This window comes from Ylistrum balloti, unplaced genomic scaffold (assembly GCF_031769215.1).
Source record: "Ylistrum balloti isolate Yb309-2 unplaced genomic scaffold, AGI_CSIRO_Ybal_v1 Utg371580, whole genome shotgun sequence".
Classification (NCBI taxonomy): domain Eukaryota; kingdom Metazoa; phylum Mollusca; class Bivalvia; order Pectinida; family Pectinidae; genus Ylistrum; species Ylistrum balloti.
This window is the reverse complement of record NW_026782812.1, coordinates 7,906-152,084: the sequence shown is the minus strand read 5'-3', so window position 1 is coordinate 152,084 and position 144,179 is coordinate 7,906. Positions and strand designations below refer to the sequence as shown.

At 34.8% G+C, this 144,179-nt stretch overlaps 10 protein-coding genes, 1 long non-coding RNA gene and 1 pseudogene across 12 annotated transcripts; 6 read left to right on the top strand and 6 right to left on the bottom strand.

Moving 5' to 3' along the window:
- Window positions 1-11,597: 11,597 nt before the first annotated feature.
- LOC132563084 (uncharacterized) lies at window positions 11,598-12,569 on the bottom strand. The gene has a single exon (XM_060227842.1). The coding sequence runs from the start codon at window positions 12,567-12,569 to the stop codon at window positions 11,598-11,600; it is 972 nt and encodes a 323-aa protein (XP_060083825.1).
- Window positions 12,570-13,195: 626 nt separating this feature from the next.
- On the bottom strand, window positions 13,196-21,493 carry LOC132563086 (uncharacterized). 2 transcript variants are annotated; one of them, XR_009554790.1, is made up of 3 exons: window positions 21,407-21,493; window positions 18,394-18,543; window positions 13,196-13,215 (listed from the first exon to the last, which is right to left on the bottom strand). It is a non-coding gene; the product is annotated as an uncharacterized LOC132563086 (long non-coding RNA). The 2 variants fall into 2 exon arrangements; XR_009554789.1 differs by lacking the exon at window positions 13,196-13,215 and adding an exon at window positions 17,490-18,081.
- Window positions 21,494-32,678: 11,185 nt separating this feature from the next.
- Window positions 32,679-36,440, top strand: LOC132563078 (uncharacterized). Its single transcript, XM_060227838.1, has 5 exons — window positions 32,679-32,722; window positions 33,038-33,165; window positions 34,862-35,011; window positions 35,532-35,578; window positions 36,378-36,440. The coding sequence occupies exons 1-5, from the start codon at window positions 32,679-32,681 to the stop codon at window positions 36,438-36,440; spliced, it is 432 nt and encodes a 143-aa protein (XP_060083821.1).
- A 7,522-nt stretch (window positions 36,441-43,962) lies between these two features.
- LOC132563089 (flavin-containing monooxygenase 5-like) lies at window positions 43,963-49,918 on the bottom strand. The gene is made up of 7 exons (XM_060227847.1): window positions 49,906-49,918; window positions 48,177-48,286; window positions 47,478-47,692; window positions 46,828-47,127; window positions 45,871-46,425; window positions 44,890-45,055; window positions 43,963-44,325 (listed from the first exon to the last, which is right to left on the bottom strand). Exons 2-7 carry the CDS (start codon window positions 48,283-48,285, stop codon window positions 44,072-44,074), a joined length of 1,599 nt encoding a protein of 532 aa, XP_060083830.1. The 5' UTR covers window position 48,286; window positions 49,906-49,918; the 3' UTR covers window positions 43,963-44,071.
- A 4,418-nt stretch (window positions 49,919-54,336) lies between these two features.
- Window positions 54,337-58,887, bottom strand: LOC132563087 (flavin-containing monooxygenase 5-like). The gene is made up of 6 exons (XM_060227845.1): window positions 58,747-58,887; window positions 57,993-58,207; window positions 57,434-57,733; window positions 56,357-56,908; window positions 56,028-56,193; window positions 54,337-54,599 (listed from the first exon to the last, which is right to left on the bottom strand). Exons 1-6 carry the CDS (start codon window positions 58,853-58,855, stop codon window positions 54,337-54,339), a joined length of 1,605 nt encoding a protein of 534 aa, XP_060083828.1. The 5' UTR covers window positions 58,856-58,887.
- Window positions 58,888-60,601: 1,714 nt separating this feature from the next.
- Window positions 60,602-73,481, bottom strand: LOC132563077 (flavin-containing monooxygenase 5-like). The gene is made up of 7 exons (XM_060227837.1): window positions 73,383-73,481; window positions 66,445-66,569; window positions 66,114-66,328; window positions 64,989-65,288; window positions 63,709-64,263; window positions 63,285-63,450; window positions 60,602-62,758 (listed from the first exon to the last, which is right to left on the bottom strand). The coding sequence occupies exons 2-7, from the start codon at window positions 66,551-66,553 to the stop codon at window positions 62,499-62,501; spliced, it is 1,605 nt and encodes a 534-aa protein (XP_060083820.1). The 5' UTR covers window positions 66,554-66,569; window positions 73,383-73,481; the 3' UTR covers window positions 60,602-62,498.
- LOC132563083 (myb/SANT-like DNA-binding domain-containing protein 4) lies at window positions 68,670-69,644 on the top strand. Its single transcript, XM_060227841.1, is given in 2 exon segments — window positions 68,670-69,214; window positions 69,326-69,644. Coding segments are annotated over 2 exon segments (864 nt in total).
- On the bottom strand, window positions 70,955-71,989 carry LOC132563081 (putative nuclease HARBI1). The gene has a single exon (XM_060227840.1). It carries the CDS (start codon window positions 71,987-71,989, stop codon window positions 70,955-70,957), a length of 1,035 nt encoding a protein of 344 aa, XP_060083823.1.
- A 4,279-nt stretch (window positions 73,482-77,760) lies between the features above and the next one.
- On the top strand, window positions 77,761-96,408 carry LOC132563088 (histone-lysine N-methyltransferase SMYD3-like). Its single transcript, XM_060227846.1, has 13 exons — window positions 77,761-77,858; window positions 78,121-78,184; window positions 78,782-78,892; window positions 79,612-79,678; window positions 80,669-80,796; window positions 81,121-81,188; window positions 83,433-83,541; window positions 84,131-84,241; window positions 94,148-94,214; window positions 94,491-94,616; window positions 94,802-94,976; window positions 95,673-95,781; window positions 96,253-96,408. The coding sequence occupies exons 1-13, from the start codon at window positions 77,761-77,763 to the stop codon at window positions 96,373-96,375; spliced, it is 1,356 nt and encodes a 451-aa protein (XP_060083829.1). The 3' UTR covers window positions 96,376-96,408.
- A 1,681-nt stretch (window positions 96,409-98,089) lies between these two features.
- On the top strand, window positions 98,090-104,725 carry LOC132563080 (L-proline trans-4-hydroxylase-like). Its single transcript, XM_060227839.1, has 9 exons — window positions 98,090-98,096; window positions 99,468-99,543; window positions 101,039-101,120; window positions 102,092-102,202; window positions 102,535-102,626; window positions 103,123-103,213; window positions 103,581-103,710; window positions 104,257-104,408; window positions 104,618-104,725. Exons 1-9 carry the CDS (start codon window positions 98,090-98,092, stop codon window positions 104,723-104,725), a joined length of 849 nt encoding a protein of 282 aa, XP_060083822.1.
- An 859-nt stretch (window positions 104,726-105,584) lies between these two features.
- LOC132563079 (L-proline trans-4-hydroxylase-like) lies at window positions 105,585-110,882 on the top strand (annotated as a pseudogene).
- Window positions 110,883-112,276: 1,394 nt separating this feature from the next.
- Window positions 112,277-115,573, top strand: LOC132563090 (uncharacterized). Its single transcript, XM_060227848.1, has 5 exons — window positions 112,277-112,313; window positions 112,620-112,643; window positions 113,899-113,981; window positions 114,178-114,255; window positions 115,415-115,573. The coding sequence occupies exons 1-5, from the start codon at window positions 112,277-112,279 to the stop codon at window positions 115,571-115,573; spliced, it is 381 nt and encodes a 126-aa protein (XP_060083831.1).
- The last annotated feature ends 28,606 nt before the right edge of the window (window positions 115,574-144,179 follow it).

Here is a 144,179-nt window from a genome sequence, read left to right as displayed (position 1 = left end):
ACTTTCGTCAATATGCAAGTAGGTATGTAAGTGTATTATCAGGAACATGGAATAAGTTATTTTAAAAGCTATCCTTATCAAGAAAACATCAACCAAAATATGTGCCAACATTTTTTTTATTTCACAGAATGTTTTGAAAATCCCTCTTTTAAATATTAATCAGAGAGAATAAGGTTGAACCTCTTTTCACTTTTTTCAGGATATGTTAATATGGCATCTGCAAGTGGGCGTGAAGACAATGGCAGTGACGACGAGGTAAAGTTCTTTTTCTCTGTGACATTGAATCAGCATATCTCAACGTAACAACATCAAACACTTCTGAAATCAAATAATTTAATTTAAAATTCAAAAAGTCATCAAAGTTAAAATATGATATTTGTTTCCAGGAGTTTATCACCGTTTGGGGGATGTTGGACGACCAATACACATCCAATTTAGTGCCCATATCGGTATTAACACAAGAGAAATGGCTACAACCATGTCTTAAACTGACAAGAGTAGACGACAAAATTGACAAAAAAGACGATGATGTAGAGGTGGACGAGGAGGAGGAGGAGGAGGACGAAAACGACAATGAGAAAGAAGACAATGACGACGGTGATGGGGAGGAATACGACGATGACGTACGTGACAAGGTAAATTGTAAATTCAATATTTTTAGTGTTAAATAATCCCAATGTTTTAAGACATTAAAAAAGATTCAGGAAAGTTCGCCATTTAAATACTCTTTCCCCAAAAGTAGGGATATTTTTTTAATATCTTTGCAGCAAACTACGTCGGGTGATGTAGAAATGACGTACTCTGAAGCTGAGGAAGATGACTATTTCGCCGATGACAATGATTTGCAATCCGAAAAGCAGGTATTAGTTTTTAAAACTTTATTTTCCAAGTAATACGAATGTAAAAAAAAATAAATAAATAAAAATCGGAAATTTTGACAAGCCAGATGACAACGTTGGGTGATTTATAGTACAAAAAATTTTCTTAAAGAAAAAAGGTCCGCTTTGAAAACACTTCTAAGATATAAAGATGTTTTTTGTGTTAGTGACAATATTGAGCTATCTCTGCTTATGTTAATTTGTAGCAAACAAGTTCCGATGACGATATTGAAGACGACATGGATGATGACATGGATACCGACTATTTCCCTAGTGAAACTGAGAAGAAAGTCAATACGAAAACAGGGAAACGAAACGTAAATAACCAATTTGGAAATAATTCCTTCGCCATTCCTAGTATTTTCAGACATTTGCGTCAGCAAAATCTATTTTGTCAGACACTTCAAAATTTTTGTTTTCTTTCTTTTTAACCTTATTGTACTATTTTTATTTTGCAGAAAACGGAAAAGGCGGTTAGGAAAGACTTACTCCAAAAAGTTGACGATATACTAGACTCCACAAAGGAAGGTTCTACCGAGAGGAAACATTACAGGCCTCGAAAGACCTCGGAGCGTACAGCGAAGGCTGGGAAAATGTTCCGGCCCAGACAAAAATGTCCTTTCTGCTCTACATCTGCGATCACCTTGACCCGACACTTGCGGGTGGTGCATGAATTCGATAGAGAACGTGCCCTAACCACGGTAATTATCATGATTGGCATTGTTGAAAGTGTAGCAATACATAAAGTAGACATATGTTACAAATAATCAATTGGAGTGGTACACCCTTAAGCTTATTGCGTTTTAGAAATCATGTGGTGTTGTTACATTTAAAACGATTTAACCTTAAATCGAAAATTAATATTTTACGTTCAGATATCAGGAACTTCTTGACAAAAATATCAACGTCTGTATTTGCGTGCCATTCCAATTAGTAAGTAATTCCTTATAGGTCCGGCTAATGAAAGTAAGAGAAAACACCAAAACAGGAAGATATTACAAGCTCTGTACGGTAAAGTCCTGCAGGGCAGTAGTGCTAAGACTCGACCACCACCTGCTGAAGGTCCATAAACTTGGATCTGGGGACCTACAACATGCCTCAACAATATTTGTCTGGACAACTTCCGAAAAAAGTCTTTTCGAGTGCCGCTCTAAATTTGTTATTTTTAACCTCAAGGCCAATGTTAATTTGCTTTTTGTACTAACAATTATGTAGGAGCAGTTGCCACCTTCCAGCGAATCTGAAAATGACGATGAGGATGTAAGTATACAGCACATACAATATATTTCTCAAATCGCTGTTCGCGATTAATGCAAAACATCTAACAACAAGTTTTGATTGTTACAAAAGTCCCCCCCTACACACACACACACAATCACATATGCCGCTGTCAATGACGGAAGTATGAATTCAAAACCGGCATTACAAAGTGAGACATCCCTTAAATTATATGTCTTTGTACCTGTTCACATAGATATAAGCTAATATCTAACTTCAACATCTAAATTTTGACCGATCAGAGGCCTCTTTTTCGTACTCATGGCAACCAACCATTTTGAAAGAGATTGCGTTGTGTTAAGCATCGCACGATATTTAAATTTTGATGAATCAGTAGCCCCCGGTATGCCGCACATTTTTTCCGGAAGTTATTTTTTATGTCAACAGGAAGTTTGTCCAATATGTATTCATTGTACTTATAATTTTCGAGTGCCGCATGAGCTAAATTTGTTACTTTTAACCTCAAGGCCAAAGTTTATTTGCTTCTTGTACTAACAATTTTTTCTCATTCTAGTTTTTGCCCAAAATAATCGCTTGTTGTACTAGTATTTTTTTCGTTATTGTCCCAGCGTTCACCGGAAAAGGTGCTGACACCAAATATTTCAAAGGAGCCAACACCCGGTACTTCATCACACACTGAAGGCGACCATGTAAGTACAGTTATGTATCTTTCTTTTCTTGATTTCATTTTGCCACTTGTATTTTAGTCTATCGTCTGCCTGGTTGTTTGACTGCCAAGCCAACTCAAAAGTAAGGTCTTTTTTTACATATATGTTAATGTAGGAGCAGCTGCCACCTTTCAGCGAATCTGACAGTGAAGATGAGGATGTAAGTATACAGCACATACAATATATTTTTCAAATCGCTGTTCGCGATTAATGCAAAACATCTAATAATAAGTTTTGATTGTTACAAAAGCCCCCCCTCACACACACACAATCATATATGCTGCTGTCAATGACGGATGTATTAATTCGAAACCGGCACTATAATGTGATATACACCTTAAATTAGATGCCTTTGTACCTATTCACATAGATATATTTAACTTCGACCAATCAGACACCTCCAGTTCTTTACCGTTGTAATCAAGCTTCCCGAAACTGGCGCCATGATCTTTGCCATCCTTTAAAACGCCTAAATACTTATTCACATTCAAATCAGGCAACATCTAAATTTCGACCAATCAGAGGCCTCATTATCGTTATCATGGCAACCAAGCTTCATGGAAGTGATAGCATCGTGTTAAGCAAGTCTGTAAACTCCTGTATACCATTTTTTATCGGAAGTTATTTTTTATGTCAACAGGAATTGTGTCCATTATGTATCCATTGTACTAAGTTTCATTAAAATCCAACAACAGAAGAAAAGTTTTGACCAATCAGATCACCGCAAATGACGGCCATTTAGAGTTTTGAAAAATGAAACCCTATTTCACATTTAAAACATCCACTTAGTAACCTGTAAAATAAGCTTCGGTCCCGTGTTTTTTGAGAAAACCTCTGGACAATGTCGGGCTGAATAAAAAAATAAATGATAATAATAATTATAATAAAGAAACGGAGTTAAACCAATAAGTCCAAGACTCGGTGCGGGAAACCTGCCCTCTTGAGCCCATAACACACTCTGTGTACTGCAAAAATATAAACTTGAAAGTTTTTTTGCAAAATTTGCCTAAATAATCATTCCCCTTTTTTAGACAATTTTGACAAGGGCAAAAACATTCACATCTAGTGATCAAGAAGTCCTATCACGCCCAAAAAGCGATCTTTCCTACATTCGTCATTTTGGCTTCCATGTTGAATTTTACCTTATTATTAGTAGTCCGATTTGGGAGTCCCCATCACAATATTCATTGATATAAGGCAAAACACATTATGAATGAAAATATGAATGCAATTATTATCTTCAAAGGCTGGTATTAATATTACGCATTTTGAAATTAAGGAAATATCACTTATTCAGTTTGCTTTGGTTTTTACTACCAATGAAGTTGCATTCTAGCAGAAATGTGGAAAAATATGTCGATCTTCCACAAGGTTTCCAGTTTTCAAATCATCAGTTATCGAAGTCTTCACCAGCATCACTTGGGAGTCTTTGCCCTTCAATTGGAAAGTCTCTGTCCCCTCATTCTCACTGTCTGGCACAAAAAAAAAATCAGCAGTTTCGGATTTCCTTTCATCTTCAGATGGATCCCAAATAGGACTTAGCCGTCTATCTTTGCTGGGTTATTGATTATTATTAGACTCTTCGTCAGCCAGTGGCAATTGTAGTGCTGGCAAGTCCTCCTATCGGCCATTTTGTTACAGGCTAACACACCTGGGTAGTATATACTATGTATGTGAAGAAAACAAGGAGCTACTGCTACTGGCTGTGAGGCTGGCCATGTTTCCCCGTAAACCTGAGTCATTGTATGTCTCATCCCCATATCTCCGGTCAAGTGGACACAGTCGTTTAGATAACGTTCCTGTCGCATTTTTCTAATTTGTCCCTCGCATGCTTTATTTTCTGTTCTAGAGGTGAACGTTGGAGAGAGGCTCGTTGCTCACGCTGTCGATAGAACTTTTTTTATATTCACTAGAAAATATGCTCCACATAAATTATCAAGATATATCAAAGTCTAAAAAGACGACACAGAAACGTATAATACATACACTTAAGCAATTCATTAACAGTTGAAATCCCTATGAGGTTTTCTTAGATTGAACTTCGACACTACATCTGACCTCTTCTGATTCTTTTTGACAGAATTGCTCTTTCTAGGTTTAAATTCCTGAGCCGCAACCACCTAAGAACTCATTCGGAACGTCGCAATATTGCTCTTCCAGGGGATAATAGTATTCTGATCAATTGAGTGTTTCTTAATTGAAGTGAATCCATATTGGCCCAAAAACAAACCCAACGGGGATTTTTTCAAAAAACTGAAAATTGTATCATTTGAATCTCGTTGCTCAAGCTATCGATAGAACGTTTTTATATTCACTGGAAAATATGCTCCACCTTGATCTCCACATAAATTATCAAGATATATCAAAGTCTGAAAAGACGGCACAGAAACGTATAAAACATACACTAAAGCAATTCATTAACAGTTGAAATCCCTATGAGGTTTTCTTAGATTGAACTTCGACACTACATCTGACTTCTTCTAATTCTTTTTGACAGAATTGCTTTTTCTAGGTTCGAATTCCTGAGCCTCAACCACCTAAGAACTTATTCGGCATGTCGCAATATTGCTCTTCCAGGGGATAACAGTGTTCTGTTACAGTGCACAATAAATTAATGCCTATTTGCTTGTGATATGCTGGAAATAAGAAGAATGATGATGTAAAGCAATTAAAGGAAGTAATAATCTTATTAAAGTCATGGAAATAGACGCACAGAGAACAACGTGTAATAGGTTATGGGACTATTAGAAATAAGAAAGTAGGCATGAATACTATTGCTGTTGTCTATATCAATATATCCAGACAAATCAGTAACACAAGTTTATTAGGTTTAAAGCAACAAATGTCAGAACATAAATTGCAACAACATGATTTTTTTTAAAAAAAGTTTAATAACTGAAGACAAATAGCAACAGGTTTGCATAAAATTGATCTTCGTTTTTTTCTAAGAACATTGATTACAATCAAAGAATAAAATAATTTTTATAAATGACTTTACGACATTGATGCCATGGTTTTCACATCATCAGTTATCACAGTCTGCACTTTGTCCGACATGTCCGTCCTTGGATAAAAGAGCTCCCGGTGAAACCTTTTTTACAGTAACATTTTGTTAATCTGACTTTCAATTACTGTCCTCGTTCAAACCACTTTCTTCAGAACTAAGATCATGCTTGGTGTGTTGTTTATCGGCAAAAGTACTCTCGTACTCATCAACTGTCTTTGGAACTAAGATGGGCTGGTCAGACATACGAATATTTCCAATGAACTGAGATGGTGTTGATGAGTCTCTTTCACCATCTTGGCCTTCCTTGAAGATATCCCGTGAGAGAGTTTCCTGGAACAGTGTGAATTGGTCTTCTCGGACACTAGCCTCCTTCCCTTGTGAGACATTTCTGTCTGCTGGTAATTACCTAGTCCCTGTCCACTGTTGGAATGAAAACTAGAGCCACTACTGTTGCTACTTTGTGTTGGTTTGATGCCCGAGACATCAACTTTGTTGTCATTCTCTTCTGTTGTTGATTTTTCAACCCCTTTCGCTGGTTTTTCTACAGCTATCTCATTAACTTGATCCTCCGACTCACAGATCTCTTTATCAGCATCTCAGTCACTTGATCCTCTGTCTGTACCCTTTATTGGAATGGATATGCCTCTGGAAGAAGCTGGTCCCCTCATTCTCACTGTCTGGCATTATTATTTGAAAACACCATACCATCTCAGCGCTAAGGTACCTATAATCTGGTCATAAATAAAATACCGAAATAACACTTGAGCTAAATTGGTAACAATTATGCTAATTTGGTAACAAATTATATCTTTTTCTTTTTAAGATTTCCTGTATAATTGAAGTAAATATAAACATAAGATAAATATATTAATTAAAAACACCATACCATCTCAGCGGTAAACTATTTATTGTCTGGCCATTTGATATATTATTGAAACAACTCTTTTGCTAAATTGGTAACAAATGATTTCTTTGAAGATTTCCTGAGGAATTAAAGCAAGCATAAACATAACATGAATAACTATATTAATTGAAAACAAAATACCATCTCAGTGCTAAATTACTTAGCATCGGGACATTAATAAAATACCGAAATAACTCTTTTACTAAATTGGTAACACTTATGCTGAATAGGTAACACATGATTTATTCTAAGATTTCCTTTATTCTGTCCTCGCACTTAAGTTTGCAATAATAATACTAAAATATTAGCACTCATTGAGTGCCTGTAAGCGATCGTCATGCTTACTACATAAAAGTCGTAAGTGTTGATACGTATCAGGTAGGATGTCGAGGATGAACGGAGGACTTTCTCAAAATAATTCTAGGATTCTGCCACAATTGGACTATTTATTTCATAAATTGTCATGATTTTTCTGTAGTCGACAAGTTTCGGATTAGAAATAGCTGCAGGAAGGTCCATCCTCAGGGATAGAGGTCCGTCATTAAATGTCAAAATATAAATTGCAAAATAATTAAAAGATAAAATGAGTTTAATAAATGAAGACAGATCACATATAGAACTTTTTATTGCTTACGATAACTTGAGCCTTTTTCAGCAAACCAAGACCAAACTTCACACAATACTTTTTTCACATTTTTTTACTTTATTTATTGAGCAGACCATTTTCTCTTTTTTCAAGTTTTCCATGCATAACTGATATATAAACGACGGTTCAGAAATAAAGGAGTTCTGTTTTTTCAAATGAGTGCTGTTGTGCATTTGTGTTAAAAATATGTGACATTTGTTTCCTAATCCGAAGACTTGAGGAAAATCAAAGATGCGTCGCATACCTATAAAAAATCGCCTGTGAGTTACGATTTTACATATATACATACATATTTACACGTGTATATGTGTAAGTTCTATACCTTATATTTCCATTTTAGTCCGGGTACCTACGTCAAGAGGGTTCGGAGGACAGCTTCATTACAGAAGATGTTGAGGGAAAAGAGGTTATTACATATAAACTTACTAATTCCATTGTTATCGCACGAATATCAAAATTTTAATGATCGCTTTCTGAAAATAAATAAAGTCAATTGTCGCAAAAATGGATACACCATTTCTATTAAAAAAGAAGTTTAAGAAATATTTTGTTAATAAATCATGGTTTGATAAGATGATAAAACTAGAAGGCGCGATGAAAGATCTTGCCCCTTGTGATAGTAGAACATGCATTTCACGTACTGACTCTGATGGTTAAACGTTTTAGCATGCAGCTGCATATACTGGTTCATTCGTTTTACAGGCTAATGCCATGGAAGGATGGAGGGACTCCGAGTTAATCCGTCATTTCAATGGATGGCTAAGGGGACCAGAAAGGTTGAAAAATGAAAAAGCTGCGGAACAGCATTGCTACCAAATTTACCAAGTCATCAAATACTTGGACCCTAAGCTACGGGTCTCCTCCTTCCTCCATTGGAAGGATCTGCGCAATTGGTTTATGGAGGCAATAAACAGGTACAAACCGGGGACTGTGTGTTCATATTTAACTTCCATTAGGGAGTTTATTAACTTTATAACTACCGAACTAGAACAGGAACCGGAAGATGAAAGAAAGATCTTTGAAGTCAGCCAAGCCATCAAAAGATGGAACTCGATCCTGGGAAAAAGTAAGAAGAAGCGGCGGGTGGAGGTCTCTGCAACAGGGGAACATAACAGCATATCTCCAATCGACATCAGCACATGCCTTCAGTCAGATGTCGCCAAAAGGGCAAGGCATTTATTGGAAACATTCAGTCAAGGAGACCAGCTTTCAAGGTCGGATTATTGCTTGGTTAGAAACTATCTTATTTTTGTTCTGATTGCTAGGAACGCTCAGCGGTCGGGAGCGGTGGCCAATCTTAGGATCAAGATGCTCAAGACGGCAGACAAAAGAGGAAGTGACTATATATTAACTGTGCCGGAACACAAAACCGGATACTCCGCGCCGGTGTACTTAGTCACCTCTACATCAACATTCCGAAGTCTCCATGTTTATCTTAGCATGCGACAGTCTTTGCCAGATTTTGAAGAAGATATAGCAGATCCAGATGAAGGATATGTTTTCATTTCATGGCCTTCCAGAACAGGTGTTCCGCCCATTCCCATGTCCGCTAGCCGGGTAAACCGGTCAATAAATGACTTCTGGAATGATGCGGGTTTATCATCAAATCTCTCTGCTACTAAACTTAGGAAGTCGACTGTGACAAATGTGAGGGATGCGGACCCGAATCTAAGAGAAAAACTATCTGCACACATGAGCCACTCAGCGCGAACGGCTGACACATATTATCTAACACACAGCAGATATGAGGACAGTGTGAATGTGTCACAAAAGATAGCTACCGTGATGCGGGTGGAACCACAGAATACAGGTGAATGTGAACTGTTTGCATAAGCATATCATACTACATATAAACATTTTCAAAGGATTATTTTGGCAAAGAAATGTAATTTTAAGACTGAGGTTAATTTTTAAGGTCTACAATGTCTGAATCTGAAAAGGTGTCGATGAGAGAAAATATATGCACTTTAATTACATTGTATTTCCTTTTATAGTTCCAGTTCCATTGGACGACCTTGACATTGGGGCAGAGGAGGTCGTTAGCCAGGAAGTTGAGGATGTCCCTGATGTCCCTGGGAAAAGTAAGGAAGTGGACAAGGAAGTGGAGGGTCTTCATATGCAGAATGATAACACCCCGAAGGGAGGCCGGAGGGCTTTCTCAAGGTCTCAACAAGATACTATTATTGAGACATTTCATGAATTTATATCAAATCCAGATAAAAAATTGAACCAAATGATCGTACAGCAGGTTCTGTCAAAAACAACAGAAGGGAAACGGCTTCTGAATATATTCACTCTAAAGCAACTGGTGGATAGGGTGCGTACTGCAAGGAGAGCGGTTGCGAAGAAGTAAAAAAAATAGTGCAAAAATTACAATTTAACTACGTTACAATTTTCATCATTTGATGTTCCGAGAAAACCCTTTATTTTACTCGATTGTGTAGTGTTTTTCTTAATTTCTTTTTTTTTTCTTTTTTTTTTTTTTTTTTTTTTTTTTTTTTTTTTTTTTTTTTTTTTTTTTTTTTTTTTTTTTTTTTTTGGGTTTTTTTTTATTATTTTTTTTTTTCCTAATTTGATGAAAAGTTACTAATTAATGAAAATACATAAAAAGAACGAGAATGTACACATTAATAAAGAACATATTGCACGTATGTATCAAAACCTTAATGAAAACGAAGAATGTATGAATTGGAAATATACATTTATTATATTAAGAAATAATGACAATGTATGTATGTATGAAAAATGAAAAAACAACAAAAGCAAGGTGAAACAACTGATATAGACAGTGTGCGAGCTACACGAAAATTGTACGAGAAAACCCTTTATTTTACATGATTGTGTAGGTTTTTTCATAACTTTCATAACACGTACGCATGAAAATGTGTAAGAATGTATGAGTCAAAAATATATATGCGATATTTTAAAAAAAAATGTATCATAATGCATAGTTAAGAAAGGTTAATCAATCGGTGAACAAGTGCGAAGTCAAAAAACTGCGAAAAACTCTGTCCTTTACAGAAGTCTTGTTTAGCACGGAGATTGCTAAAATAAATGATATTAATAGAATAATTTTGTATGTTGTTGATTATTTTCTTTCGTTGAGTAATGATCTTTTTTAACATAAAGAGTTATACAAGAAACTGGGAATCCATTACATTTGGACGGAGGGATTGTCGATATTACAAAATAGTCCACATACTCGACTTTTTCTTAGATTATATATTAAGGTCGAAAAGGTGCAAGAGCATGGAAAATACAATTTGGAACTATAAAAAAAACAACAACAAAACAAATACCAACATTCCAAGTAATATCACGTTCCCAAATGAGAACAAGGTAACAGGTATAATTACAGGCACAGAACACATCTAATTTCAAATAGAAAATAGAATGATATCAACTTGTTGACCGTAAAACTAGAAAACATTCATCAGGACTTCGTTCAATATGATACAACATCGTCTTCTTCTCGAAAACTGAATTTCAACGTTTGCCAATTCTTAATATCCACACTATATCTTCTACATTATATCTTTCTAAATCGTTTTTGAGAAGTAATAAAGAGGACAGCCAAAACAAAGAACAATCATCTTCGAGAGGGAGACTAAGAGCAACCTTATGCGAAATTTATACAAGAAATTTGATAAGGTGAAAAAGTTTATCAGGCTCAATAATGTATTTTTTCCATGTTTTTAAGTGTTCCGTCAGCGTTGTGCAAAATCAAATATTTTTAAAGATAGCTATTTTGAAAAGCTGGTCGATAACAAAGAAGATTTGCTGCGAAATATTGTCGAATTTGAAGATAAGATACTCAAAATTGAGAAAGTTATTCAAAGGGCAATGAAAACGGTGAGGTTTGGACCCAAGGTTGCGTCCGTATTACAGACTCTGAAGCGTTTAACGATCCTACAAACGCAATAAAAACGCAAAAGGCTTTGAAAAAAAAGCAAACGCAAACGATTATCAATGCAAACGCGAAATGCTGAAAATCAAGTGATAAAATGTTTGTGAATGACTTCAGAAGAGATTTGTGCATACCATTAAAAAAAAATTAAAATTGTTTTTCTTGAGATAACTTTTAAAATCAGGATATAACTTCCACCGCAATAAAGTTACTAGGGAAAAAAGCGAAAGCGAAACAAGTGGCAAACTGTAGAACTGACTTAAACTTCAACTTAAATAGTCAGAATTGTACAAATTTTCCATATGTCATTCAATAAACACCATTGTTTATATTGGAAGCTTTCCTGAAGAATCCGATAATTTTTATGCGCTCTATTGCCCTTTCCACGTGGATTCTCAGTCGAGCTATGCGCCTTGTTGTGGTTTCCTGTTCAACGGACATCTGCTGAACACCTCTTAACACAGGTGGATGGTCAACTCTGACTCTGAGATTATCCAGCAACGGTTGGATTTCAAACCCCTTATCTGCCATCACATGATCTCCAGGTTCCAGCAAATTCAATAATCCACAATCTTTGGTAATATCAAAGTCACTTGCAGATCCAGCATACAAATCCGACACAAATGTCACTGGTCCGTGGGGAGCTATAGCTACTAGTGCTTTTGCCGTGTGGTGGTTTTTATATGAACTGAACAAAACAGTTTGCAAAACCAAATTTGATGAGGGTTGCTGCAGGAATATTTCTGTGCAATCCACGATACATCTAGTATTTCCATAGTTCAAGTCTTTGAAAGTTTGAGGCATGTTTTTGTTGATGGTTTCTTTTGGAGCCCATATATTCAATGTTGTGAGAACATGTCCCATGTGTTTTATCCATTTACTAAAAATCACACTGACACATGATTGTGAAATGTTGAATCTATGGGCTAGGTCTTGTTCTCTGTATCCCTGACGAAGGCAACACAAAACCAAAAATAGTTGCTCCTGGACACTTAAATTTGGGTCTCTTCCCCTGTTCCTGTTAACATATGTACTGTCTGTCTCTTTTTGCTGGTAATAAAATGAGTTAATCTTGTGCTTTTCTGGGAGTAGGAAATCACAAAGTGCCAAACATGTAAGGTAATCTGGCAAACCAGTGTAAAACTGTATGTCACATGGCGAGTATTTGAATCTCTCTACTCCGAAAATGGGCACTTTCTTGATTTCTTCCAACCTACTGGCAAGCTCTGAACGCTGTCTTCTTTCTTGGTCCAATAAGTCCTTTAAGTGTGGACAAAGCATCTTGTGGATTCTGGTTCTGTGAGTTTACATGTACACCATGTCTTTGTACCTGCAAGGATATAAAGCCATTTCATTGTAACATGGATGTAATACATGTACATTTACTGTTCAATTTTTTGATGCATGTATATGTATCTATGCAACAGCAAAACAATGATGCATCATAGGTCACCCATGCATCCTGGAATGAATTCATGTGTGCTTTAAATTCTTTGTATGTCGAATTTACTTAACAGTGCCGGTACACTGAGCATAAATTATAAAATCCCACATAAGTCACACAGTTACAACTTAGTTCAATGAATTTACACTTGAAGTTGAACTGCAGCTGCTGAATGTGCACATATTGAAAAACAATTTAAATGAAATGTCAAATCATGTACATTTTACATCTCTGAACATGAATGACAGGCTTTTTTACACCAAATTTGTCTGTAAAGCCATGATTTTTATTTTTTTTTTTTTTTTATACTCACTCCGTCTGGTTCACTCTTGGTTTTCTCATGAAGAATTTTCAATTTCTTGGACAAAGGTGGTGAACTGACATTTGGGTGTGATTCTGGGGACAGCAGTTCGTTGTAAATGTCTCTAACAGCTGGTGACATATCATTAACTTCTTTCTTTTTCTATCTTCCATCTCTCTCACCTGGAATAAAAATGAGACAAAAATTAGAAATCGTTTCCTACTTACATGTACATACACTGATAAAACAGCAAGGTATTCATCAGCATATTGTAAACATTCTGAATATAAACACCTCCATGGGGCCAAGGCTTAATATTTTTCAGCTTTTGTTTTTTTTACACATAACATAGTAATTATTTACAGTACTTGCTGCATTACCTAGAGCATATTGATATACCGTAAATATTCGTGTATAGTGCACACTTTTTTAAGCTGAAACTGTCGTGTCAAAAAGGGGGTGCGCACTATACGCAGGTACATGCCATTCCTGGGGTTATCATTCCCGAGTTCTGCATCCGCCATATTGGATTACCTCCCTTCACATAGTTATATGTAAAAGTCGTCGGTCTTATATGATAGTTTGGAGATAAAAACAACAAAAAAATAAAATAAAATAAATTTCGAATGTTTTAATCATCTGCCATTCACGCTAGCATTACGGTGAATCTAATTTTTTTTCGTTTCCCGTCGGTCTTACTATTGGTCGGGGCTATAGTAGTGTCTGAATTTCTGCCTCATTTTGATGATGTATCTGTGGAATTCAATGAATCCGGAAGTTTTTAGGCGATTGTCGTTATGTTCATAAATCAGACAGCCCATCCCACCGATGCCCAAAGTTGGTGACCCCATGACCTCTTGATCTGCATGGCCCGCACGCGCAGTTCTGTTGTACTGGCAGCGATGCCGGGATATCGGCGATCGCATACAAAGTTGAACAGCTCTCTCTCTCCATCTCTGGGTGTTTCGCTGTCGAACCTATGTTAGCCCTTCTGGTCAGTGGTTGGGACTTTAGACTGTCTTTTCTTTCTTCCGTGCCTTGATATTTCACTCTGGAATGTCGAAGTGGCGACCGGCGGCACGAAACTCCAGTCTCTCGGCGTAGTCAAATGGCGTTCGCAGTTTCCCCATGTCGAAGTCAGTGTAAACAATCTATCATTAAATACCTTCGGATACCGCGGTGGGCACAGATACCATGAAAGATCATGCCTATACTGAACAAACCACCTGGTAGGATTGAAAATGTTCAGACAGTTAAAACAACATCGTTTTCTGACCAATAGCACGCGTTCAGCCCAAGCCGGGTGTCATCAGTCTCCTCATACTCAACGTGTTAACTGCCATTAACCGTTAATTATACAATCAGCCAAGCCTTTCATGCTTGTTAGGTCACCTGGGTAAATTTGTTTACTTAAGGTAATTACATGTGTTAGGGTCACGCTCATTGTGGTTTCCTAATTATCAATGGATCAGACCACATCAAATGTTTCGTCGCAGTGACCAGTCAATTCATTTTTCTGTAGATTTTTTTTTTTAAATCTGATCTCCAAAAAGTACCTGCGCACTATACGCGAGTGCGCACTAGGACTGCAACGATATACCGTCCCACGGTATATCGTCAAAAAAAGTCACGGTTCGGTTCATGATACGGGGCATATCCGTACGATACGGCGTACGGTACGGGTTTTTATTTTTTGATACGCCGATCAAGGGAGGTTACTCTTACTGACTGTAAAGTTGTTAACACAATGGCGACCGATCTCAAATCTCCACCGGCGACTTTCAAATCCAAAATATGGAAGCATTTTGGATTTAGACAGGAAGATAAAGATGGTAAGGTAGTAACAGAGTTTACAACTTGTCGCCACTGCGATATGAATGTATCTTATAAATGTGGGAACACAACAAATATGGCGACGCACTTGAAACGCCATCACAAGGATATCTACGAAAGTCTTTCTCATGAGTTATCACGAAAGAAAGAGAAAACAACAACACAGGAATCGAGTAACACTAGCTGTACTACTGGTCAACTACGCCTTCAAGATGTATTACACAAAAGAATGACATTTTCTTCACCAAGGGCCGTGGCGATAACAAAGTCCATCGGACAATTCATTGCAGTAGACATGAGACCTTTTAGCGTTGTTGAAACTTCGGGATTTAAGCACATGATAAATACACTAGAACCAAAATATTCCATCCCATCGAGAGCCCATTTCAGCGAAAAAATCATTCCTGAAATATATAGTGAAACTGTCAATAGAGTAAAGAATGAACTTAGTCAGGCTGACTTTATCGCTTTGACCACAGATGGATGGACATCTAAGGCCACACAGAGTTACAACACTGTAACAGCTCATTTTATTGATAATGACTGGAATTTGAAATGTTATGTGCTGCAGACAAGGCCGTTATTTGAGTCTCATACAGCTGAAAACTTGGCAGATGTGTTACAGGAAACTGTGAAGGAGTGGAAATTAAAAAGGACAGTAAAAGTTGGAGAAGTTCTTTCAGACAAAAGGATTGCTGTTACCACAGACAATGCTTCAAATATTGTTAAAGGTGTAAATCTAGCTGGTTTTGAACCACACATTAGATGTTTCGCCCACTGCTTAAATTTGGCAGCCCATAAAGCTATGCAGATAAGCTCTGTTTCTCGACTTTTGGGTAGAATGAGACGAATAGTCACATTTTTCCACTCAAGTTCCACAGCTACAAAGAAACTTAAAGATAAACAGAAAGCATTGAACCTTCCAGCAAAAAGACTTGTCCAAGATGTGAAGACCAGATGGAATTCCAGTTTTGATATGATGAGTACTTTTCTGGAACAGCAGCCAGCTGTATATGCAACATTAACGGAGAAAGACATTAAAAAGAACCTTAAAGAAGTTGTAACCCTATCTGACACGGACATTTCTCTAGCTGAGGAGTTGGTAGATGTGTTGAAGCCCTTGAAAACCATAACCACCATCATGTGTGAGGAAAAATCACCCACTATATCTCTAGTTCACCTGATGAAGGAACGACTGCTAAGGCAACTGAGAGAAAATGAGTCTGATTCAGGTCTTGCTGCCCAGGTAAAAACAGAAATACGTAATGACATCGAGTCAAGATATTTGATCCAGACATCATCAGATGGCTTGAGATGTGCTGTGCCCTGGATCCCAGATTCAAGACCCTGCCCTATCACGACCAGGTCGAAGCCAATCGAGTCTATGGCAATCTTGTAGACATGATGACAGAATCAGAAGAAGAGGTATTTTTGCATGATTTAATAGTTGAATATCTGTTGAATTTAGCAAATTAAACTTAAAATAGTTCTTTATGGTATTTTAGAGGTTTGTCAAAAGTCTAAACTATTGTTTATAATTTTATACTTGTAACTCTGCTTGTAAGTTTTGTATACATGTATTACAGTATTAGGTAATTAAAAAGTATTTTCATAATGATACATACAGATACAATGATTATAGCAAACATTCTATTCACGGGAATATTTTAATAACCTCTAATCTGCCTTTGAGACATTAATTTATTATGACCTACTGTTAACATTATATCAAAACGTTTTATTTAACATTGTTAAGGTTCAAGTTTCATTTTGTCACTTTGATTCTTAAAATTTTATTTGCTTTATGTCTTTGACAAAGACATAAAGCAAATAAAATTCTTTGCCCTTTCTCCTTTATCATCCTTTATTGATCTGTTTATATCCTCTTGGTTGTGTTGTGTTAATTTTTTCAGTTTTCTGCTTATTCTGATGTTTAACAGTCATACAGTGACTATTTATCGTTGGACAAAAAAAAACCCAAACATCCAAAACATAGACATAACTCATCTTAAAGGTAGGTTGAACATATTTGGAGTTACATGTACGTTACTGATTATTGATTTATAAATATAATAATAATATACAACATGTACAATGTATGTGTCAAATTGTCAATATAGAATTCATCATTTTCAAGGAAATGTTTTTATAAACACTAAAAAGGTAATGAATTTAAATGATTAATAAATAGAAGCAACTTTTTAAAATTGTTTAAACAATTACAATTCCATTGTGAAATTCTTAATTTCATACATTTCTGTCATTTCATGATTTCAGTTTCACTGTATTTTTAATTATTTACCATAAATTCACATGAAGTTTAGTTTAAATCTGACATAATGTTTGCTCATAATTATTGAATAATCAATATCTAATTAATCTATCCATACTATATCGAGTTAAGTAATATATAAAATAAATATTTCTTTTATTAAAAACACAATTAAGGTTATCAGTAATCCCATGTCTGGCATTTTCTGAGTGTTTAGAATTTGTTGAACTAATATTGTATTCTAATTAATTTGTTAGGTTCGAGTGAAAATGGAGCCAGACCAGAGTCCATCCACATCAGATGATGCCATGAAAGCTGACAGGATTAGCAATACAAAAGGTTAAAATAAAATTTAATAAATTTGGTCATAATTTTATTGTTCATTTGCACACTCATCTTAGTGACCTTACCAAATAAAACTTTTTCATTGACCCAAAATAGTTCAGTATTACCCCTGCAAAACACTGTAAGTCTATAACACTAATATAATAATACACATTTAAAGTTTATAACTTTACATGTAAATACCTATAAATTGCTTAAATGTTAATTGTTTATTTTAATTTTTTACATGTATGTTTATAGCTTTTCAATTCTTTTTCAGGTTCTCCTGATTCAGATGAATCAGTTGAATCTAGTCCTAAAAGGAAAAAGCTGAAGTCTGCCATGGAAGATCTGTTTGGGGATATAATGGTTGTAAATGTTGAACCTGGGAAGCCAATTAGAACCAGGGCTGAGAATGAGATCCATAAATACAGAGCCTCACAAGGAATCCAACTTAAGGACAACCCACTGGCATGGTGGAGAGAGAATCAGGATAATTATCCTATTCTCTCCAGACTTGCCAGATCATATCTGGCAATTCAGGGTACCTCTGTACCCAGTGAACGTGTCTTCTCAACTGCAGGAGACATAGTGTCTGCGCAGCGTGCTGCCCTTTCACCTGAAAATGTGGACATATTGATCTTTTTAAAAAAGAACTTACAATTTTAATTTGAACCAATATGTGTTAATTGTTGTAGTTTGATAAAGTTTGAAAGGTTAACATTGTTTATATTTTGTTTTAATTCAGGTATCATTACTTTGTTTATTGCATTCTAAGTTGAAACACCGTATGGCGATACGTATTGTATCGTGGCCCCTGTATTGCGATACGTATTGTATCGTGAGGTACCCGTATCGTTACACCCCTAGTGCGCACTATACGTGAATATTTACGGTATATATAAATATAAATTATGTACAATGAACTTACAATGTCTGGTTTATTTCTTGACCGCTCCCTTAGCACTTCAACCTTTTTTACCAGAGGAACAGAATAGACATGGACAGGTGATCCTGGTGTTGGTTGGTTTTCAGCTTATCTTATATCTGGTGACATGGTATCAACATGGTCATCCTTAACCTGAAAAAAATTAATAGTAATACATATAGATCTAGTTGCAAAAATAAATAAATATTGCATAATAGGAAAAGAATTTCATCTTGTTTCCTGCCTCATTTTAACCCCTCCCCCACTTTAAGTTTTTATGTCACTAATTAACACACTGACACCAGCTGTCTAGTGATTTCTCAAAAATCCTTATCTTAATTTCACATATGATTATTGCAAATCCACTTGCCCAACAACCTTGGCAAGCTGTTTATAAACAAATCAACTCCCAAAACTACATGTACATGTAGCTCCATCTCTTGTCATTGTAACCAGGAGCCATCCTAGAGCTATGTGTGTGCCCATTTGTTACCAAGATAGATTTAGCATTGCATGCACATATACATACTTTTATTTCAGTTTTTAATTTTACTAAAAGTCTAACAAAATTAAAAGCACAAAATAAAAATGACATTTGGCTAATGAAATAATTACATAAATATGAATTAAATGTTTTTCCAGAATATTTTTTTTTCCAGGATAATTTTTTACCCTACTTACTGTACTGTACCTACCCTATTTTTAATTTGTCAAATTAAAGGAGGCAGGGAACAAAACAAATGGGCCTTATACTACAAAACACATGCTATGCAACATTTATCTCTTTATCAAAAAGAAAGTTTAAACTTATAAAACTCAAATATATGTAAAATGCATATGAAACCAACTGCTGTCCCATGGCCAGAACATGAACTGATCAGCTTTTGGCATGCATATGATGGGGCTACATGTACACGTGAATGACCTCGTAAAGTTGGCATAAAACATAGGAGCCCCACATTATCCCTAAACTTGAAATCAAACAGATCTAGAGTCTACTGCCAATTTCAGAAAACAAATTTATTAGAAATTTACCAAAACCGGTGTGTTAATATGATGATGATGAATGATGATGATGACGACTCGTATGTGTGAATGTTAGTATAAGTGTCATGTCTTGTTAATTTTTTGAAATATAGATTCTAGATATACTGTGCTAAAATTTGACCCTTCTGTCACAAACCTGACCCATTTACTGGAGAAAAATGGTACAAAATGCAGGATGGACAACAATTTGTGAAATTCAAGCAGCAGCAGTTTGTTTAGGTCTAGATATAATGTTTGGTTGAAGGGACAGTAACTTCAGGTGAAAAAAAAACCAGTTAATCATCTTCAACTTAACTTTTTTTCCATGGACCACAGCTATGCCACTGATCACTGCTACCATGGAGCATCTAACATAATAAACTATACAGCAAATGTGATAACATACATTATGGTATTAATATATATGTATAATATACATGCTGTGAAAGTACCGGTAACTCTACCTACAGGATGGACTCCATTGTCCCACAACACTGTGTAACCCGGTTGTACTGGGGTCTATTAAAGGATGACTAGAACAACCGGGTCGGGTTCGTTTATTTAATACAGATAGTCATAGTTGAAGGTACATCACCAATACATAAATTCCTACCTAACACAATTTACACAAAAAAACTTTCCCTCCAAAAATACAGGTAGATTACATGACCATACCTATACATAGAACATATACAACACTGATACTCAGGTAAGTGAAGGTCACGGGTTCGGACCCCAGTCTGGCTGTGCATTTGTAACACTCCTGCTTCATTTGGTGCGGTGACCAAACCTTGTTTCAAGCAGTAGGTGAGTGCTTAACAAGGGGATACCCGAACCTGGATTGCTAGATGTAATGTCTTCGGGGGCGAAAACTTAAAATAAGGAGAGAGGAGTGTAGCGGTACTGGAGCGGGTCAATCGTCCGCGACCATTTAATAGGTATTATAACCTACTCAGTAGGTAGAGCATCCGTCTAGAGTTCGGAAAGGTCCCGGGTTCGAACCCCGGCCTGGCCGTGCATTTTCCCTCTCCTGTTACACACTAATAAATTCATAAATATATGCATAGACCCTAATTGCATAACTTTACAATAGACAACTTTACCTACACGAACACTAATTATATAAAAGAAGTCAAATAATTAAAAGACCACAGTTATTATATGCTATATCAATACAATATTTTATCTGAGAAATTACATTATTGAATGAGGTGAAATCGTTCACCTGGCCACAACTGGACTGACGAAAGATCTTGGATACACGTGTAAAATCAGGTAAAAAATATTTTCCCTTTTCTAGGCCTAAATCAATGTTTATGATATCAAATAAATTCTTGATCGGGGATGGCAAAAAATGCAGTGTGACAACTGACATAAAACTGGGCTAGCTTCGCTCTTTCCAGGCCGTGCCTGACTCATATTATATTGAATGTATGTTTGATAGTGAAATATAATGATATAAATTAAGACCATTTTTAACTGAAGTACCGAAACGTCCAGGTACCGAAACGTCCAGGTACCGAAACGACCAGGCACCATTTTGTATCTCCGCCATTTTGTAGGCTACCTGTCATAATTTTACCATGGCAATTTTACGGTGAGATAACTCGAAATTAAATTTTCTTTTTAATACCAATGTAGTTACCCTTGTAATTATCAGAATATACAAACTTGAAAACGAGTTAAATATTATTTTTATTGCAGAATAGAAACAAAATATAAAATAATAAACTTCATGGAACTTTATTTAGTCAACTACAGACCAAGCAAATACTTTTGTGTACAAGATACATAAGATACAGTCTAATATGTGTTCGTGCTTAGTCGTAGTTTACAGATCAGTTTTGCACCGAGAGATCACTCTGTCAGCGAGTGCACTGCTACGATAAAAATAGCCTGTAAACTTTACTACCCGAGTCACAAATGCGATCAGAATAATGTTGACGACTTAATACAAAAGGCATTTAAATTTAAATAGACATGGCCTTACCTTACTTTGATTCCAAGAATATAACATCAAATATGGTGCATGTTGTTCCCGCACTCTTCATACATGTGTGTAAGTTGTACTTCCGCTGAAAAGTAGAACGCCTACCTGAATTATGTCGTTAAAGTGTAAAATAGCCCAATGTACATTTGTCTGCAGCTATGTGCCGTGTAGGAAACGTAAATCATGATAATGACCGGCTATAACATTTTCATGGTAAATTGTTAAGAAATATATATTTTACGACAGAGGTGGGCAAAGGTTAACACACTTATTGATATAGTTGTTGCTATTCATTGCATACATTTTGGGGTTGACAAGTCACTTTTAAATTCAGCTGAGAAGCACATGATTAGCTCCAAGTATATCCATATATATGTAACACAATGAAAATGATGAGATCTGAAAATATTTATCCCGCGTAGGACCTCACACAAAAAGTCATCTTAAATCTTATTCCACGATTGTCAAAATGACGAAAACTTAGGGTGACAACAAAATGTCCCCCTAAGTGATTTTTCGGACATATAAATATCTAAAAATCGCATATTTTTCGAAAAAGCAATGTTTTTTCATGGTTGGTGACTTTTTGCTTTTATTCAAATCGATTTGATGTTAAAACAATGACGGATTATCAATGTCCACCTAAATGATGTATTTATATGGTGTCCCCCTAATGTGACTTTCACGAGAATATATATATATATATGTGTGTGTGTGTGTGTGTGTGTGTATATGGTTATTTTCACATTTTATGTTTTCAGCCGATAACAATGTGAGCCGATTCGAATTCGATAACTATTTCACATCGGTAAGTTGCAGCTGAACTTCCTGAGATACAGCATAGTTACTCAACTCCTAACCATATGAACAATACGGTTTATGTGTTCACACTGAACGGAAGCTATGCTTCTGAATATTATGTGTTGTTATTTGAGGAATGTGTTAAATACCTGATACGATTCGTCAAATTTAAACTTACGTGACATTTCTCTAACGTAAAAGTGTTGTCGGCAATTACAAAAATGCAATAATTCAATAACATACGTAGTGTATTGATCGTACACATGATAGAAGGACCATCTTAAATAATTTCATTGCCAAATTGAAACGTCTTCGGTAAATTCTGGGAAATGAGACAAAATATTAACATGAACACGTGAAGTGGTATTAAAGAAAGGAATTACCTATCTATCTGTAGCCACAAAAGGAGATATAGACGATTTCCCATATGTTTTGGTTTATATCATGATGCATCATTCTACATCTAAGAATCAGACATCGAGAACAAGTCTACAATATTCATTATAAAAACGTCCGTCTGTACAAACTATCTAGTGATAGAACATCTGTTTAGAGATAACAGTACAAAGTTTGATAATTCGTATACGTACGACATGTATTTTATCTTAGTATACCATAACTGTTACATGCCTTAATATATTTAATTTACAGTTAGTTGAGTTGGCAATAAAGAATCACGGATATTTACTTGGATAACAGGCTTGTATACGTTTCTGTAAGTATAAAATCAATTTCGAAATGAGGGAATATGTAGATATGTATTCTTCATAGATTGTCAAGTATATTTCTAGAATGAAGTTGGTTTAGCAGGTTACTTATCGCTCCTTGTGGGAGTTTCCTGTTAGTCGAGGGGTAGAGTGTCCGGCGAGAGATCGAAGGGTTGTTAGTTCGAACCCCACCATGGGTAGGGCATATTTTGTCGTTGATCACTCCAATGAGAACAGCTATCGGACATTATGGTGCTTCCTTGGAGTTATCGGACTTGGCTGGTTGTTGAAGACTTTGTGAAGGAGAAAGTATTGTAGAAGATGAGGTTACAGGTCGCCTTACTAGCTTCGCCTAGTGGGTGTTTCTCGTTAGTCAAGCGTAGAGCGTTCAGCGAGAGGCAGAAGGGTCGCTAGCTCGAATTCAATCGGGGCAGGATGTTTTATGTAAATATTAAACACATAACACAATGCCATCATTATATATATAAGCAGTTGCAATTATTGATAGGGTTCAAAATGCTCAGGGTGTTGTAAAATTAACTTTGGTATGTTGCGTCTTGACGTGCCGCGGTTTCTTATCCAAAGATCAAACAAAGTTCAGAAATGCAATGCAATTTCTCGAGATAACAACTCCGCAGAAGTATATCAATAGAAGGAAAAGGATAAGATAAGAAGAATGTAGATGTACAACCTTCCAAGTATTGCTTAAATATATGTATCAACACTTCTTTGATTGTCTTGTCATTTGGAACATTTTCTCTTACAGATGACTTGCCTTGAGACGTTTGTCAGCTCCTACTGATGTGTTGACACTATTAAACGTATAATGAGATTTCCTGTTGAGTTGCTTCTTATTTTATTAACTACAAAGCAAAACAAATAAATTAAAAATGTTGAATGTAAAAAGGGTTTACACGTCGACACTCTTTCTGTCCTGCTCTCAATTAAACATTAAGAATCAACATTAAGATATATGTTCTTGAAATCAAAATCTTAGATAGAATATAAATAAAGACATAAGCCTTGGGAATTTCCAAAATTTGACCAAAAGTATGTGGTCAGTCCGCACCACGCGAGCATCAAGTTCAGTGGAAAACCAGACCAAGGAAACAAGTTCAACTTCACAAATTCCAAGATTCAATAACAGTGTAAACCATTGAATTATTTTTTTAACCTGGATCAGCGCTCATAGTTTAACAACTTCTTTATACTAAATCTTCCCGGGAATAGCAACTCTGATAACAAGCTTATTCCGAGTTGAATTTCACACTTTCAGATGTCATTATTACACATTAGTATAAGCTTGTTAATTTTGAAGTTATGGACACAGGCGCCGCCATGTTGCCATCTAACGAAACAAACTGCAACTCTTTAGAAAATTAGAGTGACCAAGTGCCGTCTCGAAGTCAATGATATCGGGAGAGTCATGTGCGAGCTGCGATAAATGTTATTACCACACCTTAGTGAGGAGGAATCTGCTCAAGTATAAATTGCTCCCGTCATTCCTTTATAATGAAATATTACCCACATGGAAAATACCTATTCCCCTTTAAAGAAATATTCTAGACCTCCCTTCACGGTATTTAGAATATATTGTCGAAGTGCCCTGTCTCACTTATATTTTGGTATTTGATGTAATTACTCCGAGTTCCTTGAGCAATAGTTGTGAAATATTTTCTTGACTCCAGGTAAAGAGTTATATACACGAACCGAAAAAATAATTTCAAATGATACTTGCAAACCTTGCTATATGCATATAAGTTATCACCTCACAATGCATGGACAGCAATTTGGGCACTCTCTTTCTAACCGATTAATGCATAATTCTTGCCATAATATGCTTGTTCCCGCCCTTTCCAGGTCAAGGTCAGGACCTCCTAGCCCAATTGTGCGGCAACTGATGCATGATTCATTAATATTATTATAGAAAATCCACCAAAACACGCTCCAAGTCATGAAATGTCTTCATCACTATATCAGGAAAGATAACATGTCACCAGTTCTAATCACAGAATCTGAGAACGTGATTAATGGGGTGCAATTGTCACTTCCAACAACCTACCTCTTTCATAGTTTCAGCTGAATAGCCGATTTTAAGAGCTGCTCGGATGCAGATCCAATACAAAAGGTGAAATGTATCTGGACTTCACCATCCAAGAACTTTTTCGAGTAAAGCAGATAATTGGTATTTTGTCAGAGGTGCTCCTAGCCTGAAAATGCTTCCATGAATTGCACAGGACATGGTTTCTATTTATTTATCTTAAATGGAATTTTTGTTATCCGACCTGATTGATCAGTTTTGGAAAATTTCAGAGTCACAAGCGTATGTTTAATTTTTACGAAAGATATATCCATTTTCTATTCGATCCTTGAATAAGGACAACTCGCTAACCTCCCCTTGGCCGCTAGGTTGCGCTGAAGCATTTATCACAAACGTTTCTTTTTAAGAGATGGTGCCCCCTAAAACTATTCACTGACGGATCGTATACACGTTGCTGAAAGTCACGCACCACGACACAAATCGTGTAGTCGTATAGCATTGGTTAATGATAACGATGATTGAGGAAAAGGATGAATATAAGACAGGCACACAATGCGAGGAGAGTGAATCCAGACCAATAGGTCCAAATCAAAAGTGTTTATCCTGGCTATTACAGTTGTGGAAGGGTAAGAGTATCTGACCTATTTTAACTAAATGTAATAGGTTTCTGGTATAAAAAACGCGCCTATGTATTATGTCCTCTGTTGTGATGTAATGTAAAGATATGCTTTGCGACGTTGATGTCCTTGGGTGTGGTTGTTATTTGGACAGGTTGTAAGATTGTTTACGTGTTTCGACTGTTTAGCTCTATTGTCTATGTGGTTTGATTGGTTGGTTGGCCAGTTTCGCTGGTGTTTCTTTGTACCCTTTGTGGACTCACAGGTGACAGACGTACCTTTTGATTGTAAATATTTTTGCCAGATTTGGTGTTTCTTTTTATGATTATTTTCATTCATTTGGATAGTTTGACCTGTCTATCGTACGGTCGAAATGCTCTTATCAAATAGGAGTTTTGAGAATCTGATGATTGTTTAAAGTAAATTTGATTAAATGTGTATGTATTTTAGATCGAACCTCTAGCATGTTTTTTTTATTTGTTACAGTGATGTCTCATGTGATTCTTATGTGACCTGACATGGATGGCAGAGAAACAAAAACAGCTGATGTTATTAGAAAGAATTAGCACTCCGCCACACAGTCGCCTTACCATTTAGGTATATTACAGTTGTGGTAACGCACAACACACCAAAGCCTGAGTGCGCACAGCGTGCACACTCACATGATACGGCTATCATTATTTTTTATTTGTATGATGCTAACGACATTTTTGTAATACATTATCTGATATCTAATTGCATAAAAATGTAACACTTTTATATTATGTATTCACGTATATGTCTCTCTTGGCCATCGATGCATAATATTGAACCATGTTTAACCCTTGTCTGAAAGTCGTGATGAAATAAAATGTGGAAAACCTTTGCGACTAAACACAGGAACATCCTGTCCATACATAACACAGAAACATACTGTCCAAACATAACACAGGAACACCGTGTCCATACATAACACAGAAACATACTGTCCATACATAACACAGAAACATCCTGTCCATACATAACACAGGAACATCGTGTCCATACATATCACATGAACATCCTGTCCAAACATAACACAGGAACGCCGTGTCCAAACATAACACAGGAACACGGTGTCCATACATAACACAGAAACATCCTGTCCATACATAACACAGAAACATACTGTCCATACATAACACAGGAACATCCTGTCCAAACATAACACAGGAACGCCGTGTCCAAACATAACACAGGAACGCCGTGTCCAAACATAACACAGGAACACGGTGTCCATACATAACACAGGAACATCGTGTCCATACATAACACATGAACATCGTGTCTATACATAACACAGAAACATCCTGTCCATACATAACACAGAAACATACTGTCCATACATAACACAGGAACATCCTGTCCAAACATAACACAGGAACACCGTGTCCATACATAACACAAGAACACCGTGTCTATACAAAACAGAGGAACACCATGTCCAAACATAACACAGGAACACCGTGTCCATACATAACACAGGAACACCGTGTCTATACATAACACAGGAACATCCTGTCCATACATAACACAGGAACATCGTGTCCATACATAACACAGAAACATCGTGTCCATACATAAAACAGGAACATCGTGTCCATACATAACACAGGAACACCGTGTCATACATCACACAGGAACATCGTGTACATATATAACATGGGGACATCGTTTCAATACATAATACAGGAACATCATGTCTGTACATAACACAGGACGTCGTGTCCATACATAACACAGGAACATCGTGTCCATGCAAAACACAGGAACATCGTGTCTATACATAACACAGGAACACCGTGTCCATACATAACACAGGAACATCGTGTCCATACATAACACAGGAACACCGTGTCCATACATAACACAGGAACATCGTGTCCATACATAACACAGGAACACCGTGTCCATGCACAACACAGGAACATCGTGTCCATACATAACACAGAAACATCGTGTCCATACATAAAACAGGAACATCGTGTCCATACATAACACAGGAACACCGTGTCCATACATCACACAGGAACATCGTGTACATATATAACATGGGGACATCGTTTCAATACATAATACAGGAACATCATGTCTGTACATAACACAGGACGTCGTGTCCATACATAACACAGGAACATCGTGTCCATGCAAAACACAGGAACATCGTGTCTATACATAACACAGGAACACCGTGTCCATACATAACACAGGAACATCGTGTCCATACATAACACAGGAGCATAGTGTCAATACATAACACAGGAGCTAAGTGTTCATCGTCGTGTCCATACATAACACATGAACATCGTGTCTATACATAACACATGAACATTGTGTCCATACATAACACAGAAACATACTTTCCATACATAACACAGGAACATCGTGTCCATACATAACACAGGAACACGGTGTCCATACATAACACAAGAACACCGTGTCTATACAAAACAGAGGAACACCATGTCCAAACATAACACATGAACATCGTGTCCATACATAACACAGGAACACCGTGTCCATACATAACAGAGGAACACCGTGTCCATACATAACACAGGAACATTGTGTCCATACATAACACAGAAACATACTGTCTATACATAACACAGGAACACCGTGTCCATACATAACACAGGAACACCGTGTCCATACATAGCACAGGAACACCGTGTCCATACATAACACAGGAGCATAGTGTCAATACATAACACAGGAGCTAAGTGTTCATACTTAACACAGGGACATCGTGTCAATACATAACACAAGAACACCGTGTCCATACATAACACAGGAACATCGTGTCAATGCATAACACATGAATATTGTGTCTATACATAACATAAGAACATTTTGTCCATTAAATAACACAAGAACGTCGTGTCCATACATAACACAGGAGCATCGTGTCAATACATAACACATGAATATTGTGCCTATACATAACATAAGAACATTTTGTCCATTAAATAACACAAGAACGTCGTGTCCATACATAACACAGGATCATTATGTCATGTTTTAATACGGATAAACACAACGTATACAAATAATATTTGAAAACACTATTCAGAATTCATACCGACAATTAAAAGTTTCTTAATTAACGTTGAAATATATATTTGTAGAAGAAAGCTTATCTGCAATCTCATGTATGGCACCAATTTTTGACCTTTGATATTGTGACCTGATACCTACCTTGGCCCTTCTAAGTCAGGTTAAATACTTGACGATCTCGCTTGTAGAACTAGTAGGCACTTTTCATTGTTTCCACTTTATCCAAGATAGTTTTATTAATTCGAACAAAAAAAAAAAAAAAAAAACAAAAACTAAAAAAATGAGATTAAAAAAATGAGGTCGTGTTACTAACAACGCTAAGAATACTAAAATTATAAGTTCAATTAATTGTAATATCCCATTGTTGTTTTTCGTGACTAGCATTTTGCTTCACATGACTCATTTGTCATTTTCACATGGACTTAAAAGCAACCTATAGCAGCAGGGCTTCACGGCTGGGACATACCATGTGATTGGTAACAAGATAATCGCTGCCTGATAAGCAAAAGACTCTACACGTTCTGACAGTGCTCGACATTTGGAGTTAGCTGACGTATCAGGTAATTTCAGTTTTAGAAAAATACGCTTCTATTGGTAAGAGTTTTAACCTGTGCAGATACCGCTTCCAATAGATATAGAGCTTAGAAAATAAGTATAGAGAAAAAGGTTTTGGATTTTAGTGCCGTAAATAAGTCATGGCCATCCTATATTTAATTACTGTACAACTTATTGATTAAGTTATGAAATGTTACTTAAAAGCCATTCCATGTAATATACAAGTCAGAGATAGCTATGCATCTCTTTCATAAATGCTTCATTTGCGCTTAAAAATCTGCTCTTTTGAACGACCCGATATGAAGCACATAAACTATGTACAATGTAGGATATTAAGGAGAATGGGGTTTGAAAATAAGACTATCCTTATAATTTCGTTTTAGAATTTTTTTTTCACTAGAAAGATTGATTCCGAAAGGAAAAGTCGTCAAAATTGTCATTTGGCTTTAATAAAGAATGGTCGGGATGTGGAGTTAATGTGTGACCTTATCTTATTCTTATATTTCGTATAATTTTTTTACTGTTTTTTACACAAGTGCCTACTGTTTCAAGCCTTCGCACGTTGTTTAGGACCTTGTACAATTCCCAGTCCACTGTGCATCGAAACTTTTAACATGCTCTCATCAACATAGAATCCATTTTTGGCTGCCGAGATGGGTTTTCTGAGTGTGTCGCTTCCCACGTGTACCAATACCTTTTCAATTTTAAATTTGTTTACGAGTTTCACTTGAGAAACTAAAACTTTCCAGACAAGATCATGAGAAGGTTCTGACTTATTATGAATTGATTAATTGTTGCAGACAACAAAAATCTTCTCCAGTTCCATTGAACTGAAAATTGGAGCAGATGCTGAAGAGAGGAAGTCAACAAAGTGCTTTCGGCTCTTCTACGTGGCAGCCACGGGGGCCTTAAAGTAAAATGCTTGTGCACTCATTGTCTCCCGAAACAAAAAATGTGTTGACTTCTTCGCCAGTTCTGCTAAAGGAATTTAGCTCAGATTCACCTCAAATGATCACGACATGGTCTTGACCATGTGTTGTCAGTTTCATTGAGCTGAAATGTTTCTTGTGTAAATGTTAAGAAACTGAAATGAAGAAATTCGTGATTTGAGTAATTTTACCAGAAAAATTAAGAAAAATCAAAACCTTTCAATACTACTCACTACTCACGTTACAGCTGTTACATTAATTATTGATCTTTATAAACAGATGATCATAGGTTTCTTGAATCAGTTCAGTAAAGAAGAACAAGCGATAAAATGGTTTTGAGAATAGAAAATTCGTGGAATATCTTTTTGTTTTAATTTAGAATCCTCATAAAATCGCGAATTTCATTTGGTATATATTGTGTGTAGTATCGTGGTGTCGCCACAAATGAGAACATTTCATCATTTGAAGGAAACATCCATTAGTACTTCCGGAGGCTAGAGTGAGTTAAGGTGTTATGGTCAGCTCCACGATATCATAATGTAAAGGAACAAATTCTGACTCATTATGGACTGCTTGAATATTCTTATTGCTAGTCTCAGATAATGTTATACATTTTAACATTTCCAATATATACGAACTACCACACATATATCGGATAAGCTCCATATACCTGAAAATATACCTATATGATAAGTTCACGTAGTCACCTCCTGAGCCGCGATGTTTCGCTAGCATAATCCTTGCATACATGTTTTTCTTGTGTCATTCCCCACTTGCTAAATCAAGGATCGAAAATCACTTGACACCCGAAAGTGTGTCTAATGCTTCATGACATTTTGGTAAGGGATATACATCTTTCTCAGTCACTGTGTTGAAGTTCCTTTGACCAAAATACAGAAACGTAAAGTACTGTTAATTCATCAGAAATTCTAACACATTTCGGAAATTTTTGTATGGAAACAGTTTCTGAAACTCCAATATGGGCACATTTACTTAAAGGTTCAGAATTAAGCTCTACCATGTGGCTTCCCAACTTCAGAGCTTTCACACCAAAATTCAATACTTCAGTATTATTAAATACCTTTGAATCCTTGAAGCGTAACCACTATGGCCTCTTTTGTTAAGATACGATTACCCAACATTAATTACAAAATCTGCTTTCCCCAAAACAACCTAATTTCTCCCAGATACTCTAGTTGGCTGTTCAGCTCAGACTTATACCTTTGGCCTGGTTGTCGTATAAGCCACAATCAATTAAGGTCACTTACGACGCTGAGTCCGCCAAAAATCTGGTATTTGAACCATCAACACCAACACCACTAGCTTCCTTGGTTCAATTTCTGTCTAAATTATGGGTATTCCTTGATTTTGGATTATTCCTATACCTAGAGTTCAACTTTCTGTTCATTTTCTTAAACTGTTCAATTTAAGGGATGCTAAATCAAACTCAGGATCACCATCAGCCGTTTTACTGTACTCGCTAGAAGTAGCCTGCACAAAAACGGGAACTTCAAGGATTTAATTTATTTGGTTTCCTAACTGGAGTCTGACCTGCATGTCTTGCACTGAATGACTCAATTTCAATAACAGCACTTACTGCCTGAACAAGTGTTTTCGCATGAAAAAAATGAACATGCCTACAAAACTCATAGCTGTTTAAACCATCAATAAATTGTTCTACAATATCACCTTCTAGTAAATCAGTAAAATGTTTGTTTAGATAATCTTTCCGAGCAGTCAACCTCAGAACTTCACCATAGACTATCAAACTGCCTCTTCCGTCTTGAATCTGGTACACATTTCAGATTTGTACGCTGCCTCTCTACCAAGAGATTTAAATCCTCAATACTGATTTTAAAGTGTGAAAAGTTTTATTTCAGAGAGTCTTAATTCAGAGAGAACCCATTGTGCAGGTCCCCGTAACCACACGGTGATTCGCTGAGCTTTTCAATTAGATATCTGCTCAAAACGTATTAAAAAGTCTTGTCCCATCGTAAATTGTCGGTCCTTTTTTCACGGAAACTGAACTTGGTTGAGATCTAACCCCAGAAATTTGCAACGAATGTACACCTGACAGAAATATGGTAACTGTACTGGTAACTTTTGTACTTGTAATTTTCCTAGTGTTTGAATACAGCGATGTAGTGCTGACATCGACTGACTGTGTGGGAGACTTTTCTTTCGATCATTTTGGATTTTCCATAGTCGCCTCCTGGGCTTGAAAATATAGGTTCATTGCATCAATGACGAGTTCGAGAGGGACGAAACAGCTGTATGATGCAGTTTTATTTATCGTCTGGCTCTATTGTATCTAACTCTAAATTATCTTAAGATGCTTTTCAAACTCTATATCATTTCAACTCTATATTTCGTAAGTATTACGAGCCAAGGAGCAGCAAATAATTGCCAACCAGTTATTTCACCTGTTTATTGAAATAAGAAAAATGTATTTTCTTTTGTTTCTTTCTTATTTTCCTTTTAACTTTTAAAAAGGTCTTTGAACACTTTTCAAAAGTTTTCTTTCGTTGATTCAGGTGAATAGCAAGTATGCGTGCACTTGTTTTCCTTTTGGGATTGTCCTCGGCTTTAGCGTAAGTACTAACAAAGCATTTTATTACTCTGATCCATAACATTCTACTTTGTCCTTATATAATGTAATCTTCCTGTTGTGGACTTTTGCTGACAGAGCTAAAGCAATAAATCATCTTTTGAAGTAAAATAATTCAAGTCTTACAAGGTTGGCACAGCTCTATGATGCAGTTTTATCAATTCAATGGTTATACCTTATCTTATTCAAATTTTATTTTGAAAGATGCTGTTCACTTGTTTGTCTTTTTTCTCATTGAACACAATGTTTATTAATAAATTGAATAGAACATATGAATGAAATATAAAATATCCCACAGGGCTCTTCAAACCACTACAGATGTAATTGCGGCTGTAGATAAATCGTTCTTGGCTGTGGACACCAACGACGATAGTGTGATGGAGCTTTACGAACTTACGAATAGCTACCTGCATTTAGATGCCAATAGTACGATAACGGAAAGTTATACATCTATGTTTAGAAATAACATGCTTATGGAATAACATATATTTATGGGTTAAAACGTTTTATGTAACTTTGATGGATATTTGTCGTCGTTTAACCATAACTCAATCGGGTTTTAAATGAATCGTGTAATGAAACACCGCAGTTTACTGTCCTTAGTCGTGTATTAACGTTTTTGAAGATGTAGTTTCTTTATACTCAACAGCCGTAGGATAATATTAATTTCCCTAAGCTGGTGTTCTCAAGTGGGCCTGTAAATGACCTCTTAAATCACATGGGCAAGACGTCGTAATTTTCAATCAAACTACGTTTACACTGAAAACAGAGATTAATAAAACTTTACATTGATCCGTGTCATAGACAAAGATATCGTTATCCGAGTGTAAGAGTTTGGCTGTTCAGCGCTCAGCAAGCATGAACAGACCCATGTTTGAAAAAAGGAAAAAGTATTTTTTTTTTGCGAAACCAATCCGTGTACGATTTCCCCCTCTTGGATGGGGCTCTCAACTCACAAATAACTCGGTAAATGATTACTTTTCTTTTACCCTGTAGGACACATAATTTACTAGTTAATATGTGTTGCATCACGCTGCTCACATGATTGAACTGTTAACATGACGTCAGTGAACTGTTATTGTGACGTCACACCATTGTCCAGACAGGGGATCTTTGTCACAGTCCTGTATTGAGATTATGAAATCTCACATCCGTTAAAGGTGTAATATACCTAATGAGAGAAAAATAATGTTTTGCAAAAGAAATGAAAAAAAAAAAAAAAAAAAATTAGATATAATCCAATTTCATGAAAGGAAATTCATTGGAGATCAAATCTTAAGTAACTTTCTAAGATACATATCATTCTCCTATCGTCAACAAATTTGACTAAACGACATCTGGAGAATATTAATGTGTTTCTTCTATTGTTATAAAGTATTGCTTTAAAAGTAACAAGAATTATTCTTTCGTTTGAAAAACACAAGTTTTTTTGTAGTTATCTTTTAAGCAAGTACAATTTTAATGAGGTCACAAGTTTGTTAAAATCACATTTCCCTGATCTACATTCAACATTAGAGAAATCAAGTGATGTTATCCATTTGATACTATTTCATGGATTGGAGAGGATAAGGTCACAATTATTTCTCGATCATCGGGAAATGTATTTGAGCATTATTGAGAATTGTAAGGTAGATTTGTAAGCTATACTTTTTCTTTTATAACGGGTTTTAAAGCTAATTACATGTTGTGTACATTTGAATTGATTTATCAATAGTTGTCCCAAGTAATATCAGTCAAAATTATGTCACTGCTATCTCGAATTCCCGTGGGGAGGCTGTACTAAAAATGATTACATATGACCCAATGGAAATCTATCCTTACGCTGAAATGAATACAGCTTTCCAATGATAATTAAAATCAAATGCACTGAATGCATTTTATAAAAGGTCAAAACATTTTGCGTTAACTTTGATGTTCTGTAAAAATATCAACTTGATTCATATCAGTGGGTAAAGAATTATATCAAAGATATTTTATCGTAAGAAAATGTTGCAACTCTATACACATTATAAGGTATTTCTAAGATATCATAATCTTTGAATGTACCTAATGTATTGTAAAAAAAACCCACTAATTATGCATGAACCACATCTAAAAGCCGAATATATACTGTCGTTTTCAGATGATGGCAAAATAAGCGAGTTTGAGTTCGAGTCACGTTCTACAAACCATACCTACACAAGGGTTGTCTTTCTGGAGCTTGACCATGACCAGGATGGCTATCTTGACATGAGTTCAGTATATGGGCAGTATTCCATAATGGACGCGAACAGTGAGTCATACAATTCGCAAAAATTCGATTGATATGGTAACCTTTATCTAAACATCCTTCTCAAATAATGGTTGTAATAGAAACAACAACAATATACCAACATTTCAACATAATCATAACCCAAACTAAAATTCAATTGAACTAGATTAATGGAAACTACAGGATGTAGAAGACCAGACATTCCAGAAGAATAATTGCTTTTAGTTTCATTATAACTATAGATATATAACGATATATCATACGGCATTTCATAAGTCAGCTATAGTTATCACAAATATGTAAAATGACTTACACTAAACATAGACCGGACTTTTTTGCTTCTTAAAAATAAAAATAAAGAAAAAAATTATCGACATATCAAAGTAATCACGCGTATATTTAGAAAGATTAGATTTTCTAGATTAAATGGCATGCTGACATAGAAATCAAAGATTCATAATGATATTCTGGTACAATTAGATAAAATGAGTATAGATCGATATGATATTTCATGTTAACGCATAACATTTATCGTTTACAGCGGACAATATAGTGAGCCGGGCGGAATTCGATAATTACTATACCACAGTAAGTGACTATACCACAGTAAGAGACAAAGTCTCAAACAAAGCATATATTATGTGAAACATGTGTATAACTATGTGTAACACAAACAGATTTATGTTGTGTTATGAGATACAAGCTATTGTATTAATCAAATATTGGCGAATGAAATGCATGCCAAAAACGAAGTAAGGAATGTTGAAAATTATGAAAGCTACGAATATGTTGACCTTTAAACTGAAGAATCTGTTTTCAGCATGGTGGTCGGTTTTTAGTGGTTATGGCTCTATATGTTACTCTGTTGTTCCAATCTGAAGATGTGATGATCTGAAATATAGAGAATACATAGTCAGTGTCCTTACATATTCTCGGTATTTTGGCAAGGGCGAAGAAATACGAAAGAGGGGAACCTCTGGCGAGGAACCATTTGTCTATCTGTCTCAACCAAAATGCAGCTTACATTTTAAATCACTTACCATGTATATTTTTTCCTACAATATTGATTGAAAATTCTGACGATTGAAACCTCCAACAGTTTGTGGTTCAGCCTTTGTTTAACTAGCCTCAGTGATTGACGTACGCTAAACTGCACGGAAATATAGTTCGAAGCTACAACTGATATAACGTCAATTAGACATTTTTTGTAAATGCACTCGTTTATTACGTATTTGCATATTTAAACAATAATTCATGTTTTCAAATTCATGTAAATAAAAGGAAATAATCACTTCTAAAAATGTTAAAATACGTATGTTCTCCGTCACTGCCTAATACAGAAAATATGTAAGGGCATGCTAATAGCGAGTACTGTTTTCTCTCACAGGTCATTAAAGATGCTGTAGATAACTATGGACATTTGGTTGGACTGGCTCCAATTCAAAAGTGAATGACATTCCTGGTAAGATACTTGAAAAAACATTTTATTTGATAAAAATAATAAATAAAGGAAGAAATCCAAAACGTTTTTTCTTTCCCTGTCTCTCTCCTTCCTCCATCCCTATAACCATCCCCTTATTAGATATAGAAAGTTTTCCTGGTTAAAACTTAAAATAGAAATACTTTGAATCGTTTTATTAGGTAGATTGATTTTGATACCATACTCCGCATAGTATAATATCTTGTTTATTCATTGTTTTTGAAGTTGAGTGAATCGGCGCATACTTATCATGAAACTCATCATTTAGTATTAGGTACTGGCACCATTGACATAGTGACAAATGTATGCTGTTGTACGTTGTTCATACATTTGTGATTCACAGATAGAGCAAGCCAATAATACACCACTCTGATTGGGCTTTATTGATTTGACCTGTCATGATTGAACATTTTATAATCATATTTTCATTTCTTTTTCGTTGAGGTAGACCAAATTTTGCCGCAATTTGAAAAAAAATCAGCTGTCAGCTAATCCCAAATTTAATACATTTTTTTCATTGGAAAAAAGTATTGTTATGATGCTGTTTGAACTGCTAGTAGTGTTTGTTAATTTTGATGCGATATGTAACATTTTTCCCTTTCATTTTGTAACAAGTTTATCCTTTGTAGGTTTGATTTTCGTTTATTTTCTTTTACAGGTAACAATCATATGACCGCTTTTAAAAACTGAAATGTTATATTAAGTACATTAAAATGATTCAGCAATGCAAAACGTGTTTGTGCAATTTATATGTATAAAAAAACTTCATTTGTTGTACAACGTTTACGAAGCGCGCGACGGGTCTTGCTGTGGGAGGAAATCCTGGTACTCGGGGAAAACCCATGTGGTCTGGCAGGTGACCTAATACCTTTCCACATCCTTTCCGGGAAACGAACCCCGAAAAACTTGGTGAAAGGAGAGTGCGTTACCGCTACGTCACCCGACCACCTCTGTGTGTAATTTGATGCTATGGTTGTGTTACAATTTATGGTAATATGAACTATAAAAATACTATGTACCATAGCGAACCTGAATATATGAATATTAATAAAAAGCTGCATTTGGGCAACTATTTGATTGGCATGGGGTATGATAGACGGTTTGCATTAAATTTCATTTAATTTACATTATATAAATCACTCTTGTTGACCCGGATGGAAACGCGGGATGGGTCTTACTGCAAAAGGAATTTTCACTTCCGTTTTCTGAAAATTTCACAGTCCTATTATTCACGAGAAAATAGTTTTAAAAGACATTTTTTACAGAAAAAGATACAAAGGTTTAGTTTTAGTGACATGTAATATTGTTTACCAAAATTTATGGTGAAATCTATACCAGTACTTTTATTCGAAAGAAACAAATCACTCTGTAATTATGTCGTTGATATTTTGTGGCATCACAATGATAGGCTGCAATCAACCGTAGTTTAGTCTTAAAAGTTGATCTTTAACACCTTACTGAGAGTGTCATGTGTTCTGTTTGGAATGAACTGTTTGAAACTTCTCCAGAGTTCAGCATAAAGGCGCAAGTCCTATATACATGATAACAATCGTGATATTTAGACTTTAATTCACCAGAAAGAGTTAAAGTCTTCATGCAATAATGGCATATTTGTCAAATTCCTTTTAAGAGTTGAAAAGACTTTCCATGTAAAACTCTTTAAGAAGGGCAATACATGATTATGCATTATGTGTTTGACTGAAGAAAACATATGTCACTGTACGATAATGGTAAGGTAATGTATTTTTTTATTGGAAAATTTTCATAATTCAATCCCCGATATACTTATGAGTAAATAAGTCGTTGCCATGACAATCATTCTGGTGCTAGCCTAAATATAGCGACAATCTTTTCTGTTGAAGTCTATGATTGACCACGACATTGGGGAAATTTATGATATGATGACATAATAGAATGTGTCACCGATATGTGAGATGAAGAAAGTAATGGTGCTAATAGTGATATACTAAAACTATCATTTGTCCACTGCAAGTGAGTGGTATGGTTATATAAAGTATGATAAAATGTCGTGGAATACACAGTTACAGTAGGTAGCCTAATACTCTCAATCCAAGCATTGATGATTCGAACAAGTATCCTGTCACTTGTCGAAACCTCTCCACGATGTTTTAGAATATATTAACGACAACTTCAACAGATAATCCACACAGGCCAAAACCCAACACATTTTAATTCTTTTCAAATATATGTAATAACCTACATTCTGACCTGAATCTATCGACAACTTGATTTGATGGTGGGCGAAGATTCGTCATCGATGGTTCAAAGAAGCGTTTTGTTGACATTAAAAGAACACACGACAGATAGTCTTGAACAGAAATGATCAGATCTTGGCTTTTGTTGAATTTCATTGGTAATGCGATAATTATATCATATTATTTTTGAATGGAGATGATCTTTGTGTTGAAACCAAAATTCATGATTTTGTCTCCATTATATGCAAAAAAACATGCGTACTATACCTAAATTGAGATTTAAATGCCATTGGTACACTTATACAGCCTTTGTGCAGTCAATTATGTATTACAAGGTCATGAACTGCCATTCTTTTCTGTACTAGTAACGAGATAGATAATAGACATGGTAAATATAAGCACTGTGCTGAGTTAAGTTGGCATTTCTGATTACAAAGAATGTCAACTGGATAAAAAGCAAATTGTCCTTATCAAGTTGACATTCTGATTGGCAATAATTCAAACTGAGAGCAGTTTATTGCTCGAATAAATACAAAAAATTTATATTGGACAGCATCATCTTGCAATCCCTGTCCTATCTGGACTTGAAAATAGGTCAATATTTATTTATATAGACAAGCTTTATGTGGCATCCACAAATACATACAGATATAAGCCTAAATGCGAATATTCGACGACAAGAACATGTGCTACGTGCACGTGAACCTGAGGTTCCCAACCCACATCATAAATACATTAAGCAGAGACGTGATCGAAGATAAGGTTGAGAGGTCTTTATGTATACAGCAGGCCCTGCCGGTAAGTGAAAGCAGCTAATTCAGTACTTGTATTCTGATTGTAAGTTTTTTGTTTTTTTGTTTTTTTTTTTTATTTTATTTTTATATATATATATATATATATATATATATATATATATTGAATTTGTTCCCTTATCTTTTGAATAAAAGATCGAAAGATTTTTACCTTCAAACAAGATTGATATATAACAATTCTAGTTTTTACCAATACATGTGATAACAATGTAATGTAAATGATAATTGGACAACATTAGACTTGCACGAGAAACGAAACATTCATTTTTACGTCAATAGCTATCAGATTGCTTAAATAAGAAAATTTACCGATATAACTTTATCCAAGCGTAAACGGTTTTAGATTTTATAGAGATATTAAAGTAATTTTTTATCTAATCTTAATATTCAGCTTAACGAAATGTCGGCTTTCCTGTTGCTAGTAGGCCTCACAGCCATTTCGTGGTAAGTTGACAAGTATTCAAAGGTATTGTATACGCACATACAAATAAACATTTACGACAGTTAAAAAAAAAAAAATAAAAAACAAAAAAAAAAGTTTTCAAAACATCTTTATAACACGATGTACATGATAAATCATATCAATCAAATATTGAACTTATATGACCATTTTCGGTTCTCTACCGAATATGTGATCGTTACATATTAGCATACAGTTATGTTTCTTAACATGTATTTATATCAATGGTACCTAGTCAAACTCTACATCAGACGATAGAATATTATGTGGATGTGGGATTCGAGAGGCTTGATGCGGATCATGATGGAAGACTAACACTGACGGAGTATTCCTTGTCATTTCGGAATGATGATGTCAATAGTGAGTGTAAATTATGTTTATGTAGTTTCTACCTTTTGATTTAAATATTTTCTCTCTCGCAATAATATCTATATATATATTGCACAACAAAAATCTTACTTACACCCCACAACTTTCATATTCATGTTTGATACAAGATGTAAAGAGTAAGTTTGCTTCTATAATGATAAGCGTAGTTAGCAATACATGGGGGATGGTCACTGTTTGTAAATTTAATGATCGTAAGCATGATATATCGTTCTCTTCTCTCGTACATAGAGGACGGCATTTTGACGCTGCAAGAATTCAAGGACACTTCGTCCGCTGGTCCATATGCAGACGCTATTTTCAATACCTTTGACTATGACAAAGAAGGCAAAATAGATCTTTCTGTTGTATATGGGGTATACGAGATCATGGACACCAGCGGTAAGCAATGCTACTTGATTTTCTTAAAAAAAAATGATATAACAGTTTCCCCCCCAAAAACTGTTTTACAAAACATATGTGTACAAAACTAATTTGTTTATATTTTTTTGTTCTAAAGTTTAAAGGGTAGAAATGATATCAGAATGTTTATTTGTTTGTATTTGTTTTCTATATTTCACGATAAATCTAACACAAGGATATATTTATTCAGAAATTTAGCAAAAAGTGCAAATTGAAATAATATAAACTTGTTTTTAGATTTATTTTCGCATAAGACGTGGTTCGTGGTTAGTTTTAGAGTTTACTTAGCTAGGTTCAACTTTCGATCACTTCATTGGTCAGACGTATTCATATATAAATATAAACTTTATTTATTTTACAACAATTGCGAAACAAGTTATATCAACTTATACTAATCACTCTTGTTGGCCCGGATGTAAGCGCGCGAGGGGTCTTATTGCGGGAGGAAACCGGAGTACCCGGGGAAAACCCACGTGGTCGGGACGTATTCATTAAAACGTTATAATGATAAAGTGGTTTTCATGCATCAAGGAATTTTCCATTACTTAATGACGTATCACATGGATTGTACAAAGGATAAATTTTCATGTTCTTATGTACGCACAGCTAACAGGGTACTAGATCTTTCGGCTTTATAATTTATTGCTGTATTTGAAAAAAAAATCTAAACATATCAATTGTTTTCCTATATTTTGAATTATGCAATTAATTTTAGTAACTGATTTATAAATAATTTGATATATAAATTATATACTATGTAATTCTCTTTCAGCTGACAATGAAGTTTCAAGACGGGAATTTGAAACCTACTACACAAAGGTATATTAGTGTATGTTTACCGCAGTAACGCAGGTATACAATTTTATTCATACGATAGGTAAAATTGCTTACTGTAACCTTATTGTACGTGTTTATTTCTTTCATTGTTCGCTGCCTATTTTGTAGTTTGACAGTCTCTATGATACACATATATTTTCAGTTGATAGAGCAAATTGTACAAGCGTCGCAAACCTCTGCTTCACCAATATGACATCTATGAAATATCAACATAAACTTAGGTAGGTTTACCACCATGTTTAAAGGTATCTGTGAATCATGGCTGTTTTCTAAGTATCTATGTGCATATATACGAAGAGTGTACATACTGATTGAATAAATGCATTGTGTAATTGATTAAAGAATTAATTTGGCATGTATTTGATGTATGGATAACGTATACCTTGTACATTTTCTAAATGTGTAGCTTCATCAGTAAGTGGACTACTGTGTCGTGACATAATTTTGTTTATTGAAAATGTACTCAGTGTTAATTACTGTGTCGTGTAAGCAGTATGTGATCACAGTGTCGTGCAATTATTGTATTTATGAAAATGTCGTGTTCTTAATGTGTGAATTACTGTGTCGTGTAAGCAGTATGTTGATCACAGTGTCGTGCAATTATTGTATTTTTGAAAATGTCGTGTTCTTAATGTGTGAATTACTGTGTCGTGTAAGCAGTATGTTGATCACAGTGTCGTGCAATTATTGTATTTTTGAAAATGTCGTGTTCTTAATGTGTGAATTACTGTGTCGTGTAAGCAGTATGTTGATCACAGTGTCGTGCAATTATTGTATTTTTGAAAATGTCGTGTTCTCAGTCTGTGAATTACTGTGTCGTGTAAACAGTATGTTGATCTCAGTGTCATACAATTATTGTATAATTATGAAAATGTCGTGTTCTCAGTGCGTGAATTACTGTGTCGTGTTAGCAGTATGTGTAGTAATGTATCATGTATACCTGTCTAATGATTCTAGATATGTCGTTTATCAGATGTACAGTTTTGTGGTGTCATGTAAAAAGGGTGTAATGTGTCTTTTACTCGATGTGCGAATCCAAACGTCTTGAATTCATGTTAGGAAACATGCCGTGTATTCAGTCTATACATAAATCGATCTAATGCAAAATGTATACATCGCATGGAAATAATATGTATGGTTTGTTGGATGCATGAATAAATATCATTAAATAATATACACTTATGTTGTTGATCATCATCAGTCAATATTAATGATTAACATATACTTTATGTAGTTTCCCCCCAATCCTCTTTATTTACCTTGTATTTAGATGTGCTGTGTGAAATTGATTTAAATAAACATAATTTTAAATAGATGTATTGTGGATCCTTTGGTAATCAGAGAATACAATGTTTCTGATATATAATGAAGAAGATATATATAACATGTTAATGGGCGTTGATCTTAAATGATTATTGAGTTAATTGATAATGTATACTAATTAACGGAATATCAATCGTCTAAAAACGAAATATTGTCACTTTTCTTTTACAGATTTTCTCACCATTTAGCCGATGGATTCTCCACAACGCTTACATATATTAATAAAATATGTTCAGAATCTGATATTATGTTTTTATTATACATAGGTACAAATATTATCATATATTTCGCGTCTGTCAGAGCATATAAGTAGCCTTGGTGACGTATTTGTTATGGTGAAGGTATACATATTACCTGGTGTTTTCCAGCCACTTTTGTCAGCGATCGCACCATCAAATCAATACACTTTACTTAATAGATATATATGTAATGAAACTAAGGCACGAAGACGACAATATGAGTGATACACGTCCGCCTATAGCTGCACGATTTGTCACAGACAGCGTCATAAAAGTATACTTATGTGTAAAGTTAGGTTTGTTTAGAGAAATCTATTGCAGAATAAGATCGTATAGTCTTCATTTTTGGATGCTGTTATTTGTGCTGCTCACGATCTATCACGAACAGGCTAACGGCAAGAAGTGATATGATACTGACCCGATATGATAACCCAAATTGCTGTCATTGACTTGTGTGAATAAGTGATGTGAACAACCTACCCTGGAGAATATTCATTGCTGATTGTCATCCCGGGAGCTTCATTCATTATTTAATGATACTTCCGGGTTTTCGCAGTTTTAAAGTGCAACTTTGAATACATTCAAATTATGGAAAGATGAATATGTGCTATTCTAACACAATGATTTATCACTGTAATTAACAACTACAAACAATGCACATTTAAACTTAAATTCAACTTTCATTATACTTGAACAAGCAACAATATCAGCGTTGTGCACATATACAAATGAAATAATAAAACTTTAAAAAGGAACTATGTTGGTAGGTTTATTGTTCAGAAATCAGACAAACAGTAGTGTAGAACAAACCACATCTACGATCAAATATTTCATTTAATACTGTTAGCACACAAATAGATATCTTATTGGTCACTCTACTGGGATATAGCAAATATTGAATGCATAGTCTCCAGACAAGCCTTCATCAAAATACGAAAATCAGTATGAAGGCGATTAACAGACACACTGTTGTGTATAAGTAGGTGTTGGGAGTCTCCTTCCAAGAATATGGACCTGTCGGTCGAGTCTTCATTGGATGCCAAGTTCGATCCCATTGTTTCAGTATAGCTTCCCGAGCTCCATTCCATTTACATGGACCTTCTAATCGGAACTGATAAGGAGTACAGGGACCGAAGAAACATTGGAGCGCCAGGCTCGGGTCAGACCTAGCGATACGGCCTACAAAAACGATACAAAAGAATAACCGAATATTATTGCAATTATTGATAATTAAACCGTTTTAAAGTGTTCCATACGTATTCATTAGTACCAAAGATTTCCTGGAAGAGACAAAACACGAGTTTAAAAAAAGAAAAAAAAAAAAGCAATTATAGCATTTATATATAATTTCACAATAATGTTGCTGATTCTCAAAGCGCATAGAAAAGACATGTGCGTAATGCGCTAGCCTTTCTACTCGATTCTCCAATATTTGAATACAAATCTTTCTTGCTTAAGAGGATGGAGACGATAACTGAAAGATCGAAATCTGTATATTAGTTTCTCATAAAGATATTTCCGTAATGAATGATGCAATCTGCCAGCTTGGGAAACTCTTATATATATGATAAAACATGTTCTTGCTGAAAGAAAAATATAATTTGACCATATTGTTGTCTATATATCTGGTGCTGTAAGGCAATGGATGTCACCCTGAAAACCGTAATCCGGTGACATTGGTTTATCTTGATCTTATCCCTGACCTTGAAGACTTGGAGTTTAAGTAAAATTTTCACAACTTACATAAATTCGGCTTTGATCCATGAAGCTCTGCAAGCTCATCCATATATGGCACACAATCTACCTTCATTGTGTACCGATTTGATTGGACAAATCGCTTATTCATGACGTCTCGTTTCCTATTGATGTCATTCCACATTTCACTTCTAGAGGGCAGTTGGATATCCCCCTGAAAATGTGGTAAGTGTGTGTCACTGCAAAGTAAAACGAAATGTCCGCAAGATGAAAAAGTGATCAATTCTAGTAAACACAAATATCTATAACACGAAGCATGCATAACAGTAAAGAAATGTATAACGAGAAATGTATAACGAGATGAATATCTATGATATTATTACCTTCAAAGGATTAAACATTACAAAGGTATTGACAGATCCATATCACATAAACCTCCGTTTTGTAAAAATAATTTCCGCGATTAATAACTAGTATCATATTACATCACGATGGTATTAAAAAAATATATGCAGATTTTAAGCACTTTTCTGCAAAGTGATATATACCAAACATTAGCAGGAGTTACCAAAACGGCACCAAACGATAGAAGAATAACCTGAAATATCCTCAACAGCATATAAATATAAAAAAGACATCAAAGAGTTCTTGTGAGAACTACCTGGGATATATTCAATATATGAAATAGTGGAACTGAAAGAAGGGAGATAACTGTGGCTCATTAATATTACAAGGGGGAGAAGCAGGCTTTCGATGAAGATATTAACTACAGGTTACATGTAGTCATAAAGTATTGATTTTTCAAACGGGAAAACCAATGAGAAAAGTAATATTCAATTTGGAGCCGTTAAAAACTAATCATCAACCACTTACATCCAACAGAAATTGGACGATAGGGATAATGTATTTTCAAAAATATTCATTATCACCGTGTTAAATTTGTATAGTCAAAACGTTAGTGATAAGAATAAATCTTTTAGGTTAAGGTTTAACAGTGAAACAGAAACTGAAAAAAAAGAAATAGCGCACCTTAAACACTCTAGCAGAGAGTCGACATTGGAGCTCAGAAATAGGAAACACTGCTCCAATCTGCTGCATAATGCCGACCACGGCCAATGTGTTGTGTTTCAGATTTGTCGGGAACAGGTGTTTGTAGAGATCAACTCGATTGTCCTTGACTTCAACCAGAGACTTGTCGAGAAAAGGGAAGTTGTACTTGTATCCAGTTGCCAGAACGATGGTGTCTATATCATTTTCTGTTGTTCCATCTTCGAATTCCACCCCATTTTTAAGGAAACGACTGATATTTGGCTTAACAATGATAGAACCGCTAGCGATTCGATTGGGAAGGTCGTCGTTTATCGTTGGGTGCTGAGAGAAGTAGCCGTGCTCGGGTTTCAGGGAATAAACCTTGTGGTCGAATTGTTGGTTACTCTGCTGTATCATTATCCACTCCAGTATACCTGTTGGAATATATTTTTTAATAGCCAACATGCACCTTCTGTAGCTGTTCATATCATTTGGAACACCATTGCTCGCTATCCTCTTGGATACCCAGCACCCACGCCTGGTACTCAGATACACCTATGGGTATAAATGAAAAACAAGAATGAGCTTTTATGATACTAAGTACATTTTGCCATGACGTACTGTCAAATGTTTTTAACATAAACTTTAACTTCTCAAACACGAACTTGAGTCAAACCAAATGAACTATTCAGCATATTGGCAACTATTTAGAGAAGCTGTGAAAACTATTAACATTTAGGATTCCTCGGATATTTATGTTATTGTTTATCACTGGGTGACTCATTATAACATATACATGTGGTCTGACATATGATAAACTATTCAGCGAGAAAAAACACCTCATTGATTTCAACCTCAATGTACAAATGTCACCCTTCCAGTTTATTGGTTCTGTATATTATACGGTATATCAAACATTCTTATATCACGCAAACGGCCCTGAATCTGTCAGTATACCTTTTTGGATGATCGACTCAGATCTACGGCAGTGTCTACTCCAGAGTTTCCCACACCAACTACAATCACTTTTTGGTTGTCGTATCCGCGAGAGTCTCTGTAATCATGAGAATGCATTATTCGACCATCAAAATTTTCCATGTCAGGAAATTCGGGAGTGTATTTGTATGTATGTTGACCAGTGCACACCATTACAGCGTCGTAAGTCATGGTGGATTCTTCACCAGTTTGTATATCCTTGACAGTAAGATCCCATCGGCCAGTGGTCTCAAAATCTTTCGCCATCACAACAGACTCGACCTAGTACAGACAATTGCACTCTTTGAGAATGTTTCAATGAAATAATAAAGACATGACAATTAAAATTTGACGATCTTAAGACCTCACCTAAAGGAAAAAAAAAAACAGAAAGAAGAACAAAAGTCGACACCCCCTTCCCTGGAATATATATATATATATATATGTGTGTGTGTGTATATTAAGATAGAAAACCCAAACAACCAAACGAACAATACACAAAATATTAGCAAAGAAACTCCTTGTTTGATTTCGATTCAAATTTCGTTTCCATTTCCCGTTATTTTTCTCAGCTAAATTCTAAACAATTTAGATTTTAGATTTAGAATTAATTTCTTATGGCATAGATATACCTGGGTTTGCAATCGGATGTATTTAGCGAGGTCGAACTGTTTCGCGTATAAGTGGAGGTACTTCAGTACGTATGAATGATGCATGAACATAGCGTAGTCCTTGGGTACAGGGAAGTCGCTGTAACTGAGCATCTCTTTACTTGTGTTGATCACAGTGGAACGCATAACACACGGTTGATCTTCCAGAACCTCACTTGTGTAATTCCAAAGACCACCTGCAGGTAAATATGCAACAGAAAAGTTATGTTGTATGCAATAGTAAGATGAAAGGAAAAGTAACGTCACAGAAGCATTTGTATGATACGGTCTATTTCCATAGCAATCACAATTTTCATTCGTTTGGTGTTTTATGTTATTTAGCATAGTAGGTAGTTTTAAACATATCAAAACATAAACGTAAATTTATAAACCAAGTCTTAAAGATGGAAAATGAATTCTCATTAAAGATAGTCTTCAAATGAAGGATCCTTAAATAGCTTGGACTTCTGATGAATAAGGAATTATATGTAAGCTCAATATAATTTATATAAAAATGAAGACACAAACGCGTATTTGCATCAGACCTCATTGAATTTTTTTTCCCATTGGGAATATATATTACCTTAAGAAGCATCTTTCTTTAGCAATATCAGATTACTAGGTTTGTTTTACCGGGAAGTATTTTTGCATACAAGTCTTTGTTGGAAGTAATTCACATACCGAGTTGGTTGGATTTTTCGAAACATATAGGTTGCATTCCTTCTTCTAAACATGACTTAATGGCTGGTAGTCCACTAGCACCCGCACCTATAATGGCCACCTTCTTCATTCTGAAACATACAAAAATATAATCAATAAATAATGATACATCTCCAGAGTCAATGTTATTAATGGAAGTTAAATATAGGGTAATAATTTATCTGAGTTGCGTCTGTTGTGAACAAACGTAAACTGGTTTTTTTGTAACGCCCTTAATTGTTGATCATTTTTTGCGAGGAGTGAAATGTAATGAAATTCTTTATAAATACTCTTGTGTCTAATGAAGTCTTTACTTGGCATTATCTTAGTTCAGTTGTGTAAGCTTTTAGTTTGTACTATGATTATGTTGACATATTGGTAGTTTCTTGTTTTTCGTGGTAATGGTGCTTTGATAGTACAATATATAATAGAAAGAATGTTTTACATGTCAAATTGATAATTTTAAAAATACAATAACATTTATCGAAAAGGAAGGATATATGATCGGCTTCAGTAAAACGAAAGATTGCTCCCGACTGATAACTTACGAAGTGTTTATATACACTTAAAAACAATCCTGTCTAGCCATTTAGGACACACAAGTATTGCATAAGTATTGGTGAACATGACGCAGAAATTTAAGCTGGCACGAATATAATAAAACAAGCAAACTTGTATGTGTTTTAACAAACATTTTACAGTAATTTCGTATAGGTAATAACAAAACAGGAAAATAGCTCATTGTGAATAATGACTGTGCATGGCTTTTGTTAAGTTGTATGCCAAGTGTGCGTTGGTGTGTATAAAGTAATATTTCATAATTATGTAAATAACGACCACTCCTATTCAAACGTTGATATCGTACACCCAAGCCACCATTGTTCAGTCAACAAAATGTTCATCATCAATTGCTTTTCCGCTGATTTATTCCAAACAAAGAATTGAATTACACCATAGAAGAGAACGGACAAATCCTTTAAATATGGCCAATTCGAATCGCCCACTTTAAAGGATCTTTTCCTATGATAATAGGATCATAAGATTTATAGGAACGGCAATCCGAAACTGGCGATTCTGTCTTTGTCGCGATCGATATCCAGCTGAACATTCCTTTTTACATAAAATACAACTCGGACATGTAACGATTCATTTAGTGTTATCTATAATTCATAATCGAAAGATAGTTACAAGGCATTGAAAGAAAACAAAGAAACAATCAAATGTGTCTATTACGGCTGACTGTGTAATAGACGTTTGTGTTTGCCTTTGCAGTTTTAATAATAACATATTTACGCCTAAACTTATAATGACAAATAAATAAGCAAGAAAAACTTCTCATACAGTAAAAGAATTCACAAGGGAAAAATGAAATGATTGTGAATAGTGATTATGTACCACTTTTATGAGTTGAATGCCAAGTACATCGGTGTTAACAAATCAGCGTTGCTTGTTGAATATTTCATATATCCATCGCATTTTTCGTTTTTGTTCAAGATGTATATATATACACACATATGATCAAAAACAAAGATACAAAACGACATACAAAACAAAAAAGACATTTTCTAATACAAATAAGCGAGAAAATCACATAATATATATAGTTTACCATTATAAAAAAGGAACAATTTGTCTAATTAACACTATGTACATAAATATGATGTTATTAGAATATATATATTGTAAGTATTCAGAAGTGAGAATTACCTACCTGATACCGATCGTAAAATGCCAGACACAGGGATGATACGCCACACAATATAGCTTGCCGGCAAGCGAATGAATGGGGAATAATTACAGAACAACAGCCGTTTTTCAGGCGTGATCGTCTTGTGTCGATACCAATGTCCAAGTCAGTGGAGCGAGATGCGGTTATATTCGACGTTTCGATACAAGGTCACGTCACCCTGTGTGAGGTGATGAGTAATTCTCTGTATCATCAGTGTTCTACAAAGCTGTCTGTTTTCGTTATCAACTGCTATCAAACGACATAAATAATGATTATACAATGTTCTTTGATGTACATCACTTTCCGTTCTTCGGCACTGAATTTTGCAAATTAGGCCAAGCTATTTTTAAACTCTAATAATGGGAAATTACCCAAAAGCAGAGCAGGTCATATAGTCTCTCACCCATGCGTTGACCTCGTGGTCTGTACTTTGCGGTGTAGTTTTAAACCAGTGTATTGAATTACCTGTAGGGATTATTGAATAAGAACAATAGATGATCCAACCAAATAAACATTAATGGAAACTTACACGTATGGCTAAAATCCTATCTATTTATTTCAAACCGACATTAACTGTAAGGGAAACATGAATGAAGCGCATTTACGCTGATGATATTACAAACACACGCACACAACCTCCCCCTCCTTTACCCCCCCCCCCTTACACACACACACAAACACACACAATTACATGTGTGTATATCTGTATATCACAATTTCAAACCATATAATAAAAATAAAATCAACCAAAGTGTCTGTTTTAAATTACATTATGATATACTCATATGGAAGAAATATATGTTTATTACAACATATGTCAGAAATTCATCAAGATACCCAATACTTTTTATATCTTTACATTAATAACTTACAGACATTCTCATTAGCTTAAATCTTGTCTTGTCTTTCTAGAACTGGATTTACATTTTTGGAATTAATTGTTTTTGGGTCGGCTTCTTAACGATTTATAATAACTAGCGAAACATTAGCAGTAGTAAAATTAGAAACTGTACGAGCATTAAATCCTTCGCCCTTGATTTTATCTAGTTAAATAACTATAAGTATTCATATTCCGGGTTTGAGCAAAGACTGATTCAGTATAATTCCACTCATGCATGCCTTCCGTTGGTTAAATGACCAGGACTATTGCATGATGTACCTTGTATGCCTGCATGCCAAGGTCAGTCGGAGTGTTATTTACTTGAATAGGGCACCTTTCCATGTTATATGACATTGGCATACAATATCCCAAAAATGCGGTCTCTTCATCTTAAACCGACGCGATGTCACGCTTTACAAGCATGCACACCGTAGTCACACATTGCACTATGAATTGAAATGGGTTACCCGTGACGTATATATGTATTATATAATATATATATATATATGTAATCGACATCGTTATCGTTGTCATCGTCACACTACATTGTAAAATAGCCAATTATAATCTTATGAATCTTGATGTTTACTTTCTGTTTTATTGCCGATGTCGTACTGTTAAATATCGTTTAATTTCTTTGTTTATTTCTCGATCCTCCACCAGGAATGTAATTTCATCATAGCAGATTTGAATATTAAACAATTATATAACAGTTGTAAAATCTGATATCCCAACATGACGTGAAGTCACTTTCTTAATTTGTTAAGTTAATTAATCTGAAACACCAAGAAAGCAGTGCGACTTTATCACGTTTATAGCACAAGTAGAAATTTTATCAAAGTACACCTGACATATATCAAAATGTGCTATGATAAGTGTTGTTGACCTTCACTAGGGTACAGCGTCAAGGCTTGGGGCAAATACCACACTGACGACTTAAAATAATTGGTTTTTTTAATTGCATCAGTGAACTTATTCTTTCTATGTGGGATGATTTCCTAATGAAATATACATATTTGAAAACAATTAAAGAAAGTGGTACATATATAATTTGTGAATAAGTAACAATTATACAAGTTATGATGAGAGATGTTGTACATGTGTACACTTCATTACATGTTGATAACCAACAGTCCTGCTTTGTCACCTTTCCGAAATAACCTATGGATGAACATAGCAGCACTGCATCTGATTATCTGTGTCCATAGCTTCTCCAATACAAAAGTTTAATATCACATGCTTACATTATAAAGAATCATGCTGGGGCTTTCGACATATTACCAACAATATCTATATCCGCCCCCTTTTCCGCCCTAAAAAAATATGAAAAACAATTAAAATATAGTATAAAATATATATATCCAGTACAACTTCAGAAATCAACTAGCAACATATTTTGATATGATATTATTATCATCAAGATACCCGTACCTTCCCCGTACGAGAAATATTTATTTTGGAGATTGTCGTGCTCCTTTATTTAATAATATAATGATCAGTTAAAGTGAATTATTCGCTCAGGTAATTTGCAGTGTGAATACTTGTATGGAGTTGTTTTAAATCATGCCATAAATATACCGGAATAACAAAATGAAAATGTTATAGCCTATCTAGTTTCAATGTAGTTTTGGTTTATGAAGTAAGTTCTACCACATAAAGCTACCTGCATAGATACGATTAAAAAGTGGTCTGATCTGATTGAGAAGATGTACATTGATAAAACACTCTCGGCATGGACTCCTGTGGAAATTTCTGTTGAAATCTTCTTTTCAACATGTTAATGAATTATTCAAATCGTAGAAGCCTGTAAAATTACCATTGCGACCAATGATGATTAATCTTCTTGAATGAATAAACACTGGATTAACAAAATAAAATACAAAAAAACAAAAAGCAAAATATACCTAAAACAAAACAAACAGGCAATAAAAATACAACCTGAACTAACCTATCTTTATCAATATTCTTCACTCTTGAATCACCGATAGTAAGTAATCATTGTCCCATTTCCACGAGTCTGTTGCTTCGAAATGACTGATAATCTCAAACCTCAGTTGAAGTTCAATAAATGTTGTCATGTATTATTAAAAAAATCATTTCTTTTTTTCCCCAAGTGTTCACAAAGTTACAATTCATTGAAGTCGAAATATTTAGGCCACTTAAGAAGGCCATTAATATATATACAAAACCATTCACAGTCTTCAATTAAGAATTTGAAACAATAATCCCAGAACGAGGATGTGCATTTTTATTCTTTTAAAGGGATTCGCGAACAGTTTTAAATACACCGTTCTCTATATAAACTGTATCCGCACAGTGGTCGTCTCTCCAATTATTTTTTAAGAGCTATGAAACAACATAGCGATAAGAATCCAGGCCAGAGACTTTATACCATTATACACCTTCATGCCAAAATGGACGTAGGAGACCAGATTTCCTGTCATTTAATATGTAATCTTTCATATTGAGTTGAATATACCCGAACTATTTTTTTATTTAATAAGAAGAATGCATTCACATGATAGATTCGGGCGTAACTATTTTATTCCATTAAATCGTCCCCATTTTAACAAGGGTAATACGTGTATTGACGACAACAACAGTAATTGTTGGTATCAGAATTGACGAGAGATGCATAAAGTTTGAAAGCAGGCTTTGGAATATATTTAATGGTTTATTTTATTCCATGTGTTGTAAAATGTATATTATGATCAATGAATGTCGACAGTTCGTCTTAACAATACTTTGTGAACAATAAACCTACTTGTCTGATATTTTCATGGATTATGTATTACATATAAATAAATCATTTATCTCCAAACACTGCAAAATGAATGTTCGAGTCTTTAAGTCTTGACACCAGTTGTGCTGATCAGACAGAAAATGTCAGGACCGGTTATCACGTCGACTCTAACATACAAGTAGTACGCTTACATTTATTATATTTACATGACAATATTTCGATAGAATTTACACAATGAAAATAGTTCTTGAAGATACGATAAATACTAAAGAAAACATGACCGTAGAAAACGTCATCAATTTGGCCATACAACGACGGCTCACCGTCAAATGAGCTATATAGTAATGACAACTATTGACGTTATAAATGAGAGAGACTTGCAGGAAAACAGGTTATAAAATGTTTCTCTTCAAAGTTTATAAACATCATAAACGTCATATTATGACGGTAAGATGCCTAATTAGCCAACACAATGCTTATTGTGTGTTTGATCTGGAATCAACGGAAACAACATATATGACATCATAATGATAAAGTACAACAAAGACTTTTTTTTTGTATTTCTTTTATTTTTGAAAAGTTTCATAATTTTTACAGATGTTAAAATCTACATGTGCAACACACTTTCCCATGCATCATCATCATCATCATCATCATCATCATCATCATCATCATCATCATCATCATCATCATCATCATCATCAACAAAGACTTAAATAGATAAGGAACAATTGTTGAATATCACTTGAAAGTCTTAAAATACAGAAAATGTTGACCGGATAATTTGAAATTATTTTTCGAACAATAACCAAATCAACATGATGTACAGTATCATGAATGAATAAGAGAACAGTGCAAAGCCAACCTGAGATGGATTTGGCACAAATCCGAGAGGTCTTGTTTTTAATGGATATAACGTTCGTTCTTTTACAGTCAAAATAGCATCTCTGGCTCCTTCCCATTTTCCCGGTCCATGGAGTCGGAACTGGTAAGGAGTGCATGGCCCTACCAAACAATTCCATGCCAATTTTGGATCTTTTATAGATAAGTACACTGCAAAACAGAAAAATAGTTGTACTTGACAGATATATATTTATATGAGATATCCATGGATAATGATAATATTTGGTGTAAACTGCCATAACCGAGACACAAATCATACCACACATTATCAATGGTTTGAGTAAAAAATTAGAGCCGTTAACATGACATTAAAGAAACAAAGGCAAATCCTTTAGTTTGTCAACATTGTCTGCAATGTGCTATCTGGCTGTTGCACTCTCCATCTCTAGGATATTCGTACGCGTAAACCCAACAAACAATTATCATCAGATGTTTGATAATTCACCTTACTGTACCAAAACACCCAGAACCATAGATTCAAGTGTTGTTTTACATGACCGAAACAGACAATGATTTCGACAAAACTATGATACATTTAGACATATTATGATATTCATATATGACTGGTAGGGTCGCTTGAAAGGTCTCTGTCACGGATGAACACCATTTTGGTTAACACCAGAATTGCTGAATGGCGGCCATTTTGGATCTCGCCAATGAAAATTTGCTATCAATGTTTTTAAAGAGGAACAAGATCAAACCTTCTCAAATATTTTGTGTAATTTCGCTCTGGTCCCTTGTTATACTTGTTTGATTATGAGATCAATCAGAAAAAATCAAAATGACCGAAAGGTGTGAGCTCTAGTCATGTCTTTGACCTACTATGGGCTTGATTTTTGTGTTTTCTTTGTCGATGGCGACGTGAAGTATTAAACGACGATCATATGCGTTAAGGCATTGGTTATACACTTTGTCGCAATGCATCACGTGTTTCATATGACGTAGATAATAAGGCTACAGCAAATAATAGGAATACTCGTTAATCGTCATTACAATAAATTAAATACCGGTGTCATTAGCTTTGCAGCTAGATTCCTCTGTAAAAATGTATGTGTTGGGAATGGTTGACGATATGGTAACAACGTTTCAGTGTTATTCATCGCAAAATTCATACATTGCTTTGTACTTAAATTTGTGTATTCAACAAATGATATCAGTAACAGAAGTGTTAGAAAATTAATTTAAAAAACTTCAGTCTGTTCTTCTAAAAACAATAATAACCAGCATTATTTTTGTAGTTTGCCAGAACCTAGATATGATTACTGAGAAAGATTCTTGTACGACTTGAGAAATAGCTCTAACTTTCATTATTTAATCAAATGGGTATAACTAGGGACCAAGGGTGACCTGGATATGATACTTTAGAAAGATGGAGGTAGGACGATTTGAATAGCCCATTATGTAATGATTTAGGGCTTACAAGCGTTCAAAATCGCTACCTAGGGGAGGCTTTTATGCTATCTTGCCTCTTTGAAGAAAAGATGTATTCCTTTGAAAATTTACCATTGTTCAAAAGGCTTGAACACCGGAAGTAAAAATGAACAATTAAATAAATACAATGAAAGTGTGATTACGTACGTAAGTTGGGTTTACAGCCGACAAGTGTTGCCAGCTCGTCCATATACGGGATCCAATCTACTTGTATTGTGTGACGTAAAGACTTCACATAGATTTTACTCATGTCATCTCGCTTCCGCCTGATGTCATCCCTCATCGCTTTACTGGACGATAATTGGACATGACCCTGAAAAAATAAACAGCCATCTAAACCAAATCGTATTTCTCGAAACAAATACATTGGTTTTACTTTTATTTTGCCAGTTCCTGTCAATTCTTTACTTACAATATTGACACACATGCTTGTTAAAGAAATATGTAAACCTGTTTCGGTATATGGACATACTGACCTTGAATATTCTTGTTGCGAGGCGACACTGTAACTCTGACACTGGCATCAAAGCTCCCAGAGGTTGCACACATCCTATGACACATAAAGTCTTCTTCTTCAGATTAGGTGGGAACATATATTTATACAGTTCTACATTGTTTTGTCGGACATTCAGCACAGACGTGTTCATGAATGGAAATCCTATTACATATCCAGTGGCTAGAACAATTAAATCAATGTTATCTGCAAATGTTTCGTCGGTGAACCCTACCCCAGTCGCCGTAAAACGTTTTACATCCGTCTTGATGATAATGGATCCGCTGGCTATACGATTTGGGAGATCATCATTGACCGTGGGATGTTGGCCGAAGAATGAATGTTTTGGCTTTAATCCGTAAGCGGCATGATCAAATCTTGAGTTCAAACGATAACGTGCTATTGGCGCCTTGATCCACAAGGGGCATAGGTTATTTGCCCAGACAACCAGCCGCGAGTGAGTAAAGTCTATGGGCAGTCCATTGGTCCCAACACGATTGAGAACCCATGCCCCTCGTCTTGTGCTGAGATATACCTACCATTTAGAAATTAATATTGATCAGGTATCAGTACAATAAGTGCATGTTGCTATAAAACAATGATTACTGAAGACATAAATACCGTTAATTTTCAAAAGTGAGTGCTTTTAATATTACATCCATCCCATATTTGCTTTTATTTTGAAAAGGGAGGGGAGGGGAAGGTATGGCAAGAAATACACAAAGCTTTGAGCAAGGAAGATTTATTTCAGAGAAGTCATGAAAATTGAACTATTTATTCCACTCCTGAATCTATGGTAAAAGTGTCTACGTATTACGCATTTGTCTCAATTTCATTACTTCCTCGAACAACGTGAAATAGCAACATTGACATCGTCATTACTACCTTTCCGGCAGGAAACTGTTTGATCAGACGAACATCTAAAGTAGTAAAGCAATTAAATACACCACTTGTAATTGATTAAAACTTCTACAGATGAAAACTATTTATTTCGATGTAAATATCAAAATTTGTCTTCATATAACTTTATTTACAGCCCTCCATACCCAGCAACATGTACCTGTGATGCTACACGGCTGAGTTCCACGGCGACGTCACCACCAGAATTGCCGATGCCCACCACCACGACACGTTTATTTTCGTAATGGAGGGGAGATTTGTAGTCACGAGAATGCATGACCTCGCCTTTAAAGTCAGAAATCCCATTGAAGTCCGGGACATGAGGGGCTGCGTGATGACCTGTGCAAATTAGCACTGCGTCATAAACCATCTTGGTCGTTTTGCCAGTCTTCCTGTCCAGGACAGTAATCACCCAACAGCCGGAATCCTCGAAATCATCAGCTTGGTTCAGGTGAATGACCTTATAGTATCAATATATTAATATATGATAAATAAATGGCAGACATATATCTCACCAGTACCGTATTTATTTTTACAATTAATTTATCAAATCATACCAATTAAGTTTGATAATCCAAGGCAATGATACTTAATAAAACTTTATTTACATTTTTGGACCAATCTTTGTACCACTGCAACATGATACTGCTTTCTCTTTGGCTACTTTGATATCACCAAACGGATGATTAATCTTATTGTACGTTATTGATGTATGATACCTCTGTGTTGAATCTGATGTGTCGATGCAACTGGTGTGCATCAGCATACATCTTCAGATATTTTTGTACGTATGTGTTGTGCATGAAGACAGGGAACTCTTTTGGTACAGGGAAATCACTAAAACACATGGTTTCCTTAGAAGTGTTAATGACCGTTGATTGCATCACACTTCCCTGGTCCTCCCGAACTTCACTCTGGTAGTTCCAAAGACCTCCTTTGGTGAAAAGAGCACACAGTATTACATTGTCATTTGTGAATTAATCTGACACGTTCACGCAGGCACTCTTGATAGGAGAAAGGGAGATAATCCTTATTTGTTTCATATCATCTTTGCTCCCCAAGTAAATTTCAATATGAGTTTACTTATACGTAGAAAAAGGCCTTTATGACAAGGCGGGAATTCATTATCCTGACGCTAATTATTGCATTGGCTATTCTGATCATACTGTTTCAGCAAACAAAATGAAATAATAATTGAAATTAATTCAAAAGTTTTTACATTGACAAAAGACAGAACTACTTTACAACTTTTATTACAATATTATGACATCCTTAACGTCCCGCCAAGGTCATTAGGGCCATCAACCGGTAACCCTTACAACTAAAACATTTGAAGATCATGTTCCATTTGTGGCTAGCATATGACTAACGAGAACAATTATAATTGTTTTTATTGAACAAAAGCCACACGGAAAAACTTAACAATAACGAGGAGTTATAACAGGAACGAAAACAAACATTTCCTTGTCTTACCTATGTCGTTTGTCCTCTCGAAACACGTAGGCACAAATCGTTCGTCCTGACAACATTTGATGGCTGTAAGTCCGCTAGCCCCAGCTCCAATTATTGCAACTCGCATCATTTATGTTTAACGAAGAACAAACAATGTCTTAGGTAGATCCACAAAATGGCGCAAATCACATGTTCTTTTCACGTTTTTAATACATTTTGTACGTATACCTGTTTATCTACCTCTCATTTAACATCATGTATCGATCATCCACAACGGATGAGATGAAACTTTGAACCATTGTAATCATATTGTCCAGCGAGCACTTATCATTCCTACTCGGTGTCCATCCGCTTCAGTATGTGTACAAGTCTAATGCGATATACTGATAATGTCTAAACAAAGAAACCTTATCGAATATTGCTCTATTTTTAGCACATTTATAAGAGGTTTTACTAACAATATATGGATGGAGAAGTGTTTGATACACAGTGTTGGTCACAATATTCTAAGATAGCATTAATCTATTTAAAGGTAAAAAAACGATACCTACTAGAAGGCTTGTTTACGAAAGATAGGCCGATGATCATCTATCTTGACTGTCAGCCCATACATATTTGCATAGAACTACTAGCTGAATCAGACATATCCAAAAGATCTAAATTTTCAGTCTTATTTCTTCTTTTTAAATACACGATTGAAGAGACAGGGCTTAATCCACCATCTCACCTCCCGGGTCAAGATCTGAAGAAATACTATTGGTTGGATAATTTCCTTATGCCTGCTTTAACTTTCCGTGGTTCTAATTTGATAAACAACGTTACACAAATATATCAGTAATATTGTTCAAACGAAAGAGATAATTGTATCAGTGATAACTGCAGAACAGCGATATAGATAGGAATGCTATTAATTTATATCACTAGAAACATTAGCAGAGAATTATGAGGAACATATTGACGCTGAAAAAAACAGGAAATCGTGTAATCACATTATACCGATACAGCTTGCGAGGACTTCGTAGACCTGAAATAAGACTAGCAGAGATGTGATTGTTTATTGTGAATATTAAATAGTGTCAGTTTCCTGCTTTTATCGGTGTGTGGTGATTCAATGAGAACTTTAAACGTGATTAAAATCGGTACTGTATGCGAGTTCTGATCATACATGATTTACGTACAGTTTCCGTTAGAGGAGACATTCTTCTTTGGGTACACACATCAAACAAGGTATAGGTTTATCATTCATTCTTATTGATATCGTCATCTTTGAATCATTAGAGATGAATATTGAAATCAGCGCATTTATATATATATATATATAGAGAGAGAGAGAGAGAGAGAGAGAGAGAGAGAGAGAGAGAGAGAGAGAGAGAGAGAGAGAGAGAGAGAGAGAGAGAGAGAGAGAGAGAGAGAGAGAGAGAGGGAGACAGAGAGAGAGAGAGAGAGGGGAGAGAGAGAGAGAGAGAGAGAGAGGGGGAGAGAGAGAGAGAGAGAGAGAGAGAGAGAGAGAGAGAGAGAGAGAGAGAGAGAGAGACAGAGAGAGAGAGAGAGAGGGGGAAGAGAGAGAGAGGGGGGAGAGAGAGGGGGGGGGAGAGAGAGAGAGGGGAGAGAGAGAGAGAGAGAGAGAGAGAGAGAGAGAGAGAGAGAGAGAGAGAGAGATGTATAAAATATACATTGAGGACACATTTGAAGTTAAAGTTTTTTAATACACACAAGCCTTGAACTTAGTGGTATCTTGTACTTTAAAGACTATAACTATCGAAAAAAATATCTTTCACATCATGTTCACATATATTCTATTCTAATCAAATTAGTCAATGTTTTAGGATTGGAAAAAAAAACTCAGTATATGACCATGAGAATATAAACATGTATGACACGTTGCAATTTCTTTATTTCTTCATTCAACTTACAAAAATGCTTCCAATATCGTACATTTTGTTTTGTTAAATATCTTAATGAAGTAAATAGATTCGAACATTAATTAGGCATTTCAGACATCAAAATAATTTCAGCTGACTACCATATTTCCAATGGGGTTGTTCACTGTCATCTGGCTTTTACGGAAAATTTCTGATAATTTAATATGAGATTGTCACTGATCTTTTGTATATGACCTTTTGATCAATTGTACTTATCATCAACGACGTCGTCTATTCAATCCCTATCATACGTATTAATAAGGCGACAATTTACAACAAAAAATGGATTCATAGGACTGCTTATCTATCCGTTCCTATGTCTTATATCAAACAGCAGTAGGTTAAAAATTCCTGAAGTCCTGAAATAGGACTGCTGGAAAAGCTATGGGTTGTTCCTGTAAAACTTCATTAGGGTGAAGTGAAAACAGTCTTCAACACATATTTAACCTGGTAGCATGGCCCTTTGTAATCCGTGGGTTCAGCTAGTAATTCTATGAGGTATGCTTAAAATATGGCAAGAAATAATCTCCGTATTTGAACTTTTGCAATTGTCACTTAAATAACCAGTTTTTCCCCAGATCAAGAAACAAATTGAAATATTTGTTTGCTGGTCCTAAAATCAGGGAAAGTGGTCCACAAAGTAGACATCAACGAATCTGAAATTTGTGATTTGTGGTGGTATTTTGTGAAAAATTCAGTTCAAATATACCAAAGACTTTTATACTCCAGAGAATTACCTTACCAACCAGAAAACAATGAAATTGTTGATATTTATCAAACGTGTAATGCAGTCAACTACGCCGGCAAAACGGATAGTTCACAACCGAAATTTCTTGAAAACGTCACATAAATCGCCCTTTTTAAGTTAATAAGTGCACCTACTTTTTAAGTTTATAAGTACAGCTATCAACAATAAAGTGTATAGGTACACAAAAGTCCAAGATATTATGTTGGAATTCAATTAATATCGAATATTTTCTTACATCCGGTGAAACGTCAAGGAAGTATATCTATAAGAAAATAGCACCTTTCAATGCAACGTTTAGAGTTAGTTACAGTACCATACAGCTGTTTCGTCCTTCTAGCACTCAAAACTGATGCCAAGGGCCTGAATGGTGAAATTATCTGAGGAAAATCCAAAATGGACGAATTATCAGAAAACAAGATAAGGTCACTAGCTCATCAAATTGAATTAATATCATCGTTTTCAATATTGAATGATTTCCAAACACGTTTAGTAAAGTACATGCGTATATTCTTAACCGTGTCAATATCGGAATAATTTTTTTAAAAATGTAAAAAATATATTGAATAAACAAGTTTGTGGTATCACGTGATACTAGTAAAATATATGTGATGTGAATTACAATTAAATGGGTTCTTGTGTTGTCTTAAAATCTATCATAAAAATCATAAAAGTCATAAACATCACATCAATAAAGTCATGAACACGGCATACACCCAGCAAAAACTTCACTTTATGTTCATGTAGAAGTCGTGAAGGTATAGACAATATAATTAGAGGGTGCCGTAATTTTGATCAAACACTAGTTTAGTTTTTGTTCGAATTCTTAAATAAAAAAGAAAACATCAGCATACATTATATATCAGCAGTAACATGCTCTCTGATAAAAATGACTTTCTAGCAGGTCATGTATCTCATTGCTATACATACAACATCAAAAAGTATGAGAAAAGAATAGAACAGATTACACAGAAAACGTATATGTTTCATTCATAATATATAAACCTGATTAGTATAGAAACTTATTGTTTTGCTGTGGTAAACAAAACATCTTAAACATATGGTCTCTGTACATCAAAGACTGCAAAAACATACACAAAAGTTGTCTACCAAAACAGGTTATATATGATGGCAAGCAGTAGTACCACGACGAACAACAACACGTAGAAGTTGCCTCCTCCTGACGACTTGGGTTCTATGCCTAACGGTCTCGTTTTGAGCGAGTTCATTGTGCGATCCATTTGTGTGAAGATTGCATCTCTTGCACCGCCCCATTTGCCGGGTCCCTCGAGTCTGAACTGGTAAGGAGTACACGGTCCGAAAATACATTTCATCGCCAGCTGTCTGTCCTTCAGCAACAACATAGCTGGAGTAACAAAAACAATATTACGTGAAAAAATAATAAATTACGCAAAATGTGATATGAAGTAGTTGTGTTGTATTTTGACCTAAACTGGAGAAGGTTTATAGCGAGTCAGCATTGTGGGTGGTGTTCAATATATACATAAGAAATAGATGAATTGTGTTAAGCAATACAATCAATACATATTTTTATCAGAACACCTTAACATATTAAAATTCAGTTCATAAACAATACGAATGTCAACGGTGGTGCTTAGTTTATATCAATATTATATAGATGGTGTTTGTTTTCTATTTTGCGAACACGTACGTAGTTTAACACTTAAATGTGTTGAATGTTCCATCGTCTAAGGTGTCAGAGCATCACTTTTATCTCACAGCGTAATTAAGAATTCAATACTAAAGTGACATTTAACCTCACACCATCGCCAGCATTCTGTTTCTTTTTCATACGATGTAACATTTTATTTCCATCGCCTGACTTGGTAAAAATGACTAAGTGGAAGTAATTTGAAAGTTCTATCACAAACCAAGATTTGGTTTACAGCCATTAAGTGTAGCCAGTTCGTCCATGAACGGGACCCAGTCTACTTGAATTGTGTGACGAATTGATTTTACATAGACTTTTCGCATCCTCTCCTCCTTCCGCCTGATGTCGGTCCACATCTCTTCTGCAGGCGGCAATGTGACGTCACCCTTAGAAACGGACCAATCAAAATACGATTCCATATAATGAAATTGATTACAAATTAACAGTCTCCCGTCCGGTTAGAAATTTATCATTGCACACATTCTTAAACACCACATTTCGCCATTTAATATAGAGCATCAGCCATAACCTGATTATAAAACTATTATGTCTCGCACTGAACTTTGACAGAGTTTATATACCACGTGATATTGCAAAAATAACAAGTTATCTATTTAAAAAAAAAAAAAAAAAAAAAGTTTTACCTTGAACACTCTTGTAGCAAGCCGACACTGAAGTTCCGAGATGGGCATAAGGGCACCAATAGGCTGTACACACCCAATGATACAAATTGTCGGTTTTTTAAGGTTAGGTGGGAACATGTATTTGTACAACTCAATGCGGTTATCCTGTACATCAATGACGGATTTATCAATAAAAGGAAATCCGAATTTGTAGCCAGTCGCGAGAATCACCGCATCGACATCGTCTTCTTTTGTTCCATCTGTGAATTCAGCACCAGTTTCTGTGAAACACTTGATGTCGGTCTTGACTTTAAGAGATCCGCTGGCTATACGATTTGGAAGGGCGTCGTTAACCATTGGATGTTGTGAAAAGAACGAATGCTTGGGTTGTAAAGAGTAGGCTGCATGATCGAATCTCCGATTCAATTGCGATCGAGCTAATGATTCCATTATACTAGCAGGGAAGACATTTTTGCTAAGGAAAACTAGGAACCTGGAAAATGTCATGTCAATGGGGACTCCATTGGGGCCTATACGGTTCAGCACCCAGCTACCACGTCTAGTACTGAGAAGTACCTATAAACACATAAGTAAGAGTCAAGATTGCATTAGTCCCTGGGAAGGACCGTTCCATTTCCATAAAAGGGTATAATTCCTCAACTCAATCATTTGATAAAGAGAAATTCAAAATTCTTAAATGTAGTGTTGAGAGTAAGGCTCAAAATACCTGTTAGTGAAAACTAATTTAGATCTAGATTTTGACGTTGTTAATTTTGGCGATTCATCGTTCATTTTTTTCTTCAGTATATATGAGTATGTCCTCATTGGATACCGTTTCAGAACAAAAACAATACTGTCATTGAAAAGGATACGTAAACGCAATTTCAATGTATTAAGACATTCTACTAACTTTCTTATATCGTCTGAAGTTCATTGATTTCAGATAAATATAGTAAGAATAATTCTGACTTCTGTACCTTTCACATGACATCAAAACTACATTCAGTGTATACCAATTTATTCAAACCTCGTTACTATCTCACTTTACAAATACGCCTTCTTCGTTGAAATTTTTATAGTGTAGATGTATTCCTGTTTTGTAGGATATATATGCATTAACGTTTAGTCACTGTACAGTTAATTCAATCCTACTATCATATTAAGTGTTATTGATTTTTTTCAATTGCTTTAGTGCAATACGTATTTGAATTATTTTATTCTATAAATGATCCAAATTTATATTATTCAAATTAAGATGACACGATTTGAAATAAAAACATTACTAGAATTTAAAAACTTACTTGAGATGCCACGTGACTGAGTTCCACAGCAACGTCGCCGCCAGAGTTACCGATTCCAATGACAATAACCTTTTTTTCAGTATATTCGTTCTGGGTTTTGTAATCGTGTGAGTGAATGACTTTGCCTTTAAATTTTGAAATCCCCGGAAACTCTGGTTTATTAGGACTAGCATGATGGCCAGTACAAACCAGCACCGCATCAAACGTCTTCGTGACCGTATTATTTGTCTTATTGTTGCGGGTACAGATTACCCATCGTCCATTGGTGTCGAAATCCTTAGCAGGTTTTACAGATAAAACCTTTAAAGAAATAAATATAAACTTTATTTATCTTACAACAATTGCGAAACAAGCTATCAACTTATATAAATCATTCTTGAGGTCTTACTGTAGCAGGAAACCGGAATAATCTGAGAAAGCTCACGTGGTCGGGCAGGTGACCCCATACCGTTTCACGGGAATCGAACCCCGTACATCACCGTTACCATTGCGCCACCCGACCACACAAGAAATACGATTGTTGTCTTAATTATTATCGTGGCACGTGAGTGCCATATATTGATATTCAATGGATGTAATCATAATCTAATTCTTATACAGATTAACTGGTCTGTATTGTAAAGATGTAGAGATAAGATGAATAACGGCATGTAACTTGAACCAATTGATCATGAAAATGTATTGTACGATAATTCTCCATAAAACACAACGTAATCAACTTAATAATTCTTACATTTTTCTATTTCCATATTTAACGTTGTTATTTAATGTAAATCAAGTTACTGCTTTCTTCCATCTTTTTCGTGTGAGCATGTTTTATATTTTGAATATTTCGTATTTTTTTCTTGTAAAACTGTCAATTCATTCCATCCCAATGTAATTACTGATAAGCAATATGACCCTCTTTTAGGAATGAATTTGAAAAATAAAAGCGCAGCAAATTTCTGTCTTTCAAACAAGGGAATGTCTATATATGAAAGGATGAGCATTATGGATTACAGCAACAATTACAGTTTCTCGTCTTAAAACATTAACGACATCAACCTGACAACGTAATGTAATGTAATATTAAACGAAATTTGAAAATACCCACAGGTAAAGCCAAAACAAACCAATACGCCTTACCTCAGTATTAAACTGTATGTATTTGTCGAGTTGGAAGTTGGCTGTGTACATTTCGAAGTAGCGTTTGACGTACTTGTTGTGCATGTATATGGGAAATTCTTCAGGGATGGGGAAGTCGCTGTAGCACATCATCTCCTTGCTGGTGTTTATTACTGTCGACTTCATCACGCATGCCTGATCATCCCTCACATCATCCGTGTAATTCCATAAGCCTCCTGTACAGTTACAATAGGCATTTCACGTTTATAATTCAAAAACTCACCAATATGTTGGTTATTAGGTTGAAAAGAAGCGTTTAAAAATATATCAGGACAAAATATATTGTACATACCTATGCTGTCTGTTCTCTCGAAACACGTGGGTACAAGGCCCTCGTCTAGACAGCATTTGATAGCGGTAAGGCCGCTAGCCCCAGCTCCAATAACTGCCACTTCTCTCATTTTCTGCAGTTCTAGGCTGTGTAGAAAGAAGTTAAAATGATTTCCAATGGTCCACTATACAATGTGGCTATCTACTGTAGAATACACATGTATACATCCTTAATATATTCAACATATAAGATTGATGAAAGAAGCTTGATGGTCTACTATTTGAAAATGGTATATTATTCATATGTATGTCTTCATTGAAAACATGATAATATTTACGTGTTTATGGAGTTGACTCTAATATTCATGGAGTGTTTAATTGATATAGTGTGCCCCATAAACACTCCGGCATGTCCAGCTACACCCGACGTAGTTCAAGAAATTCTCAGAGCGCATCTCCATAATGTTCGAGATTGACGGATGCCTACTTCTAATACTAATAATGACTCTTTTCTGTAAAACTTCCTCCTTGTCAAAAATAATATATTATTGTCTTCTCCCAGTTTCCCTTTCCTGTTACCAGCCGTGACAGTCCGAAGAAATCTGACTAACTACCCACCTAATATTTCAATAGTCAACGCGGCATGCGATATCGCCGTTTCGGTTCGACAACTGTTGAAATAATTTTCATTATTTTAATAGAGGCATCAACACAGGTTGTTGGACATTAACATAATATTTCCATGTACATATTACTATATCGTGATGGTACACTTTAGGTATGTAGTAATATGCAAGTTCATAACCTGGTATGCGTATGCATGTCACTGCGCATATGTGTTGTTAACAACCGATGTTTACTTCCTGGTCCGAAGATGTATATGAGAAGGAACGCAACTTCGCACACATATCTAGCCTCCTTATTTTGTTGCTAAGCACCGTTTTCAAAGTTTTTGTACACAAAAAAAACTTTGATCGAGCAAAAATAAAGCTTTTTAAAATGTTAAAAGACAATTTATTCCACAAAATTGAAAAATGCCATTTTACCGCCATTGTCCTTTCATTTCATCGATGGAAAATAAAATTAACTAAAAATGTATATCAATCTTATTTTAGGTAATTATATGGTATCGTCTAGACATTGGTTCCTGTATTCTCGAACCGTACCACTTGAACTATTGAAATCGTATCCAAATAATTTTGGTTGCTGTAACATGTTACGCTTCCAGAAAGAATGAAAACATTCTCTTCTTTGAGACAACAGGACCAAACAATGAAAACGTTAAGCTTACCTTGTAGAAAAGGTGCACACATCAACACAGATATCCTCAATTTTCACACCCGTTGTTTTATTTCTATGTTTTTGTCATCCAAATTTACTTGCTGTTCAAACGATGGTTTTATCAAAACGTGTACTTCTGGGTCACTCTAAGCTAACCCATGCTTCTGTGTGATTTGGTGATTTCATCAGAAAATGAAGTGCAGTCACATGTCCTATACACATGACGATCATATCAGGTGACAGATTAGAACTCTTAACTGCGATTTTTTGTTTTATTTAGAAAAATACTAGTCTTTTACTGGTCACTTTTTAAATGAACCTTATAGTATGAACACATTTCAAGGCATATATATTTTTGTTTGGTGGCATTTCATTGATACAGTGTAGCTATCGAAAATGATTGTTAATGGTCCGAAACTAATACCCCAAGGATATCTTTGCTAACAAAACTTATTGGCCAGTAGCCTTTGATAATGACTGCTACTTACCAAAGAAAATGTAGTCCGAAACTTATACCCCAAGGATATCCATGCTAAAAATAACTTATTGACCCGTATTCTTTGATAATGACTGCTACTTCCTAAAGTAAATGTGGTCCGAAACTAATACCCCCAAGGATATCCATGCTAAAAATAACTTATTGACCAGGGGCCGGTAACTAGAAAAATGGACTGAAGATAGGATTTAAGTGAGCTTTAAGATTAAACAAAGGGCATGGTAAGTGGGTAACTACAAGCCTCCTTATCACACCCTTAAACCTATCGTAGGGCTCTCTTAAACTGTTCTCAGGTAAACACAATACTTAGCTACGAATCGTTGAATCCGGACTCTCCGTCTTCGTTTCTTTGACTACTAAATTTTTTAAATCATGGAAACGTTTGACTCAGGTACTCAGTATACCCAAGTGGCTATTTGATACCGACTTACTTTCGTTTTAACTTGGTAAACAAAACCACGTGTAAGAACATGGCAGAGGCGGACCAAAAAACAACCAGCAAGCGGCCTAGAAAGCCCAACTTTTCACCAACAGAATTAGAGATCCTCGTGGACGAAGTGAGTAAAAATAGAAACTTGATAATGGGAAAGTTCAGCGATACTGTGACAAATGAAAAGAAGAAGAGAATTTGGACACTTATCGCAGCAAAGATAAATGCTGCATCTCAAGCTTCAAGAAGTATGGAGGACGTCAAAAAGAAATGGCAAGACTAATCTAGCGTTGTAAAGGGGAAAGCGTCAAAATTTGACAGGGAAAGAAAAAGGACAGGTAACAACGAAATGACAGAACTGGGTCTGACGCCTTTAGAAGAAAAAGTGCTTTCTGTACTTGGGGTAACAGCAGTAGACGGCATCAACACTGAAATGGCAGACACATTTGAACTAGAAAGGTCAGTAGACGCAGATATGCAGAGTGTAGAGTCCATAGAAATACAAAGTAGTAATGAATCTTCTGACAATGATCAAACTTACCTTAAACAATTTTGGGATAGATCAACCAATGCAATATCAGTCCCGTCTAATTGTTGTCCCCCTACACCAAACATTGGTCATAGTGAAACCCCAAAGACTGGACATAGTGAAACCCCAAAGACTGGACATAGTGAAACCTCAAAGACTGGACATAGTGAAACATCAAACGCTGGACATAGTGTCCCATCAATTGCATCAAACGTTGTGCCATGTGGAAGTAAAAAAAGAAAAGTAGCTCGCGATTTGACCGAGGATGAATCGTCCAAGATATATGCTTTGGAAAAGGAAAAAATTACTGTTGAAAAAGAAAGATTAGAAATAGAAAAGGAAAGACTTCAGGTTGAAAAATCTAGACAGCAATGTGAAGAGCAGATTCTTCATATCTTGCAACGATATCTTGGTTCAAAGGATGGGAATGCTCAGCCGTTCCAACCAGATGATGCAGATGCTCCATTCAGTTTAACTTGTCTTTAATAAGTAAGTAAACAGAAGATAAATACACATTTACCTACGTTATAAACACTGTAGTGATAATAATAAACTTCATTATATTTTGCAAAAATGATGAAACAAGTTATCAAACTTATAATAATCATTCTTTTGGCCTGTATATTAGCGATTGATGGGTTTGTGTGGGAGGAAACCGGAGTACCCACAGGAAACCCACGTGGTCGGGCTTTGTAGTGATAATAGTACACGAAGTCGGTGAATTTTTAGCCAACCATCATCACAAATGGTAGGCTACCGTCCGTCGTCTGGCGTCCGTCGACGTCCATACATAATTCTTGTTATCGCTATATCTCAAGAAGTACTGGATACATCTTTCGTATAATTAAACCTTTAGTCATATTGAATTTTAAGAGTAATTCAGTCTTTACTTTAATGTATATATCCGGCAATAAGCCCATAAATGATAATAAGCCAATTCATGTCATTTCATAGATTTCTTACTCATTGTCCTATACAAACTATATCCCTGCAATAAGTCCCCCTCCGTCACCCCCGGACTATTGATCAAATATTGAACTTCGCCACCCCCCTCCCGGGATTATTGCTGGATAAATACAGTAATACTAGACCTACAAATAATGTTGTATAATATTTTTCATCGCAGGTTGAGCGCCAAATGTGGGAGAAAAATGTACGGTGAGAACCTGGAGGATCATTGGTTCAACAGAAAGCCTATGCGGAAAGAAAAAGATCTGACACTCTTCCTGGATGATGACTATAGTCTGTGTACTACACGTGTGGTGACTCCAACATCGATTTTGTCATCTCCGGCATCAGTAAATTCAATTTATGGAAGCAGTATATCTTTAGATTATCATGATATACAAGTTTCATCTAGATGCACTTTGACATTTGAAGAATTTCATCTTAAAATCACGTTTCTGTTATCGCAAGTTTCATTTGAACCAAGACAGCTTTCCGATGACGTTTTGTTTTTGTAATTTACATTGGATCAGCGACTATTCTGAGATTTGTTTTATTGGATATAATTCTTCCTGTAAATCGATGCATAAAGCAATGCCAAATACTCACAAATTCAGACTCAATTTTGTTTTAGTATTTTTCTGTTTATTACATTTTTGACATGTAAAACTAGTTCCAGAGATAATTATAAGGAGTTTTCTTCCACAGCAACAAGTTTTATTTAATTTTAATTATTTGAAGCAGTAATTGTTATTTCTGTTAAAGTGTTATTAAAATGTTTTGTTGAAATTTACACTCGTAGTCATCAGTCTTTGTTGTTTTTGACAGTTCAGAATATCAGTTATGCATAACTATTGTCCAAAGGTTGTTGCTATTACGTTTTCTCTAGCTTGGATGCCCGACTGTGAATCCGGCTGGTACTGATCTTGTATATCTTCCTCTGGGTCGTCATTTTCATCAGAGACATCCTCGCAAGGCAGTTGTTTCTTCATGCAAATATTGTGCAATAATGCTGTCGACATTATCACCCTAGTTGATCTCTCAGGGGACAAAGTAAGCCCTTTGAAAAGGCATCGAAATCTCATTTTCCAGATTCCAAATGTTCTCTCAATCACGCAGCGAGTGGCCCGATGTGCGACGTTATACCTTCTGTCCGCAGGTGACGCTGGTGCCAATTTTGGGGTCAAAAGCCACGGTCTAAGACCATAGCCACTGTCTCCGAGGAGATAACCATTATGAATTTGGCCGGTCTCAAAGGCATTACACACGCCAGAATTATTCCAAATGTGAGAATCGTGTGTACAGCCGGGCCATTTCGCAACGACATTTAAGAATTGGTAGTTTGCATCGCAGATCCCTTGTATATTCAAAGCGTGAAAACCTTTTCTGCACACGTATAGATGCTCTTCCACGGACGGAGTATGTATGGGAATTAAACTGCCGTCCACGGCTCCTAGAACATTTGGGAATCCTCGAATCCTGAAGAAATCTTGTTTTACTTTAACTTGTTCCTGATCAGTCAAGGGAAACTTTATATATGTTCTAGCATGACGTGAAAGAATCAGTGACACATCCCTTACAGCGCGAGATACCGCCATCTTGCTCACCCCATGTGCATCCCCAATGACGGACATGTAGCTTCCACTGGCGTAATATCGCAAAGCAACCATAGTCTGCAGGGAAACCGGAAGAGCTCTGCTTCTCCTCGTTATTCTTGAAATGTCGTTTTGGAGTAAGTTACAAATTTCAAATATAGACTCCCTATCAAGGCGATAATCGTTCACGATCGCTTGGTCACTTAGAAAATCCAATGAATTTTGGCGATCCCCGAATAACCTCCTTGGAACATCTCGGTTTTCTTGAAAAAGCATCAATATCAAAGCCATGGTGGCACAATATCTTTACTGGATTGTGCACTAAGAGTGGTTTAGGGGCGGTCAGGGGCATCCTTAGTCTAAGTGAAAGTTTCAAGTTTAAGGTGGGGATGTAGTTACGCCCTTAAACCTCTAAGTGAGGTATAAGAGTACTTTAAGGATACCTTAGAGTTTAAGAGGGTTTCTGGTTATCCTAACTACGGAAGGGAGTGGTAAGGGCGAGCTAAGGACAGATGTACAGTTAGACTTAAAAATTACCGTTATGCTTGTTTAAGTATGCTTTCAGTTACACCCTTAGTACTTAAGGGAGCTTTAAGTTGCCCTTAGGTCATAAGGGAGCTTCTAGTTACTGGCCCAAGTATCCTTTGATACTGACTGCTGCTTACCAAAGTAAATGTAAACGAGCAGGTCATGGGGGCCTCATTGTTATTTTGAAAATTTATAATCTAATTGGTCTCCTGCATTATTTTTTATTAAATTGGGTGATAAGCTTACAGAAAAAAAACGATGTAAAACTTAACCGAGACATTAAAATAAACTCCAGTGATTGTTGATATTCACATACCGTGAATTATGTTTTGAGTATAGCTTAACCGCTATGTGCAAATTTCGTTCATATCTTATTATTCATTTCCTATACATATGAAATCCTTTGTCTCGAGTTATCAAATGTACTTTGATCAGAAAACAATATAGCTATTTACTATACGTTAACAGCTGTCCGTCTTCCTAACACTTTGATACATGTACATTGATGCCAAGTTTACCTGTACGGCGATGAGACTGAAATTATGTGCCATTTTCACCTAAAAATGGCGCAACTAATCTTTAATCAAAGTTATATCAATGTTTTGGAAGGTTACTATTTTTGATAAGTCAAAATAACCATTTTGTTAAAAACTTTGTAAGACTATGAATTACGTTTCAGCTAAAAAAATGTCTAATTTTCATCTCATTTTTTTTTGTTATACAAATTTAACGTAGAAATGTTAAGTTTACTTATCAGAAGTATACATTTTGGAATTGTTATCTACAAAATGGTACATTTGGGAATGCACTCACATCAGCTAAGATATTATAAGATAAATCTTACATAAATCATAATCTTAACTGTAATTAAGGACTTGAGCAAGTCTGCGTCTTATCTGTCGGGCGTATACTGTATGTGAGAAAACAAGTTCTAAGCTGAATGTAACGCAGTACGATACACGAAGACTTCTTTGCACTTGAAAATATACTATACAGTTTCTAGATTATTCGTGTTTCAATAAAACTGTGATTTATGAATTGGTCAATGGTGGGTCAGCAGTTGGCCTATATTTATAACCATGTAGCCTACAATACATTTGATACCAAGTAGGTCTTTCCCAATATGACCATATAACCGCCATGTTACCGTGCTCACCTGTCTGTTAAGAAATGACTGCAGGCTTGTCAAACTTGGCTTGAGACTGGTGGTCAAACCGCATCAGGCATTGTGTTGTTCAGGACAAGGTGTTTGGACTTTGTAACACGAGCCGTGTTGTTTACAAATGATTAAAGGGAGATAACTACGATTTTATATCTGTCCTGTCAATCTCTCCCTGAATGCAGACATTATCAGAAAATGACCGATTTTCATGTGAACTTGGCCGACAAGAGTACGGTCTGGTTTTGTAGCTATTATTATATTTCTTACTCGAAGGACGTCATGTCTTGACGTATTTTTTTTCTTATCAAACAGACCTATGAATATAACTTTCAAATAACTAATACAAAGAGTGGATGGCCATTTCACCTTCTGATGGTCATTTCCGGTAAGTTTTTATTTTTATGTCACTTAGTCAACATATTCATCATGCCATGCTTTAATTAGAAACATTTTTGCAAATGTTAAAAAACATAAAGTGGTGGGTGGTGCTGACAGGTGGGGGATAAGGTAGTACTTTTTAGGCTAAACATACTCAGTACGCATAAGCCTATTGCGACGGCCTTTCAGACAAAATTTACCGATCCTGGCCTTCTCATTGGCTGAAATATCGAAAAGAGTTAGAGCCATCTAGCGGCAATTTTCTGCGTAAATAATGCCGCGATTTTTCAAATCGCTATTTCAAAAGAATCCAAAAATAGTTTATTTTTTAATAACAATACGATTACTATATATTTAAAAAAAGAACCACAGTGTGGTTGAACTATTGATAAATTTTGAACAATATATTTCACGGAATTCTCGACATGACGTAAGCGTACAGAACACTGTACGTGCGAGTTGGCGCCATGATAAGAAGCTAGTCTGGGGGCTTGGTTTGAATCATCAACTAACAGCACTTATAAACAAACAAAACTTACAAACAGAACATCAATTTTGCTTTAATCCTTATCATTGTGGCAAGATCGTCTTAATATATAACATCACTTGACCTCATTAGACGTCACAAAATTGGACTGTTCGTCCTACGCGCACCCCGCCGATATGACACTTTTTCAGGATTTTCACACCCACCGCCATGATACTTTTTTCAAGTTTTTGAAGTTAAAAAGTTTGCGCTTCGTAGGCAAGGTACATTTGGTGCTCATGATTTATGAAGGATATATTTTTAATACTGTACTGATCATGATGTTGACTTTGTTATAACTTACATTTTTTTGTCTTTTAGTTTTATTTAATGAAGGTTGATTGTGCTGATTTCTCAATGTTTGTTAATGTGTATCAAAGTTCCTTGAAATGAAAATATTCCTTCAAACAAAGTGCATATAAAAAAACCAAAATATTCATGTTTATTATTATCAATGAACTAGAACGAAATATTTCCGTAACATATTTATTCATTTAGCGTGTCATGGTGACATTATCTAATGCATTGGAGATCAGAAATAGTAGTAGCTATAGTGAAAATATTGTAAAGTTTGTATATATATGGAAGTCTGGTTTAATCTCATAGAACTATGCCTTTATAGACATAATTACTGGAAGAAAAGTCTAACCATGATACTTCAAGGAAGATAGGCATGTAAATACATTTAATGTAATTACTTACACTTTTATCTATCTGAAATGCTGTGTATACCTTATCTACTTTCCTCTACTACAAATATGATTATAATAAGTAAGGACTATTACTTTGCAATACATTCAAAATAAAGAAGTAGGTATAAAGTCCTTTCGATTTGTTTAAATCCTCATATTGATAGGATAGTAATTGCAACATCTTGGGTATTTTAAAGTTTTATTTAGTCAACTTCATCATAGAGCTATTTATCATTTGGCTTGTTGGCGATAAATATATGGTTGTGTGTATTTTGTTGTTTTTTTCACCTATTTTGATTTATTCACATTATTGTCGTCAAATTTGAAATAAGAATTGAAGAAGATATGAAATCGCTTAAAATTAAGAAAAATAGCCTTTGGTTCTCTTATTTTAGTAATTTTTGCATTCCAAAGTGTAGGAGTATGGGGAAAGTAATGTAGCTTAGCGGTTATTTGTGAACATTTTTCAATACGTTTAGCCTCTCAGTACTTTCAGTACTTTGATTTGACATTTTAAAGTCAAATTCTGAGGTCAAGTTTAGAACTGTCTATGCTGTATGAGTAAATGATTAATAAATGATGAAATTGTGAATAAATGATAAAGGCATGTAGTTATGCATGTGTAGAAGTTGAGAGTTCAGGTCACCTTACAAGGCACAGCTGGTGGGAATCTCCCTAGTCAAGCGTTATCGTGTCCGGATAGAGACAGAAGGGTCACTAGTTCGAATCCCACCACGGACATGGTGTTTTTCATTACTCTTTCCTATTTCACATGTAATTATTTTGGTGGTAATCATTTTGTCCATGAAAAGAATATTCACATAACTTGTAATGCAGTTTGTGATGCGCACCTTGCCTCATAACCTAGCTATTTGTGTTTGTTTACATGTCAGATTTTTGTTAAAATTTCAACTCGGTGAAATAATGAACAACGGCTGTATTCCATTCTTGGTATTCAAAATGTATATTTTTATATTTTCTTTTCAAAACACTTTGTGATTTTCATAAATTCGTATTCTTCTAAAAATACGTGTAGTAGAAGCATTGAAAGTTAAAATCATTCTCCTCGGAAACCAGCACAGTAACTTCTACGTCAGAAACATTAACAAATTTGTATTCAGATCCATATAATTACAACATTACTGGAAAACGGAATCTTTTAATTCTTACGTGATATGTGTGTTTCTTATCGACTTTTAAAAGACAAACGAGGAAACTTAACACAATGTAAATGTGAATACTTCAGTATCCTAAGTTACGTCAATCTGTAGGAGGTCCAATCTCAAGGCATACTGTCCTCGGTATACGCACATGTAAATAACATTCTGTATGTACAAACCCGCCCTTGGAGGTCTCCCGTGCAAAGAAATGCTACATATGCGCAGATTGGACTTCTTCATGCAAGGTACTCAAACAGAAGTCTGACAGTGCCGATTGCCACGGCCCTATAGTTCGAAGGGCTCTGACTTTCTATCTGCGATTTTATCGACCCCGACCAAATTCGCGATTTAATCCGACCACGACTAAGAAAAATTACATGTTATGAAATAAAAATAAAAGAATAAATAAATGAAATAAAACCGTGGCTAGATATATAGTCAGGACCCTTCGGACTAGGGCCACACAATACGAGTATTAAAACCGTGGCTAGATATATAGTCAGGACCCTTCGGACTAGGGCCACACAATACGAAAATATAGAAATCACGATGAGCTCTGTTCCGGAGATTTTTCTCGCAACAGAATGATTCAAGTCCGGAATTTCTTACCTGGAGAAGTAGTTACTACACCAATATTTTAGACAGCTTTAAAACTCCGTTGAGCACTAATTTATTGCCATTTTGTCAAATGATAATTTGCTTCTTCACCAAGTGACTTCTGTCCCACAGTTCTTCTGGAGGTTGCAAACACCATACCTGCAGGAAATCTCGTATATGTAGAAGTGCATAATGTATTAAAATGCTGGTATATAACTGGCAAACTACAATATATGTGTACTTGTTGAAAAAGTGGAGATAATTCGAACATTCCATGAACGTATGTAATTTACATGTAATCTGTATACAAACTCCGATATTATATTATTTTCATAAAACCAATAAACCGTTTTGTCGATGAAGATGTAGAATTTTCTAGACAGTTCAATACTAGGAATTCATCAGCTATAATTTAGGCTTAATAACTTCCGTCAGTTGGAAGAAGTAGAATAAGACCCAGCACCTAATGTGTTACATCAGATCATTCTCGGCCCCCATCACATCAGTTGTCAAGCTTACGCTACAGTATATGCGTACCGACAGACGAAACGATTCGAAGGGCAGATCATAATATTTTTTAATTTGTTATGATATTGACAATAGCTTGTTGGATAAACGAGTAATTACAGGTTATTCGTCAACTACATCTACCTATATCTCGATAATGTGTCAAACTTCTAGATTTCAAAGTTCTGGCATTACTTTATATACGAGTTATCGCCCATTAATTGTAATCACCTATTTTGGGCATTTGCGGAAACCTAATTGCACCTAAAAGTAAGTTTTAAATGAACAGTTTACAAGAACACGCATATTTTTCATTAAAATATGACATAACAAAATATAAAATTAGATCCGGTAAAGGTCGTCACATGTATTACATTTCAAATACGAAAGAGGAAGCTTGCCTGTCGTTCACGGAGGTTCGAGAGGGACCAGACTTCAATTAGATATACGTCTACTTTCATATTAGAGACGTAACGAAAATACACGTGGGTCAACTTGAATCTATTTACAAAATGAAACGAAAAGGTGATATACTTCTGCAGTCAGAGCCGTATGTACACGTCTTATCAAATAAGGAACGAGGCAGAAGATGTGATGCATGTTTCGAAAGGTAACATATCTTGACACGACTGTCTATAGCTACAGCTAAATAATGCGTTACCTAACTCAGTACCGGTAGTACTTTCTTGATGAAATAGACACCAACTGCATACTTAATCAACCTTATCATCATAGGGCTAATAATTCTTAATAATCTGAAGCTTGGATATGTGACTGCAAATCATAATTCACCGTGTTTTATTTATCATTACAAATTTTACTAAGGGATATAACTCTTACTATGATATGACCGATTCAAAATTTCTTTGCAGTGGTGAGGATCTCAAAAGATGTACTGTGTGTAAGGTAGTGCGATATTGTAACGCAGTGTGCCAGGTAAGTTTCTTCCCCTGAACAAGTGATTGGATGAATTTTTTTTAACAAATCCAGTCACTTCAAAGGTGATAGCTATAATGATTGATTTTAGCATTTATTAAAGTAATTTGTTTTTGCCCTCTTTTTGATTATTTTTCTTGTTATATCTTGGAACAATAATGCAATCATTAAATAATGTCATACTGGGCATTATTATTTGTTTGTTTTTCCATTTTTTATTTGTCTTGTTTTGTTTCTTTTTGAGACAAGATTACTACTGTACATGTAGCAAGGCTTACATACTGTAATGGACATAAAGTTATGTACTTTTGTAATGGAGAGAAACTTTCAGTGAAATCAGACTCTGAACATCAAAACTCCAGACTGGTATTCTACCCATATTGATGAGGGTAAAATTTAAGGTACATGGATACAGTTTGACGTGTCAGCTTCAACTGCAGGGTATTAATTCTTATAGTAATGCTAATGCCTAGGAAGTTTGGTGTTTTTAACTGTTTTGTTGTCAGTTTATAATGGAATCATGAAAGATTTCGAAACAAACCAGTTCTTTTATAAATATACCTTGTACAATATTTTCTGTTGTTTTTTTTTTTACAGAAAGTGGACTGGACATCACACAAGGGGGAATGTCCTTGTCTAAAGAGAGTTTTTCCTGACGTGCCTCTGGATAGTGTCCGCCTAATGTTGAAACTTCTCTTAAAGCAAAAGGTACAACTGATATAACAGAATTGGTAGTTATTTAGTAATATCCCTAGTACTTTATACAACTGCCAATGCCTTAAATTTATGTATACTATTTAGATAGCTTGCATTTGTCTACAAAGGTGTATTTTTGTACAGCTTCTAAGAAACCATATGAATGATAGAACTACATTACCAAACAGGAGTGACAAAGTGAATTTATTTTAGGTTGAACTAAATATTTGATAATTGTTATATTATTATAAGTATGTGTATATATATTTCATCATTTTCACAGATAATTCTTCACTTCATTTCATGGTGGTCTTTTGAAACCAGAATAAAGCAGTGTCTTTCTTAAAGAAAAGTAATTGATATTATAATTTCTGTGAAATTAGCTTGGAAAGTATAAGTTTCCAATGTGCTCAGTATTGCTAATTTTCATACAGCTCACTAGATGCTTCTATGTGTGCTTGTACCTTGCTTTTTTGTATGCAAACCCTGTATATTTCATCCAAAGCATGTTTGAGTCATTCAAATAGCCATAAATATTGATTTTTTGCAAACTTACCTGAAATATGTAACACATACATCAAATGTCTACCTGCTTTTTTTTTATTGATTTTTACACAACAGAAACTGTTCAAGGTGATCTCAAACTAAAATATCCTTTTCTCATCAAAAATTTCAAGTGTTTGTCAAATTAGTACTTAGGTTAAATATATATATTTTCTATTTTTTTTCAGGTTGGTGACAATGGAAACTCTGTCAAAAATGATATTGGTTGGAGAGACTTCTCCAAATTCCAATCACGTAAGTTATAATGTGCTTATATCTTAAGGTGTTCTTTGATTGTATGGAGCACAATTTGCTTTGCTGACATCTCTTTCTATACATGAACTGGTGTACATGAAATGTAATAGATAAAACACATGAAAGCCATTCTGTTTCTGTTGACTACAATGTATTTCCATTGCCATATGATAATTTTTCCAATGTAAAAACGAAAGATAAACCACACAATGTTTTTAAAATTTGACGTTTTTTTTTCAATAATTTTCATGTAAATGAGCTGTTAACCATGAAGTCTGTGAGATGAAATTGAGGTTTCTGAGAGTTATAGCCCTTTGTTAATTTTCGATACTATATATTCTGCCTTTATTCACAATGTAGTTTATTAATTAGAGAACATTTTAAATCCCCAATATATACACCGTTTGGGAAATTTATGATATTCAGAAAGTTTCTGGGAAAACTTCCTCTTGGTAATTATTCAAAGATAAGAGAAGCTGAATTGTATCTGTTATGAAACGGTTATCAAAACAAATAAAATTTAATAAAAGTCAATCTCACTTAAGGTACAAGCCAATGTTATATGCAATTCAGAAGGCCAGCATGCAAAAATAAACATGACCAATCTGCATACAATTGTGGAACGTGTGTTTACAGGTAAAATGAGATGTCACACATCCTGCATGCTTTTCATGACATCATATCACAGGTTGAATACACGTGTTTATAGTAAATACCGACCTCTCACAGAATTGTCTAATAGATTTTCCAACTTAGGTTTAGCAAAGATCGCAAATGGAGACATGTTTATAAAAAGTGAATATCTGATATCAACAGCTTTTATATATAAATACCAATGCATGATATCATCTTGAGTATTTCTCAAATAAGTTGATTTTTGTTATATCTGTATACAATGAATGTAAATAGGTTATATTTTCTCTTCGTGTTTTTAGTGAAAGTTGCGTATATTTGGGTTTTTAATTTACATTTTCCTTTTTCCCTTCACAGATTCAGATGAGATCAAGTCTGACAAAAACAGAATGGAACAGCTGTCCAAGATTGTGTTTACATTGAGAAAACTTCTTGGAGACACTACCCTTCCTCCTGCAGATGACCTATTAGAAATATTTGGAAAGGTAATGATATTTTCTGTAGGGATTTGTTTATAATGATGTCAATTAAATTTGTATGGATGTGTATTGTAACTTGTAGCTTTTATGTCAGTCATAGCTAAACTGTTATTATAGAGGTTGTGTTTTAAATGGGTTACATTTAAATGAATTAAATATTTGAATAAAACCATGAAAAATATGTGTACATTGAGATTGAGAAGGATGGAAAATTGTAACTCTATCATTGACTTTTGCAAAAAGTGCGTCCTGCTCATTTTGTTAACCTGTCATTGAAAAATAAGCAGCTATACAGTATGAACTGAATTTGTAAGGATTTATGCTTTGTAGATGGTAATCAACAGCTTCACAGTTTGTGATGGAGAAATGCAGTCCATTGGTGTGGCTATCTACCTCAGGTAGGATGTGTTGTAATAACTGCATGTTGTTCTTGTAAATATTTGTATACAGTAAGTTCGAGATTTTAAGTTTTAGAGATTGCAAGTGGTGCACACTGCTAGTGGACATTTAGCCCCTGATTTTGCCATAACCTGTATGGTAACTTTTTATTCTTTCAAATAGTGGCAGGGATCAGAATATAAACATGGTACAGTGTTTGTGTTCTTCTGAAATCTGTCATGTTTTTTACTTAATGATGCTGGTAGGTACTCCTACCCATCTCATTTTTGACATTTCTTTTGATCTTAGTTTGGATTTTCTTCATCCTCTTCTAAAAGTTAAAAATTGAGGCACTTGAAATCACTGTGGATCCCTTGAAAGAAGTAACAGTTGTATGATGCACCTATTCAATGATTTGCACTACTGCATTCCCTTAAAAAAAGCCTCACAAAATGTCAAAACCTTACCTAGCCAGATATTATTTTTAGTGTGTAAGATTTGTGGTGATGTTACAAAGACAAATAGGTATAGCAGCTTCCCTGATATTGATAATTAAATATTTGATAAATCTTTCAAGTCACTGTACTTAGAAAATACTTGTTCAGAAGGTATTAAAGAGACTGTGAAACTGAAATGTGTTTGTATTCTGCATATCTATGGTAACAAAAGAGAAATCAGACAGTAGCATTTGAATTGTAGTTTTGTTCATCATTTGGGAAATTTACAGAAATAATTTTTCATCACAGTGGGAGTATTCATTGGTAAAGTAGTAGACAAGATTCTACATAAATGATTGATGTAATGCTGTTGAAGGTAACTGGTTTATCCTTCACTGTATCAGTTTAAAGTACACATATAATGCAAGAAAATTGATTTGAATTATATATACCTATACTTTATTGAAACATCTATAAAGCTTGTTATACAAATATTCTGTGGAAGTTAATAATTTGACTAAACATAATATCATATAACATTAAACCAATCAAGCACACTGGTAACATAGAACAAACCAAGATATTCCCACCGATTGAACAAATTGAAGTTCAACATTAATGCTATGAATTTATTACTATACAGAAAAGGATAGTTTGAAGCAGATACAAAAGAATCCTAGCTTTTTCACACATACAACCTACCTTGGTAATAGGAAAGGTTAACTCAACCATAATGAACGAAAATGTGAGAAGTTTCACGTAGCGTATAATATGTCATGGATGTACAGATGTATTTACATTCATAATGCATAAAATATGCATATGAATTGGGAAGCTACCATAAATAACACTCGTTGATTTCTGTTACATTGACAATTATCCTCACAGTTTTACATGTGTATTCAACTGTTCATTTGTACATCATTGTATCTATACTACACATGCAAGGTGTATGTGATATTAGAGGTTTAAGCGATATGTCTTACTTTGTAATACATGGTAACCTATTCTTAGACAAGGAGTCCTTGTCTTACTTTGTAATACATGGTAACCTATTCTTAGACAAGGAGTCCTTGTCTTACTTTGTAATACATGGTAACCTATTCTTAGACAAGGAGTCCTTGTCTTACTTTGTAATACATGGTAACCTATTCTTAGACAAGGAGTCCTTGTCTTACTTTGTAATACATGGTAACCTATTCTTAGACAAGGAGTCCTTGTCTTACTTTGTAATACATGGTAACCTATTCTTAGACAAGGAGTCCTTGTCTTACTTTGTAATACATGGTAACCTATTCTTAGACAAGGAGTCCTTGTCTTACTTTGTAATACATGGTAACCTATTCTTAGACAAGGAGTCCTTGTCTTACTTTGTAATACATGGTAACCTATTCTTAGACAAGGAGTCCTTGTCTTACTTTGTAATACATGGTAACCTATTCTTAGGCAAGGAGTCCATTGATACATTGACAAAAAGTCTAATGAAAGATTAGACTACAGGCTGTATACATGACTGATAGAACAATAAATATAAAGTATATAAGTAAGTAAGTATAAAACATAAATATTCTGACACCACATCCATATAGTGTATTGATTACCATCCCATGATGGATGTAATAAAAATTTTATATAACAGGTCAAGGGCAAAGGTAAAATCTTGAACTGTTTTCATTCTGGTTTGGACTAAACATTTATGACATAGCTGAATTCAATCATTTGTGTCGGTACGAACTATATACTTTATAGCAATATGTTAGTGTTTAGTATTTGCTTTTTGATATAAAAGTACAGTAAACGTATAAATGTTGATACATTTTTTTCAAGTCCATCCTTGCTGGACCATAGTTGTGAGCCTAATGCTGTAGCCACATTCCAAGGCACGAAGCTGATAGTAAGGGCTACCCAGAATATACTTGAGCCATCTCCAGCCAATGTAAGTTTATCAGGGGAATCACCCAATATATATAATCAGAGGTTTTCTTGGCTATCAAGATTATTTCAGGGGCTGATAACTCTTGTTACCATTGTTACATATATCATGTTACAGGGCTGTCAGATTACCTCTAAATAATGGTAAGCAGGCGGGCTTATATCAGGACAAAAAAAAAAATCCTGGGTTGCGGGGTTACATTCTATTGAACAGCAATAAATACATTGGTGGATCTAGTACCAGACACAGACTTATTGCCACATAAATATTGTAGCCAGTGTGTGTCTATTTGTCTATATTGGTATTGACCGCCACTCTGTCCCATCAATAATTGGTCCATTATCTAAATACTTAGCATATGTCTTATGTAGTATCATTTTCTTTACATTCTCAATCCATTTTTTATATATGAGGTTTTTCGTCCACTCACTATATCTATAAGATATATGATATTAAAGTTTAGTGAAAACGAAAACTGTTCCATATAAAATTTTCCATTGTAATTGAATAGAGAGGTTTTCAACTACGATAATTTATATGTTATTTTAATGTAGGGAGATTTAAATTATTTTAAACACTTGTTTTGTTGTAGATTTGTATAAGCTATGTGGACCAGCTGGAAACAATAGAGGAGAGACAGAAACAGCTGCAGGAGCAGTATTATTTTACCTGTCAGTGTAACAGATGTCAGGACAAAGGTCTGGTAGGTAAATACTTATATCCTTCAGCTGTACTGCTACACAATCTCCATTCAATAAAAGATATACATTGATAAAGTCAGGCACACCTATTTGAGTTCTGAAATATTACAAGTTAGCTACCATATTTATCCTGCAATAAGCCCATATATGGTATCAGTACTACCTTCATGTGTTGTTGTTAACTAAAATTTGATACACAAGTATTTGAAGTTTCTTGTAATATTCCCTACACAAGACTACTGCAGTAATTCAGTGTTCTTTAATGTTTCCACACCAGACTGATTTAATGTTCTGTGATATTCCATCATCAAGACTAATTTATTGCCCTTTAATATTCCAACAGCATGGCTAATTCTTTGTCCTGAAATATACCCACCTCTAGAATAATTTATATCCTATAGTATTCCCACTCCTCGACTAATTTATTGTCATGTAGTATTCTGATTGCCTGACATGAGTATACAGTAAAGAGATGCCACTCATAAGCTTATTGAAGGATAAGTACAGTGAACAAACTATTTTATTTCATTTACTTAAGACATTTTACAACTAACAAGCACTTCTGGACAAACATATGCCATGAAAAAAAAAAAAAAAAAATTAAAAATCTCATTAAACTATGAAAACAGGTCAATGACTATTGTTTTAAAAAGTAGTGACATGCAACAATACCCATTAAAAATCAATGGAAGAGCCAGGACATGCATGTGTGAGCAATTTACCAGTGACAAAAAATTTCAATTTTCTTGTAACAATATTTAGAGCCATGAATTATGTTCAGTGTCATTGAAATGTTGTAATCAGAGGAATAACCTTGAATCTGTAAAGAAATGTCAAGGACATGAAATTAACATGCAACTATCTTTTAATGACATTTTCATGGTCATTAAATTTTACCTTCATCAATTTTCAATGAATTTTCATGTGTTTTTCAATGATTTTCTTGCTTTTTTATGTTCTTATGGACTATGTAACTTTAAGTAGTGAATTTGACATAGTCTTTTTTACAATAATTCTGAAAGCTGTATGAAAATTAACATCTAAATTACCACAATTATTGTATTTATCCTGTAATAAGCCCAGGGGTCAACACAAAATCTTTAACACAAGTAGGACATAGGCTGTAAAGGGGGAATGAAATAGGTACAATGTAGTTAAGTTAATACAGTTTAAACATCTTTACTAAACTGATTCAGACATCCAATTATCTGGTTACCAGACAGTTGAACTTATTAATTCTAAAGGACCACTTCATGTTCCATTCCTTTAATATTAGTTTCATTTTAGATTTTATCCTTAAGGTAAAACCACCAGAAAGACACTTTAATCATTCTTGAGTACTGATAATGATTAGTCGTAACATTTAAGAACAGACAGGTGTCACAACACACATCTCGGTTATTAGATACACTGATTCAGGTCACCTTGAGGAGAGAATCTTGGAAATGACAAATACATTGACATTGATCACTATAAATGCTTTTGGCAAATATTATTACATGTAAGTGACATTCCTTAACAAGTAATGTTTTTCCAGTTTCTGAATGTTTCTTGTGTTCAGGGTGTCACCGACCTTGGTATTGAATTTGTCAGCTCGAACACACTGACTTCATCGTTGTCAGGCATGGTTATTGCGATGAGTCCCCTGGGACAGTAGGCTAGGCCAGTTGGGCGCTTTATACCATTCTCCCGACCTACCAACACGCCACAATAAAGACCTACCTCAGAAAATACCACCACACGGTCATTACCAGAGTCAGCCACATACACCAAGCCATTCTTATCACAAGCAATACCCTTCGGGTACCTAAGTTGTCCGCCTGCAGTACCATATCCTCCAAACTTGTATAAAAAATTCCCTAACCTGTCAAAGACTTTCACCTCATGGTGACCTGAATCTGACACAAGGATATTGCCATACAAGTTAGTTGTTAGGTAAGAAGGATTTTCCAATATGGCTGACATATTCCCATGGGAACCAAATCGTATTTCTTTTTCGCCATTTATTGAAATGATAGACACACATTCATAAATAATATCTGATATGGCAAATTTATCAACATCTAATGTAGTAATTCCGAATGGGAAGGCATCGCCAGCTGTATGGATTTCCTTGATGAGTATCCCATCTTTTGATACAACTTTCACACACTTGGATTCCTCATCTGTGATGGCATACCCAGTGCCATCAGTGGTCATGGTCACACATCTTGGCACACAGCCAGGCAGTCCTATGATCTTTACCGAATGTCCATAGTTACCAAATATCTGGAGTCGTCCGTTACCATTCTCTGCAACAAGCAGATGATTGTCTTTGTCAAACGTAGCACTAAATGGAAGACTGAGCTGTCCCCGCCCTGCACCAGAAGTATTAATGGTATACACAAGTTTCCCGGCAGGAACACATTCAGAATTAGACGAGGCCTTCTCACAATATCTGAGTGGGTCATAGATGCTTGATGCCAGTTGAGGATCAGGGTTATTCAAGTGAACTAATACTGGTTGACTTTTACTGAGAGAATTTCTGCCAGTTTGATGGCCACTTTTGAAAGATGATTCCACTTTTTGTTGAAAACCTCGACCAGATGATGATTTTCCTGACTGTTGCTGCTGCGCTTGATTGACTTGTCCACTTGTTGATCTTGTTAATCTATGTCTTGATGAAGCTCTTTGACGCCCTGTAATATCATTAGGTACCAGTGTAAGTTTGCCTATTGATACACTTCCATTAGGTACAAACTCCAATGTTTCTGGAAGTTTCAGGAATTTTGATTTGTATTGTTTTGTGATGTTTATTTCATGAACTTCATTCAGAATATCTGTATAGTTCTCTAGAACTTTATCAACATCCTCTACCTTCAGAATACCATCTAGTCGTGACTGCAAGCTTTTGAACTGCTCCAGATGTGTCCTACATTGCTGTTTACGTCTGTACACATCATCTGATTGTCTTTGATATTCCTCATCTAATTCACACAAAAGCTTGACCTCTGCACCAAAAATTTTGTTCACAAGTTTTCGAGAACTCTTTTTCATATGAAGTTTTGTTTCCTCATATTTGCCTTTGATCCGACCTTCAAGACAAGTAAGATTAAAGAGTATATCTTGCAAAATCCATATTTGGTCATGTATGTGTTGGATACAGTGTTTAAGGTCATTTCTTTTTGAGTTCAAGGTTGTTGTTATATCAGTAACAGTGTGCTTACCGTGATCACCAAGGAGACACTTGACACATATCCCAGTCTTGCAGCTCTCGCAGTAAAATTTGATGGCCTCCATTTTATGGTGTTGACAACAGCTTGTTTTGGAGCTGTTGACAGTGAGATCTTTGGTTATAGGTACCATGATGTGTGATTTCAACACAGAGCTTTGGTTGTGGCGTGAGCTGCATTGAATGCAGAAATATTTACAGCAATCAACACAAAATGATTCAGCCGTCTTAAGAGGAACTCTCTCCCCACACATATCACATGTTGGAGCATTACTACCATCCAGCTCTTTGGAAGACCTCCATGCTTCTTTGAATTCAATAATCCGAAAATCTTTAGGAAAACCTGGTACTCCATTGGTTGGCATTGTTGTTGGTTTCCTGCAAGTTGGACATGGAAATGATTTGTGTGATTGATGGAGAAATAGATTGTTAGGGGCGATATATGAGGTCTGCACATGCTTCTCCAGGCATGACTCGCAGAAGGAGTGAAGGCAAGGTAGAGCTCTGGGCAAGTTCTGATCACCCAGACAGATCGCACAGCGTGTTAGGTCCGACGGAAAACAACTGGCCATCTCCTGAGATAATCAAACTGTCAATAATTAGGCTTCCTTGGTGTAAATAATTAATAAGGAACGTTATTATTCATCAGAACGATTGTGGAATGTTTCTATAGTATATGTCTTTATTGATTTGTTTTGGTAACAAGTGCTCTTTTATTGTCAGCAACTTCTCACTGATGTAATACATATATCCAGTATTGGTGAACTATCCATATATTGATGCTCCTTAATCACCAATCAACCATTTATTACTTCTGAAGTTCGAGAATTCACCTCACATCAGTTTTGTCACAGGATAATTTTTATTATATATCAGACAAAATGTTCAGCTAAATGTAAACCATTGTAAATATCTTGTATCATTTTGAATTCACATTAAAAAAGCTCTTTAAAAATACCTTGCATTATTTTCCATACAGTAGTGCTCTTTACTTACTGTATCCAAAGGAAGAAGTTCAAATTTTCTTCTATATGAAAAAGTGATATAGTTTCTTAAATTTCCCTTTGAATCCATATACATCAAATTTCACCACAGGATTAACAGTTCAGAAACTCTCCAGTCGTATGTATAAGCCTTTGACTTACAACATATGGTGTCACCACTGTTATGGTACTGTTACTGTAGGTAGGCTGGACTACATGTATAGGACGTGAAACACATGGTGTCACTCATACATATGTATGCAGTTTGATTTCCAATACACTGTACTTTGTAAGAACATACCACTGCTGGGGACATTTACTAGATTATGTACATCTGTATAGTCCCACAGATATGTCACAGAATATGTATATCTAATTAAAGCCATGTCAATTATGCTATTTTTGAAAAGAAGGCGTTGCATTACATTTTAGAATCTTTTAATAGAAAGATTCTTGATGATTATACTGGGAAATTTGAATGTGATTTCAAAATCAAACCTCATACACTTTTCGATTCCATTTAATTAATTGATGAACAAATTAAAGCAGAGAGAGAATGACAAGGCTATAATAATATTCACCAATGTACATGGAAACTGACATCCAGTAGTACAATGACATTAGTTAACACTGTGTTATTTGGTGTTTCTCACTGTTACAAGTTCATAACCTATTATTATGGAATGTAATGTTTTATGTATGGAATTCCCTTGGATTGTTTCTTGTTTTTTGGGGTGTTTTTGTTAAATCCTGCCATATAACATTTACGTCCTGAAATATGTGTACTTCATGTGGACATTATTTTGTAGACTGGAAATTTAAAATTACTTTCTACTCTCTGTGTATCAGTAAATCCAAACAAACATAGAGACTAACAGATCAAGGGTTTGAGAAATTCAGAGACTTAGAATTGATGGATGGAACTTTTCTGAAATTTGATTTAAAAGAAATAATTCAGCTATTAGTTTATAATAAGATCTACCTGTAAAAGCATGTTTGCATAGTTACTAGACTGCATATCTACTTTCATTTAGAGGCCTGCAAGGGAAATGCTTTTTTTTAAAGTACATGTTCATTTGTATATGTTGATTTTACAATTGATATTGATCAAAGGAAATACTCTCTGCATATCACATGATAGTTAATTATTTAATTAATTAATTAATTAGTGAACAACTTTTCATTGTGATAATGACCTTTTCTGTAAATAATGTATTTCTCGTGGAAGTTAATCAATATCATTTGTACTGCCCATGACCATTAAAACTACACTGCATTGTGCACACTGGAAAGCTGTTATCCTAAGTCAGCAGATGGCCTTGGTATCAATATGTCCTGGTCTCTCACCAGAAACATTGATTATGTAGGGGAGATAACTGGCCCAAAACTTCAACTGTCCCTTTATTCAGTGTTTGTATTAGTTATTGAGACATTTTCAATGGATTATCGAGTTATATGAAAAAGTTTTGAAGAATCACTTTTTTAAATGTATATTTTATGTAATGCTGAATTGATGATAGTCACAACTGTAACTGTACCTTCAATTGTGACTCTTTGATTTAATTTAACAATTTGAACTGTTTAACCTGTGATGATGGACCTTCAATTGTGACTCTTTGATTTAATTTAACAATTTTAACTGTTTAACCTGTAATGATGGAACTTTAATTGTGACTCTTTGATTTAATTTAACAATTTTAACTGTTTAACCTGTAATGATGGAACTTTAATTGTGACTCTTTGATTTAATTCAACAATTTTAACTGTTTAACCTGTAATGATTAAACTTTAATTGTGACTCTTTAATTTAATTTAACAATTTTAACTGTTTAACCTGTGGTGATGGACCTTCAATTGTGACTCTTTGATTTAATTTAAAAATTTTAACTGTTTAACCTGTAATTATGGACCTTCAATTGTGACTCTTTGATTCAATCATTGAGATATATTATATATGTATCAGAGGATGATGGACACACCTTGAACATAATTGTATGTATATATACAAATGTTGTTCTTGAGGTGAATATTTATTCACATGTATGAATACAGTGTATGCTGAACCTTATAAAAAGACATTTAGTGAACTGGGGTCAGTATAAATTTTCTGAACAAATTATCTGTTAAGATCAGCTTTACATCAAAGTAGACACTGTAAAATATCATACACTCATTAAACCAGACATAAATTTAGAAAGCCAACACAACAGAAAAATGTTGTATTTGATAGAGAGTTAAGTAACAAACTAAATGGCACCATGAAGAAAATATATGAACCTGCTGTTTCTAAAACAAGTATCATATTCATCCTGAAGTAAGTTAATGGACCTAAACACATCAACAGAACATTAAACATGAGGGAAGTCTTATCATCATATATGGGCTTATTGTCATATCAATATTGTAAGTCTGAAACATCTGGTAAATATTTGCATGTGATCCAGCTTGACACAATATCTGTGTTGGGAATGCAAACATTTAATTATTTGTTTTGATTCATAATGGGGTCTATAAACTTGATCCAGTTTCTTCCAGGAAATGTTTGGTTTTAGAAGCATTAGGTTATGTTGTATCAGCTCCCTTATTGTGATAAAGCTGGGGATAAATATGGGGACTGGTAATACCTTTTAAGGTGTTAACAGCTTGCTATCAGTATATGTGGCAGTCTGGGTGCTGGACGACAGCTGGAGCTGTAGTATATGGTATTTGTAATAGAGATATCTGCACTGTACTGATAGAGAAACAGCTGTCTCACATCATACACATGTAAAGTTTGATTATTGATTATTACTATAAAGTTCAAATGCACAATATACATTTAATGGGTCAATGTAATAAGCATGCATATATACCTTTACTCTCTGAAAAAAATACCAGAATAATGCCTTGTCATTTCAATTGATCAAGGGCATATAGTGTGTTCCTGTCGTAATTTCATTTTGGCTTTTTTACTCTGACTCTAACAGAATGGATATTTGGTAGGTCAGACTCTAATTTTATTATGGTCAATATATTTTTGCCAGAATTAACATTAATAATTTTGATTAAAATTGTCAAAAAAGAGATAAGACCTGAATTGGAGGGCCAATAATTGCCTAACTTCTGTGAAAATAAAGAAAGGAAAAAGAAAAATCACAAAAAAGATAGATGCTTTATCATGGATCATGCAGACAGAAAAAAAACTTATCTATTGTCATCAGGAACATTGATGTCACTACAACACATCTAGGTTTGTAGTACCCCTTATAAAATAGAAAATGTACCTTGGAATCTTTCTTCATTCTTCAATCTTGATTTCTTCTTTTTTTACGATAGATCGTAAGGATATTTTGAAAAGGCTGACAATAACCCTTGTCAAGTTTAACTTTTAATAAATGTTTACTTTAAACTTGATATTTAAATTTTCTTAAGCTCTCTCCAGAGAAGATGAGATCAAGACATCGAGATACTTTGCAGTAACATTTTTCAGTAAGATATAGGGATGATTGTGACAAAGAGAGTAGGGATAGGTACATTATATGATACTTGTTAATCCTGTAACTGACCATTGTCATTTTAAAAATGTTTTTATAGATGTTCATTGGACTTAACAACTTACAGCATATTTGTACAGTAAACTGAAAGGTGTACAATACCAAAACAAAGTGTTTGCTGTTAATATCAAGGTTTGATTGTTTAAATTGTTAAAATCTTGTCTACATTTGTTACACAGACCATGGGGTTTTTTCCTCTACATGTTGTGAAGTTTTCTCATTCACAAATAGTCTGTCAAATTATATCACAGACTGCTGTTGGATTATAAGCAACAGTGATTTGTGACAGTGTGAGAGCAACTTACTTAATGTTCTAGCTGATCCATATACAATAGATACCCTGTCAATGATGTTTGCTTTTTGATGTGATGTTAACTAAATTATTCTTCAAATGTAATTTTCGGCATAAAGCCAAAAACATCAGCAAAGTTTGAAATCAATGCTGTGGTCGTACAATGCAAGTTGGACACAAACTTGATCAGCAGATGACATTTTGTTACGGTAGTACAATGTTGCTCTTGGTCTGAAGTTCGTTGTGTATGATATCATGAAATGATTATATTTTTCTGACTTCATTATTTCCAATATTTATTCCATTCATATGAAAAAGTAGTCGTGACAGACCTGCCAAAAGGCGTTGCCATTGACTTCTCCAATCATTATCAAGTGGATGGAGACATCCTAAATAAACCATATGATTGACAATTGAATGAAAGTTAAACACTAAAGAAGAAATGATTTGGATCATTTCAAGGGTGATTTACTGTAGATCAAGACCTATATTCAAATATTGTACATGTTACTTACTAGTATAGAAGATAAGTATATGTCAAAAAACAAGTCAAACATCTGTTCTATATGTTAGATTCATAAAATCACATATTGGTGATAACTATATTGATACAAACTCAGTATCTGCCTCCTATATGTGGTCATGTTACTTGAGCGACATCTGTTGCCCTTCCTACAGTCAGACCAAGAACACCAGATGGTATTGATCATACAATATCCAACATATGTCCTGGTTTTTATACCTTAGGGATATTGTAATTATATGCATGTAAGTAATTAATAGCAGGTAGTATACAAGTAGACCTCTAGGATATTATATTTATAAATGTTTATAAAAAGCTGCATGTGTTATACAAGAAATGCTCTTGGAATTTTATATGACAAACAGCATGTATCATACATTGAAATACCACAAAATAAAATAATGACAATATACAAAAAAAAAAAAAAATAATAATAATAATAAAATACACTATACAGATGTTATCCAATCTAACAAGGACTTACTGCAGCAGAACATTCCACCTTGACAGGTACTACATTATTAATATCATATAAAGCAGCCGCAAAATAAAACAAATACAAAATCCACGACAAGAGACATAAAAGTATACGTACATATGTACTAAAGTACAAATTAGACCCAAACTAGACCCACGCACACCACAAAGCTAACAAAACAGTTCAAGAAAATACAATCCAGCACGATACATCTAAAACAGACACCACATCACCAGGTCAGTCACAGACGTGCTACACATACATGCCATGACCAAGAGTTCGAATAAGACACTGTCATGTTGCAATAGACGACAAAAAATCCATGCCTCAATTGACTTCAGAACAAGACATGAGCGCCAACTTACATTCAAGTTTATAACTACAACAAAAGGCACACAGTTACTTCCTTCTTCCTGGAACTACAATACAAAGGAATCACCAGCCATTAGCAGTAGTACACAACATTCGAGGGTTCAAGCAAAACAGGAACATGTCCCCTATGAATCTCTCTGAAAATTAATGCACAACAACTGACAGAACTTCAGTTTTTATTTCTTCCTTAATCCTATCTTCACAAACAAATCACCCACATACTTCCGCATAATCACCAACTTTACATATGGAGCGGAAAACCACACAGAAAAAATGTCTGCAATAAATGGAATATTTGAGGCAAAGTTGACGACTTTAAATGTAATTGGTTTCAGACAAAATGTTGCCTGACCACTCTATGAGGAATTCATTTGAAGCCATTTTGTATGAGTATCAAGTATTTGCATCTGTTTTGTCATCACATTCACATATTTGAAGGTCACTGAAAAGTAAATATTAGGATTTTTTGTATTTCATATTCTCTCTGTTATATGTTTGCCTAAATAATACTTCCAGAATGGTGAGATGTTAAGTGTGAGATGTCAGAGTGGCCATTGTCAGGGATACCACCGTAGGCTGGAAGGTAAATAAGCTATTGTCTTGTCATACGCTGTTTACATGTGCTTGTTTATGTGGTAAACTTCTAGGGTTCTCAAACATTCCAATTCTAAATTAAGATTGTGAGGTTCCCAATGATAGAAATAAATATTTGATATGTACTGGGCTTTATATGTATATATCCACTTTTAATTCACACATATATATTGATAAAATAGCGATAATTGACAAAACGTCGACACCTACATTAATAAGCTATCACAACACACTTGATAAAAGAGAACAATTGACTCTATTACAGATGACAAGTTTGGGGACTGTAGAGGCTGTGGTTACCAAGGCAACACAATCAGGGCAGATGATGTAGAAAACTTCTATGAGGCATGTCGTGAATGTTTAATGAAAATCAAGGCAGTTAGTGAAAACGGTAAACATTGTTTATATATGAAAGTCATCATGAATTAAGATTGATGTTGACAATTTGTATATTCTGAGAGGACACTGCTTTATTAATACATTAACCTCAGTTGTTGTAATCACTTGTATCAGAAAGAATAGAGGTTGAACGCCTTACGAGAATAATTGTATGTGGTTTTGATAATTTTTCCTCAGATCCTTTAAAGGTACTTCAGCTATGCGAAGAATGTCAAAAGGAACAGAAGCAGTTGTTCACAGACTGTAATGTCCATTGTGTCCATCTGTTGGTAAAGGCCTTTGATGCAGGAATCGACCGTGGTCATTGGGAAGTTGCGCTTCAGTATGGTTTGCGTGTTCAGGAAGCTTACAGGTGCATATTATGTTCCGATGTTGTTATTACATATCTAATAGAATTATAGAACGATATAACTCTAAATTCATAGTTTATAAAATTATTAAATTCTAAGTTTATATAGCTAGAGAATTTTAAGTTTATAGAACTCTAAATTTATAGAATTACTGAACTCTAAATTCATGCAAATCTTTAAACAAACATGAACGTTTTTAATGATTGCGATTGTTACCCAAAAAAGTTTTCATAATATTTAATATTGCCCTCTTTTTGGTAATTTATCAACATATCTACATAAAATAGAGACCATGGGATGTCAGTTAAGGTTTTGATGAACCATTTGATACTAATTCTGTTTGAGATATTTTTGTATATCCCAAGAAAATGCATCGTGCTGATTGGCTGCCATTTTCTGCTACATGCAGCAATCCTATCCTGTTTTGTTGAGATTTAATGTTGTGAACAATGGTTTGATTTGCCAGTAATTCTTACACTCCTTGTAGCTTCTGACAAGTTTGTTTTTGGTGAATATTAGTTTGCCGTTATTATGACTTTGCAATAGGGCAGCCGTTTTACAAGTCTCCGGCAAAGTATGCAATGCACAATGCTCCTTACCAGGGAACATTGAACCGGTGTTGCCAAAGACTTGTATAAGTATCATTACTATCAACTTAAATCATTGCTGATTTTGATAATACTATTCATTGTCTACAGAAAGTTTTATCCACCAAACAGTCCCCATGTTGGGATTGAACAGATGAAAGTTGGGAAAATTCAGTTATATTTGGAACAGAGTCAGCAAGCGTTGATAACTTTACAACAGGTGAGTCTGGACAGTGAACAAAATTGGAATTTCATGATCTGTTTATATCTGTCAGCAATGTCAGCAGATATATAGCAGCTCACAAGAAGCCAGGAAGGTCTGGGAAATTTTAGAAGCAACAGGCTTCAGTAAGATAGTGTCAAGCGCTTTTGGTAAGGGTTTAAGTAGATAGACCTTAGCTGAGTGATTAACAAGTATGTTAATCATTAACCTAAAACGCTGAAGATGTAGTTTGACTTCTTTTAAGTCAATGGTATATATGATTTGTATTTACCGTATAAAATCTTGTTTTGATTTCATTTATATCATATAAGGCTGGTTATAATAGAGTGATGATTGGAGATTGATTACACATTTGCTCAATTATTTGAAGAAAAATAACTAGGATTCCTTACCACAGTAATGATACTTGTTAATGTGTATATCATCGATTATTTAAGAGATTACATACGACGAAACTTTCAATTTCAGGCAGCGACAACAATATCCATTACCCATGGTAAAAGTCACCCCCTATATGAAGATTTGGCTGGTCTCATACACCAGTGTGCCGAAGAAATGAGAGCCAAGTTGGAGTTTTCTCTACAAGCTTAGACCTTAAACACATTTAAAAAAAATAAATGGTACATTATTCAAAATGGCTTTGGATATATAAATATTACATACATGTCAAGGGTTAAATCCACAGATCAGGATTTGTTGTACAGAGAAAGTGATAAAATGAGGAGATAGATTATAAATGAATTTTGAATTGATAGATGGTAATTTGATTAATTATTAAATTGTATTTTTAAGAATTTTGTTAATTATGCTCGAGTTTAAATTGTTTTAATCGTGTCAATGATTGATGGACCACATTTGCTTGTTCCATAAAGCAACGATAAAGACCATAACATCATTTGATACAATTCCAATTCGCAAAATGAAGGAAAACAAATAAAGTAAAGGAGAGTTAAAGCGGGATTCATTTAGTGCAGGAAAGGGAGACCAAGACTTGTTATTTGTAAAGGGTAATATCAACGTCAATGATGATTACATATCTGCTAATCTAAATCTGTCCAGGAAGGGGATCTGTGTGCAAACTAGTCTCAGGGTCGCGTAATGGAGTTTTTGTTTATACAGAATCAAAGTAGTATCTGAATACGTTATGACAAGAAACTGAATGACAATGACTTGTATGGTAAAAAAAGACAATTATCAAAATATCATCGTTCAGAACGATGTGTATTCAACTAGACAGTAAATAACAGAATTTTGAATTTTCTTGAACGTAACTGCACCTCTTGAACACTCAGTGCATTTAGCAAAAGGCATCGGAATCCAAACAGTGAAATTTCGAAAAAAAGTCCGTTGATGTTAGATATGCTAAACGTACGTCAGGCAAACCACACAGAAAATCAAGGGATAGCAAAGTAGTTAAAATGGTACTAAGTAGAAATGACACATCCAGGTATATTTTTCATTCGGGTATATTTTTAAGGAACCTCACACGTCTAACTTCATTATTGCAAACGGAAAAAGGACGAGTTCAGAATGAGATTTCCATTGCAATTAAAATGTTCAACACTTGTCCATGGATTTTATCATCCTGCATATCTTGTAATCTTATGTAGAGAGGTCGTCTGTCAACTGTTTACTTAGGTGTCTGAAACAGTATCTCTTAAATATTGAATGGGCTGATGTGTATAGATATCTTTCAATAGATTGTTGCCATTAACATACATTTTCCGCGAGGAAATTGAAATTACATTAAGTCGTGTTCTAAATAGATGTCCACGTGAATAGCAGGCGAAGAAGAGCAAGTAGCTGTTCATAGTATCACGTTAAGTGGAAATTGAGACTTTTGAATCAGACAATTACATATCATGAATAAAATGGAAATGCCGAGATAAGACATTAGGAATAAAAGTACAATGAGAACTAATTGGCCAAGAGTAAACCACAGCTTGCCACAGTAGACGGAATTTCTTAGAAAGAATAATTAAGAATTATGTTTGAATAATCATTGACATACTTATGGATCCGAAATACGATGGAGGACGAACTTGGTGGCCTTGAAGTGTAGTATCTTTGTTTGTACACATATATACTGGTCAACTGACCAGGGTATGTGTTGATATAGCATACCATTACTACACTATCTACAGGAGAGACACATTATAGCACTGTACATATTTGGTGTTTGTATACACATATATACCGGTCAACTGATCAGGGTATGTGTTGTATACATACCATTACAACACTATCTACAGGACAGACACATTGTAGCACTGTACATACTTGGTGTCTGTACTAAACGAAAATTATGGCAGGTAAGTTATGCTTGTAAACAAAATCACTTTTCATTACCGATACATTTTTGTTGATATAATGCTGCTGCTGTTGCATTCTGTCGTGATCACAACTATCCATTGCCTTATTAGGAGAGGCGGAATTAACGCGAGGTTTACACACGCGTTTCTGACACTAACTTAATTGATGGAATGATATTTCCTGGTCATAATCAGCTACGGTATACAGATATTTATGTATCAGAAAAATATACTTCTATAGTCTTGTATGGCAAACCAAATTTATTTCATGGAGAAGCGCCGATTTAATGTTCAATGAGAGTTTTTAAGGTATGCTAAATATAACTTATTTTATACTTAAATATATTTTATACTTATATATTAGATATGTATCATATCTGTAGGATATCTGATGTGTCGAGTGACTCATAAACGATATGGACTATCTTAACAGATATGGTATCTGAAAGACTTTACAAAACAATTCACTTTGATGAATTATCTTTCTTAGTACACAGGGTATGTTGTAAAGAAGCGCAAATAAAAAGTCGTATCATCATATGCTAACAAAACACGTAATTCAGAGATGCGTACAACATTTTTCTCAAAGTGTCGATCCTCATTATTTTATTAGTTATCTCGCATAAGCACCGATGGAATTGTATTTATTTGCAATAAACGTCACTAAAAAGTTAAATGTATTCTTATAAAAAGGACACCGAACGGAGAAAACCAAACTGTCATCATACACAGAAAAGCACGATTGCACGTTCCTTCTGTGCACAGCTGTGGGGACACAAATTCAACAGTGTACTTTGTTATCGATATAACAGAAAATTAATTATAACATAATTTTCCAGGCAAAGTATTATTTATATATAACGATATTTAAAAATGTATAGTTTCACCATATAATCAGACCCTCCCTAAAGTCATGACCCATTTGCGTAAAGGATAATAGTCAAATCAAACTAATGGAAGAGCTGTGAAAGTTCAAGTGGTTCATATTTGTTTAAGTACACTTTGAATTGAGCCACATATATTGTTAGCTGAAAATGTAAGAACTACAGATTTAAGTATTGCAGCTTGCTGCATATTTGAATAATTGATAATAAGTAAAACTAATTGCAACGTGTTCTTCATGTCTGTAAATTAAAAAGAGCACACAAGCAACCCATCCTGCTGTGAAAATGTGATCTCCTGATATAGCTGTACAGTTGGGTGCAGTAGGCACAAAACGTATTGTGTATTTCATTCCGTTTCGCTTCTATATTTTCTAATTGCTATCGTTAAATTCGTGTTTATAGTTACAATCTATTCTTTTTCTATTTCCATGGCTACGGAATCGACAATGACATTTTTGTTATAAAAAAATATTTTTTTCCTAATCAGAATTCGACTTCAAGAATATTGCTGTTTTCGACGACATAAAAAGGAAGTATGAAGAGTTTGGATATATCATAATACGGTGAGCCAAAACCTATGCCATGGACATTTATATCGTTAGAAACTGTATCTTTGGTTCAATCTGGTTACCCTACGAACGACTAGATAAACACAAGCATCGACAGCATCACCTACAATACAAACAAATCACACACACACACAAAAAAACAAAACAAAACAAAACAAAACAAAGTTAGACACAATACTTATCCTTAATGGGGCAACATAACTAAAACTAGTACCATGCATGATATCACAGTCACAAACATGTTACAGATTCTCCCATAGTAACAAAACTAACAAATAAAATGATCATGCATATACATCATCACTTTTCTACAAGGTAGTACACCAACACATTTCAATAAAATACAAACACATTCTCCTATCAGCCGCCTTAAGAACAAGACACAAACATTTCAATTTAAACTCATAACAGCGACAAAAGACTCGTGCGAATACAACATTCCGTCCCGAGAACAACACTTCATCCAATGTTATTAGCAGCCGTCCTAAGCACAACACTCGAGGGGTTTAATGCACATATCCTGCATCTGTCATGCACAACCACAAGCAGGACACGCACGCTTTTAATATTAGTATTAAATTAATATTACATGTTTACTCTAATAACCTAAAATCCTGTATATTATGCCTTCCCTGTCCTCTGCGAAAGCGTCATCGTAAATTTTACTGACGGAGAAGGATTAACATGGAAATGGATGAAATGAAACACATGGTGGAATTCATTTTTACTTTGCACGACACATTTTAATTTGAATGGATAATGGTACGGTTCATAGGTACTTGGCCGTGCATTGAAGATTTTTTAAATTATTGAATTACTGGATACATCTCTCCATGTGAGTATTAACATCAATGCGGAAAATTTCGGTTTTCCTCGATCGCTTTATGCACCTAGGACAAAACAAATGAATAATTCATTTCATTATTTGGACTATACCATATCTTATTCTTGATTTTTGTCGAAATGTCTTATTCATAAGGCTATCGATTATATAATCCTTTGGGTAGTTTAAATCAGTTTCAATTCGATAAGGTCCGATTGAAAGCCATGGATAGATACATATGTATTAATTGCATTCCAGGTATTGTTATACTAAAGGTCAACTTGACATGCAATCTCAAACAAAGATAAGTGAATAGCACAACTTTACACACTTCAGAATTCGATACAGTAGTCCCAAATACTGAATGAACCTGCATCATACAGCCGTTTCGTCCTTCTAGGACATATATTTGTAACCAATCCATAGTGAATAAAAATGTCAAAACCTAGATGGGATTTTCGAATTAACATGAAAAGATACATGTATCTGTTTTTAAAATATAATGAACTAACGAAAATTAATTTAGTTGGTGATATTCTTATGAAAAAAATATGGCTACATTGTAGGATCCATGTAACTATCAGATCTTTGGCTGATATGCCGATATAAATAATAATAGAATGCGAAACCTTTAGTAAGATGTTTACTCTTTTTTGTTGTAAACAGCAATATTCTAACCAAAGACGAAATCTCAAGGGTAAGGCGTGCATTTGATAATCCGAATGGTGTGATGAAGAATCAGTTCAAAGTACGTATTTTTACCAGTATTTGAATTATAGGTATTGTTGAAGTCTAACAAAGATGCGAAACAACCATGTAGACATCAAATCGTAGTTATGTTCATTGTGACAGCAGAATACAGTCGGTAGACAACAGATTCCTAGGCCTTTCTTGTTGCGAAAGATAACAAATATTAGTTTTCACTTTTGATCCACGATTGTTTGACCTTTGTGAAATATTTCAATCTCTGTTTTCTTCATTGCTTACAAACAATATTGTTCATATTCTAAATTAACGCACGGTATGTCACGATACTGATGATCCTCCTTGTAATGCTCTCGTAGCTTAACATTTTGGATAATTCTTAACTCACCAATAAGTTTGTGCTTAGTTGGACCAAAGTTATAAGTAGAGGAAGAACAAAAACATGGTGACGGAGGGGTCGGTCTTAGGTCATCTATCTTCATTTGTTGTAGTGGTTGTTTGTTCTACTACAAACAAACGCTGTAGCAACTGAATATAGATGACTTTAGAACAGTTCCTCGGCAGCTTATACTAACAATGTAGTTGAAGAGTTTGAATGAAATGGGCTTGAAGTAATTGTAGAACATTACAGGGGTGTTTCTGCTTTGAAAGTTTTATGCAATGTTAGCTTGAATAGACTTTAGTCTTAAACATTCTGATATTATGAGCATCCATTCCCCTATTTGCAAACACAACTTTCATGAATTGGCGGCTTGGAGAATCGTGGCTATCTGTAGCGACAGGTTTTAAAAGCCTGATTTGTGTCACATCATCAATACTTTTTATGATGTTTCCAAGCTTGTTTTCACGGGTCACCGGAAGCAGTATTAGCCGAACCACTCGAAGTTTTCCGTGTTTGTCTCGTGTGTTATGGCCCTTAGATAGTGATGATGTGTTTAAATGTCCCATGCCAATGTGGTGTTAATTTAATTTCTTTGTTTAGCTAGAACGTTTACTTTTTCATTTTATCAACAGTTACCTTCAGGTGGTGGTCGAGATGTCATATTGAGTTTGTGGAACAATCCAGGAAATGATGTCACCGGAATGGTTGCTCGCAGCGAAAAGATCGTCAATATTTGTGAAAAAGTATTTTTAACACTATTGTTTTAATCATAATATTTGCTTGTCAAATATTTCCTCATTACACTACAAAATTGATTCAGAGGTCGCCTACTGTGAATTGGCCAATTGTCATGTACCAGTTTTGTAGATGTTATTCGGATTTGTTGATTGTATACTATATATATTTGATACCTTCGGTTTTTTGTGGTCTACGGTTTTGCTTGAAGGGAATTTCTTACTGCTTGAGTGTTTTATCCTTAATATTGTGTAGTTACAAGGCATGTCCATTATGACTTACAGGATAATCACAGAACTGAATAGATTAGCGGTTATTTTTGTCTTTCTATGTGTTTCAGTTGTTAGGTGGTGAGATGTTCCATTTCCACGCTAAGGCAATACTGAAGGAACCATCTGTTGGTGGTCAGTTCGTATGGCATCAGGATTATGGGTAAATGACGTACCTATGTATTGTACTATGTTGTACATTTTACAAACAACATGGCCTTCTCATCATCAGACAACTTAGTACTTCTAATAGTTATATCAGTTATGAGACAGCAATATTGTTGTATAAGTACCAAAGCAGGTGTTTACGAAGAATTTGTATCAACTAGCAGTTTTTGAGTATTGCCAATCAGAACAAAGGAAATGTTAACGAAATCATATTTCAAACACAACTTCTTTGGATATATGAACGAAATAGGAGGAAATGTCTTCTGCTTCATCGACGACATCGACATTTAAATCTTAGACAATGCAATCCTTTGAGGTATTTCATCATAACATTTGCATTCACGTTCACAACAAATGATGGGTTCAATTTACTTTATTAAATTTCACTCCCAAGCAATGTGGTATAAACCTAGCGAAAAAAGCCATTCGGTTCGGCGTATGCCGTAATAGATATACATATTTGTTGTAACCCCTCTTTACACCGACTACAGGTACTGGTACAAACAGGGATTCCCATATCCGGACATAATGACAATTTCTATAGCGATTGACGAAAACACCAAAGAAAATGGCTGCTTGCAGGTATTAGTTACTAAGAAATCCACATCGTTGTATTTAGATTTTATTGTGCGAACCTTCCATATATTTATTGTTTTAGGTTTCAATTCAGAAGTTATTGAATAATAGGATTACAAGCATGTCACTTTGATTTCTTTTCTGCTCAAAATTGATACTTTAGATTGTAAAATATTTTTAACATCATGAATTCTGTTTAAATTCTTACCATTATAAATATACATGTATCCTTGCTGCTCTCAATATCTTCCTTAATAAGATTTTTATCAGTATAAACTTTTTTCTGTTACCAACTGTTTCAGAGATTGCGACGTATATAACACATAATTCGAATATCAGGTTGTTAGATGGGTTTTTAAAAATTCTGATTAAGGTGTTACGTGGCACCCACAAGTGTGGTCGGATCGATCATGGATTTTACGAAGGAGAACAAATGGCAGATCCAGAGAGAGTTTCTAAACTGAAAGAGAAACATCAACTGGATGATGTTGAACTAAAACAGGGTATATACTAAAGAAATAAGTACAGCATTTCTAACGCTCTCATACGTGATATGAACATGCTATGTTTCACTAGAAACATAAATATATATTTAATTAGTACAGATCGTCCAACAAAATGATTAACATCCATGCTATCCTATGTTATTTATTTTTGCTCGAAAATTGATGAAATTGCAGATCAGATTCAATTGCATAATGGGTATGTACTATAAACGGTTAAATGTTACTTAAACCGGTAATGCGAGCCAAAAGAACTGTTGGTTTTGAACGTTACCTACGTCATTGAAGTTCAAGTTATCACAACTGTTATCCTGTACATTTATGATTTTTAAGCCATTTTATATTTTACAATTTCTAGGATAAAATAAAATTGTGAAAAAAGAAAATGACAAATAGAGAAACCTATAGCCCAAGCAATAAGATAAATATCGCAGAAAGACAATTCGGCGTATATATAGTATAACATCATATCACTCCCTATTTTTAGCTTTCTTTAAATCTTTAAATTGCCTTATATACAATTCAGACCGGTTCTTTTTACTCCAGGGGATGCTATACTCTTCCAATCCAATTTGCTCCACACCAGCGGTAACAATATGAGTTCCAGAAGAAGACTGGCATACGCTATAGCCTACGCAGCAGCTTACAATGAGTCTGTAGCAGAACACCCATTCGCTTGTTATAATCCCATTCAAAAGGTAAACTAATTCATTATAAATATTGGTTATGTGAAGCCTTGCGTACACAATAAAAACACAACTGTTTATATGTATTTTACGAAATAGATTTAGCTGCATTGCCTTTTCCATGATGGCAAACTATTCTAGTTTATCAATGTACATACAACATAGTGAGATTATTGTATCTTCCTCTTATCACTGATTCTGGCCATATTGTTTTATCATAGGTTCCTGATAGCGCTATAACGGAGTGTGAAAATGAGGAGGACTTGACGGGAAAGGTATTTCTTGACCCAAAGAAAGATGTGGCTATTAAAGCGAAACAGGAGCAATAAACAACACTCAGGAAATCTATTGATATGACAACATAAGATTAGAAATATGAACATGAAAAAGAAATATAATGCATCATGATGTATAGTTATGTGTTGAATGATTTTGAATATTTCGACATGGCGTTCTCATTTTCTGTTGTTTCTTTCTAAAGGTCATTCTGATACTGAGTACCAGGAATGGATCATGAGCAAATTACTTATTTTTCAAAATGATTTTTATTAATTGTATTAACACTGAACCTGTCAGATGGTAACCAGTTCTTAAGAATGAAGATTGTGCTTGTACAGTTGTCTATGAGTAAAATCAATGTGGACGTTTTGTGTGGTTGGAGTGTTTTTTGTGAACCTGCAAAGTAAGACAGCAAACAGTACTTACTGACTACTAGTCCGTGAATTATTATATTGTTAATTTTATCGTACAATGAAATAATTCAAGGCATCTAACTTCAAACCTTTTTCCTATACATAAACTTGCATTATATACTTTACAATAAAGTTGGTAACAAGTAAAAACTAACGAGAGTCTGCTTATATCTGAAAGTTTTAATTTTTTTCTTACTTAAATATATATAATCCTATTTTTACATCTAGTTAGTTTCACATTCAATAAAATTTGTCTGTAATCATAAATCATCAAGGCGTTCTGTATATAACTAAGACTTCAAACTCTGGGAAAGCTGCTTTATACGGATGACCTTTGGTAATGCTGCATGGGTATCAGATAACAGGACTGATAATTGTATAGATAGCTATATACTACGTTACAATGATATGGTAGATAGTGAATAAGGTACATTTACGGTAATGATTACTGAGCAGATGAGAATAGTATCTATAAGTGGAAAAGCATGCTGCAAGAATGGCTAATTGTGGTTAGTTTATACAGTGTTTATATGCTTTTTAGAATTTATGTATGTATTCTCTTTTTTTTTTTTTTTTTAGATTTTCTACAGTTTTGGTATGTGGTAAGGGGAATAACTCTGATTTCTGTCTTTTTCGAAGGCCGGCAAGGAAAATATTAAAACCCAATGAATATATATTTATATTCCATATATTTTGAAAGTTCTCTGAATATAGTATATCGTCTAGAAGTAAGGCATCTGAAGCTGACTGATCAGATGAAGTTTGATTACCACAAACATGGATATCTGATCGTAAGGTTGGTACATTTTTTATTTAGGTTAAACAGGTAAAAGCATGGATTTGCAACTAAAAATGCATGGCATATAAATGTGTGGTTCTTTGTATCAATAACCGGATTCTAAACTTTGATCAGTGGATTGCTCAATGATGCCGAATTAAAAAAACTTCAAATCACACTCGAAGAAAGTGCTATAACAAGACACAGATATCGGGTAAGTTTGAATAAGGACAAGAGTTGTGTATATCCTAGCATGTATAGTTTGATCTTTGCTCAAATGAATATAACTGTATAGATATGTTAATAATAATGGAATCCACGCGATTCCTCATTTCACAATCATCGTTCATAATTACTTATTGATCTTCAGGAATCACACATCTACAAAAGCAATATCACTTGTTTGTTACATGGCACAATGGCTCACTGGAGCATTAGTTCATATCAATTATTGAAGGATTTGCTTTTTCAAAGTCGTCTCTGTTGAAGCGTTTGCTATCAATATAGAATTATGTTAGATCGTAATTCAGATTTATTTTAGTTCTCCGATGGTGAGGGCAAGAAAACTCAAATGGCTCTATGGAGCTATCCAGGTGATGACGTCACAGGTGTTATTACAAGAAGTGAAAAGTTGTTAGGAACAAGTCAGGAAGTAAGCCTAAATCTTACATATATAAGAGTACTAATGCTTTAAATATTTCGTGCGAACAACCGACGAATTCCAAACTTTGTTCCTTTTACTTAAACATTGACCCATGTATTAAAGTAATGTGTACATCGATTTAAACCTTACGTTGTCTTTAAAGATATTTTGATTATGATGTGTCTTGTAGATAAACAATTCTTAAACATCATTTCATTTTTAAAGTTTTAGGTGGTGGTGAATTGTACCATTTCGAATCAAAAGCAATGATGAAAGAGGCAAGAACTGGTGGCAAGCACTTCTGGCACCAAGATTACGGGTATTTATGCGCGGAACGGTAGAAATAAGATGCATGTTTCATAAATATCATTTCTGCCACGATATACTGATTTGACGTTTTGCTTCAAACCAATCTGTGCTGTAACTAAAAAATAAAATTCTATGAATTACACAAATTGTGCACTTTTGAGTTTCATATAAGCCATGAGGAATGAGAGTGAAAACAGTATAGTGACGATATATCATATATTTACAGATACTGGTACGACAACGGATGTTTATTCCAGATTTGATAACGGTCTTGTGGCATATGATAAAGCAATGAAAGAAAATGGTTGCTTGGAGGTACAAATTTACATTTTCCTCTTTGAATTTAAAACTGCAACATCTTTTCAAAGAAGTATTTCAAAGCGCAAATGTGAATTCTCCGCAAATCTGAATTCTCCGCAAATCTTTTCTAAGACGCAAATACAGTGGCGTAAAATAAGTAAATATATATTCATCTATGTTTTAATTCGTTTTTAAGATTATACCAGGCTCACATAAATGTGGCCGAATCGATCATCTTCTGATAGCTGATCTGTAAAGGGTACATGCTGTCCAACAAAAATGCCCACTAGTCTATGTAGAAATGGATCCAGGTGTGTCAGCATTATAAGTTTTACGAACAACACAGACCGGTGATTTTATTTGAATTTCGAAAAAGAAAATATTTGTCCTGCATTGACAAATATAAAGTTTTCATGAAATGCAAATGAGGGGAATTCGGTTAAAGTATAAAACTCATCATTGTTTGGGATATATTTCATGAAAAGTGTAACATCAATTTACGAAAGGCATTATATGAATAATGTTATCGGTGTAAACCAGACCGAGCAATTCAATGTCTGTTCATGAAATCAGATATAAAGTGTTCACATGGGTTTTAACGTAGTTAGTGTGTATGTTAAAAGTTAAACCTGTTATTTTCTTGTTTAGGTGATGCACTTTTCTTTCACGCAAATCTTCTGCATACAAGTGCCGGTAACGACAGCGACAAGAGACGCTGGTCAATCCTCATGTCCTACAACCAGGTTGATAACGAAGCAATGCTTGACCATCCATTTGGAAAACTAAAGAAATTAGTTAAAGTACGAATACAGTTGTATATTCCTGCGATATCCTACTTTACTAGAATACCACTTTCTGACGCATTCCTTTAAAAGTGCTACATATGTTGAATGATTTGTCACTAAATCAGATTCCGATTCACTGTACCCTAACAATCACAGATGAAAAAAGAATTTTAATAGTGCTGTTTAAAGACGAATAACATTGCTAAATAACAATACTTCCGAAAGATGTTTTTGAAACAAGTAAGAGAGATCTGCCTCAATCCTATCTTTGATAGTTTTTGCTGTCCGAAGACAATTTACCGAATGTATTAAATCATATTGTTACTACAACTGGCTTGCAGTTTTCCGATACTTTCTGACACTGAATTAGCTTTTCCTGGCTCCTTTCTGGACGTCAGTGTGTTTTAAATTTCTTATTGAAATTCCGTTTTCAAGTTCTTGGTACTTGTTTTTTTTTTTTTTACAAAAAACACTCTTAACCAACTTACTTTCGACAAGTAAAGATATTTTGTGTTTTTAAAAATAAAAATAAAAAAGAAACAAAACTAAAATTATAAAAAGGTTAAGATCGATCATATCAGTCTTGACTTACAAATGTTCAGATAAATAAAAAAAAGCTAGCACAAAAATAACTCGCCACAATAAATCATTGACAATGATGAGAAGTGATCATATACCTAATTATCTTGACTTTTCACTACTAATGATGAGAAGTGATCATATACCTAATTATCTTGACTTCTCACTACTAATGATGAGAAATGATCATGCAACTAATTATCTTGACTTCTCACTACTAATGATGAGAAGTGATCATGCAACTAATTATCTTGACTTCTCACTACTAATGATGATAAGTGATCATGCAACTAATTATCTTGACTTCTCACTACTAATGATGAGAAGTGATCATATACCTAATTGCCTTGACTTCTCACAACTAATGATGAGAAGTGATCATATACCTAATTATCTTGACTTCTCACTACTAATGATGAGAAATGATCATGCAACTAATTATCTTGACTTCTCACTACTAATGATGAGAAGTGATCATATACCTAATTGCCTTGACTTCTCACTACTAATGATGAGAAGTGATCATGCAACTAATTATCTTGACTTCTCACTACTAATGATGAGGAAAGATGATGCAACTAATTATCTTGACTTCTCACTACTAATGATGAAAAGTTATCATGCAACTAATTATCTTGACTTCTCACCACTAATGATGAGAAAAGATGATGCAACTAATTATCTTGACTTCTCACTACTAATGATGAGAAGTAATTATATACCTAATTATCTTGACTTCTCACTACTAATGATGAGAAGTGATCATATACCTAATCGCCTTGACTTCTCACTACTAATGATGAGAATTAATCATGCAACTAATTATCTTGACTTCTCACTACTAATGATGAGAAGTGATCATATACCTAATTGCCTTGACTCCTCGCTACTAATGATGAGAAGTGATCATATATCTAATTGCCTTGACTTCTCACTACTAATGATGAGAAGTGATCATATACCTAATTGCCTTGACTTCTCACAATTAATGATGACAAAAGATGTTGCAACTAATTATCATGACTTCTCACCTCTAATGATGAGAAGTGATCATATACCTAATTGTCTTGACTTCTAACTTCTAATGATGAGAAGTAATTATATACCTAATTATCTTGACTTCTCACTACTAATGATGATAAGTGATCATGCAACTAATTATCTTGACTTATCACTACTAATGATTAGTAGTGATCATATACCTAATTGCCTTGACTTCTCACTACTAATGATGATAAGTGATCATGCAACTAATTATCTTGACTTCTCACTACTAATGATTAGAAGTGATCATATACCTAATTGCCTTGACTTCTCACTACTAATGATGATAAGTGATCATGCAACTAATTATCTTGACTTCTCACAATTAATGATGACAAAAGATGTTGCAACTAATTATCTTGACTTATCACTACTAATGATGATAAGTGATCATGCAACTAATTATCTTGACTTCTCACTACTAATGATGAGAAATGATCATATACCTAATTGCCTTGACTCTTCACTACTAATGATGAGAAGTGATCATGCAACTAATTATCTTGACTTATCATTACTAATGATTAGAAGTGATCATATACCTAATTATCTTGACTTCTCACTACTAATGATGAGAAATGATCATATACCTAATTGCCTTGACTCTTCACTACTAATGATGAGAAGTGATCATGCAACTAATTATCTTGACTTCTCACTACTAATGATTAGAAGTGATCATATACCTAATTGCCTTGACTTCTCACTACTAATAATGATAAGTGATCATGCAACTAATTATCTTGACTTCTCACAATTAATGATGACAAAAGATGTTGCAACTAATTATCTTGACTTCTCACTACTAATGATGATAAGTGATCATATACCTAATTATCTTGTCTTCTCACTACTAATGATGATAAGTGATCATGCAACTAATTATCTTGACTTCTAACTACTAATGATGAGAAGTGATCATATACCTAATTATCTTGTCTTCTCACTAGTAATGATAAGAATTGATCATGTATCGAATCGATTTTACCTCTCACTGCTAATGATGTACTAGTGCCTGGTATCGGATTTTATATCACGTTCTCATCATTGCCATTAATGTCAATTTAAGGAGGATATCCTGACGACTGGTTATGCTCAAAACACTATATAGGAGATTGAACAAAAGAAATGAAAAACACCTTTCAATACAAATTGAGAACTAGATACAGCAAAGACAAGAAATTAATTTCCTGGTTTCACTTTTATCTTGAATATTTTAAGGATATTAATTTTAGATGTACTAAGGTTTCTGAAGAAGATATACTTAAGTGTTGAAACTATACTGATATGGATGGAGAGGACTTCTTGGATCCTCGCAACGATGCCAACATAGCTCTCGATGACGACTATCAGTGACCATGTATATGATCTACGGGAAAGTAAATGAACTTCGTGAAACGTCTTAAACGGACTATCTTCGAAACTTGTTAAATATCACTATGTATAACATACGTTTTTGCATAAACACGTATCTGATTATAAATGTAAAAAAAAAATAATAAAATTACAGACAGTTTTCAACATTAATTACACGTAATGATATGTCTTGCCTGCTGTCTCCACATATCATCAGGATTAATCAAATTGTAAGTACGTCTTGTTCTGATACATACAAACCAATTTCTGAATAGCTATACGCCACTAAACCTCGAAATTCCTTCTTTTCTGTCGGAAAAAAAGATACAGAAGAACTTAAAATAGTCGAGCGCTTTATCACAACACATGTAGTTGAAAAAAAATCATGCACAATGTGGGGCCAAATAGAAACGTGACACAATTAATTAACAACGTCCAATTAACAACGAACTGCAGGTTAAAATCATAATCTGAAATGAGTGTTGAGATTCTGGGATGGCTATACATAAATATAAATATATTCCATGTTAAGTTTTGTCAAATCAAAATACTTTGAAAAAAGGTAGACGGAGATAAACGGAAACTGTTAACATTTACCAATTAATCAACAAAATCCAATTCATGGTAAACTATGGATGAAAATCATAATCTGAAATGTAGATTGGGAAGAAACATACACAGGTATAGGTTTGGATATGATGGATTCAACGTCGATCTACAAATAAAAATTCAGAACCTGAAATGAGCGTTTGGATGGGTATATATAGATTTACATTACAGGTGTCGTCAACGAAGCAGAAGAGCCTGGTCTTATTATCCTATTGCGGTACGAGGTGAATAGATATGCAGTCAATACGATTTTGGTTTTGTGATCCTTTATTAATTTTTTTTCAAAAACTGCACATGTAAAATATTTAAGCATACTTGAATAATTCTTAATCAGATTCTTGGTCATCGACATGTCTAGGAAGGAGAAGGATACGAGATTCAAATCTCAATAGATAATATTAACGGTAGATAAGGAATCGCCTAAGACTGTCTATCATGTAAGCTATATAAATATAAACAACAAGAACGTGTGTCCCACAAAATGAACGAATGTTGACATTTTGTCCTACCTAGCTATTGTAACCTTATCTTTATCTTGATAATATAGATAGAGATTAAAGGCACACGTGCTTGTCATCAATTTCATACTTTTAATGTGACTAGTAATATCAATATTAAAGGTTGATTATTCCAAAGACTTATGTAAACCTTGACTTTGTTATGACAATGATACAGGCCATGACAGGTTATGACAATTAAGTTTGAATCATTGACATTACTGACCATCATGTCGTGGAATGTAGCCCTTTAATCCTGATAGCAAGGAAATGCTTTTGTATTCCACTATGTCGCCCTGGACACCTGCCGCTGTTCTCTTTTCATGTAAGTTTTTCAACTGCAGCCATAACTCCGATATCTAAGCTAACAGTAACATAATATAAATAAGTATTCGTAGTATTTGTCAATAGACAAATCGAGAAAGTAAAATTTAATGTTATTACCAGTAGGGACTACATAAACGAAATATGCTAGCTTCGCTTGAATTGTGATTTCAGTGGGTAATGCATGCCAACAAAACCCCAAATATGCCCCGATATACTGGTATATGTGATGAAAGAAAGAGTATAACACATTTCGAGATTTATTTTGAGGATTTGTATCTTTCTTATATCCTTCATTTTTATGCAGGTCTTGTCCTTGGTTTTGTGTCAGGTAAGCATGCATCTTTTATTGATATGACGATAATATGCGACCAACATCTCATGGTTTTATAACTTACAAAACGTCTGTATATGACTGATGGACCATATATTGTAGTAAAGTGTGGTGCTAATCGATGTACCACATACAAGTGATATTTGAATGTAATTTCTATTCTCCTAGTAGATAATGCTTGAATGTGAAACTTTGTGTTTTTACATAATTGGTAAAATATAGAACATGCAGTATTATTTTTCGTACATTTATATGTCTTCTTAATAGTGGGTGTCGTCGATAAAGAAACAACTAACACTTCCGGAACACCTGGTCTTATTACCTTTGTACGTTTCGGAAGTTTTGATTTAAATATTTCCTTTGTTCCTAATTTGCATGAACTTCATTGAATTTATGTTCGACGTAAGATTTCCTTAACAAGTCTGTATCATGCTGGTCTTATCTGTAAAGTAAAATAATAGTCGTTTTTTGACTGATGGTAATAGATTGTTTTTTCACTTTTCTGAATACGAAGTGATATTTCGATGATAGTATTGTCACAGTCATGTTAATGAATGATACCTAAGCGATTTTAGTGAACGTTTTGTTATTGTCAGAGTAATTTAAACTGTATATAAAATTAAAGTTGTAGAATAAATGAAACCATCATTTCCTGATCAGGTGTGGATGTTGATAGAATGATTAATGTTGATTAAATAAGTTGTTTTTGTGCGATATCATTTGGATATCACATTTTTATACAGTACTGATATGATATTAATTACCTCGGTGCTGAAATTAGTAGTTCACTTAATGTTTGTCTACACTGTATTTAGTTCTAAATATATTTTGTGTGTCTCCGATATTCCAGGGGTAACGATCATTTTTCGCTCTCTGCACGCCTAGCACATCATAGCAAAAGTTAAGACTTCATGTGCGGCACCTTTTTGGACAAAACGAAAAGACTAATTTCATCCTATGATTTACAATAAACGAATTTCGATGACGCACAACGGTATATTTTAATGACTTTGCTGTTGAACGTCGCTTCTCTGTAATCTTCAACAGGAGCAAATCAGCCAGTAATTGGTCAGTTTTCTCTCCTGAACCCAATTAAATACTTCGCTTGTGACTGCCATTTTGATGACACAGAGATGCACAGGTCGAAAGTTATCCTAACCACAGGGGTTTCGAGGATGAACATTTTATTGAATAGTGTTATTCATTTGTATTTCTTGTGAACAATCTTAAACATTATTGAATGTATTTTCAGCTGAACGTCTGTCGTGCTTTGACTGTTGGTTAAAGACAGATGAGTTAAGCTGTAACAAGACTTATCTCTGTGAAGAGGACGAGGTAAGCATCCCTTCAAAATACATCATATACGATATGTCATTGTCAACGTTATCGTTAAGAGCTGTGCAATAATACTTCTGGATGGTTTTTTTATCATTAAAAGCAAAAACAAAGCATCGTTGTGTAACATTTAAAAAGATACATAAAAGGTAATGCTGTCGAACGTTGAAATGATTACAATGTCTTATTTGAACAGGTATGCTACATAACTCGGCTCATTGGAGATTTCTACGGAAACCCGTGCTTGTATAATCTCGGATGTAAGAAAGAAGAGGTTAGCAGAAGCACGTTGTGCAAATATCACTTCCACTGTCAAAATGTGGAAAATTCTCAGATTAACTTACAACACAGGGTTTGTAAAGATGCGAGTGGATGAAGGTTATTGGAACGTTAAATGTACGCCATAACGAACCCATTGAGAAATATTCTGTCCCTAAGTGGAATATTGAGTTGGACTTTAGATGTTCGTGAATATGCCGCAGTTGATTCCGTTGTTGCTAAGATAGTAGGAAACATTTAATTTGCATTTTTCCTAAAATTAAAGGTGAAATTTGAGATATACAGGTTTAAAATTATCAACAATGTCTTGGTAAAAAAATTCCAACATGACCAGAAACTAAGAAACTTCGGGCATTTCACTTTCAGTAAAACTAGCTTTTGGCGCGTAGAAACCGATTCATGACCGCCCAAATAATAATCTCCAACACAATGCAAAAAATATTATTCGGAAAATATTAAACCCAACAATGTCAACTTCAACATGAAAACATTTTTGCATGAATAGATGTATTTTTAATTTTTGATTAAACCCTTATGACCATACCGAGAAACTGTGTACTGCTACCTAACCTTATTCTGTTTTGATAAAGCGAAATAACGTATTTGGGTTGGCTAAGATTATGCGGATGTCGTCGATGATGCAGTGGACGCTTGCCTTTTCTGAACTTCAGGGCCCGTCTGTTCCTTTTTCTCATGTTTGCTTGAGTTTTAATTTAGCATTTGTTGAGATTTCGGTATTTTCCTTTGTTTCATTTTGTTTGAATGATAATTATATTCGCTCGAATAGAAAATGTGCTTTATCTAATCTATATTGATTTTTAAAAGATTCAGAATAGATTAATGTAAATGGTTACGCCTGTGTAATGTTTTTTATGCAGTAATTATAAATATTTATTGGGATATGGTTAGCTGAATATATTGTAGTTATATTGAAAGAAAAGGACTAAATCTTGCAACAAAACACAACTGTCGACTGAATCTATATTTCATTCCCATTATTACTTTTAATCTTTTTCATAGTAGCATGTAATGTGATAATTCACTAAGTGTAGAACATTCCTGAGATATCGTCGGTAAAAAGTGATATTAGACAACAATTGAACAATTGATCTTCGTAACGTTGCGTTTACGACAGTTTGATTGGATTGTTCCAGGAATGCAGTTCCCTTCAAGATCAGCTACAGGCCGGTGATCCAACACCGACCCGGATACGTGACGGTGACGCCATCGACTATATGGACTGCTGTACAACTTCCGGTTGTAACTTGCACCGCATCACGCCCCCAAGTGACACTTGTGTTGTTCAGAATTAAAATTGCAATATCTTCGGTCACCACTGTTTTATCTTCTTATATTATCAATGTTATCAGAAGATTAATCACCCTTGGTCGCCAATTTGAACAAAACTGGGGACTTTACATCAAGTACATCTTGACGACTGACTCTTTTTACACGTGGTTCTTACCTTGCTCTTTGATACATAGAAACTAATGCTGATAATTTCTATCAAGCTGTGTGATAGGCGTGATGATTTGATTTCTCCTATTACGAATTTTCCATTTTTGGATGGCAACATCTCCACATCCCAGACCTGTATTGATTACATGTCACAGTTTATTAGATTTTTAAGGCACAGTTCTCATTATCATGATTTTCGAGTAAGAAGTAGTCAACGAAGGGACAAACACGCAACGCAGGATTTCAAAAGATTCAAGTTGATCACAATTACGGGGATGTTTTACGGTTGTCAATGTGATCTCATAGAAATATTCCATTTCTTTGTGTGATGTGAAGCTGGACGTGTTCGATGCTCGTTAGTTTTCCTGATTGTCCCGTTGTTGCACGCTTTTGTCGCGTTTGAGAACGTGGCATTACTAACACTAACTTGGATTGATTTTATGTGGCGGTTATCGTCAATACCTGAACCTATTCTCCTCGAACTTGTCAAAGGAGTCTCCGTAGAAAATTTTCTTTGTTCACATTTCCCCTTGGTTTTATTAAAATTTGTCAAATTATAATATTTGAATCCCAGCATAAAAAGGTAATTCTTATTCTTACTATACTTCATTGCAGAGCTTGCTACGGAATTCTTCGGGTGTTATTATCATTAGCTACTGTAAAATCATTAACTGCCACGGTCATTTCCTTTTCCTTGCTTTCGTGAATTATCTTACTTTATGAATTTACATAGCCATGAACTGCTAATATAAATACAAGTACCTAGCCGCGTAAGAAATCAAATGTCACTGAAATGACATTTAAACACCTCTAATATAGAGCCCCACGAAAATATATAATTTTACAGTATATCTTGAAATTGAAAAATTGATGCAACAACGCCACATGATAATGAAACGTCTGTTACCTATACTTAATTCACAAATTGTTATGTGAATGATGCAGCGAATAGATAGTTAATTACCTCTCCGAACAAGTCCACATTTGATTATTAGCAACAGCCTCCAATATTTACATATCAATAGGCTGACAAACAGTGTTCCTCAATATCTGTGATTTCACCAATATAGATAGTTCTTAAAGATTCAGACCTCTAATGTTTAATACATGATAATAGCTCTGAACGCCTGAATCACATTGTGTATTGGTGTATGTGGTTTTGTCACATTCAATGCCATTATAAGTTACGCCGACATAAAATCGAAGAAATTATCAATAGGCGCCATGTCATCATTCACATTAATATACAATGCTAATAATTAGGTATTTCCAGACGTTTTTAATAACTTTACAACAATACATCAAAAAGAGTGCAAACTGATAAAACATAACTAATAGATGATATACATCTGATCGTTACTGAAAACACCGAAGTGTAACTGACATGTATACATTTTAAGTGCGCAGCCGACAATGCTTCCTACCGGAAAGAATCTGTCACCATGAAACACCTGACACTGTTCTGGTCTCATAGCATCTTCACAGTGGGCCATGTTTAAGGTTCTGCACAAAAATAGTGTGTGATTTGAATAAAGTGTGAAGGAGGGGAAGCTATGTGACCGTTACTGTTCACAGCGATCTTCCAAAAGGAAATCAAGCTACATGACAATTTTAGAAAAATATCATTTTTATTAAATAAAAAAACGTTTGTTTCTTGATTAATCACACAGGATCAAAGTTATTGTCATGCTCACAAACTGAGAACAAAGTGTTAGTTAAGGTATAAACATTAATATTTTTATTATATTTTGACGGGTCACAGACTCTTTTTATCTCTTATTCTATATATAACGTTTAGCATAAACCTAAACTCTTGATTAAATATTGAAATAAAGTACTCAACAAATGTGTGATATGGCATTCATGAAACAATGCTACAAACACATTGTTTGAAATACTCTCTCCATTTTCTTATCGACAGGGCTATTCTGGCACATAAAATACAATAACCTTCGAAATGGGTGATTACAACCCTTATACAACTGACATAGATCAAGACTTAAATAAATCAAGTTTAGATGTGATCATGCACAATACGAAGTGTCACCACGAATAGTCACTGCCTAACTGTACGTCTACTGTCCATCAAATACTTATCATCATAAACTACTTTATAATTTCAAGATTAAGGACGAAGGATCATTAAAGCTAATTTTAAAAAAAAACGTTTGCCGGGAACATGTTTCAGTTGTCTATAAACACTACAATAGATGGATCTAATTTGGTATGTTTCAAAAAAAGTTAATAAACAACTGATGGAATAATTCAATATCATGCTATTATTAATGTCGATATTGCTCATGCTAATTTTCTCATTAATGAAAATTGTTATCATTGGTTCACGTACGTGGAACCCTAACAATATCCTTATGATTGGTTATCATCTAGAAGTAAACATGACTGTCAATCCGGTACGAAATATCATCTCTTCTAGCAAACAGCCCTTGTTAGTCATGGTTAAGTGAGGAACTGGTTCACATCAAACGCGGCCACAGACCTGTCTGTGTCATACCAATCATGCATACCTGAGCATGCCACAAGCCGCGTAGTTAGTTAGTCATCCCATCCAATCTGAGTGACACTGTCACTAAAACATCATTAAAAAGATATGTCCATTGTACATGTGAATTCGTCAATGTGTAATCGTTACTTCGTTTTCTGACCCCTACCATGCGTGTATTACATACTACCAAATAACAACAACCACATGACAATATTCCAAAACATACGTATTGTACCGTGCATGGTTCCGTAAAAAGTAACATTATTGTTATCTTATCGGGTAGATATAACTTTTTATTACATTTTTAGCAGTGAAATAAAGGGATATCTCAAACTGATAAACCAAAGGATTGACCAATTTAATGTTTGATGTAAAGTACCAAATGATTTGTTTTAATTTTACTCAATTTAATCATCGTAAAACACTCGAAATAAAAACATGACAATCTCATAAATATTACTTACTATTTGTATAACTGATACTGATATATGTTACTTTGCTTCTGGTAATGTTGACGGCACTAAAAGGCTTACTTACAATGGGAAGGGGAGGTTTGCGATGATGGAATTTTACATCCGTACTTACTTGCCTTAGCAACCAAACAAACCCTTTAAAATGTTTACTTGCTATGGATGAATGCTGTGTTGTAAACTAAAGGATCATCAATTTGCAAACATGTCATACACTGAGACCGACTACTGGCTCTTTAAATAGTACAGGGACAATTTAAATGATATTCTTATTTGTTGGCTTATCAAAATGTAAGGACATGCAGTATGAACAACAAACATGTATTACAGTTGTTTCACGATGGATAGATTAGAATTGGGCAATAGATACATTAATAAACAGTTTTCAGTATCCTTTTTAAAATTTTCTGAATTATCGACGTTTTCTGATCTGCTACATTGATCAGAACCAACCACCACAAACAATTATTAATTCAATCCTACCGCCATAAAATCGAAGTAATCATCAATAGGCGCCATGGCATCATTCACATTGATATACGATGCTAATAATTAGGTATTTCCAGGCGTGTTTAATAACTTTACAACAATACATCAAAAAGAGTGCAAACTGATAAAACATAACTAATAGATGATATACATCTGAACGTTACTGAAAACACCGAAGTGTAACTGACATGTATACATTTTAAGTGCGCAGCCGACAATGCTTCCTACCGGAAAGAATCTGTCACCATGAAACACCTGACACTGTTCTGGTCTCATAGCATCTTCACAGTGGGCCATGTTTAAGGTTCTGCACAAAAATAGTGTGTGATTTGAATAAGGTGTGAAGGAGGGGAAGCTATGTGACCGTTACTGTTCACAGCGACTCCAAAAGGAAATCAAGCTACATGACAATTTTAGAAAAATATCATCGACTTTTATTAAATAAAAAAACGTTTGTTTCTTGTTGACCTGGCACACAGGATCAAAGTTATTGTCATGCTCACAAACTGAGAACCGATCTAGTGTTAGTTAAGGTATAAACATTAATATTTTTATTATATTTTGACGGGTCACAGTAGATGCATGATTGAGTATCTCTTATTCTATATATAACGTTTAGCATAAACCTAAACTCTTGATTAAATATTGAAATAAAGTACTCAACAAATAGAAAAACTTCCCATGGCATTCATGAAACAATGCTACAAACACATTGTTTGAAATACTCTCTTTATCGTCGCTCTTATCGACAGGGCTATTCTGGCACATAAAATACAATAACCTTCGAAATGGGTCCGTTTACAACCCTTATACAACTGACATAGATCAAGACTTAAATAAATCAAGGCTTAGATGTGACTGATGCACAATACGAAGTGTCACCACGAATAGTCACTGCCTAACTGTACGTCTACTGTCCATCAAATACTTATCATCATAAACTACTTTATAATTTCAAGATTAAGGACGAAGGATCATTAAAGCTAATTTTAAAAAAAAAACGTTTGCCGGGAACATGTTTCAGTTGTCTATAAACACTACAATAGATGGATCTAATTTGGTATGTTTCAAAAAAAGTTAATAAACAACTGATGGAATAATTCAATATCATGCTATTATTAATGTCGATATTGCTCATGCTAATTTTCTCATTTAATGAAAATTGTTATCATTGGTTCACGTACGAGGAACCCTAACAATATCCTTATGATTGGTTATCATCTAGAAGTAAACATGACTGTCAATCCGGTACGAAATATCATCTCTTCTAGCAAACAGCCCTTGTTAGTCATGGTTAAGTGAGGAACTGGTTCACATCAAACGCGGCCACAGACCTGTCTGTGTCATACCAATCATGCATACCTGAGCATGCCACAAGCCGCGTAGTTAGTTAGTCATCCCATCCAATCTGAGTGACACTGTCACTAAAACATCATTAAAAAGATATGTCCATTGTACATGTGAATTCGTCAATGTGTAATCGTTACTTCGTTTTCTGACCCCTACCATGCGTGTATTACATACTACCAAATAACAACAACCACATGACAATATTCCAAAACATACGTATTGTACCGTGCATGGTTCCGTAAAAAGTAACATTATTGTTATCTTATCGGGTAGATATAACTTTTTATTACATTTTTAGCAGTGAAATAAAGGGATATCTCAAACTGATAAACCAAAGGATTGACCAATTTAATGTTTGATGTAAAGTACCAAATGATTTGTTTTAATTTTACTCAATTTAATCATCGTAAAACACTCGAAATAAAAACATGACAATCTCATAAATATTACTTACTATTTGTATAACTGATACTGATATATGTTACTTTGCTTCTGGTAATGTTGACGGCACTAAAAGGCTTACTTACAATGGGAAGGGGAGGTTTGCGATGATGGAATTTTACATCCGTACTTACTTGCCTTAGCAACCAAACAAACCCTTTAAAATGTTTACTTGCTATGGATGAATGCTGTGTTGTAAACTAAAGGATCATCAATTTGCAAACATGTCATACACTGAGACCGACTACTGGCTCTTTAAATAGTACAGGGACAATTTAAATGATATTCTTATTTGTTGGCTTATCAAAATGTAAGGACATGCAGTATGAACAACAAACATGTATTACAGTTGTTTCACGATGGATAGATTAGAATTGGGCAATAGATACATTAATAAACAGTTTTCAGTATCCTTTTTAAAATTTTCTGAATTATCGACGTTTTCTGATCTGCTACATTGATCAGAACCAACCACCACAAACAATTATTAATTCAATCCTACCGCCATAAAATCGAAGTAATCATCAATAGGCGCCATGGCATCATTCACATTGATATACGATGCTAATAATTAGGTATTTCCAGGCGTGTTTAATAACTTTACAACAATACATCAAAAAGAGTGCAAACTGATAAAACATAACTAATAGATGATATACATCTGAACGTTACTGAAAACACCGAAGTGTAACTGACATGTATACATTTTAAGTGCGCAGCCGACAATGCTTCCTACCGGAAAGAATCTGTCACCATGAAACACCTGACACTGTTCTGGTCTCATAGCATCTTCACAGTGGGCCATGTTTAAGGTTCTGCACAAAAATAGTGTGTGATTTGAATAAGGTGTGAAGGAGGGGAAGCTATGTGACCGTTACTGTTCACAGCGACTCCAAAAGGAAATCAAGCTACATGACAATTTTAGAAAAATATCATCGACTTTTATTAAATAAAAAAACGTTTGTTTCTTGTTGACCTGGCACACAGGATCAAAGTTATTGTCATGCTCACAAACTGAGAACCGATCTAGTGTTAGTTAAGGTATAAACATTAATATTTTTATTATATTTTGACGGGTCACAGTAGATGCATGATTGAGTATCTCTTATTCTATATATAACGTTTAGCATAAACCTAAACTCTTGATTAAATATTGAAATAAAGTACTCAACAAATAGAAAAACTTCCCATGGCATTCATGAAACAATGCTACAAACACATTGTTTGAAATACTCTCTTTATCGTCGCTCTTATCGACAGGGCTATTCTGGCACATAAAATACAATAACCTTCGAAATGGGTCCGTTTACAACCCTTATACAACTGACATAGATCAAGACTTAAATAAATCAAGGCTTAGATGTGACTGATGCACAATACGAAGTGTCACCACGAATAGTCACTGCCTAACTGTACGTCTACTGTCCATCAAATACTTATCATCATAAACTACTTTATAATTTCAAGATTAAGGACGAAGGATCATTAAAGCTAATTTTAAAAAAAAAACGTTTGCCGGGAACATGTTTCAGTTGTCTATAAACACTACAATAGATGGATCTAATTTGGTATGTTTCAAAAAAAGTTAATAAACAACTGATGGAATAATTCAATATCATGCTATTATTAATGTCGATATTGCTCATGCTAATTTTCTCATTTAATGAAAATTGTTATCATTGGTTCACGTACGAGGAACCCTAACAATATCCTTATGATTGGTTATCATCTAGAAGTAAACATGACTGTCAATCCGGTACGAAATATCATCTCTTCTAGCAAACAGCCCTTGTTAGTCATGGTTAAGTGAGGAACTGGTTCACATCAAACGCGGCCACAGACCTGTCTGTGTCATACCAATCATGCATACCTGAGCATGCCACAAGCCGCGTAGTTAGTTAGTCATCCCATCCAATCTGAGTGACACTGTCACTAAAACATCATTAAAAAGATATGTCCATTGTACATGTGAATTCGTCAATGTGTAATCGTTACTTTGTTTTCTGACCCCTACCATGCGTGTATTACATACTACCAAATAACAACAACCACATGACAATATTCCAAAACATACGTATTGTACCGTGCATGGTTCCGTAAAAAGTAACATTATTGTTATCTTATCGGGTAGATATAACTTTTTATTACATTTTTAGCAGTGAAATAAAGGGATATCTCAAACTGATAAACCAAAGGATTGACCAATTTAATGTTTGATGTAAAGTACCAAATGATTTGTTTTAATTTTACTCAATTTAATCATCGTAAAACACTCGAAATAAAAACATGACAATCTCATAAATATTACTTACTATTTGTATAACTGATACTGATATATGTTACTTTGCTTCTGGTAATGTTGACGGCACTAAAAGGCTTACTTACAATGGGAAGGGGAGGTTTGCGATGATGGAATTTTACATCCGTACTTACTTGCCTTAGCAACCAAACAAACCCTTTAAAATGTTTACTTGCTATGGATGAATGCTGTGTTGTAAACTAAAGGATCATCAATTTGCAAACATGTCATACACTGAGACCGACTACTGGCTCTTTAAATAGTACAGGGACAATTTAAATGATATTCTTATTTGTTGGCTTATCAAAATGTAAGGACATGCAGTATGAACAACAAACATGTATTACAGTTGTTTCACGATGGATAGATTAGAATTGGGCAATAGATACATTAATAAACAGTTTTCAGTATCCTTTTTAAAATTTTCTGAATTATCGACGTTTTCTGATCTGCTACATTGATCAGAACCAACCACCACAAACAATTATTAATTCAATCCTACCGCCATAAAATCGAAGTAATCATCAATAGGCGCCATGGCATCATTCACATTGATATACGATGCTAATAATTAGGTATTTCCAGGCGTGTTTAATAACTTTACAACAATACATCAAAAAGAGTGCAAACTGATAAAACATAACTAATAGATGATATACATCTGAACGTTACTGAAAACACCGAAGTGTAACTGACATGTATACATTTTAAGTGCGCAGCCGACAATGCTTCCTACCGGAAAGAATCTGTCACCATGAAACACCTGACACTGTTCTGGTCTCATAGCATCTTCACAGTGGGCCATGTTTAAGGTTCTGCACAAAAATAGTGTGTGATTTGAATAAGGTGTGAAGGAGGGGAAGCTATGTGACCGTTACTGTTCACAGCGACTCCAAAAGGAAATCAAGCTACATGACAATTTTAGAAAAATATCATCGACTTTTATTAAATAAAAAAACGTTTGTTTCTTGTTGACCTGGCACACAGGATCAAAGTTATTGTCATGCTCACAAACTGAGAACCGATCTAGTGTTAGTTAAGGTATAAACATTAATATTTTTATTATATTTTGACGGGTCACAGTAGATGCATGATTGAGTATCTCTTATTCTATATATAACGTTTAGCATAAACCTAAACTCTTGATTAAATATTGAAATAAAGTACTCAACAAATAGAAAAACTTCCCATGGCATTCATGAAACAATGCTACAAACACATTGTTTGAAATACTCTCTTTATCGTCGCTCTTATCGACAGGGCTATTCTGGCACATAAAATACAATAACCTTCGAAATGGGTCCGTTTACAACCCTTATACAACTGACATAGATCAAGACTTAAATAAATCAAGGCTTAGATGTGACTGATGCACAATACGAAGTGTCACCACGAATAGTCACTGCCTAACTGTACGTCTACTGTCCATCAAATACTTATCATCATAAACTACTTTATAATTTCAAGATTAAGGACGAAGGATCATTAAAGCTAATTTTAAAAAAAAACGTTTGCCGGGAACATGTTTCAGTTGTCTATAAACACTACAATAGATGGATCTAATTTGGTATGTTTCAAAAAAAGTTAATAAACAACTGATGGAATAATTCAATATCATGCTATTATTAATGTCGATATTGCTCATGCTAATTTTCTCATTTAATGAAAATTGTTATCATTGGTTCACGTACGAGGAACCCTAACAATATCCTTATGATTGGTTATCATCTAGAAGTAAACATGACTGTCAATCCGGTACGAAATATCATCTCTTCTAGCAAACAGCCCTTGTTAGTCATGGTTAAGTGAGGAACTGGTTCACATCAAACGCGGCCACAGACCTGTCTGTGTCATACCAATCATGCATACCTGAGCATGCCACAAGCCGCGTAGTTAGTTAGTCATCCCATCCAATCTGAGTGACACTGTCACTAAAACATCATTAAAAAGATATGTCCATTGTACATGTGAATTCGTCAATGTGTAATCGTTACTTCGTTTTCTGACCCCTACCATGCGTGTATTACATACTACCAAATAACAACAACCACATGACAATATTCCAAAACATACGTATTGTACCGTGCATGCTTCCGTAAAAAAGTAACATTATTGTTATCTTATCGGGTAGATATAACTTTTTATTACATTTTTAGCAGTGAAATAAAGGGATATCTCAAACTGATAAACCAAAGGATTGACCAATTTAATGTTTGATGTAAAGTACCAAATGATTTGTTTTAATTTTACTCAATTTAATCATCGTAAAACACTCGAAATAAAAACATGACATTCTCATAAATATTACATACTGTTTGTATAAATGATACTGATATATACTAACACGAAAAAGAAACGCCGGGTACACTAAATATACTACAAATGATTTATTGCTTGGCCTAGAATAATGACACTCGGTCAGGTTGATGTGTTGTTCGCGGTCACTAGGTACACGTGTTTAAAATCACACAATACCTGACCTCCGCGCTCCGTGCGAGGCACGTGCTAAAATACAAGAATCCCGTGCAGGGGAAGGTAATTGAGTTCGCCAATGGAAATTTTCAGTCTATTTGATACTGTTCAAGTATTCGGATTGATTTTTCAAAGTTTGATTCGAATTAAGCAATTTACATCCATGCCACGATTGACGAAAGTCCAGCGGGCACAGGCTATAGGAGTGCTTTTGCAGGGTCAGGGCTAACTTCAGGTTGCTGCACATTTTGGTGTGCATATTCGGACAATTCAATGTCTTGTCCAACGTGTGCGAGTGACGGGAAGGGTCATCGACCGACCGCGAAGTGGACATCCGCGCGTCACGACGCCACATCAGGATCGGTTTATAAGACTTTCTCACTTACGTAATCGCCATCTCACAGCTACCGAAACTGAAAGACGCCCGGCCTCATGTCACTGAGAGAAGTCATAACCGCCATATTCATCCTGATACGGTTCGAAACCGATTACGCGTCAATGGCCTAAGAGCCCGACGTCCATACAGATCTGCCCCTAACTCCTGCGCGCCGCCAACGCCGATTGACAGTTACAAGTAAATAACACAATTTTCTTACATGAAAAGCTTAAACATAGATAAAGTTCTTCTACCGTTCGGACGGGCGACGTCGTGTATATCGACGTCCAAACGTATAGATGCGTCGCAATTTGGATTCAGGTAGGCCCACCATTTTAAATACCCCTGATCGTGATTACGTAATTTAACCGGCGTAAAGCATAGATATAAATCCTTCGCCCAGTTGCCGTGCCATGTGTGCAAGCACGGAACCTGATATTCCAGCAAGACAATGCCCGGCCTCATGTCGCTAGAGTTTGTCATTAATTTCTTGCCAATAGTAACGTAATCCCAATCGATTGGCCAGCATTCAGTCCAGCTTTGCCTCCAATTGAGCATTTGTGGGACGAATTCAATAAGAGTAAGACGTCCAAGTGCCCCCACTTTTTTACACGTGCCTTATATGAAGAATGGAATAAATCCCCATTGAAAGGGTTAACACCCTAATGAATTCCATGCATAGAAGTTCAGGGCTGCGTAAAGCTGCACATTGAGGACACACATTACTGTAAATGTGTGTTGCGCAATACAACAGGGTCATGTAAAAGTGGATATTTTTGGCATAATTAGCATTGATAATCGATAGAAACTTCAACAAATGGTTCCAAACAGATGAAATTGTATACAAAAATGAATGAAATAATGTAACATTAAATTATGTCATTTAGGTTACACGGCGTTTCTTTTTCGTTTTAGTATATGTTACTTTGCTTCTGGTAAGGTTGACGGCACTAAAAGGCTCACTAACAATGGGAAGGGGAGGTTTGCGATGATGGAATTTTACATTCGTACTTACTTGCCTTAGCAACGAAACAAACAAACCCTTTAAAATATTTACTTGCCATGGATGAATGCTGTGTTGTAAACTAAAGGATCATCGATTTGCAAACATGTCATACACTGAGACCGACTACTGGCTCTCTTAAATAGTACAGGGACAATTTAAATGATATTCTTATTTGTTGGCTTATCAAAATGTAAGGACATGCAGTATGAACAACAAAAATGTATTACAGTTGTTTTACGATGGATAGATTAGAATTGGGCAATAGATACAATAATAAACAGTTTTCATTACACCTTTAGAAGTACTTACAGCATAGCATGATAAAGAAATAATCCCATGCTCCTTGTAGAAATCGTCAGTGATGGTAAGGGTCTTAATTTGAAACTTTGATTGCGACTTAGGAAACCCAATATTGATCTAAAGAAAAGACAAGATCTAGATTGAGAGGTGCACCAGCCCTATAATGGAGTATGCTCTGTTTGTACTTAGTGTAAGTAAGTTAGTATGAGCAGTCATTGCATCAACTTCGTTGATATTCGCTTCGTAATGATACTGATATATGTTACTGGGCTTCTGGTAAGGTTGACGGTACTAAATAGCTTACTTACAATGGTAAGGGAAGGTTGGCGATGACGGAGTGTTGCTGGTGTCTAGTGTTGGACGCTACCAGCAACAATAGTTATTATTTCTTGTCTTGTTGTCCTCGTGATATGATATTATGTGATCTGTATGTAAGCCGTGTCTTCATCAGAATGGCGCCGGTTCCTGCCATCCATTTAATATTTATTGATTTTAAATCCTTCATAATTGCTCTGAAATTTGGAAACATTAAACGTAGACGAAAATAAATATTGCCGCATCGATTTTGTGTTTGAGTTGTTCCATTTTTATGCTGAAGATGTGATAAGTGATCAACTAAAAAGGACATTTCATGTTTTTACTTTGAATAATATACACGTACATGTTCTATACCATTAAACAAATATCGTAAGTAAACGATCTATTAAGCCAGGTGAATCCTGAGCGACTGTTATTTAACCGCTTGGTGCGTTTGGTGTGTGCTTGCATTTAACAGACGATAAGACAATACATATCAAGTGCCAATCAATACCAGTCACTTAGGGTCATTAGTTTTTGTCGTGTCTCTTGCAATGCAATGAATATATAAATTGTTGCTTAAAGCCCTTGTCACTATTACAACACACCCTACCGTGTTGTTAATTCATCGTATATCATATAATTTATTTTGTTCGTCACATGAAATGATATCACCAATTCACCGGCTTTATGATATATTCTAAACCTATAGATACGAGAAATACATTCGCTATAAAAACTAGCCATACATCAAACGTTAGCTACCGTTACTCTTTGGAAATAATGATTAAATAGCACAACTTGTTTGCTGAAGCTAATGTATCTAGAATTTAAATACACGTATTGTGAAATGTGCGTTGCTATTCTGTATAAGGATGCAAGTTTTACCGATTTACATATGTCAAAGTGTATCATTTGTGAGATCAACTAAGGAATGTGTATTGTAAAAATACGAAGTACAGTTTTAGAATGCTGATCTTCACATGCTTCAGTTCAAATTACACACCATATTAAACAAACATTTTGATATCAAAATATGTTTCGTGTACCTACCATCATACATAGCTGAACATACTACGAAAAAACCCATGAGTACCGTCAGCTCTAAATGAATAAACTTACAATACAGTGTTACATTTATACTGCTGCGCCAAAGTGGTAAATAACATTGCGCATTACTTTGTTAATACCTGCAGGATGGATGGATGGATGGAGGGAGGATGGATGGATGGATGGAGGGAGGGTGGAGGATGGATGGATGGATGGATGGATGGATGGAGGATGGATGGATGGATGGATGGAGGATGGATGATGGATGAATGAATGGATTGATTGATGGATGGATGGATTGATGGATGGATGGAAGATGGATGGGTGGAGGATGGATGGATGGATGGATGATGGATGGATGAATGGATTGATGGATGGATGGATGATGGATGGATGGATGGATGGAGGATGGATGGCTTGATGGCTGGCTGGATGGACAATAAAATAATCAAATAAACACACGAACATATTCAGTTATTCTTAATCAATATTATGTATGGTGTTTCCCGAAACACTGTTATTTTAGGTCTCTAGACGTATGTCAGTTTCATATGTCGATCTTACTGTAAAAATATACCCATCTGTCGTCGGCACTATCATGCCCGCCATTTTTTTCTATAACTTTATTAGCACGCGAGGTCAAATACGTAAAGGTAGATCTTTGTTCAGGGGTACAACCTTATTTTGCCTTTCCTTACAGATTATGGCGTCAGACTGTAGTATCATTATTATATAAGTAGTACTATCACATGGTATCATTTTCTAGTTGATGTATGTAACTGATCTGTGTTTATCTCTTCTGTAATGCATGTTGTCTTTTAACTTGTGTATCTGTAGTAGACACTGCTTGTGATCACAAGTCCCGAGGTTTGCCGTTACATCCATGCAACGTTTTGATAAAGTTACATATGTCGTTCTTATGAATTCAGCCAGTGATTGGGATAAGTTCCCAATCTGGTTTACTTCAAATGTTTCGACATGGTTACCCTCATTCGCCTCCTGGGTTTCAACAATTACGGCTCTTACATTGAAGTACCGATAACGAGTCCTAGAAGGACGAAACAGATGCTTACTGCAATGTGATTAATCATTTGCCTTTACCGAATGTACATGTAGTAACAATGAAAACATACTATTCACTTGTATGTCTTGCGTACAATCCGTTATAGTTAAATTCATCCATTTGCAGGGATTTTTCTATACCATGGGTTACGCCCCCTTAGAGCTTATCGAGTCGTAGGCACGAGAGCCCACGGGTAGAATGGGGCCAATCATGGATGAGTGATTTTATCAAATTTAGAAGGTACCGTTTTACTCGGAGACCCGCACAGCCATAGTTATATAGGTTTATATAGTAGCCTACAAAGAGGTTACACATATACTACTCCGTAATTATACGGTACTTAACATGTCAGACTAATTTTGAATTTGAATTCATGATAACTTAAATATCCATGTTCAAAATTACAAACAAAAAAAGAACCACATGCAATGGTTATTTCAAATAATAATAATAATAAAACATAACATTTTATTATGTAAGTGCATATCGTCAGTTATTTTGATGGACACGTCACTAAACTGGACAGGCCTGAACTATAGCCATCTCTTTCATGACCTAATTTCTCATCGTCTGACTCTATGTGCTATATGATTTCACACATTACTGAAGTCAATATACAAAGAAATCATCTGATGTAGGCATATAAAATACACCCATGAATTTGGTTAAACGAATAAAACTGCGAGAAGATCAAACATTATATGTCATCGGGGTCAAGGTCAGCTACTATAAGGAACGTCACGCTCAAAGGCAGGCTACGTGGGGAGCCAGATGAGTGACTATCTGTGAAGAGACTGTAGGGTCTACCATTACTAGTAGAGATAAGTGACTTAATGATAGCAAGCGTGAGCGTGAGTGTGAACTGGTCAGTATTTAGGTCTATTTAATGTAAAATAAATGAGTATATATATGTATGTAATTATTCTGGTTTTCCTGTCTTTTTCAATCAAATGCTAAACCAAGGTTCGTCCGGCGTTACATCGATGTCGTGATTTTTATCTTTAATTATCTAAATCAATTTGATCGACTTGAATCTGGTTTATATTTGTCACACTAGACAGCTTACCTATATTTCACACCTACATGTACTACCTATGTAAAAAATGTCTCGAGGCTTTACACGTATCATCGCACTTCCGATCCTGCACAAGTGTTCGATAACGATATCGGACACGTACCAATAACTTACCCGATTTATGACAGTACCTGTAGCAGTGGTATAATTGTAAACCGTTAAATTATCACAATTTGAAATTAGTTTTCAATGTTTGTCTCGAAAACCAATATTGTGTACACGACTTTCTGTTGACACTTTTTATTTATTAATTCATTTATACATCAAAGTGCATTATTTGGTTATTCGTCAGCATAATAGTCACACATCATATTTTTGTTCATTTACAAAATATCTAGAGGTCGATCCCTTTTCGATATTTTTTAAAATTAGGTAAAAAAATATAATATTTACCGTATAAGTTCTATTTTTATTACACTTAGGTAATTATATCTAATATATACTTATATCAGCTTCTAATCATGTCCGATAGGCATGAAATCATCATTTTTCATCAAATAACGAAACAATAGTCATTTCATAAGGTTGGTTTTCAAAGCTTGATTTATTAACATCAATGGTTTGAGGAAGGTCTGATATTTTCTGTAGTTTATGATTGTACTCGATATGCACTGTAGAGTGATCTCCGTCGCATTTCTTCAGCTTCCGGTCCAACTCTCCTTTCTATATCATCATAAATAGGTTTCAGGAAGACATTGAAGACAGGCGACGTCAGCTTGTGAAATTCTGGAATGATATTCACAGAACATTTTGTCAAAATCTAAAAACGACAAATTCATATGACTAGAGACTATGAGACAGTATATAAAGAAAACTATTTCACCATTACACTGTCTTCTTGTCACATTTATTGCAGTGTTAAATACCTTAAAAAAACACCGTTTAATGGTTATGTGTACATTCACTACCGTCTTGTGCCGTTTATAACTTGTTTAACTAAAATAAATTATTTAGTACTAACACTGTAATCTGCCAAGTATAACAGCCATTTCATGGCGAACTGTCGCTATTTCTTTACCCGCATTACTGACATCATAAGGAGCACTCGCTGGATGACAATTGTTGTATCTTTTATCACACTTATAAGGTAAGTGTATTACATCTTATCTCGATGAAAACTAACTACTCTTTGAATGGAGAAATATGAATTATATTTAAATTACATGATTTTCATGTTGGTGACTTACTCATTTCGCAATGTAACCTCTAACATGGTGGTAGCGTTAAACAATACGTATTACTCGCAGGTGTATATAATTAATGTTGACGCAAGACACAGCAATACTTACGTGATGAGCATATTTTTTCAATGGTGAGGGCCAAAAATGGTGAGCTAGTGACGAATGAGCTCATCGTTTTATCTACAGTAACTTCGCATTGTTTCCACTTAAGAAGTAGATGCACTGTAACAAATATACAAATTGCGTAGGAATTTTACTTTATTTCTGGAATCGATTCATACGAAATGTTATAATTAGTGTCAACGGTAATTGTGCAATTTCCAATAATTGAATTATTAAATGCAAACGATTCTTGTGAAAAATCTAATGACCTTACAATAAGGATTAATAAATTTTAAACATTATTTTTTGGAATCGCATTCTTTCTATCTCTTTAACTCCCTGGAATACAACCAAGATCACGATATCTATTTCCATCAACGGATTTAAATACGATCAGCAAAGATGCCGGGAAATATGTTTACCAATATCTTCAACGATGTTTTCTTGAACTATTTGTTTAAATGTCCTTTTCTTTCTTTTCTTGGGAACCAATCTTCCTACCGTTCCAATGCTATATCGGGACAATCCTTGCACATTCCTGTTTATACCACCATTGTTTTGGGAAAATTGCATGCTGCTTGCCGGCATAATCGAGTTGCGAATGTCAGGACGCTGCGACAAGCACATATTCAAAACAACGGCAATGCAAATGATAATTCGTGATAGCCGGAGCGCCATCTGAAAAAAATGAAAGCATAGCGATAATTCATTTTATGCCAAAATGCATGGATCATCATTTTACAACAATATGTTTCAGTCCTTTGAATTGTTTACAGGTAAGACATGTAGAATTTAAACTGCCGACTTCATTTGAAAAACTCCATACTGTTTTTTATATCATTTTTGTATGATATGAAATATGCACTGCCTAAAAGCGAGCGCAGGTTGGTCAACAAGATGTACATTTTGAACTGCCTGATCCATATCTGCACTGAAGCGTGTCTTTAAAATTTGTTTTATATTTCGCAAGATTTTAACAAAACGTCGGCACATGCACATGTACCGATGCATCATCATCATCATCATCATCATCATCATCATCATCATCATCATCATCATCATCATCATCATCATCATCATCATCATCATCATCATCATCATCATCTTCTTCTTCTTCTTCTTCTTCTTCTTCTACTTCTTCTTCTTCCCTCTTCTTCTTCTTCTTCTTTTCTTCTCTAGAAAACAACGCATCGCCGTGATCAGGCGGTGGTTTGGTGGCGCAGTTGTAACACACTTGTTTTTCACCTAGCCGTCCGGGGTTCGATTACCTGAAGGGAAACGGGTTTCCTCCCACAATTATACCCCTTGCATGCTTAGGTAGCAGTAAACAGTTAATTTGCATTTTTCCTGAAATTATTTGTCATGTTTGAGATATACAGGTATAGCAGATTGGTTATGAAAAATACATCATTACATGTATATATATTTACAAACTACATAACAATTACATTAACAGTAGAGAGATGAAATTTGTGTAAAAAAAATTTTCCTCTGATTTCTGACATTTGATTGTCATGGTTACCTACTGATAAAATGCTAAAAATGCAAAAATACTGCTAATTCCAACCCAACACTACAACTTTCTAGGAGAAATTTAATTCTAAACACCTATCTTACAATCAACAACACTGTCATGGTAACAAAGTACTTACATTTTAGCAAATTCCAACCCGGAAATTCTTCATAACATGACCACATGTGAACACTATGAAAATTTCACTTCCTGTAAAGCTAGTTTTTGGTGCGTAGACACAGATTCGAGACTGCCCAAATAGTAATCTCCAACACAAAGCTAAAATATTATCCTGAAAAAAATGAAACCCCACATTGTCCACTTTAACATGACAGGACCAATTTTAGCAAGGATTTTTTTCCTTTTTAATTAAAACCTTTATAATGGGGTAATCTAATGAGCAAAAACATCACCCATGACCACACCGAGAAACTGTGTACTGCTACTTGAAATGGTAACGTTTCCATATATAGATATGTCATGCACATACAATCATACAACATGACGACAAAGAAGAACAAAACAACAGACGACATGATAACGCAAAGCGTGACATCCCTGTGCCCCGCTGTTTAAAGGAAAGACACACAATCATATATATGTATATATACTTATATATAAATTATTATTACACCGAGTTTAATTTTTATTTGTTATCATCACTTGTTCCATACAAAGTATAAATGTATTGAAATTGAGAACTTCTGCTAGAGCACTAGCTTGAGTCTAGTTTTGAAAAATGGGTAATTACCTTGAACGGTTTAAGAGAACTTGTCTAAAAAAACTGAACTTTGTTATTTGGCTGATCTGTTTCCATGGTAACAGAAAAAAACATTTAAATGGTGAACTTCTCCGTAGCCAAAGGTACTACTAGTTTAATAAGTGTAAAAAGTGTTGAGCAATTATCTTGAATGCTTTCAGAGCATTGTCCAAGAAACACTTAAACATGTGATGAGGGTTATCCGTTTCAATGGTAATAGAAAATGTATGAATAAAGTCTTTGACAACATATCTAGACTATAAAAATTATACAAAAATCTTTAAATTAAAGTACAAGACTTTCCCTTTCAGAGCTATAGAGATTGTATTAAAAAGAAATTAGTTTGTACTTAAAATATGGTGAAAGACAATATAATTTTAGTCGGATTTGGAAAGGCGGTGCTTATATGTTTGACCAGTTTTCATTATTAAAATCAAAATGTTCTCACACACAACTTTTTTCTCTTTGCAATTGAGTTTTTGTTCTGTTAATGTTCTGTTAATTAATAAATCATAAAATGCTTTCGAACCTTCAATTTGTTAAGCAATGTTGACTTGTCTTTATAGAAAAAAGAGGATAAAGTTGTAAACGCTGCTGTGACTATTCTGTTATACATTGTAATTTAGAAAATCAATATGAATATATATATATTCACCCGAAGTTCTTATTAAAGTCACAATATATTACACAAACTGCCTTTGTCTGAAAAACAAACCCTTACCACTAATAGTTATCTTATCATCGTGCTTTATAAGTGTTTGCTCTAAAATTTCTAAATAATCAAATACTTGATCATAAATTTCAAACAGTTATCGAAAGAACATCCACATCTTGCAGTTTAAATGAAGTGATGAGACGGGACAGGTGTATTGCGCCAAAGCCGGACCTTTCGGCTGCTTCCGTGTAAGAGAGATGTATTTCTCGTTCACGGAAGGTGACGAACACTCCCGAAAGTTAAACCGGAAAATCAGGTACATCGGAGAACAAACCTACTCTTATACTAAATTGTTACAATTGTAATTTTTCAACGATCTATTTTTATCTGCGTTTCAAACAATTGAAAGTAAATGTTTGTTCATTTGAATTATTCAAGACTTTAAGTATGATTTCATTTCCACGTGAAAGCTTAAAAAGATATTTTGTTGGTAAAAAAGGGTCGGCAGTTATCCTGAGCACAACACGTGGGCCACTTGTTCTCTGCTTTTCGACCTATATTCCAGTATCTGAAAACGCTATTGGCAACTACTTGTACTATGCCACTGACAGTTACATAGTTTAAGGTCATATCTGTACAACCTTACCAGTCATTGGTGTGAACATTAACGGCCAAGGAAGTGATAGGTGGTCGTCAACGACACTTTTAGGAAATAATCATCATCTCGCCAGCAGCGGACTCAATTAATAGGCGTTAAATGGCCGTATATCATATGTAACAGAATGATCTCTCAAACTTGGCAGAAGGTTTTCATTTTATCTGAAGGAAACATATCAAACACTGCAGAATAATACACAGAAAACAGTCTCTACAAGGTATTAAATACTGCAGAATAATACACTGAATACAGTCTGTACAAGGTATTAAATACTGCAGAATAATACACAGAATACAGTCTGTACAAGGTATTACACACTGCAGAATAATACACTTACTACAGTCACTACAAGGTATTAAATACTGCAGAATAATACACTGACTACAGTCTGTACAAGGTATTACACACTGCAGAATAATACACTGACTACAGTCAGTACAAGGTATTACACACTGCAGAATAATACACAGAATACAGTCTGTACAAGGTATTAAATACTGCAGAATAATACACTTACTACAGTCTGTACAAGGTATTACACACTGCAGAATAATACACTTACTACAGTCTGTACAAGGTATTAAATACTGCAGAATAATACACTTACTACAGTCTGTACAAGGTATTACACACTGCAGAATAATACACTTACTACAGTCTGTGCAAGGTATTAAATACTGCAGAATAATACACTGAATACAGTCAGTATAAGGTATTAAATACTGCAGAATAATACACTGACTACAGTCTCTACAAGGTATTAAATACTGCAGAATAATACACTGAATACAGTCTCTACAAGGTATTAAATACTGCAGAATAATATACTGAATACAGTCAGTACAAGGTATTAAATACTGCAGAATAATACACAGAATACAGTCTGTACAAGGTATTAAATACTGCAGAATAATACACTGAATACAGTCTGTACAAGGTATTAAATACTGCAGAATAATACACTTACTACAGTCTCTACAAGGTATTAAATACTGCAGAATAATACACTTACTTCAGTCTGTACAAGGTATTAAATACTGCAGAATAATACACTGAATACAGTGTGTACAAGGTATTAAATACTGCAGAATAATACACTGACTACAGTCTGTACAAGGTATTAAATACTGCAGAATAATATACTGAATACAGTGTGTACAAGGTATTAAATACTGCAGAATAATATACTGAATACAGTGTGTACAAGGTATTAAATACTGCAGAATAATACACTGAATACAGTCTCTACAAGGTATTAAATACTGCAGAATAATACACTTACTACAGTCTCTACAAGGTATTAAATACTGCAGAATAATACACTTACTTCAGTCTGTACAAGGTATTAAATACTGCAGAATAATACACTGAATACAGTGTGTACAAGGTATTAAATACTGCAGAATAATACACTGACTACAGTCTCTACAAGGTATTAAATACTGCAGAATAATACACTTACTACAGTCTGTACAAGGTGTTAAATACTGCAGAATAATACACAGAATACAGTTTCTACAAGGTGTTAAATACTGCAGAATAATACTCACAATACAGTCTGTACAAGGTATTACACACTGCAGAATAATACACTTACTACAGTCTGTACAAGGTATTAAACACTGCAGAATAATACGCTGAGTTGAGTTAAATTGCTTGATGTCATTATTTTGAAAATTAAATATAAGATAAAGAAAAGCCTTAAGTATTTTGAATTGATTTCCAGTACAACATCTATGTATTCTGTTAGTACAGTCCGCATAGTTAATGATGCGTTCTATTATATTTTTTCTGGTGTGTTCATATAACGATGACTTTTACTTCACTAGTGCATTCAATAAACGATAACTACAAAATATGAACAGCGTTGAGAATACCTGTACCAGCTGATATTTGCAGGTTATTTGTGTTTTACAAGAAAATTCCTTTACACGTTCCCCACGTCAATTTGAAAATAATTAATATATACATTTTATGTTCCTAAAGAATATTAATCAAATTTGTATGATTCAAATTGACAATATACCCATTATTAAAAGCTTAATAAACTTCACCGTACTTGGTATCCTGAGTACAACACCTGGGCCACTTGTTCTCTGCTTTTCGACCTATATTCCAGTAACTGAAAACGCTATTGGCAACTACTTGTACTATGCCACTGACAGTTACATAGTTTAAGGTCATATCTGTACAACCTGACCAATCATTGGTGGGAACATTAACGGTCAAGTAAGTGATAGGTGGTCGTTAACGACACTTTGAGGAAATAGTCATCATCTCGCCAGCAGCGGACTCAACTAATAGGCGTTAAATGGCCGTATATCATATGTAACAGAATGATCTCTCAAACTTGGCAGAAGGTTTTCATTTTTATCTGAAGGAAACATATCAAACACTGCAGAATAATTCAGAGCACAGTCTCTGCAAGGTATTAAATACTGCAGAATAATACACTGACTACAGTCTCTACAAGGTGTTAAATACTGCAGAATAATACACAGAATACAGTCTGTGCAAGGTATTAAACACTGCAGAATAATACACTGACTACAGTCTCTACAAGGTGTTAAATACTGCAGAATAATACACAGAATACAGTCTGTACAAGGTATTAAATACTGCAGAATAATACACCGAATACAGTCTGTACAAGGTATTAAATACTGCAGAATAATACACCGAATACAGTCTGTACAAGGTATTACACACTGCAGAATAATACACTGACTACAGTCTGTACAAGGTATTAAATACTGCAGAATAATACACAGAATACAGTCTCTACAAGGTGTTAAATACTGCAGAATAATACACAGAATACAGTCTGTACAAGGTATTAAATACTGCAGAATAATACACAGAATACAGTCTGTACAAGGTATTAAATACTGCAGAATAATACACAGAATACAGTCTCTACAAGGTATTAAATACTGCAGAATAATACACTGACTACAGTCTGTACAAGGTATTAAATTCTGTGTTTAATACACAGAATACAGTCTCTACAAGGTATTCAATACTGCAGAATAATACACAGAATACAGTCTGTACAAGGTATTAAATACTGCAGACAAGGTATTAAATACTGCAGAATAATACACAGAATACAGTCTCTACAAGGTATTCAATACTGCAGAATAATACACTGACTACAGTCTCTACAAGGTGTTAAATACTGCAGAATAATACACTTACTACAGTCTGTACAAGGTATTAAATACTGCAGAATAATACACAGAATACAGTCTGTACAAGGTATTAAATACTGCAGAATAATACACAGAATACAGTCTCTACAAGGTATTAAATACTGCAGAATAATACACAGAATACAGTCTGTACAAGGTATTAAATACTGCAGAATAATACACAGAATACAGCCTGTACAAGGTATTACACACTGCAGAATAATACACTTACTACAGTCTGTACAAGGTATTAAATACTGCAGAATAATACACTTACTACAGTCTGTACAAGGTATTAAATACTGCAGAATAATACACAGAATACAGTCTCTACAAGGTATTAAATACTGCAGAATAATACACAGAATACAGTCTGTACAAGGTATTAAATACTGCAGAATAATACACTGACTACAGCCTGTACAAGGTATTACACACTGCAGAATAATACACTTACTACAGTCTGTACAAGGTATTAAATACTGCAGAATAATACACTGACTACAGTCTGTACAAGGTATTAAATACTGCAGAATAATACACTGACTACAGTCTGTACAAGGTATTAAATACTGCAGAATAATACACAGAATACAGTCTCTACAAGGTATTAAATACTGCAGAATAATACACAGAATACAGTCTCTACAAGGTATTAAATACTGCAGAATAATACACTGACTACAGTCTCTACAAGGTGTTAAATACTACAGAATAATACACTTACTACAGCCTGTACAAGGTATTAAATACTGCAGAATAATACACTGACTACAGTCTCTACAAGGTGTTAAATACTGCAGAATAATACACAGAATACAGTCTGTACAAGGTATTAAATACTGCAGAATAATACACTGAATACAGTCTGTACAAGGTATTACAGACTGCAGAATAATACACAGAATACAGTCTGTACAAGGTATTAAATACTGCAGAATAATACACAGAATACAGTCTGTACAAGTTATTAAATACTGCAGAATAATACACTGAATACAGTCTCTACAAGGTGTTAAATACTGCAGAATAATACACAGAATACAGTCTGTACAAGGTATTAAATACTGCAGAATAATACACTGACTACAGTCTGTACAAGGTATTACAGACTGCAGAATAATACACTGACTACAGTCTCTACAAGGTGTTAAATACTGCAGAATAATACACTGACTACAGTCTGTACAAGGTATTAAATACTGCAGAATAATACACAGAATACAGTCTCTACAAGGTGTTAAATACTGAAGAATAATACACAGAATACAGTCTGTACAAGGTATTAAATACTGCAGAATAATACACTGACTACAGTCTGTACAAGGTATTAAATACTGCAGAATAATACACAGAATACAGTCTGTACAAGGTATTAAATACTGCAGAATAATACACAGAATACAGTCTCTACAAGGTATTAAATACTGCAGAATAATACACTTAATACAGTCTGTACAAGGTATTAAATACTGCAGAATAATACACAGAATACAGTCTGTACAAGGTATTAAATACTGCAGAATAATACACAGAATACAGTCTCTACAAGGTATTAAATACTGCAGAATAATACACTGACTACAGTCTCTACAAGGTGTTAAATACTGCAGAATAATACACTGACTACAGTCTGTACAAGGTATTAAATACTGCAGAATAATACACAGAATACAGCCTGTACAAGGTATTAAATACTGCAGAATAATACACTTACTACAGCCTGTACGACGACCTTATATTATATAGATTAACATGTCGTAGTATAAGTGTATATTTTGGGATAAATAATTCGTTGAAGAAACTGCAGTGGTGATACTTTATTAGTGTTTGTTTTATCTTGATAATCTTAAATTATATTTTGACGAAAAAAGCTGGTAGATTAATTGTATTATGAACATCTTCCATTATAGCGATAATCAGTTGCATCTCGCAGTAACATTGTCTATATCCCAATGTATCAAATTATTACCTAAACACGTCCCAAATCATTTATGACAGTCAGTCCTAAATGCCATTTTCTCGTTAATACATAACTGAATATTGTTTACAATATCCTATGTCTGGAAGGCCATCTCAACACTCTGAGGTTGACATATATGTCCTATCACGACACTACACACATGAACCGTTGTATGGCAGTTTACATGTATAGATCCTCACAGAACATGTCATTCGATCTTTTTCGATTGAAAAGTGTTTTCCTTAATTATCTGATAACGATTGCAATTTAATCCTCTTATTTCTATATTTGTTTAGAATGAGAATTATAGATGTCCTTTAGACTGACCCTTTCTGCGTAACATAAAAAAAACAAGTACATTTTATATCTATATACTGACCTTATCACGGCGATCGTCTTCGGTCGTCACAGATCGATGGTTTCCAGCTCCTAAGTATCCCCTATCTATATATATATAACCTAATTCCGTTGACCGTTCATATGCCCAGAGCATGTCATGTGTACCATACGTTTCACAATTTGAAAGTCTTTTTCATAATTCCGATAAAACTAACTCAATTTTCTACAGCAGATAGGAACGTATCGAACCTGAATTATAAATATATCCTCGCAATTACTAATTCTTTCATGGCACTTCAATCAAAATACATGTATTATTATATAAGTACTGCAGTTATAAATATTTCGTCATGGTTTTACAATGATAAATGCATTGCCCTAATATATATATATATTTCATGTGCACAAGAATGTAATATGTGTACATTCTCGTTCGGTATTGCAATATTCTAATAACAATTACAATTCAATTTCATATATCAACCTTGTCTTCAAAATTTGAAAAATTTGAAAATACTTTGAATGTTCTGTCAGCGGATCCATACCTCGTGGGGCAGTAAACCTTGCACGTGAGGCAAAACAAAAATATTTGTTATAGTTGTTTATATAACAATACCAATGAAATGTAAGCGCGATGTTTTGCTGTACTGAATAGAAGAATATTGATAATGACAAGCATTTATACTGTAGCCTACGTAGACTGAACACATAACATGTTTTTACAGGGTTAGAATGGACATTAGGTCTATTATTGGTAATAGGTAAATTACCCAACATCTCATTCTTTTGAGGAGACTTCATAAAATACAGAAATGCAACCGACACTGTCGCATTTCACTTTTAGAATATTTTGCAATATATCATAGAACAAGACAACCTTCACTCTACACGAGATTTGCTCAAAAGAATTTTGTAAAACGCTATATGCACTATCATTTGAAAAAAATATCATCATTTGGTTTTGAATAGTATAGATCAACGCAATGCCGCGTCTGTCGAAAGAAGAGAGAGAAAGGCTATTGGCATGCTCCAAGTCGGCGTTTTAATGCCAACGCTTCAATATCCGACCGTTCATGGAGTGACCAACCGCGAAATCCAAATATCGCGACCACTATTTAATACTGTTGCAACAACTTTGAAACCGGCCTCTTACAGCAACCGTAACAGCAATCGATTTGCATGGTCGACAGGTAAGCAACCGTAACTGATTAAAACGTAAACGAATGGATGCGAGGAGGCCTTACACAGTCCCCGTGTTTAGGGGAATTATGCACCAATCGCCTTGATTAGTTCGGCGACCACATCGACGATGTTTTGTCTACTGACGAGTTGAGATTTTGTTTGATGTACAATTATGGGAGGTAGAGAGTATGGCAACGTCAGAAAGAACGCTTCGCAACGTCTGTGCAGCCCGGCGTGGCACTTGTGGTAGACGTAGTGTTATGATCTGGGGCGGCCGGTGAAAATTGAACCAGCTTAGTCCTTGGCAATAACCATTCTAATGCAATGCGATATCGGGACAAAATTTTAGCACTCGCTGTCATCCCATGTTTCCACCATCAAGGAGCTTGTCCCCTTTTGCAGCATGATAATGCTACATCCAACATCAGTCACGTAACACAAAATCCCCCGATCTGAGCCCAAAAAAGCAAAATTTGGATCTTCTTGGAAGACGAGTAAGGCTTCGGCCAAATCCGCTCTCCAAATGTAACTGATACAGGCATTGAAGGAGGAAAGGAACGCTATCCAGGCTCACACCATTCGACGACATGCAAGCTCTGTGCGCTGTCGCTGGAATGCTGTGGTCCTAGCCAATGGCAATCACACAAGTTAACAATACCGTTTTTAGAGACATGACAACCGTATGTCTTGTACATCATACAAACTCACTGAATCACAACGGATTTTGGTAGGCATTAGAATACCCTTAACCAATCTTCCTCCTGAATCAACGAATTTAATGAAACCTGACATAGCTGACGCTGATACAATCTTAATAACCTTTTAGCTCATCTGGTCCAAATGTCTAAATCATTCTTTTATGAAGGGGAAACAATTATGTACAACTGATAGATCCCTGCTGGACTAGCAAAGGGGGGTAGGGTGGGGGCGGCAATTTGGGAAATGTAATTCTTTAAATACCATTCTTTCGTTCAAGAAGCAATTTTTATGAATAGCGAATCTGACTTCTTTTTGACCACAAGGCCGGTACCTAATAGGAAAATTGTTTTAGAAGTTAAATGTCTGAATGATTGAATTAGCCAGTGTCGTGATTCAATCCCCTTTACTTTCAGTCTTGTTTTTATTATGGTTATGTGCACATTTCACCATGAATATTATGACTATGGCAATAGATTGCTGACACTGCAAAAAATGGTTGAAAATCACTATATGTCGTAGAGACACTGAATTATTTTCAACCTCTCATCTGGCTAAATGTTTGCTTTTTATATGATATCAGTAACAATAACATGCTAAACACGGTAAAGCAATGTCAGTGTTTAAAGAAAAAAAAAACTTTGTGGACATGTGGATTCTTGAATTGAGAATCAATTAAATTTAAGCGACATTAATCCCTAATGAAAATTAATGATAAAGTACGTTCTACATTCGCTGACACGTTTAAACCATTTCATATTCGTTTTCATTCCATGTTAACAACAAGTAATATCTAGAACTGAATATCCAAGTTTAAGTTCTATTGATCAACTACCAAGTTTATATGTAAATATAGATAATTATCGGTCAGGGATTCGTATTTGCAGTGCTATTAGCTTATTGGTTTGCGCGTTCGATCTTTCAAATCTTGACAATTCCTTGGAATATGATCAATGATTTTGTTTATTTCATACTTTTTAGTATTATATAAAACACAAATCAGCAATATTGACATGTCAACAGATTGCTC

What these genes read in the sequence shown, in the direction of transcription:
- LOC132563084 (XM_060227842.1), bottom strand. Translation starts at nt 12,569, where the DNA reads ATGCTTTGTCCACACTTAAAGGACTTATTGGACCAAGAAAGAAGACAG.
- LOC132563078 (XM_060227838.1), top strand. Translation starts at nt 32,679, where the DNA reads ATGCGTGCACTTGTTTTCCTTTTGGGATTGTCCTCGGCTTTAGC. An exon ending in GGATTGTCCTCGGCTTTAGC is followed by an intron (nt 32,723 to 33,037) that starts GTAAGTACTAAC and finishes AATATCCCACAG; the next exon opens with GGCTCTTCAAACCACTACAG. An exon ending in CCTGCATTTAGATGCCAATA is followed by an intron (nt 33,166 to 34,861) that starts GTACGATAACGG and finishes TGTCGTTTTCAG; the next exon opens with ATGATGGCAAAATAAGCGAG.
- LOC132563089 (XM_060227847.1), bottom strand. Translation starts at nt 48,285, where the DNA reads ATGAAGAAGGTGGCCATTATAGGTGCGGGTGCTAGTGGACTACCAGCC. An exon ending in TGAGTCGATCATCCAAAAAG is followed by an intron (nt 46,426 to 46,827) that starts GTATACTGACAG and finishes TTATACCCATAG; the next exon opens with GTGTATCTGAGTACCAGGCG. An exon ending in TGGATCAAAGCCGAATTTAT is followed by an intron (nt 44,326 to 44,889) that starts GTAAGTTGTGAA and finishes TCGTTTTTGTAG; the next exon opens with GCCGTATCGCTAGGTCTGAC.
- LOC132563087 (XM_060227845.1), bottom strand. Translation starts at nt 58,855, where the DNA reads ATGATGCGAGTTGCAATAATTGGAGCTGGGGCTAGCGGACTTACAGCC. An exon ending in TCAGCCGTGTAGCATCACAG is followed by an intron (nt 56,909 to 57,433) that starts GTACATGTTGCT and finishes TCTAAATGGTAG; the next exon opens with GTATATCTCAGCACAAGACG. An exon ending in CGGCTGTAAACCCAACTTAC is followed by an intron (nt 54,600 to 56,027) that starts GTACGTAATCAC and finishes TCTGTTTTGCAG; the next exon opens with TGTACTTATCTATAAAAGAT.
- LOC132563077 (XM_060227837.1), bottom strand. Translation starts at nt 66,553, where the DNA reads ATGAGAGAAGTGGCAGTTATTGGAGCTGGGGCTAGCGGCCTTACCGCT. An exon ending in CGAGAGAACAGACAGCATAG is followed by an intron (nt 66,329 to 66,444) that starts GTATGTACAATA and finishes GTAACTGTACAG; the next exon opens with GAGGCTTATGGAATTACACG. An exon ending in TTGCTACAAGAGTGTTCAAG is followed by an intron (nt 63,451 to 63,708) that starts GTAAAACTTTTT and finishes TCCGTTTCTAAG; the next exon opens with GGTGACGTCACATTGCCGCC.
- LOC132563081 (XM_060227840.1), bottom strand. Translation starts at nt 71,989, where the DNA reads ATGGCTTTGATATTGATGCTTTTTCAAGAAAACCGAGATGTTCCAAGG.
- LOC132563088 (XM_060227846.1), top strand. Translation starts at nt 77,761, where the DNA reads ATGAAACGAAAAGGTGATATACTTCTGCAGTCAGAGCCGTATGTACAC. An exon ending in TGTGATGCATGTTTCGAAAG is followed by an intron (nt 77,859 to 78,120) that starts GTAACATATCTT and finishes ATTTCTTTGCAG; the next exon opens with TGGTGAGGATCTCAAAAGAT. An exon ending in ATTGTAACGCAGTGTGCCAG is followed by an intron (nt 78,185 to 78,781) that starts GTAAGTTTCTTC and finishes TTTTTTTTACAG; the next exon opens with AAAGTGGACTGGACATCACA.
- LOC132563080 (XM_060227839.1), top strand. An exon ending in TTTGGATATATCATAATACG is followed by an intron (nt 99,544 to 101,038) that starts GTGAGCCAAAAC and finishes TGTTGTAAACAG; the next exon opens with CAATATTCTAACCAAAGACG. An exon ending in TGATGTTGAACTAAAACAGG is followed by an intron (nt 103,711 to 104,256) that starts GTATATACTAAA and finishes TTTTTACTCCAG; the next exon opens with GGGATGCTATACTCTTCCAA.
- LOC132563090 (XM_060227848.1), top strand. Translation starts at nt 112,277, where the DNA reads ATGTCGCCCTGGACACCTGCCGCTGTTCTCTTTTCAT. An exon ending in TGCCGCTGTTCTCTTTTCAT is followed by an intron (nt 112,314 to 112,619) that starts GTAAGTTTTTCA and finishes ATTTTTATGCAG; the next exon opens with GTCTTGTCCTTGGTTTTGTG. An exon ending in ATCTCTGTGAAGAGGACGAG is followed by an intron (nt 113,982 to 114,177) that starts GTAAGCATCCCT and finishes TTATTTGAACAG; the next exon opens with GTATGCTACATAACTCGGCT.